We start from the raw sequence: 144179 nt of genomic DNA on the forward strand, positions 1-144179 counted from the left end.
ACATGCTGAAAAAGAGTCATTGTGTGTGTAACTTACTTTCAAATAAGTCAGAGAAAATAAAGGCTATATTTAGAAATAAAGCAAAAGTGGAAAAATATGAACAACTGGTGAATTCGGGTAAAGAGAAACAGTTAGGTATCAAACCATTTTTTTTCTGTAGGTTTGATAACTTTAAAAATAAAAGGTTGGGGAAAAACCAAACTTGTTCTCTTGTATTAGCTAAACTAATTCTAGATTTTAAATCCTTGATTCCTTTTAGGTAAAATACTTAAATGATCTGTGATGCTTTATGGACTAGAACGTGCTTCACATAGTGGCTATAATTTTTGACTATAATAAACTTGCATGAATTACGTGTTAATTTCTTCACAGGTAAATATTTTCATTAGGTGAAGTGTTGTGTTTACCTGATTTAAAAAAAAACTGAAATGGTATTTAACATAACAAGGAACTAATCTATTGCTTTACCGTATTTGTTTCTGCTATTTTTACTCAGGAAGTTTCCGCACTTTTAAATACTAGGGCTCTGAATATTTGTCTTCCGCTGTGCCACATGTGACTGGAAAGCTCTATGCATGACTGCCACATCCTTAGCTAGAGTGGCCAGCAGAGATTTGGGGCAACCTGTGTTCTGTCTGCCTTTTTGCTTTCTCTTTTAACAAAAGCCTGATCTTCTCATTATAAGTAATTTTTACATTTTTTTTAAGTATACTTTGATACATGAAACTTGGTTGCTCTTCATGAGTTAGAGTGCTCTAAAATTGCCTTTCTCTCTTTGGAGAAGTGATGGAGAATCTATGAGGTAGATCAAGCTCTAGTTCTCCTTAGTATTAGCAAAGAGCTCTTCTGGGAGTGAAGAGAGGAGTTTCTCTTCTTTCTTATCCTAGAATTTACAGAGTTTCTGTGCTTACACTTGGCCAAAGAAGGAGGTAAATACACTATTTTTTTTGTGCCATTGCCCTCTACAGATACTATATATACTTATATTTATGCCAATATTAGCACGAAATCCAAGAATATAGTTGAATGTAGCTCCATCCTTTCCATTATGCTGTCGATACAACCAGTCTCACACCTAAGCCACAATGGATACCAAAAATGAAGAGTCCGAGTGAGTATAGTCATTTTAAAATTACAAAGATATGATACAGACTGGATTAGTGGTAGCACAAGGCATGAAAAGGGGACTATCGCAAAATGTTTAGTGAAAGCCTTCTCTGTGGAAATCGCTCTGCCTCTCACTGTCTGTAATAAAACATTGAATAAAATTTGGTTCTTGATTTCCAAAACTTTATTATTAAATTGGAGAGACAGAATTTGAACACAAATGGCTAAAACCAAGGCAGGATCTGTGAAGGGTCATATGAGTATCCCAGGAGTTTAGAAAGTGAAATTAAATCATCTTTAGACATCAAGAGGGCAAAGAGATGGCTTTTTCATTCACGTCTTGAATGGATACATGACAGTGGAGGATGCTGGCATCCTGGAAAAAGACCATATGTACAGACAGAAACAATCAGGTGAGCCAATTGCCTGATTGTCAAACACATTTTCAGCAAAAGTATTATGTAGAAAAATTATGAAAGGCCTTAAGGGTCTGGATAAAAAATTTAAATTTTATTCTTCACACAATGGATTCTCAAAGCATGATTGAGAATCACATGCATCAATTTTCATGGGCTACTTACCAAAAATATGGAATCCCTGTGAAACTCATGAGAGCTACTGAATCTTGGTTTCAGGGAATAGGACTTGCAAATGACCGTGTACCTCTAAACATCTGGATCAGGCTTCTGAAACTGCACAGATTTCCAAGCCAAATTCAGAGAACTTGAGGAGAGACTGACTATATTACAGTGTCAATTTTTTTCCGAGTTGAAATTCTGATGTCATTTCCTGGTTGTATGAATTTATATGTACTGTTCTTAGTTTTACTTTCTTTGGTATAAAGGATGCATAAATAGTTAATTACTCATAGAATTGTTAAGATTACAGGGGCGTCTAGGTGGCTGCTTGGTTAAGCATCTAACTTTAGCTCAGGTCATGGTCTCGAGGTCTTTGAGTTCGAGCCCCGCGTTGGGCTCTGTGCTGACATCTCAGAGCGTGGAGCCTGCTTCAGATTCTGTCTTCCTCTCTCTCTGCCCCTTCCCAGATCACACTCTGTCTCTGTCTCTCAAAAGTAAATAAACATTAAAAATATTTAAAAAAAAAGATTACAAAGATGAACGCTCATAAGGTGCTGGAATATGTTGAAAGAATTGCTGAAAAATCTACAAATTGATCAGATTGTAGATTATGACATCATCTTTCTATACCCTTTGTTATTTTATCTGTTGTTCTTACTGGTAGCTAATGTTTTTTTTTGTTTGTTTTTTTTGTTTGGTTATTTGATTTTTATTCTTTTAATAAATAAACAAAAGTATACTAAATATTCCAAAGGGTGAGAAAAATTCATTACAGTGTCCATGAGAAATAACAAAAATACATTTGTTTAGATATCATAACAATGAAAAGTGACATTTTGACAGCTAACATATTTTACCAGTACATAGTATAAAACAAATCAAGCCAAAAAAAGACATAATTTGTTTCCAAATTGCCTAGGAAGAGCCATAGTCATCTGACCACAATTTTAATCAAGTATCACCATACCAGGTAGTCATTTTTGTGTGTGAGTTAATGATGGTTGAGAAGGATGCTGTTTTGAAATTCCCTTGTCCACTTTTTTCCCTCAAAATATATATACCCCATTGTGCAAAAGTAGAAATATTTGATCCACCAGATCATTTACTAGTCAATTTTTATTTTCTGTCATGTTTTAAACAATGAATTAATATGGAATGTTTTATCAATGGGAATGAGATATTCTATAAGTTATCCTATTCATATGCCTACCAATTGATGACAAAAGCTATTGCAGAACAGTTCTCGGCACATAGTTAGAGCTCATGCAGAGTACAAAATAGAGAATTTCCTACCCTTGAAGATACAGGCAATGGGGAAACAGGAGAAACCCCATATAGTGTTAGTCAGCTTCACTATGTTGCAAATATACCAATATTCTCATGGGATATGGTGATTTTTTTCATTCTTTTCCATGATTTCTAAAATCATACGCTTTTTGGTTACCATTAAAATCCAAATATTTTAAATTATTGTTAAAAAATTCACATGCCCGGGTAAGTGTTACTCTTAACGTAGTTTAGCAACACTGCGCTATTTTCTTTCTTCATTCACGTATTCTTTCTCATAGAGCTTCAGTACCATGAGTTGCTTATATATATTCAGGCTTCATTTCTCTGGAATTTGACTGTTTTCCCCTTTGCTCTGCCACCTTTTTTCTTTCATCCCTTTAGCAAACCTTATAATCAAGTCTTCAATTGCAATTTTATAACTTTGCAAGAGCCACTCTAGTCAAAAATGATTGGGGTTGATTCAACTAGTCTGGTTGGTTAAGGTGGGTGTCCCCTTGCTCCCTCACGGCTCCATGTGCATCACTCCTGAAGCTGCCTGCTTCCTTGGAAGAGGGTTACCTACTAGATAGAGGGGGGGCTTTTTTGGTCAAGGGTATAGGAGTAGATATACTCTCCTGCTAGAACCTCCCTAGAAGCTCTCAAGGTCTGTTTGCTGGGTAGGCAAGCTTCCAAGACTCCAGACACATCCAAATGAAGTGCTGTGTATAGCAGTCTGCCTTTCTTTTTTTCTTTTTTTAATTTTTGAATGTTTATTTATCTTTGAGAGGGAGAAAGTTAGAGCACGAGCTGGGGAGGGGCAGAAAGAGAGGACACAGAATCTGAAGCAGGCTCCAGGTTCTGAGCTGTCAGCACAGAGCCCAATGCAGGGCTTGAACCCATGACCCGTGGGATCATGACCTGAGCTGAAGTCGGACATTTAACTCAGTGAGCCACCCAGGTACCCCAATGCCTTTCTTAAAAGAAAAAAGAAAAAAAAAAGAAAAGAATGGACATTCTGAAAAACTTTTGTTTTTGTTTTTTTACTTTAAAAATCTTTTACTGAAAACAATAAGCTTATATTGAGGAATGTGGGCTCCACTCTTAGATCACTTGGTTGTTAATACTAATCATGCAATTTTTTTCTTTTTTTTCCTAACTGCAGTTTTCTAACCAGACAAATTATTTGGCAGTTTTTGTGTCAGTTTTGTTCACAAAATGACAAAATAGCCCCTTCCTCTAGGTTTTGTATACTAAAGGAGACAATTCATGTAGAGTGCAAAGCACATACTAACTGGCTTAAACTAGAGATTTATTGAAGAATAATGCCTTTATTTTACATTGTGAAAAGTAGTCAGAATACTGCATATAATTTGCAATGATTCAAGTAGTCCTTTCCACCACTAGAGCAATCCAGTTATGTAATTAAATACTCGAGTAGCTGTAGTGCCCCCAAATAGCCACATAAACACAACATTTAATATGGGAACTTACAAAAGCAGAAGAGATCATTCTAATACTGACTTTTGGAAAAACTTATAAGACAAGTAAAATTTTCCCCAAAGAATAAAATGTTTGCCTCTTTGATAAGTTACAGTAGAATGAACACGTGCCTTAAGTCACTGGACCTTAGTTTAAGACCCTGGGTTTAATGTCTGTATTTTCTTCTCAACGTTCACATGTATAAAATCAGGGTGATATTGTTTTTTACTGCTCCGTTATAAACTTGCTCTAACTTTTCCTTTCTTCCTCCTTCCCATCTTCCTTCCCTTCTTTTCTTCCTTTCCTTCCTTTTTTTCTGATTTACTTTCCCAAACACCCTGCTCTGTCCCAGAAACCCTAATAGATTCTGAAGTGAGCACACTGAAAATACAAATATCATCTTTTCATTCTTGAAGCTAACAGTTTAGTGGGAAGGAAGGAATCTAAACAAGAAATTTCAATGATACCAGATACATTGTATCAGTCAAAGTTCTGGTACTATGAAAAATTAAATAATGAAACAGCTCTAAAGCTTTCTACAAACATAAACCCAACTATTAAACAGGAATACTGCGTAATCTGAAAATAGCCAGTCTTAGACAATGGGCAGTTTAACCTGTGCACATGACATGCTGGACAAAATAATGCTTCTTTTCAATGAAAAATCCCTTTGTCTACAGTGACTGGAATGGTGCCAGCTGTCCAATCTCATCAGGCTCCTTCTCCTCCAATAATAGTAAGGCATTATTTTCATTGTGCTCAAGTGACTGATCTTTCAGATACTGCTGTGCAATTGTTTCTTTCTGTGAAGTATTTCAAATACAAAATAGTGTATAGAGAATAATATAACAAAATTCACACACTCATTATCCAGCCTCAGCAAATCTCATCATTTTGGCATATTCTTCTCAGATTTTTAAGATAAATCATAAAATACAGATACAGTTGAGGCCCCTTGTATATACTTTTTAAATTCCGTCTTCTGTTCTCCTTTCTTGGTGACACCTAAATTATGTGATTATCATTTCTGTGTAAATATTTGCAATATTACTATAGTATTTATAAACAATAAGTAGCATTGTTTTGCATATATTTAAACTATATGTAAAATGCAATATGAAATTGTGTCATTTTATATCATATTTTGCTCATTTATATACAACATACAAATATAGAATTCATATGTAATTTATAATATGAGCATACACACACACACACATAGATACATACTTCATTTTAATGGCTATTCTGTATTCCACTGTTGATTATATCAGAAATCGCTTGCCTATCTTTATTGAAGAACATTAAGATGGTTTATAGTTTTCGCCATTACAGATCGTGCCACATTGACCATTATTGTAGAGGTTACCCTTTCCCCAAGTTCTTTTTTTTTTAAAGTATATTTATGTATTTTGAGAGCAGGCATGAACATGGGAGGGGTAGAGAGAGAAGATCCCAAGCAGGCTCTTTGCTGCCATCACAGAGCCTACACGAGGCTCAGACCCATGAACCATGAGATCATGACCTGAGCTGAAATCAAGATGCTTAACTGACTGAGCCACCCAGGTGCCTCTCTCCCTTTTTTTTTAATAGTATGAGAAAAGAAGTCTGGGATGCCTGGATCAAAAGGAATCAGATCTTTAGCTTTACTAAATACCTCTCAAGTTGCTTTCCAATGATTGTACTTACTACCTTTCTGTATCTATAATGAGATTTTCCTTTCTTCTCCTTTCCAATATCTGAGATTGTCAGATTATTAATTGTTTCCAAACTGATGAATGTAAAAGTATGTCTTGTGGATCGTTTTATTTGTTTGTTTATTTGTTTTTACCTGATTACTATTGAGATCGATTTTCTATTCATGTTTTTTGGTCATTTGTGTTTCCACTTCTTTGTTGCCAGTTTATGTCCTTTGCCCATTTTCAAATGAGTTGTTTGTCTTTTTTCTTATTGAGGTGTTGGAATTCTCTAAAGTTATGCATACTAATCATTTAGTTATATGACTTGAAAATATTTCTTCCGTTGGTAGTTTGTTGTTCTTTGATTTAGTAACTTGATGACCTAAAGGTTAACATTTATGGAATATATATTTAAACTATGTTTAAGAAATCTTTTCTACTCTGACATAAAAAATACATTTTCTTCTAAAATTTAAATATCTGGTAGGTCAATTCTTTAAATTTTTTTAAATTTTTATTATTTTTTATAGTTCATTTCTTATATTTGCTATTCTTGAAGTTATCTTAACCATCCTTGGCCTTTTGGCCTTTTATATAAATAATGAAATGAGCTTGACAGTTTCCATTGGTGAACATTTTAGATTTTGAGGAAATGTCTTTATGAAATAATTGAGGCAAAATGACCTTATTTTTTTATTTTTGTTTATGTTTCTTTGTTTAAAGTTTATTTTTGACAGAGACCTAGAGAGAGAGAGAGAGAGAGACAGAGAGAGAGAGAGAGAGAGAGAGAGAGAGAGAGAGCATGAATGGGAAAGGGGCCAAGAAAGAGGGAGAGAGAATCCCAAGCAGGCTCTGTGCTCTAAGCTGAGTCCTACTCGGGGTTTCATCTCACCAACCATGAGATCATGACCAGAGCTGAAATCAAGAGTCACTGCTTAACCAACTGAGCCATCCAGATGCCCCATGGGTAGAATTACCTTTAAACAAAATTAAGTTTTCCAATTCATGAATAGACTGTCACTCTCCATTTATTCATATCTTAGTTTTGTCTTTCAGTGATGTTTTAAAAGTGCCCTTAAAATATTCCAGTAAATGTGGGGTGCCTCGGTGGCTCAGTCGGTTAAGTGGCTGACTCTTGATACTGGCTGAGGTCTGATCTCACTGTTGGGGAGTTCCAGCTGGGCCCTGCATTGGACTCTGCTCTCACTGTGTGGAACCTGCTTTTGATTCTCTGTCTCCCTCTTTCTGGTCCTCCCCTGTTTGCTCTTTCTTCTCTCTCTCTCTCTCTCTCTCTCTCTCTCTCTCTCTCTCTCTCACACACACACACACACACACACACACACACACACACAGACACACACAGACACACTAAATAAATAAATAAATAAATGTCAAAAAAATAAAAAAAATTCCAGTAATCTTATTGGGTATAATCAGAGAATTTACATATTATTGTATTTTGTTTCTCTGAATTTGATAACAATTTCTCTTTAATTAGTATACATTTACACAAATTACATCAAGTTTTAGATGTTCATCTTCTAACCAAGATTTTTGCTTAAATCTTTATAGGACCTATACATTTGTGTAATCTTTTTAGATTTTCTTTGGAGACACTCATACTCCATTGGAGATAATTTTTTTTATCATTTTCCTTCTATCTGATAGCTTTTATTTATTCGGCTAGTCCTACTGCCTTGGCTATGATAATTTGTATGAAGTTGGTCAGCATGGAGATTAGAGAATCATTATCTGATTATTACATCTGAAGGACACAGGTCTAAAGTTTCTCCCTTAAAGCAATAGTGCAATTGGTTATCAGATTAAGAAAATTTGTTTAGTGCTGTTTTACTTTGTAATGATTGATTTTTTTTTCTGAAGTTATTGTAATGATCACATAGTTTCACCTTTAACCTATCATTGTGGTCTAATATGTCAATAAAATTTTCCAATATTGAAATATCTCTGATTTGCTTTTAAGAACTGTATTTAGCCATGGTGCTTTTTGATATTTTTTTATGGACTGAAGTTGATGTGCTAATTTCTTTTTCTTTTTAAAAAACTTAGAATACTTGTGTATATTGTTTGATTTTTTTATATAAAATTATTATTTGTGTTCCAGAGGCATTAATTAACTTAATCTACTCTTCTATTTCCTAAAATAATTTATAATAATTATAAAAATACACTCCTTAGTTTGGTAAAACCACTTAAAAACCTGACTAGAACTGGTGAATTTTTGAAGGGGAGATTTTGGTTGGCTCTTCATATTTTAGTAATATCTGTCTAAACCTCCCTCCTTGCCATTCCCCTTCCTTCCCACTTTGTTTTTGCAGCTTCTTTTTAATCTATTTTCAGCCTTTCTTATTTACAGTTTTTCTCTCAAGAGTACAAATTTCCTTCTGGGTATAATTTCCACTGCCTTCTTGAAGTTTTTATACGTGATTCTGTCACTGTTGTTTACTATGTAATTTCTCTAGCACTTTCTGCTTTAACCCATAAATTATTTAGGATTGCATGTTCAAGTTTCTAAACATACAGTTTCTATGGTGTATTTTTAAATGTGCTATGAGTTTTAGCTATAATTTTGTTGATGCACTATTGAATTTTATCTTGGTTAATGCTTTTTGTTGGTAGGATTGCGATTATTTGGAATCTGATGAGCCTGAGTCTCTGACATGCTCATGTTTTTTTGTTTGTTTTGTTTGTTTTGTTTTTTTGTAAATGTAAAATATGTCCATGAAAAATCTCTTCTTTCTACAGTTGGCATAGTATTTATATACATGTCTATGCGTGTAAAACATATGTGTAAATATTTAAAGTTTTCTTATTCTTACTAAAACTTTTGGCCTGCTCGATTTATCCTTATGTGATAGAAGTATGCATATTAAAGTCTTGAAGTTCAGAATTTGCTAATTTCTTTGTATAATTTTTTTCAGTTACTTGTTTTATCATTGTACCTCTTCACAAGTTCATTCTTATTATATGTGTTATATCATGGTTATGTGTACTTGATGGATGATTGTGTGATTTTTCATTACTTTTATAACCTTTATATTTTCTAAATTTGTATAATTATAGATATTTGTTTTGTATTTTAGATATCTGTATCATAAGTGCATATTTGCATCATTATAATACCATTGTTATATCAAATAATATGTAGTGTCCTGCTTGATCTTTATTGCTTTTTCCCTTAATTATATTTTGGTTGATAATAATTTCATATCTGTCCCATATATGTTTGTACTGCTTTATTTTGAATCTTAATGTAGTTTTGCATTTTGTTTATTTTGTTAAAGTGGTATACAGCTTGATTTAAAAATATATAATCTATGGGGCGCCTGGGTGGCTCAGTCGGTTAAGCGTCGGACTTCGGCTCAGGTCACGATCTCACAGTTCATGAGTTCAAGCCCCGCGTCGGGCTCTGTGCTGACAGCTCAGAGGCTGGAGCCTGTTTCAGATTCTGTGTCTCCCTCTCTCTGGCCCTCCCCCATTCATGCTTTGTCTCTCTCTGTCTCAAAAATAAATAAACGCTAAAAAATTTTTTTTTTAAAATAAAAAATATATAATCTAAATATTTGTTTAATTTCTTAGGGGTGGACATCCATATTGTGGAGATATTTAGACTTATTTCTAAATCATTTATTTTTATTTTTTTCCTGAGTTCCATCATTTTTCTCTTTTAGCCCCCTTTCTAACTTCTGTGAGATTGATCAGGTTTTCTATAACTTTGTTCATTTTTTTCTTCATTCTTTCTTTCTTTTTCCCTTCACTTTTGGTCTGCTATTTACAAGCTATAGATTCTGTGTGTATTTTACTCCATATAAGTAATGCTGATTTTTCACGAAATCGCAATTTACTCTGCTGCATAACTATCTCATCCTAACTCTGATAAGGATCTTATTGCCCTATGACCATCCATTGCATATCCCTTGATACGACCTACCATCTTCTCATCATCACTTTGAAATTTACTTTGAGTTTTCTTAACATAAGAATTTGTTGTCTTAGAGTCAATAGTTAAAGTATTTTTATCAACATATTTTATTAATTTTTGTTCTGTTTTGTCCCAGACATTCTTTCTGGTTTCTTATTTCATAAGTCTTCACGCTTGAATGATATTTTGGCAAGTTATAATATTTTAGGTTGACAGTTAAATCTTCAAAGGAATGGGAAAACATTGCTCCATTATCTTTTCAACATTTAGCACTTTTGCTGATGAACCTATGCAATCTGTAGTTACTTTTTGGTAGTCTGTTTTTATGTTTGTTGATTTATTTTTTTTCTTTTTATTCCTGAAATTATACAGTTCACTATGCTGTGTCTAGATATGAGCTCATCTTTATTCTATTATCTACTAGGAATATACTTTCAAACTGAAAATTCAGATACTTGCTCAGTTGACTTCTTCTGAAAAGCTTATTTGAAAATATATGGTGGAGACTCTTTATTACTTATAGTAAATCCATCTGTATTTTACAGTTTAACCACTTTCTGAGACTCTGTGGCTATTCTAGTGACATTCTATTAAATAATATTTTTCATTTCCAAGATTTCTAATAAGACGTTTTTTCCCACACCACCTGTTCTTTTTATAGTTAAGCTAATTTTGTGCTTTAGATTTTCACTATTCTTCATGCGTTTTACAGGTATTTGCATACCATACTTTGTCACTTATTCCATAAAACTAATTGTGTCTGGAATAAATGTGTTACATGTAGGTTGGGTATCTTTCTTAGCCTTACTTTGCTCCATGTGATTTATAATTTGCAGTGGTTAATTCATTGTAATTGATTCATTTATTAATTTGTTCATTTATTTTCTCGCTGACCCATTGCTTTTCCTCATCTATTATGAGTTGCCTCAATCTGGCTGCACTCAGGGGGAAGATATCAGAAAATATAAGGAAAAGATGTCCAGAATCAGATATTATAATGACCTCTGGATCCACTGTCTCCACAGTCATAGTACTGATCATAGCTTAGCATTATTATTCAATGTCTGGCCCATTGGAGATGTTTGTTTGATTTTTATGTGAGGCAATTTTATTTTGGGTTTCTAGCTTTCAATCTTGTCTCTCCGTGTGTACTTGCAGTACAAGTGTTGAATCAAAGCATGGACTCATTTTGCCATTTTCACTGGAAGTCTGCGACTGATTACTTGTCTCTTTTTGTTGCTAATGTTGTGGATTCTTGTTCATGTACTCATTATTATGTAGCATCATTTTGGGAAAACTTCAACTGTCATAATGCTTTATACACTAAATTTATCAAAATTTAAAATTAATTTGAAGATTTGGAATTAAAGTTTCTCAAATGATTTATTTTGTATGTAGACAGTGAAGTGAAGACATTTGACTAAAATATGACTTAAGGTACTACTTGAAGTAATAATAACTGAAGTATTATAGGTAAATATTATATAAGGAAATGTGGGCATTTTATACAGGGGGGAGAATAATAGGATGATAGTGTGGAATATTGAGAACATTGGGCTCTGAGTTAGGAGATGGGACTCTATTCTGGGCTTTTTTAGCAAATAGGTGAAAGAGGTCAAAAGATTTGGAATCTTCTCTGAAGGTTCTTTGAACTTTTGTCTTATCATTTGTAAAATTAAAACGTTGGGATACAGAACTTCTAAGATTCTTTTCTGTCTCTAATATATGATCCTGATATTCTAATTGGTCTTATGCTTCTGAAATGATGTCTAAAACTTTCAAATCATTTTAATCAGAGTAGAAGCAATTTCTATAGAGGCTAGAACTATAAGGATAATAGATTATAAATGAAGCATTTGGATTTACAATGAAAAATAACTGACAATAATGCATAGGTAGAAAACGACATAATAACAGAAAAGAACACAGCCATAGTCACACCTTACTTCAATTTCTGAAGAGTTCAATTTTTTTTTTCTGGAAAAGAATATTCTATCTGAGTAAATGAGGAGTACAATATTATGTTATCAACTTTCAAATTTGAAAATCACTTTGATCTGCCACTTCGTTTTTATTTTAGCCTTGAACATAAAAAAGAGTGCATATCTCATTAGTGCTTTCTGTGCAGTGTCCAAAACATTTTTGCCTACTTCAAGGTTGTGAAGACATTATGGTTTTTTTCCTAGAAGCTTTTTTTTAGCTTTTATGTTTATTAAAATTTTTTTAATTTTTTAAGTTTGTTTTTTTTTCTTTTAATATAATAGTAGGATCTTTTAATAGAACAGAGAGGGAGGCAGGCAAAACATAAGAGACTCTTAAATATAGAGAACAAACTGAGGGTTGCGTGAGGAGTGTTGCGTGGGAGGAATGGGCTAAATGGGTGATGGACATTAAGGAAGGCACTTGTTGGTATGAGCGTTGGGTGTTATATGTAAGTGATGAATCACTAAATTTTACTCCTGAAACTAATACTATTCTATATGTTAACTAAATTGAATTTAAATAAAATCTTGGAAGAAAAAAAAAGAGTGCATAGAATGCTAATAAGCACAGTCATTCTGTCATCATGTTTCATGGGGGTCTTCCATTCACTGACTTGTGTGTTGTAGGAATAGAGGGAAGTTGAGAAATATTCACTCATTTTCAGAAAAGGCAGGGGAAAACCACTCCACAAATTTGATTTTCATCTTCCTTCAGAAATAGAATCATTTTTAAATATAGAAAATCATACAATGATAGTTATTTTGTGTTGATAATGTACTTGGTGTCAGGTATATGAAAAATGCTTTATTTTGTTTTTTGATCATTGAAGCCTTGCAGTAGGTTTCCCTAATTTACAGACACCATGTTTTCAAAGAATCAAGACAACTCAAAAAACGTTATCATGAGTTTAACTGAAGGCAAGTATCAAGTAGAAATCACATTTGTATTTTTAGTATCCATCATAATATTTAGTTCATCTTTTGCATTGTTTACTGAACTGATTTTAAAGAGAAAGTAACTCTGAGAATGCAAGGTTTGTAGAGCTTTTAAATGTTCATCAATCTAACCAAATCTACTTAGACATTTCAGAGCTTTGCTAGACTTGTTAAAAATCTTATACAGGGTCAAGAAGTTTTTTTTTTTTTTTCAACGTTTATTTATTTTTTTGGGACAGAGAGAGACAGAGCATGAACGGGGGAGGGGCAGAGAGAGAGGGAGACACAGAATCGGAAACAGGCTCCAGGCTCTGAGCCATCAGCCCAGAGCCTGACGCGGGGCTCGAGCTCACGGACCGCGAGATCGTGACCTGGCTGAAGTCAGACGCTTAACCGACTGCGCCACCCAGGCGCCCCCAGGGTCAAGAAGTTTTTATGTAAAGCTCTGAGTTTCATAATTCAAACTATTTTATATTTTAGAAAGTGATTTTTGCATATATTGTATATTATCTATCACCTGCAGAAGTGCATATCATCACATATATAATTTCTGTAGCAAAAAAAAAAAAAAGTTCATCCTAGGCGAGATAAATAGCTTTCCAACAGATCAGGTTTTGCTGCCAAATGAGGTTGTGGCGTACTTCACAAAAACAAATTTTTCAGAGCTTTTTTTTGTTTTGGAATTGTAGAGAAAGAATGGTGTGCCTACCTTATATTATCAGAACAGAGAACCAGATGCAGAGAACCAGATGTAAGAGTACAAAAGTATGTTTGAAAAGATCTATTTGTATGCTGCAGAAACATACTGTAATTCGACAACCTTTGAGGACATTGATATGTTTAGCCGACATAATCACAACATTTTTCATGCCCTCTTGAGACAACAAAATTGTAAAGATGACTGATTGGGTGGACTTAGTGGGTCAATGTGTGTCAGAAAATTGATTTTTTTTTATAGGAAGTTAATTTAAAAGGAGCTAGACTTAGGGCCTTGACGTCTTTAGCTACATACACTTAGCAATAAAATCAGAAATGACAAAAGTGAATAGATAATTAAAAAAAAAACAGCTTAAAAATTGATGAGCTGCCATTAAAATCCTGGAGCCACTCTGGAGAGTTTGATTTATCATGTTGCTCATATTGGAGGTCAGATGAGAGCAAATTGAAGTAAAAAAAGATTTCTTCAAGATGGAGAGAAGAGACATTTGCTAAGTAAATAAATAAGTGAATAAGTTAAAAAAATGTAGTTGACATATAAAATTTTTTTAACAACAGGGAATTTTGTTAAATGTATAAATACATAGTTAGAATTTGACATGTATTCATTTAGCGTTTGCATGTAATTTTAAATTTTGCATCATGCAGCGAGTGTTAGTATAAATACCCTCTCTGTATTTCAAAGTCAATGGCAAAAAAATGGATGGGGAATAATTCTGCCTATTGTGGAAGGGATGTTGTCTGAAGCAGAGTTACTCATTTTAGCATAGAAAGACACAATGTCATAAATAAACATTCTGAAAGGCAAAATTGTTTCTTTAAGATTTTATCTTCCCCAGGTAAGTAGTGATATCCCTGTTTAGAAAAATAGGTAATATGCATGGAAATTGTTTTGTATCTGTAACTTTTATTGTTCTCTTATACCATGTGGTGTTTTTCACCTCACCATTAGGAAAGAAACACATTGAGTAGTGAGCCAGGGGCTTAGGGAGATTAAATTGGGTGACATCTCAGGCTGAGCACTTGCTGGCTGTGACAGAATGGGAATGACAGCCTGGGGTAAGAGGTCACGTGTGTCTGAGCAGTGAATCTCTAGTTGGAAGAGAGCTGGGCGGCAGTCAGATGGCAGTTCTTGCCAGTTGGACATCCCTTGGCAAGCTGCCTGGGCTTCTGACGCCTATTGTTTTCGTGAAATAACGACTAACTCACAGACTTGCACATAAGAGCATTCTGTAAACCAAGAAGAATAGTAATGATAAGAAAAGGCAGTGTTAATATTACATTCAGAGGTCTTAGTAAGAGTCCTCTATTCTCAATGCTGGGAGACCATTTTAAATATCTAAAAATGAGTATTTTATAGAAAAAAATGTTTATCCATAATCTAGTATTTATAAAAATTCTAAAGATATGTGTAATGGAAAATTTATGAGACATGCTTGGATCTTTTAGGATTTACTGCAGTATCATTCTCTAACTTCATTTGTGGGAGGGGGGAACTATGGTGTGAGTTAAGATTTGGGAATGCCTTTCACTTCTTTGTGATCAGAGTAGAAAAATACAGCCCTTAATTTGGGGAAAAAGTGTCAAAAGGGTTAAAGGTCTACCAGACTGACCAGGTGGATATGGATATTCAATACCAGGGAGCTGCATTTCTGAATTCCTGGAAAAAGAGTTACCATTTTCCCAAAGTTTGAGTCCTAGTGACAAAATTCCTGAATTTAGTTGAATAGAGACAACCTTACACCTGGAGGAATCATACTAGATTTTGGGAATCCCAATCTGCTGATGGTAGACTGATTGACTTTAATGACAAGAACATCTGTGAGATTTATTCCAGAAACTGGTAATAAGGAAGTCACAGGACAGATTCCTTTACCTGAGTGAATGAGAGTGGCAGCATTGAGAAGTATAAGGATTTGATGACAAGTAGATTTGAAGTCCCAGAGTTATGACTTGCCCTAAAGAAGGGTCATTTATAAAGGAACATTCTAAATAAAACTAGGAGATCAAGGTCAGTTTAAAGTATGAATCCATGATTAACTGAATGTTTGAATGATTACAATTAAAGATTAATGAGGAAGTTAGTAGATTTTACGTAAGTGCATCACTATTTGATAATATAACTGATTTTACTAATTATTGTCACTTAAATTATTTTAATGGAAATACTTATCTCATGCCAATAATTTTCACTGGTAATTTTGAGTGTAGATTCCAGCTATATTTCTGAGTTTGTGACACATGATATATCTGCTTTAAAAATCTAAGGATGATTGCCAAATGCATATAGCTGGGTTCCATTCCATACATTTTAAATAAAATTACAGAGTTGGTGCTCACAAACCTGCATTTTTAGAGCTTTCTAGTTTTTTACTGCATAGTAATATTTAAGAACCATTAGTTTCAACTCTATATATAACATAGCCATGTGTAATTGAGAAAACAGTAACTAATTTAGCCAGTAATAGGTTCAAACACCCTGACTGGGGGATAATCCTCTCGTAATTTTAATCTATAAATGTAAATCTGTGAGACCACAGGTGCCAACATATTATGATTATCATAATTCAGTTTGGTTCTGTATCAATATTTGTACTTGAAATTTTGAAAGATGACTAATTTTAAGAAACAAATACACAACCAGAGAGTCTCAAAGTGCACGATAAATTTCATCTGTGATTGGGTCCATTACGTCAAAACAGAATGCTGACTGCTAGAAATTTCAAGCAAGTATAAGGTATAGTGTACCCCAATGAAATGTGGAGAATCTAGAGAAACGTATTTCACAAACAAAAAAGAGATTAATTCTCCATTGAAAAGTAAAGCATACGTATACATGTATTGAATAACACTCCGTGTTTTTCAATATTTTCACTGATTATTATTTTAGTATATATGCTGCCGAAGCGAGCACTGATTATTATTTTAAATTCAGTTTTGATAAGGCATTCCAGTAAGTCCTCTCTACGTTTTCCTTTTACCACAAACGAAGTTTCAGTGTGGAGAACATTTTCATTATGAGTAAAATACTTCTAAACGCAATGGAAATGCTTCTGTGGTGCCGGCAATGTTTATAAACCTTATTTTAAATATAATGAAAACTGAGATGAAGGGAGCTTAAATGTTTTTTCCAGGGTCATCTATGCAGTCAGCAGCAGGCAGAATTAAAATGAAAAGCAAATGGTAGCTTATACTTACTAAACTCAGGAAATGGATTTGTTAACTTTAAAAATGAGAGTCATTCTACTGGCAAGAATGGATTTATTTGAGAATAATGGAAAATTGAGTTTGGGAACATGCAAGTTATGGCAAAACCATAGGCAATCCCAACAAACAAAGGGGAGGAACGTGATTTTAGGCGGAAGGAGGAGGAGGTTGGGAGGGGTTGTTTTGAAGGAAAGTTTGGTGGAGAAAAGCAGATGTCCATGAGGATCTCACTGGATGAGTTACAGGGGTCGTCAGTTTCTTGCAGGAGATGCAATGTGTACCTTTCCCCTTTGGGGCCTGTCATTGATGATCCCTTCTCACTGATGAATCTTCTTCTGTTGGGGTCTGTACTGGACAGTTCTTCTGGTAATTAATGTTGAATCGAGTCTCCCCTTCTAGCTTCCCTATTTAATTTTAGTGAGGTTTCCCTTTATTAATGTTCAAGATCCAAACACATGTTGTTACCAGCAGGGTATTTGAATTATTGTCTCTTTTAGCTACACAGGGGTGTGTGCGTATGTAGGCACACACACATGTCAATTCTCCATATTCACTGTTACAAGGATTTATTTTTAATTATATAACTTTTGAGTGATAACTCTGCCTAAAGAATCAAGAAGGATTCTGTTTACCATGGCACCAACCTCGCTTGGACTTTAGGCTCAGAAGGAAGGTTAATTTTTAAGTTTTAATGTAGGCCCTGGTTAAAAACTTTGGAGACCTTTGATAAAAGGCCATAATAGTTAAGTTTGTTTTTACGTAGGAACTTTTTTTTTTTTTTTGAAGAGAGAATCCATTTATAGATAGGAAACTCATCTCATTTTTTAAAAACCAATTATGTTTAAGCCCTAGGGGAAAAATAATAAAGACATTGTGATAGATCCTTCCATCCTTATTTTTAAACTGGTTGAAAGTTTTGAGGATAATTTAAACCATATGTTTCAGATTTACTCACAACTCAGTTCAATAAAGATTATTGAATTGTATGGAGGAGGGGAGTGATAAAGGCATGGACCTCACAGCCAAAGGGCTTATAAATCTTTCCCTCCTTTGCTCCTTCTCTCTCTCCCTTCGTCTTTCTCTTTCTCTCTCCCTTCCTTCTTCCCTTTACTCCTCTCCTTCCCTCCTTCCAATTTTTTTCTGTTTTCTCAGAGAATATTTTTATTGAGATTTCAAAAGGTAATAGAACTTTTTATGTATCAATTATGAATCCCATACAGGAACCAGAGAGAGATAAAAATCATTAGCAGTGAAATAAAGAACGATCTAAGGTTTTTCTAATTGTGTCCTCCACCCGTAAGTCATAACCCTGGAGGCACTGAAGGGAGAGGAGAGAACTAACTACACATAGTCTCCACATGGCTTCAAGACAATTTCCAGGAAGCCTCACTTTTTGCCTTGAACCCTAGTGCTGAGGCCTTTGGACGTGTTTGGTAGCCTCTAATCCTGTTTTGGGCCTCAAGTCAGGTATTCTTATCATGTGGACTCAGGAGAGAAGAGAGGCTGCTTGATTTGTGGGCAAGCCTCTCTGAAAGAAAGAGCCCCCCAAAACGTAGACCATATTAATATAGCAAATCGTTTCCACAACTCACAATAAGGTAAGTTATCCCTCCTCCTGTGGTCAAAATTAGGGAGTAGCTAGTAGGAAAAAAGAACAAATCTCTTAAATTTTTTGGAAGGCAGAAAGCAATGGTTACTTTCTAACTTTCTGAGCTGATTGGCCATCCTAAGCCCTTCTGTTCCTTTCTCCTCTAAGACATATCCCTGACTCACTATCTTGTTACCACAGTGCACTTTCAAGTAAATTAAATAATTTTACCCTATATAATAACAGAGTACTAAACCAGTGGCTGTCAGTCTCTTTTCACATTAGAATCACCTTGGTATCATTTTAAAAACTAATAATTTTAGGTCCCCAATCCCTAAAATACTTATTTAATCTGTCTAGGGTGGGACCCACACATTACATTTTTGTAGAGTTCCCCGAGTGATGTGATCATGCAAACAGGTTTGAACACCATTGCTATGATTGGAAATTGGCAACAAAATAATTTAAGTAATACAATATATAAAATGGGACATTTGAACGTTTTTATGATACATAATCATTTTGGAGGTCCGAAATTCTTTATAACCTCTTGACTCAAAAGATTCAGGAACAAAGCTCCATGCAAATCCATATTAAACTCTCTCCTCTTGTCTCCAAACACAGGCAAAATATAGCAGAATCAAATGGCCCACCTGGCTTCTGCCTCACTATGATCTGTTTGAGGATGGAGCTCTGGCACTGGTGTGTAGGACAGATTGAGCGAGGAGAACATGGAAAGAAGCAAGAGGCTGTTTTGATAGTATGTGAGAATGAGATCTAGAGCATGGCAGGTGGCAAAGGCATTAAAAAGGAGATGCCAGATTGTGTTTTATGATAATTACTCAAGCTCCTGCAAGAATCTGAAAATACTTTCAGATAATTTTACAAAGTGAAAATTAATGAAGTCCTCATAAGGGAGCTTAGATTAAAGCAAAACAAAAGAAAAGAAATGCCCCCCTGAGCTCCTAGAAAATTACAAATCTTGTAAAACTTACTCCTTCATTCCCAAATAATATTGAATGAGCTTTTGAAGTATTTCTATGGGATCTTGGGTGTGGCTGCACCAACACGTTTTGATAGTTGAGGTTAGGGGGAATGGCACAAGATTCCACCTGCCCTCCTCAAATCCCCCCACCCCCAATTCTCAGGGTCACCAGCTCCCAACAGCTCTCAGCTCCCATCAGGTTCCTTCTGTGAGTCAGAGTGAGGACTTGTGGGGACCATGGTCAAAAACAGCACAAAAATATGTTCTGCATCAGATTTATGGGAGATTTCTTGGATTAAGAACAGTCAGAAAACAAATTAACGACATTTTCTTCCGGTTGATATATGAAACAGAACATTTCCACGGTGTTGAACTCCTTGAAATGTTAGGACATGTTATCAATGGCTTTGCATTGCTGCTGAAAGCAAAACATAAGCAATTTCTAATGAAATTAGAGGTGTTAAAGCTAAAGAAGGCTCTAGAAAACCAGAACAGTGCGTACAATGTTCACAGTATTCTTACCAATACGAGCAACAAAAAAGCTTACCATCTATGTTGAATTGGCAGTTTTGTATATTTTTTGAAATATGTAAAAATTAGGAGACAAATCTGTTATCAGTCTAATATATGTAAAAGGCCAATGTTTTGACAACTGTAAGTGAAAAAATATACGGACTAAACATAGCCTTCTGCTATATCATGGCCACAGTATATCCTAACTTTTGCCTAATCATTGCTTCATTGTGTCACTTCTGAAGTTTCACAGAAATGAATGAACTTTGTCATCTATGATGTGAGTGAGATAATTATGGGAGTGGTAAGAATTATGACTTGAATTCTTTGTTTTGTTGCACACAGATATAGTAGTGTGTTCTCTTTTATAATGTGCTTTTCACATTGCTACAGACCTTAGTTACATCCTAGGAAGCAGAATATTTCCTAAAATAAAACTAAGGTATGAGCCTTACTCTTCCCTTTGTCCTCTCCCAGAAATCTGACAGGGATATCACCTGCCCTAAGCCTTCCTTCATTAGAGATATTACCATACTCTGGAATTTGAGTAAAAGCTTAAATCTCTAGGCTTTTAAAGCACAAAATACAAATAAAAGCTGAGACAGTAAACCACATTCTTGAGATTATTCCTCATGAATATTCCCCTTCATCTGCAGCTCCCTAGAATGATGAGCACTGGTTTGTGGAGGCAGTGCTGGTGGATGCTCAGCCTGCCTCTCAGCTCATTCCTCCTCTTCCTTCCAAAGGCTCTTGGCAGGGCCTTTCTAGTTCTCCCAACCTGCCCTTGGTCCAGTCCCTCCTGACCCAAGGAAGGAGACTTGGAGTTCTGCAACGTACTGCCACTGCCTGGCTTTATTTAAAGGAAATGAAGCAGGTTTCCTCTGTAGAGTTCTGAAAAAGTCGATTCTGGAGAGTTCTTTTATGCTTTTCCTTGGTCAGGTATTTCTCACATATTTTGTTATCAAAGTACCATGCCAACATCGTAACTTGCAGTTGCATGGAAACTGTTTTGTAATGAACAAAATCCCTTCACTAGGGGCGTGAGTAGTATTTAATAAAGTCTTGTTTGTAAAGCGACAGAAAACAGAACAGTTCAAAAGGAATATCTCAAAGTGTCCTTGTCATGCAAATTTAGATGACGGTCACCATGTAGAAATATAGGCCCAGAGAGGCCACATCTTCCTATTTTTCAATAGAAGCCACAAATCAGAATGTTTAAGGGAAATGACCAATTTGTAAAATCTTTTGGGGGTGGGGAGGAGACCAAATCTACAAGTTAGAATTAGCCCACGGGCTTCCAGGTTGAGACCCTTGGGTTAGAGACACAAGAAAGGAGAGGCTGTGGCTGCAGTTCTGGCTTACCTCCGCGTGGGGGCTCCATAGAGGTGTTCTCCTTGCCTATTAGTAGATGCCCTCTTTGGGCCCCTGTTTGGCATCCTCTACGTCCTCCATTTCCCCTGTCCCACTTAGCCCTCTCCACTAGCTCTTATAAATCCTTGATTTATGTGTGGATTGGCACTTTGCACGTGGGAGTATAGGATCCTTGATGGAAGGCGTCATCTTCTTATTTTAGAACCTAACAGTATGTCCTGCACTTGCAATCTCCACGTACATTAGATATAAACGATCACGTTTATTCTGTTAACCACCAGGGTGCAGGGGCTGTTAGTATGGTTTTCTTACAAAAGGGGAAACTGAAGCTTAGATGATATATAATCTGTCCAAATGCAGGCAATATGCGGTAAAGCCGAGATGTTTGACTACAGTGGCTGTGCCTTAGCCACTACAGAGCGCTTACTGCCTAGTCTTATGATGGTCTGCTCTTCCGTATTCAATAGAATGGGGGGAAAAACAACTAACATATCAGGAGTAATATGGTACAGTGACCTTGCTACTTGATTGCCAGTCTTTGTGGGCTAAAATTGAAGTGAAAACATAGGTTAAATATTTTATATAATCGTTTTATTTGTCATAACATTCTGTTAGTATTATCTCTCTTACTCTCAATCAGTTTGGACGATTAAGTACCATTTGCAATACGAATATCTACAGTTGTTAGGATTTGAAACCTGGTATCTGACCCAAAGTCCAATATCGAGTGCTCTTCATCCCCCCTTATTTACTCACTCTTAACTTCGTCTTTAATCAACGGACTATGTAGCAATGTGGCCTTGCTTTGACTCCTGAAGATACCTTATCCCTTCCTCTCAAAAGTAGATACCAAACCAGTAGAAAATCTTGTTATAGCAGTACGCCGACTCTGTTGCTTTTAGGTACGAAAGATTCTGAACTCAAGAGAAGAGGATGGATTTATGGTCATTTTTTATAAACTTTATGTTTTGTATAAAGAAAATGGAAGTGATTACTCGAAAGATATGTTGAAAAATATCTTAATATGCAAAGAAAAGAAAATATAAACCTCTTCATGATTTAACTAGACAATAATACTCCTTTTCCTGAAACTTCTCTTCATGTCTAAAACTTTTGGGAATTTTGGGAGAAGCCTTGAAAAGTTTTCATTCAATAATATATCATTATAATATCTGACTTAGTGTCACCAATCGTTGCTTTTACCCTGAATTTATAGTCCCTTTTGCTCTCTCATAAGAGTAGTTTGACTCTGAAGGCATTAGTCTTGTCTAACCAAAAATAATGTCATACAATATAGATCTGTCATTTTAACACAGACCTAGAATTTCTTATCCTGAATCTCTACAGATTTTGTTTCAATGACATACTGAAGCTAGAAATCAAAGTATTGAGTTCCAAAAATTCTATGTTATTAATTTAACTCTAAAATGATGGACAATTTTATTATGCATATTTTCTACACTCCCTACATAATGTATGCATATGAATGCTCAAGCAGATTGCCAATTTAGGTCAGTGAGAAAGATTACTTTCACAAGTGTTTTGACTCCTGGTCCTTCTGATTGCTTTTTCTTGATTTCCAAAACAATGTTAACAAACACTGTGAACCATAATCTTCTGAAGAACTCAGAAAAGTCTTGAAAAAGAAGGAAAGAACACACACACACACACACACACACACACACACACACGGCATTGGAGTAGCATAAAAAAAAAGATAAAGGAAAAGGCATTTAGAGTTATAGTTGTTTGTTGGCAAGAAAATACAGGCAAGAAAAATGTTAAGAGTTTAAATGATGTTAATGCAACTGGAAAGCAACGTCCAAGTGCATTTTGCTTTCAGCAAGCGATTTTCTGCTAAGATGTTATTGATAAAGTTAAGTACCAAAGTAGCCATTTGCTGGCAGTGTATTTGAACTAGTGTAAGAAATATATCCTGAGTCATTATATGATATGCTCTTGAAAGTTGGCCAAAGATGGAGTATCTCACAATTGTCAATCCTTGATCACGATATGATATTGAACTGAAGAGTAATAATCAAACAATGGGCCTGAAGCTTTACTCCAACAATGAAAAATATGTAAATTAAAAGCTACAAAGGATTAGAAAGTTTCCTTTTGTTATACATGCTGTGACCAATGGTCTTTTGGCTTCCTGTGAATGCAGAGCTCAGTGGTAGGTAGGACTTAGCTTGGTGCAATGTGACTGTGCTGTTCTTATTGCCTAGAATCACCTACTATTACAAGTGCAGGAGCTTAAGGGGTACAGCTGTGCTGAAGTTGGCATAATCACAAGGATTACACTATCAGAGATAGATTGAAAAGTTCAGATCTTTTTATCTTCCTAATTTCCTGCTACACACAGATAATCTGTATATATATTCAAGGAATGCATTGTTTTGGGTGAGGGAAAGGTGTCAAGGTTAATTAGAAGGAACATTGAAGTCATCAATTCAAGGAAGGGTTTAAGAAATTGTAAAAGGATGAGGGGTGCCTGGGTGGCTCAGTCAGTTAAGCCTCTGACTTCAGCTCAGGTCATGATCTTGCACTCTGTGAGTTCGAGCCCGGCGTGGGGCTCTGTACTGACAGCTCAGAGCCTGGAGCCTGCTTTGGATTCTGTGTCTCCTTCTCTCTCTGCCCCTCCGCCTCTCATGCGCTCTCTCTCTCTCTCTCTCTCACTCAAAAATAAATAAACATTAAAAATTAAAAAAAAAAAAGAAATTGTAGAAGGATGAAAGGAAGGAGGGTGGAAACTAAGTAGTAACTAATTAACTATATTTGTGGTAACATTAAATTACTTTTTAAAACATTTTGATGCATGTAACCTTATGTAAATTTCAAACCCAGTAGCATTTAGCATGCTTTATGCATCAGGGTATGGAAAGCAGATAATTCACTGCATTGCTAAATGAAGGGTGAGGTGTTAAAATCTCAATATTAATGAACATTATGAGCTAAGAGACTGGGAAAAGTACCTTTTCTACTATTGCTTAGAGTTAATATTAATCTCTAATGAATGTATGAAACTGCTGAACACATGAAAATTAGTTCTTCAATACAGCCGGTGTTTTGTTTATGTATCACTGTGTGTATATATGAATATGACATTGTTATAATTTTATAGTTTGGATCCAAGTGGAGAAATAATGGCATGTAGTGGAAATAATATGGAATTGACTTTAGAAAACCTGGTTGCCCCATTGCTGCTATTTTCAACTATGTGTACATGGTGCTTCGCTCAAACTTTTTACATTTAGTTTGTTAATTTTTCAGATGAGAATAATTATATCTATGTTAATTGGGTTTTTATATTTGCTGAGATGACATTAACTAATGGTTTTCATTTAATATGTATGAAAATAAATTTTAAACTAAAAAGAAGTATCTATTTTTTGGTTGCTACAATTCTGTTTTATGGCTTAAATTATTTTAAATCGTTTGGAAATAGTGCTTGCTAGTTCCTATTTTACTAACTATTCTGTGATTGGCAATGTTGTAACTGCAACAGTAAGTATGTTTTTGTGTATGGAGAACCCAAGAAATACGCTCTATATTACTGTAGAGAAACTTGTAAGAGACAGTATAGATAAGTATAGGCAACTATATTAAGGCACAATATAGCTCAAAAAATTAATGCTGACATCTCAACCAAACATGCCAGCATGTCATATCTACCTGTTTTGATTTATACTCAGTGGTAAAGATTACAACAAAATGACACAAAGATCTCTGAACCTCAGATTGTATGTAGTTTAGTGAGAAGTATATTAGTACTGAGACTGTCCCTTTAATTCTATTACATTTTCCTCTTGGCTGAAATAACAGCAGCAAACAGAAAGATAATGGAGGAGGGAAAATGAAATGCAGTATACTGTGAAGAAAAAAAGAGGGGGCCCCCTAATAGCTGGAACTTAGGGGGATGGAGCAAACATCACGATGAGTCATCAACTGCTACAGACTAACAGCATCCCTTGTTCTAGCAGTAGTCTTCGGGTTAGCAGCAGTAAGCTTGGCCTTGGTAATGCTCCCCCTTCAAAGGGTCTGTGTAGACTCCTACAGAATACCTAGAATGTTCTGTTCTAGTTTCATGGGTACAGTGCATTCTTTTATTTCTGTGAGGCTCTTAATCATAATTACTGATTTTTAAAATTCTCTTCTCCCAATATTATGTGCTCATATATTTTCAATTACATTGTTTAGTTGGTAGTTTTGTTTTCTGTGCTTTTTTTTTCCAGTTTATTTTGGTTTCTCAGTTGTATGGTTAGAGACTTCAATAATCTGTGATTCTTTTTCTCCATGTGTTTATTTAATACAATATTTAAAACTGAGTATTTTAAGCTGACATGATAAGACCCTAATGGAAGCTTTTTATCTTTTTTATTTTTATTTTTCTGCCTAACTGGGCTATTCTATAGCTGATCTGACCACTTTATGGGGACGATGAAATGCCAGAATTTGTATAATGTTTATTTGAGGCTTCTCAGTTTCCCTAGGGAGGGCTAATTCTTCAAACTTTTGCCTGGGGAATAGGAGATTTGTTATAGTTATTTGAGAACTGAGTTGTGGAACGTGAGCTCAGCCTCACTACTCAGTAAGGTCTTATCATTCATTCCCTGAAGTAACACTGTAGGGAAATATGTTATTTCAGATGATTTTTAAATTTGGAAAAATAAAGTATGTTTTTCTTTTTATCTCAGTTGGCTTCAGTCTGGCCTCTTCCCCCAAGTCATGGCTGCAATATAGAAATTGATGAATATTTTTCTAAAACTCTTGTGACCATTGGAATATAGACTGTACAAGCATCATAAATTATCCTGGTATTATTCATATTTATACCTTTTTATATTTTAGATTACACATTCTTCACAGAAGACCATGTATATAACTCAATATATAACCTCAACTTGTTAAAAGAAGAAATTTGGGGAATTTATGGAGGAATTAAGAACTTGGCAAACAAACCCCTCCACAAAAACAAGTGTAAAGGAGGACAAATTGTTACAACCATTTCAGGGTTTGGGGAGTTGACCCAAGGCTAGCAACAAACTGAGAAGTAGTTGTTCATAAACTGCAGGTAAAAACAATGGGAGTGGAAGTAGTCTTTTCTGGATCAGCACCACAACTCTGCGGCTAAAATAATTTTATCAGGACCCGGCTAACCTTGAATACTAGTAGATTTACTTTCAGAGGGAACCGCCATGCTTTGGAGTGGAAGGCAAACATCTGTGTCTAGTAAAAATTTCATTAAATGTAGCAAATTTAGTAGGAAGCAAGGGAGAACTACAGCTTAACTTGTTTGAGATTGCTATACCCTTTGAGGCAACTTGAAGACCAGACAGAAATTTAATGAGGGGATCCTGGGACTGAAGGATCCGTATTAGGATTAGATAAACCCTTTGTAGGTCCATGGCTATGCAAATGTGGGATGGGGGACCAGAGACACCTGACAGTAAAATCTGAGGCAGACACTAAACGTTCAAAGTTCCCAAACTTTGAATGTGTTCCTCAACTCACACACAGATCAGTCTCTAGAGGGAAGCATTATGGGATGTAGTGATTGAGTAGTCTTTGCCCATTCATTGCCTGACCAGTGACTGTGACATTAGGAAATGTTTGGGTGTGATGAAAATACTGTAGAGCTGAACAATGACGATCATTGCACAATACTAGGAATCCTCTGAAAATCACTGTACTGTGTGCATTTGCAATAGCTATATTTCATATTGGGTAAATTGTACTTTAGTAAATCTAAAGAGGTTTCAAAATAAAATCTACTTTCAATATTTTTACCAATGAAAATTTTGCTTTAGCATTTTTACCTTTTGTATTTATGGGGCAATTATTCCAATTAACAAAGTAATTTCTCAGCTCTTGTCCTCTAAGCATCATTTTTTTTTCCCACTCAATGATCTGGCAGAAATCATAAATCTCTAGGGTAACAGCTCCTTTTCTAAAGTGAAGTCCATAAAAACAAAGATTAATCTTTTCATGTTGCAGTAGAGTTACTGTTAAAAATGCAAAACATTACCTTTTTTCCTTGTGGTATACCGACTTTCCTGAGGAAGCTACATATGTGAGTTCCAAGATTTACCAGCTGCCTTAATACACAGTAAAACCTTGGCTGTTATCTATTTACACCTGTGGAATGACCACCTTCCAGTCTGTCCTGGGATCCCAGAGTTCTCAGGATTTCCTTTGTTCCTGACTTTACCAACCCAGATAAAAAATATGTAAATTGTCTTTGGGGACCTATATCCCTGTTCTGAATTTAGACTTCTCCTCTGAGAGAACTGTTGAGAGTTTGGAGAAGTTAGCTGGAGACTTAACTTCAGAATTGATGATTAAAAAAAAAAAAACCCAAAACATGCTGCTGGGGTGACTGGGTGGCTCAGTTGATTAAGCAGCAAACTCTTGATTTCGACTCAGGGCGTGATCTCACAGTTCCTGTGTTTGAGCCCAACATCGGGCTCTGCACTGATAGCATGGAGCCTGCTTGGGATTTTCTCTCTCTGCCCCTCCCCTGCTTGCACCCTCTCTGTCTCTCAAAATAAACAAACAAACAAACAAACAAACATACTTTAAAAAAGTGTGAAGCGGCATGACATCAGACAACTGTATGGTGAGAAGGCTGCAATCAGTTAAAAGTCTTGTATATGAAGAAGTACCTAATTGTCTGATCAAATAAATGGCAAGAAGTACCTTTGGGGGTGAGGGAAGTATCTAATTGATTTAGAGCCAGGCAAGATTAGTTTCAGCGACACATGGAAAGAGAAGCAAATTTTGATTTATTATAAGATTGAGTGGAAACAAAGTAATTGGACAAGTCTTTCAAACTTATTGCTATCTAGAGGTATCAGTTTTAAAAGATTTTTTTTTTTCAAAGTTTATTTATTTTTGGGACAGAGAGAGACAGAGCATGAACGGGGGAGGGGCAGAGAGAGAGGGAGACACAGAATCGGAAGCAGGCTCCAGGCTCCGAGCCATCAGCCCAGAGCCCGACGCGGGGCTCGAACTCACGGACCGCGAGATCGTGACCTGAGCTGAAGTCGGCCGCTTAACCGACTGCGCCACCCAGGCGCCCCTAGAGGTATCAGTTTTAAAGAATACAATTTAAGATGGGAGACTAGGAGAGCATTTTGGCATGTAATGCCAAAGATCCAGTAGAGCCTGAGTGATTGATTATGCAGGAAAAACATGGTCAGGGCCAGGTTTTGAGCTGGGAGTAGGGTTAGGGCTAGGGAATAAAGCAGTTATGCCTTTCCAGGTAAGAGGTAGGGCACAGCCATTGGTGTGGGGGTTTTTTTTGTTTATTTTTTGTTTTGTTTTGTTTTTATGAAAGGAAGGAAAATAACAGATAAAGTTTGGAGATCTAGGGGTTGAAATTTTAATAAACTACCCTCAGGTGGTTTCATTAAATAATTACTAAAATTATCAAACTCTTACAATGTAGTACATATTGTGTTAAAACTGTTTCACATGTATTTAATTATTTTTCTGGCAGAGAGCCACAATGTGTATTACTGGTTTTTGTTGTTGTTGTTGTTCTCTTCTATATCCTATTGATGGAAATATTTTGTTTTCTTGTTATTGCTTTAAATTGTCTTTTAACTTTATTTTTTGACAATTGCTTGTTGTCATTTTCTTTCTTTTTTTTTTTTAAATTCTGAAATATCCTTTAAGTGTTGTTTAAATTTCTTAGGTGATGAAGATTCTTCCAAGTTCAAATTCTAAAATGGGATTTATTTGGGACATGAACTCTCTCTTTTTATGGCCAGACCCCATCTTTTCCCACCCTTTCTGCCTACTCATGTAATTACTTTGTAGTAAAATATATCCTTGATTATTTATTATTTGTATTGTGTGTCTATTTTGACATAATTATATAATTGATATTTGGTCATTATTTTTATTTGTCCATGGCATTTTGTAGGAAGGAAGCTGTTCTATTTGTCCTTTAGATGTTTCATTTAACAATCTTTGCATTATGCTTTTAATTTCAATTAATTTATTTTTTTTATTTTTTTAAATATGAAATTTATTGTCAAATTGGTTTCCATACAACACCCAGTGCTTTTCAAATGACAGTTTTAGGAGTGCCTGGGTGGGTCAGTTAAGTGTCCAGCTCTTAGTTTTGACTCAGGTCATGATCTCACAGTTTGTTAGTTGGAGCCCCACATTGGGCTCCGTGCTGACAGCATGGAGCCTGCCTATGGTTCTCTCTCTCCCTCTCTCTCTGCCCCTCCACTGCTCACTCATTCTCTCTCTCTCACAAATAAATAAACTTGAAAAACAATAAAGAAATAAATGACAGCTATATGAATCCTTGCCTCATGTATAAAAAAAATACCAAGAATGAATAGTTTATTGTGAAGGGGTCAGCGAAAAATTTAGTGAAGGGGATACTGACAGGGGTAAATTTCAGTGACTTTTAACAATATACTCCAATGTTAAAAGGTAGAAACGTCCTGGTACCATTAAGGCTCTATCTCAATAGGCAAGGATTCAATGGAAATGTGTCTTAGTGTCACTTCCAAGGTGATCATAATGGCTCACAGGAGAAAATAGAAATAGGATCATTATTTTTACTTCATGAGACTTTTAGATGGAAATGATTTCAATGGAAATATCTCATATGCTTGATTCTCTAATTTCTGTTGTGTGTAATGAAAATTGAAGAAATCATATACTAAATTTTAGATTTCAGGTGCCAATGGTCTTTCATTGATCCATATATTACTTTATTGACACTTTCTAGAATTAAAAAAAGGGGGACTGCCATACCTATGTATAAATAACTGTCAAAGTCTATTGATACTATACTGACAAACTGAGATGTGAAGAACTATAACTTAAATTACTGCCTGAAGAGCCCTTAGATTCTGTGTTATAAAGTCTCTTGATATGCCTGGTTAATCACATAGTATACGTTTATGTCAAACATTTACATTTATAAAACATAATTTTCTATCGAACCGTAAGGTTTTGTTTTGTTTTGTGAGCCTGGTGGAGATTGCTGACTGACTTCTATTTGAAGAGGTCACTAAAACTATTAACAGTTCAATCTCACAGCCATAAGAGTGAGACCCAAATCCATCTCTTTAACCAAAATTGTACTTTCTGTCAAATCTGGCTGTATTTATATAACTTTCTCCTCTAGCAAGGAATGCCAGTCTGTTGACACCTTGATTTTAGCCTGATGAGATCCACACTAGCCTTCTGACCTGCAGAACTGTAAGACAAGAGACTTGTATTGTCAAGTTATTATGGTTTTGGTGATTTGTTATAGCAGTGATAGAAAACTAATACTCTGAGTTTATAAAAATGTGTTTCACTTTCTTTGGAAATCGTTTGGGTCACTTTTGTTGCAGTTGTTGATGGACTGGGACACCTAAATGATGAGTCAGGAGGTCACAGTGGTTAGGGGCCAGGCTGTGGACTCTGGATCCAGCTGACAGTCTGTTAGGTTAGCTTCAAATAGCAGATCCTCTGTTTACCAGTAGTAAGAATTTGATAAGCTACTTAAACCTGCTGCCTTCCAATTAGTTGCTATAGCTGTGACAGATGAAGTAGATGCTGTTGTGCCCTCCAAGTTACGAAGCAAGTACCTCTATCCTCTAGCTTCCGGAAGTTGCGGCTTCCAAAGCTCACGTCAAAGATCTGTCCTCAACTAATAGGAACTACCAAAGTTGACTGGGAAAAAAAAGCCAATCTCAGAAGGGTATATACTATATGATCCTATTTACATCTTCTTCTTGGGGTAAGGAAGGAGGGAAGAGGGTGTGGCTATAAATGGTCAACATGATGGGTCCTTGTAGTAAGGAAAATGTTCTGCATCTTGACTGTACCGATGTCAATATCCTGGTTGTTATATTGTACTATTGCTTTGAAAGTTGTTACCATTGGAGTAAACTGAGAAAAGAGTACATAGGGCCAGTCTGTATTATTCCTTAAAATTATAATTGTTTCAAAATAAAATAATTTAAAAATTCTAAGAAAATCACAAACAATACCACTGAAATATTACTGTCAATTTCAAAGTGACTTTAGAATCCTATGTACTTTTTTAAAAATAACATGTTTGGAAACCTTTTCTGGAAATTCCAATCTTAGTGTAAATTTTCTTGAATCATACCTTTATTGATTTTCATTTTTTTTTCTTTTACAAATTTCCTGGTTTTATTCAATGCTCGTACTGGGCATTATTTTTTTTTTTTCCTTTTTCTGGCCTACCCTCAGTGATTGCAGGTGTTCATGTTTTGGGATTAGATTTAGTTTTGGGGAATGCTATTAAATAATTAACAACCCGGGTCTAGTGAATGGAACAGCAGTGAACCTAGGGTAATGATCCTTTTGGTAAAAAACAAGATATAATTTGGGGTGCCTGGGCGGCTCGCTTGGTTAAGCAACCGAGTTTGGCTCAGGTCATGATCTTGCAGTCTGTGAATTTGAGCCCTGTGTTGGGCTCTGTGCTGACAGCTCAGAGCCTGGAGCCTGGTTTAGATTCTCTTGTCTCCCTCTTTCTCTGCCCCTCCCCCACTCATGCTCTGTCTCTCTCTATCTCAAAAAATAAATAAACATAAAAAAATATAAAAAACAAGATACAATTAGAAAATGAACTGATTTTATTGGTGATATTAGAACTATCTCTCTAGTAGTTTCCAACGAGGCATTTTAAGTACGCTTTTAATTGTAGTGACATAAAGTGTGTATATGCAGATTCCCAAGCCAAGGAATTTGGATGCTTCCTTTCTGGAATATTTACTTACAGGTGTTTAATGATGGGATTAAAATATCTCATTTATCTGTTGGCCATTCCTCACGTGAGCAGGGAAAGAAACTGTGAACCAGTGGCTAAGCAGGTACTACAGACTGATGACGTGTTTCTACTGTACTGGCACAGATTGCTATAACCTTCCCCAAGACAGCCCTCGAAGAACAGCTGAGAGAAAACACCAACATGGGGGAAAACCTCTAAGAATCCATTTAAATGCTCTAAATGAGTGGGTATGAAGCCATGTGAAGTGAGGCAGGGATTTGCCTTTCTGGGAGCGGGGCAGGGCTGTCGTAGCTGTGGGATAATAAAATTGGAAAGAAACTGAAATCTTCCCTTGATTCTTCCACTTCTGTTGCCTTGGGACAATTAGTAGCAACTTAGGAGTCCTCATAAACAAAGCCTTGGTGACAAGAAGTCTTACTCTGAGAAGAAACTCTAGTGGAAAGTAAAATTTGTGGGGACGTATCAGACAGTTAGTTGCCTTTCCAGTCCTTCTACTGAATCTCTGAATCTTCTTTCCCACTGAATGTCACTTCTTCCTGGGAGACTGAATACTCAGTCAGTTCTAATAATTAAAGAGTAAATACAGAAAGGGCTATTCTCACTTTTACATGTAACAACCCAATTGCAGATATTTTGCTGCTGCTTCCTCAAAAATTTGAGTCTCTAAGGTATTCATTTCCACACAGTTTTACTTTCACTAGAGGACACAAATATGGTTCCTTAGAAGTAAAAATAAAGATTTCACTTGCCATTTAATGAGCACTCATACAAAGAGGTGACTGCTTTGGTGAGTTTGATCCTAATTTATACAAAACTGAGAGGTGAATCAAGTCTGGAACCCAGTTCAGCTAATGATTTAGCTCTTTTGTCAGAGAACATTTGATTCATTTCATTAAGAACTTTGACCAACTGAAATGCCAGTCGAGGGAGAAGAAAATGTAGAACTTGGAATAAAAGATGAAAGTGATGAATAAAAACGGTGGCCACGTGATCAATTACAGAAACAAGGACTACAATGCCTATAGATATTTTTTCTTGCGTATTATTCATTTTTTGTGTATTAAGTATTTCTCTACCTCTTCACTGTTATTTTAAATAAAGTTGGTTTTGGTTAACTTTCTAATTTGTCTTTATGTTGCAGACTACATAGATGTGATTGTGACTGTATTACTAACTGAATGAACATTTCTAGAGATGAGTCATGGACCTTTGGGACCATTTTGGGAGTGTGTCTCTTTATAGGAAGACCGATTGCTTTCTGGTATTCAAAAGCATGATGTGATTTTATTATTGGTATGTAGAAGATTATTGTCATGGATAGCAAGATGTAGAGTGCCCTTACCAGCTGACTTCCTGCTCAGTTCTGCCTACGGCTGGCAGAAGAAGAAAAATGCTTTTTTTTTTTTTTTTTTTTTTTGGTGCTTACTGTTTCCCCTCTGGCCGAATACTACCCAAGGACATGCGAGCGGCATTATTAATGACAGAAGTAATAGAAACAGTAGTAATAGTAATAGTATGGTGACAGCACCCTGCTTATCCTGCTTACAGTCCAGAAAGCAGAAGCATCCAGTGAATATGGGCTGCTGGATTCTTTCTAGCACCTATGTCCCCATAAGAGCAGGCACAGTGACAGTGAGCGGGGGCTCAAAGTCACACAGTCCTTTTGCTTCTTCCCAGCGATGTGGAACGTTCTGCAGTAACTAATTTCTGCGTAACACTACCTAATCCCTTTTTGTTCCTCCAGGCATTTCAAAGCCTTCATAAAACACCGACGACAACAACAACACAACTTTTTAACTGAATTCTCACTATTAAGTGTCCTCTCTATTTGAAATAACTGAAGCTGTTTGATTTTTTCTAACTTTAAGTATGTACCCAAAAGAGAAAGTCTTATATACGTGTAGCTGAGCACAGGCCCAAGAAGGCTCACAGCAGCACTATTCATATTAGCAAAGACCTGTAAATAGTTTGAAAACTTATCACAGAGGTTTGGTGAAAAAAAAACAGTGGAATATTATACAGATATCAAAATAAATGACTGTTATGTACATGCAGTAATACGACTGAATATCACTGTGTTTTTATGACACTCATTAAGTATAATTCACATAGCATAAAATTCCCTGTTTTAAAGTACACATTTCAGTGTTTACAGTATATTCACGGAGTTGTACAATGAGCATCACAGTCTTGTTTTAGGACATTTTCATTTCCCTCAAAAGAAGCTCTACTGTCGTCAGTAGTTACTTAAGATTCCATAGCCCATTGCATCTTCCCAGCCTGAGGCAACCACTAACCTACTTTCTGTTTGTTTCTCTTCTGCAGATTTTGTATGAGTTGAATCATCCAGTATGTTTTCTTTTGTGATTGGCTTCTTTCATGTAATGTCTTAAGGTTCATCCATACTGTAGCATATATCAGCACATCAGTCCTTTTATTTCTCAGTAATACTCTACTGGATGGATATGCCACATTTTGTTTACCCATTCATCAATTGATGGACATTTAGTCTGTCTCTCTTTTAATCATAACAAATAATGCTGTTAGGAGAATTCATGTGTAAACTTTAGTAAGGACATATGTTTTAATTTTCTTGGGCATATACTTATTAGTGAAATTGCTGAGTTACATGGTAACTCTATGTTACCATAGAGGTAATTGACAATTTGTTTTTCTCAGTGGCTTCACCACTTTATAACCCGTCTAGAAATGTGTAAGATCCAGTTTCTCCATATCATCACCCGCCCTTGTCTTATGTGTGTTAACAGTCCTAGTAGTTGTGAATTGGTATCTCATTATGGTTTTGGTTTACATCACCCTAATGGCTAATAATGTAAAGAATCTTTTCACGTGTTTTCGGGCACTTGTATATCATATTTGGAGAAGTGTCTATTCAGCTCCTTTGCCAACTTTTATTTTGGCAATTTGACTTTATTGTCAAGTTGTAAATGTTCTTTATATATTCTAGATATCATTATCTAAATCTCTTATCAGATATATGGTTTACAAATACTTTTTCGCTTTATGTGGGCTGTCTTTTCACTTTTTTGATGTTGCCTTTTGAAATATACGTATACTTAATTTTGATAAAGACGAAGCATCCATTCTTTTTTATTTTGCCACTTATGCTCTTGGTATGTTATCTAAAAAATCACTTAAAGTATCAGAGATTTATGTCTTTTTTTCTTATAGTTTTATAGTGAAACCTCTTATATTTAGGTATGTGATCCACATTGAGTTCATTTTTGAGTATGATGTGAGGGAAAGATCCAGTTTCCTTTTTCTGCATATACATATCCAGTTGTTTCAGCACTATTTGTTAGAAAACTACTGTTCCTTCATTTAATTGTGCAATTACATTATTAAAGAAATGTTTACACTATGTTGTTATTAACTACAGTCACCATGCTGTACATTAGAACTTATTTATTCTAGAACTTATCTAGCCTAGAACTGAGAATTGGTACCCTTTGGTCACACCTCCCCATTCCCTCCCTTTTCCTGACCACATCCAGCCCCTGGTGACTATCATCCTATTCTCCATTACTATGAGTTTAACTTTTGTAGATTCTATGTATAACTAAGATTATGCAATATTTATCTTTCTTTGTCTGGCTTGTTTCACTTACAGCATCTAGGTTAATTCATGTTGTAAATGGCAGCATCATCTTTGTTTTTTTAAAGCTGAGTGATGTGCTAGTGTATGTGAGTGTGTGCGTGTGTGTGCGCGCGCGCGTGCTCGTGTGTGTGTGTGTGTGTGTGTGTGTGTGTGTGTATCATGTTTGGCTGCTATGAATACTGCAGTGAACATGACAATGCAGATATTTCTTTGAGATGATGATTTACTTCCTTTGAATATATACTCAGAAGTGGAATTGCTTGATTACATGGTAGTTCTGTTCTATTTTTAATTTTTTGAGATATCTTTATATTGTTTTTCATAGCAGCTATACCAGTTTATATTCCTATTAAAAAAGCACAAGTATTCCTTTTTCTTCACATCCTTGTCAACATTTACTATCTTTTGACTTTTTCGTAATAGATAACTGTCCTAACCGGTGTAAGGTGACATCTCATTGTGGTTTGATTTGCATGTCTCTAATCATTAGTTATCTTGAGCATCTTTTCATATACCTATTGTTCTGTGCATGTCCTATTTGATAAAATGTTCAAGTCCTTCACTCATTTTTTTAATCAGGGTTTTTTGTTTTGTTTTGTTTTTGCTATTGGGTTGTAGGAGTTTTTTTATATACTTTGGATATTAGTCCCTTATCAGATATATGATTTTAAGTATTTTTTCCCCACTCTGTAAGTTGCCCTATAAGTTGTTGATTGTTTCTTTTGCCATGCAGTAACCTTTTAGTTCGTTTATTTTAGCTTTTGTTACCTAAGCTTTTGGTGTTAAACCCAAAAAAAAATCACAGCCGAGACCAATATCCAGGTGATTTCTTCCTGAAAGTTTTATGCTTTCTGGCCTTATATTTAAGTCTTTAATCATTTGAGGTCATTTTTGTATGGTGTAAGATGATTTCCAACTTTATTCTTTTGCTTGTGGCTATCTACTTTTCCCAGCACCACTATTGAAGAGACTGTCCTTTCCACGTTGTATATTTTTAGTGTCTTTGTCAAAGATTAGTTGACCATACAGGTATGAGTTTCCTTCTAGGCTCTTTATTCTGGTCCATTGGTTTATGAGTCTGTTTTTATGCTAAGGCCATACTGGTTTGATTACCATAACGTTGTAGCATAATTTGAAGTCAGGAAATATGATAGTTCCAACTTTGATCTTCTTGTTCAGGTTGCTTGGCTATCTGTGTGTGTGTGTATGTGTGTGTGTGTGTGTGTGTGTGTGTGTGTGTGTGTGTGGTTTTACACACATTTTAGCATTTTCTATTTCTGTGAAAAATGCTGTTGGAATTGTGATAGAGATTGCATTGAATTTTTATATTTCTTTGGGCAGTATTGACATTGTAACAATATTCTTCCAACCCATGAACATGAGATATCCTTCCATTGACTTGTGTCTTCAAATCTTTCATCAATATTTCGCAGTTTTCTGTGTAAGATCTCTAACCTCCTTAGTTAAATTTATTCCTAAGTTTGTGTGTGTATGTGTGTGTGTACTTGATGCTGTTCTAAATTTAAGTGTTTTATTAATTTTTTAAGATAGCCCATTGTTTATAGAAACACAAGTGATTTTTGTATGTTGATTTTGTGTCCTGCAACTTTACTGAGTTGGTTTAACAGTTTGAAAAAAAATGAAAAAACTCAAAAGATTGAAAAAAATCTTTAAGGTTTTGTAGATATAAGATCATGTCATTTGCAAATGAAGGGAATGCCTTTTATTTATTTTTCTCACCTAATAGCTCTAGATAGGATTCCGGTATTATGTTGTATAAAAGTGGCAAGAGTATGCACTCCTGTCTTGTTCTGATCTTAAAAGCATTCAGCTTTTCACCATTGAGTATGATGTTAGCTGTGGGCTGCTCATATATTGTCTTTGTTATGTGAGATACATTCCTTCTGTAACTAATTTGTTGAAAGTTTTTATCATGAACATGTTGGATTTTGTCAATCCTTTTCTTTTTTTTTTTTTTTTTTTATTTTTTTATTTTTATTTATTTATTTTTTTTTTTTATGTTTTTTTTTTTTTTATGAAATTTATTGACAAATTGGTTTCCATACAACACCCAGTGCTCATCCCAAAAGGTGCCCTCCTCAATACCCATCACCCACCCTCTCCTCCCTCCCACCCTCCATCAACCCTCAGTTTGTTCTCAGTTTTTAAGTCTCTTATGCTTTGGCTCTCTCCCATTCTAACCTCTTTTTTTTTTTTTTCCTTCCCCTCCCCCATGGGTTCCTGTGAAGTTTCTCAGGATCCACATAAGAGTGAAACCATATGGTATCTGTCTTTCTCTGTATGGCTTATTTCACTTAGCATCACACTCTCCAGTTCCATCCACGTTGCTACGAAAGGCCATATTTCATTTTTTCTCATTGCCACGTAATATTCCATTGTGTATATAAACCACAATTTCTTTATCCATTCATCAGTTGATGGACATTTAGGCTCTTTCCATAATTTGGCTATTGTTGAGAGTGCTGCTATGAACATTGGGGTACACGTGGCCCTATGCATCAGCGCTCCTGTATCCCTTGGATAAATTCCTAGCAGTGCTATTGCTGGGTCATAGGGTAGGTCTATTTTTAATTTTCTGAGGAACCTCCACACTGCTTTCCAGAGCGGCTGCACCAATTTGCATTCCCACCAACAGTGCAAGAGGGTTCCCGTTTCTCCACATCCTCTCCAGCATCTATAGTCTCCGGATTTGTTCATTTTGGCCACTCTGACTGGCGTGAGGTGATACCTGAGTGTGGTTTTGATTTGTATTTCCCTGATAAGGAGCGACGCTGAACATCTTTTCATGTGCCTGTTGGCCATCCGGATGTCTTCTTTAGAGAAGTGTCTATTCATGTTTTCTGCCCATTTCTTCACTGGGTTATTTGTTTTTCGGGTGTGGAGTTTGGTGAGCTCTTTATAGATTTTGGATACTAGCCCTTTGTCCGATATGTCATTTGCGAATATCTTTTCCCATTCCGTTGGTTGCCTTTTAGTTTTGTTGGTTGTTTCCTTGGCTGTGCAGAAGCTTTTTATCTTCATAAGGTCCCAGTAATTCACTTTTGCTTTTAATTCCCTTGCCTTTGGGGATGTGTCGAGTAAGAAATTGCTACGGCTGAGGTCAGAGAGGTCTTTTCCTGCTTTCTCCTCTAGGGTTTTGATGGTTTCCTGTCTCACATTTAGGTCCTTTATCCATTTTGAGTTTATTTTTGTGAATGGTGTGAGAAAGTGGTCTAGTTTCAACCTTCTGCATGTTGCTGTCCAGTTCTCCCAGCACCATTTGTTAAAGAGGCTGTCTTTTTTCCATTGGATGTTCTTTCCTGCTTTGTCAAAGATGAGTTGGCCATACGTTTGTGGGTCTAGTTCTGGGGTTTCTATTCTATTCCATTGGTCTATGTGTCTGTTTTGGTGCCAATACCATGCTGTCTTGATGATGACAGCTTTGTAGTAGAGGCTAAAGTCTGGGATTGTGATGCCTCCTGCTTTGGTCTTCTTCTTCAAAATTCCTTTGGCTATTCGGGGCCTTTGGTGGTTCCATATGAATTTTAGGATGGCTTGTTCTAGTTTCGAGAAGAATGCTGGTGCAATTTTGATTGGGATTGCATTGAATGTGTAGATAGCTTTGGGTAGTATTGACATTTTGACAATATTTATTTTTCCAATCCATGAGCAGGGAATGTCTTTCCATTTCTTTAAATCTTCTTCAATTTCCTTCAGAAGCTTTCTATAGTTTTCAGCATACAGATCCTTTACATCTTTGGTTAGATTTATTCCTAGGTATTTTATGCTTCTTGGTGCAATTGTGAATGGGATCAGTTTCTTTATTTGTCTTTCTGTTGCTTCATTGTTAGTGTATAAGAATGCAACTGATTTCTGTACATTGATTTTGTAGCCTGCAACTTTGCTGAATTCCTGTATCAGTTCTAGCAGACTTTTGGTGGAGTCTATCGGATTTTCCATGTATAATATCATGTCATCTGCAAAAAGCGAAAGCTTGACTTCATCTTTGCCAATTTTGATGCCTTTGATTTCCTTTTGTTGTCTGATTGCTGATGCTAGAACTTCCAGCACTATGTTAAACAGCAGCGGTGAGAGTGGGCATCCTTGTCGTGTTCCTGATCTCAGGGAAAAAGCTCTCAGTTTTTCCCCGTTGAGGATGATGCTAGCTGTGGGCTTTTCATAAATGGCTTTTATGATCTTTAAGTATGTTCCTTCTATCCCGACTTTCTCAAGGGTTTTTATTAAGAAAGGGTGCTGGATTTTGTCAAAGGCCTTTTCTGCATCGATTGACAGGATCATATGGTTCTTCTCTTTTTTTTTGTTAATGTGATGTATCACGTTGATTGATTTGCGAATGTTGAACCAGCCCTGCATCCCAGGAATGAATCCCACTTGATCATGGTGAATAATTCTTTTTATATGCCGTTGAATTCGATTTGCTAGTACCTTATTGAGAATTTTTGCATCCATATTCATCAGGGATATTGGCCTGTACTTCTCTTTTTTTACTGGGTCTCTGTCTGGTTTAGGAATCAAAGTAATACTGGCTTCATAGAATGAGTCTGGAAGTTTTCCTTCCCTTTCTATTTCTTGGAATAGCTTGAGAAGGATAGGTATTATCTCTGCTTTAAACGTCTGGTAGAACTCCCCTGGGAAGCCATCTGGTCCTGGACTCTTATTTGTTGGGAGATTTTTGATAACCGATTCAATTTCTTCGCTGGTTATGGGTCTGTTCAAGCTTTCTATTTCCTCCTGATTGAGTTTTGGAAGAGTGTGGTTGTTCAGGAATTTGTCCATTTCTTCCAGGTTGTCCAGTTTGTTGGCATATAATTTTTCATAGTATTCCCTGATAATTGTTTGTATCTCTGAGGGATTGGTTGTAATAATTCCATTTTCATTCATGATTTTATCTATTTGGGTCATCTCCCTTTTCTTTTTGAGAAGCCTGGCTAGAGGTTTGTCAATTTTGTTTATTTTTTCAAAAAACCAACTCTTGGTTTCGTTGATCTGCTCTACAGTTTTTTTAGTTTCTATATTGTTTATTTCTGCCCTGATCTTTATTATTTCTCTTCTTCTGCTGGGCTTAGGCTGCCTTTGCTGTTCTGCTTCTAGTTCCTTTAGGTGTGCTGTTAGATTTTGTATTTGGGATTTTTCTTGTTTCTTGAGATAGGCTTGGATTGCAATGTATTTTCCTCTCAGGACTGCCTTTGCTGCGTCCCAAAGCGTTTGGATTGTTGTATTTTCATTTTCATTTGTTTCCATATATTTTTTAATTTCTTCTCTAATTGCCTGGTTGACCCACTCATTCGTTAGTAGGGTGTTCTTTAACCTCCATGCTTTTGGAGGTTTTCCAGACTTTTTTCTGTGGTTGATTTCAAGCTTCATAGCATTGTGGTCTGAAAGTAAGCATGGTATAATTTCAATTCTTGTAAACTTATGAAGGGCTGTTTTGTGACCCAGTATATGATCTATCTTGGAGAATGTTCCATGTGCACTCGAGAAGAAAGTATATTCTGTTGCTTTGGGATGCAGAGTTCTAAATATATCTGTCAAGTCCATCTGATCCAATGTCTCGTTCAGGGCCCTTGTTTCTTTATTGACCGTGTGTCTAGATGATCTATCCATTTCTGTAAGTGGTGTATTAAAGTCCCCTGCAATTACCACATTCTTATCAATAAGGTTGCTTATGTTTATGAGTAATTATTTTATATATTTGGGGGCTCCGGTATTCGGTGCATAGACATTTATAATTGTTAGCTCTTCCTGATGGATAGACCCTGTAACTATTATATAATGTCCTTCTTCATCTCTTGTTACAGCCTTTAATTTAAAGTCTAGTTTGTCTGATATAAGTATGGCTACTCCAGCTTTCTTTTGGCTTCCAGTCGCATGATAAATAGTTCTCCATCCCCTCACTCTCAATCTAAAGGTGTCCTCAGGTCTAAAATGAGTCTCTTGTAGACAGCAAATAGATGGGTCTTGTTTTTTTATCCATTCTGATACCCTATGTCTTTTGGTTGGCGCATTTAATCCATTTACATTCAGTGTTATTATAGAAAGATACGGGTTTAGAGTCATTGTGATGTCTGTATGTTTTATGCTTGTAGTGATGTCTCTGGGACTTTGTCTCACAGGGTCCCCCTTAGGATCTCTTGTAGGGCTGGTTTAGTGGTGACAAATTCCTTCAGTTTTTGTTTGTTTGGGAAGACCTTTATCTCTCCTTCTATTCTAAATGACAGACTTGCTGGATAAAGGATTCTCGGCTGCATATTTTTTCTGTCTAGCACCCTGAAAATCTCGTGCCAATTCTTTCTGGCCTGCCAAGTTTCAAAAGAGAGATCAGTCACGAGTCTTATAGGTCTCCCTTTATATGTGAGGGCACGTTTACCCCTTGCTGCTTTCAGAATTTTCTCTTTATCCTTGTATTTTGCCAGTTTCACTATGATATGTCGTGCAGAAGATCGATTCAAGTTACGTCTGAAGGGAGTTCTCTGTGCCTCTTGGATTTCAATGCCTTTTTCCTTCCCCAGTTCAGGGAAGTTCTCAGCTATTATTTCTTCAAGTACCCCTTCAGCACCTTTCCCTCTCTCTTCCTCCTCTGGGATACCAATTATGCGTATATTATTTCTTTTTAGTGTATCACTTAATTCTCTAATTTTCCCCTCATACTCCTGGATTTTTTTATCTCTCTTTTTCTCAGCTTCCTCTTTTTCCATAACTTTATCTTCTAGTTCACCTATTCTCTCCTCTGCCTCTTCAAGCCGAGCTGTGGTGGTTTCCATTTTGTTATGCATTTCGTTTAAAGCGTTTTTCATCTCCTCGTGACTGTTCCTTAGTCCCTTGATCTCTGTAGCAAGAGATTCTCTGCTGTCCTGTATACTGTTTTCAAGCCCAGCGATTAATTTTATGACTATTATTCTAAATTCACTTTCTGTTATATTATTTAAATCCTTTTTGATCAGCTCATTAGCTGTTGTTATTTCCTGGAGATTCTTCTGAGGGGAGTTCTTCCGCTTGGTCATTTTGGATAGTCCCTGGAGTGGTGCGGACCTGCAGGGCACTTCCCCTGTGCTGTAGTGTATAACTGGAGTTGGTGGGCGGGGCCGCAGTCAGACCTGATGTCTGTCCCCAGCCCACCGCTGGGGCCACGGTCAGACTGGTGTGTGCCTTCTCTTCCCCTCTCCTAGGGGCGGGATTCACTGTGGGGTGGTGTGGCTCGTCTGGGCTACTTGCACCGTGCCAGGCTTGTGATGCTGGGGATCTGGCGTATTAGCTGGGGTGGGTAGGCAAGGTGCTCGGGGGCAGGAGGGGCAGGCTTAGATCGCTTCTCCTTAGGTGATCCACTTCAGGAGGGGCCCTGTGGCAGCGGGAGGGAGTCAGATCCGCTGCCGGAGGTTTGGCTCCGCAGAAGCGCAGAGTTGGGTGTTTGCGCGGAGCGAGCAAGTTCCCCGGCAGGAACAGGTTCTCTTTGGGATTTCGGCTGGGGGATGGGCGGGGGAGATGGCGCTGGCGAGCGCCTTTGTTCCCCACCAAACTGAGCTCTGTTGTCAGGGGGCTCAGCAGCTCTCCCTCCCTTTGTCCTCCAGCCTTCCCGCTTTCCGAGCAGAGCTGTTAACTTATGACCTCCCAGACGCTAAGTCGCGCTTGTTGTGGGAACACAGTCCGTCAGGCCCCTCCGCTTTTGCAAGCCAGACTCCGTGGCTCTCTTTGGCCGGCGAGCCGCCCCTCCGCCCCGGCTCCCTCCCGCCAGTCCGTGGAGCGCGCACCGCCTCGCCGCCCTTCCTACCCTCTTCCGTGGGCCTCTCGTCTGCGTTTGGCTCCGGCGACTCCGTTCTGCTAATCCTCTGGCGGTTTTCTGGGTTATTTAGGCAGATGTAGATGGAATCTAAGTGATCAGCAGGACGTGCGGTGAGCCCAGCGTCCTCCTAAGCCGCCATCTTGCCGCCGACCTTGTCAATCCTTTTCTACACCTGTTAAGCTGACACTATGTTTTTTTTATCCTTCATTCTGTTAATATGGTGTCACATTTATTGATTTCTGAATGTTGAACCATCCTTGTCTCCCAGGGACAAATTCCATTGTTCATGATATATAATCCTTTTAATGAGCTGCCGAATTCAGTTTGCTGGTATTTTAATGAGGATTTTTACATGTTCATGAGAGATATTGGTCTGTAGCCTTCTTTTCTTGTAACATTTTTGTCTGGTTTTCTGGTCTCATAAAAGCAGTTGTGATGTTTTCCCTCAGCTTCTGTCTTCTGAAAGAGGATTGTAGAGAATTTGTATAATTTCTTTCTTAAGTGTTTGGTAGAATTACCAGTGAATCTGTCCAGGCCTAGTGCTTTCTGGAAGGTTGTTAATTATTGATTCAATTTCTTTAAGAGAAATTAAGTCTATTTAGCCTATCTATTTCTTCCTAGGTGAGTTTTCACAGATTGTGTTTTCCAAGGAATTGGTCAATTTAATATAGACTAGCAAATTTGTGGGTATAGAGTTATTTATAGTATTCCTTAATTATTCTTTAATGTTCATGGAGTCTGTGGTCATGTCTGTTCTTTCATTTCTGATATTGGTCATTTTTTTTATTATGTTTTCTTGCCTAGCTAGAGACTTATTGATTTTATATCTATATCGATTGCTTGTTTTTAATTTCATTGATTTCTTCTCTAATTTTTATTCTTTTATTCTCCTTTGGTTTCAATTTGTTTTTTGTTTTGTTTTTTGGTTTTTGGTTTCTTAAAATGGGAGCTTAGATGATTAGATGATTGATTTTAGCTCTTTTGTCATTTCTATTCTTTATAATTCTTTTATTCACATCATTATGAACCCATTGTACATTGAAAATGTCATAAGTTGAAAATGCATTTAATACAGCTAACACAGTGAACAGCATAGCTTAGCCTAGCTGACCTGAAACATACCCAGAACACTCACATTAGCCTCCAGTGGGGAAAAATCATACAACACAAAGCCTATTTTATTACAAAGTCTTAAATATCTCAGGTAGGTTATTGAACACTGTACTGAAAGTGGAAAGCAAAATGGTTGTGTGGGTACAGAATGGTTGTAGGTGTATCAGTTGTTTCCCTTCATGATCATGTGGCTTACTGAGAGCCGTGTCTCACTGCAGCTGCCCAGCATCATACACCATGTTGCTAGCCTGAGAAATCATCAAAATTCAAAATTTGAAGAATGGTTTCTACTTAACGTGTATTGCTTTTGCACTATTGTAAAGTTGAGAAATTGTAAGTCAAACCAACATAAGTTAGGGATGCTATAAATTTCCTTATAAACACTACTTGTGTTGCATCCCACAAATTTTTATAAATTATGTTAGACACATGTTAAGGATTGTTATGTCATCTTTGGAGAATTGACACATTTATCATTCTGTAATGTCTCTCTTTATTCCTAATAATTTTCCTTCATCTGAAGTCTACATTGTCCAAAACTAGTATAGCTACTCATATTTTCTTTTGATGTCTGTTAGCATGGAATATTTTTTCTCCATTTACTTTTAATTTATGTGTTTTTATATTTACAGTGGGTTTCTTGTAGACAACACTTAGTTGATTCTTGTTTTTTGACCCACACTCATAATCTCTGTTTTTCTATTGCTGTATTTAGAACCTTGATGTTCAAAGTGATTATTCATAATGTTGTATTAACATCTACTATATTTGTTTACTGTTTTCTATTTGCTGTCCTTATTCTTTGTTCCTGTTTTTGTTTTCCACTCTTTTTTTTTAACTTTTGTGATTTTCAGTTGAGTGTCTTATTCTAATTTCACTCCTTAGCATATCAATTATCTTTTTTTCTTTTTACTAAGTGGTTGCCCTAGATTTTCAATATACATTTACAATTAATCTAGCCCACTTTCAAACAACACTATGCTGCATCACAGGCAGTGTAGGTACCTTATGATAATAGTCCTTATTTCTCTCTTCAGTTCATCAAAACATTGCTGACATTTATTTCACTTACACATAAGAATACATGATCAAACACATTGCTAGTGTTATTGTTTCAACAAATTGTTATATGCTAGATCAATTAAGAATTAAAAATTTGGGGTACCTGGGTGGCTCAGTCAGTTAAGCATCCAACTCTTGATTTTGGCTCAGGTCATGATCTCATGATTCATGAGTTCCTGCCCCACATCAGGCTCTGTCTCTGACAGTGCAGAACCTGCTCTGGATTCTATCTCCCTCTCTCTCTGCTCCTCCCCTGCTTGCTGTCTATCTCTCTCTCAAAATAAATAGAAATAAACTTAAAAGAAAAACAGTAAAAAAATTAAAAAACTTATTTTACCTTTACATTTCTATTTAATGTTCTTCCTTTCTTTATGCAGATCCAACTTTCTGACCTATATCATTTTCCTTCACTCAAAGAACTACTTTCAAGATTTCTTGCAAGGCAAGATTCCTGCTACTGGCTACAAATTTCTCAATTTTTTTTCATCTGAGAAAGTCTTTATTTATTCTTCACTTTTAAAGAGTAATTTCCAGGGTACAGAATTCAAGATTGGTGAGTTTTTGTTTATATGTTTGTTTTGCTCATTTTCAACACACTAAATATTTCATTCTATTATTTTTAAAATTTTTTAATGTTTACTTCATTTTGAAAGAGAGAGCATGAGCAGGGGAGGGGCAGGGAGAGAGGAAGACAGAGAATCTCAAGCAGGCTCTAGGCTCTGAGCTGTCAGCACAGACCCTGTAGTGGGGCTTGAACACAGGGACCAAGAGATCATGACCTAAGCCAAAGTTGGTTGCCAACTGACTGAGCCACCCAGGCAGCCCTATTTCACTCTATTTTTGCTTACATGCTTTCTGAGAATAAGTCAGATTTTTTATCTTTGCTCCATTATAAATCATTTTTTCCTTCCTCCTTTGGCTTCTTTCAGGAGTTTTCTTTATTTATGATTTTCTATAGTTTGAAAATCATATGCCAATATGTAGTGTTTTTGTTTTTAGTTTTCAGTTTGGTGGTTTCCACTGAGATATCCTCATGTTTATAAACTCTTTCCTCAGCTGTGTCTCATCTACTGATAAGTCTCTCAAAGGCATTAATCCTTTCTGTTAAAGTGTTTTTGATGTCAAGCATTTCTTCTTGATTCTTTCTAAGAATTTTCACTTCTCTTTTGACCTTGTCCATCTGTTCTTGAATGCTTTCTACTTTATCAATTAGAGCCATTAAAATTAATAATTTTTTTAAAAATCCTGATAATTCCAACATCCCTGCCATGTCTTAGTCTGGTTCTGATGCTTCTTGCTCTGTCTCTTCAAACTGTGTTTTTTTGTGTTTGTTTGCCTGATAGTAGCAATTTTTTCTTGATAGCCAGACATGATGTACTAGGTAAAAAGATCTGCTATAAATAGGCCTTTAGTAAAGTGGTGATGGACCCGGGTTGGGGGTGGGGCAAGCATTCTATGGTTCCATGATTAGGTCTCAGTCATTTAGTGAGTCTGTATGCCCTTGGACTGTGAATTTCACATGCATTTCTCATTGCACCCCCTTTCACTCAGTTAACACAGGACATCTAGAGTAGGCTTGAGGTGGGTATTTTAATTCCCTTAAATCAGTTAGGCTTTGGTAAAACTTGAATAGATTAGGCCTAAGTTCAGACTTTGTTAAGAAAAACAGAACGCTCTTGTGTATTGTAGAATAGTTCCTTTTCCTCTTCTCCTGCTGAAGGCATGAGGGGATATATATTATTTTTTTCCCTGATATCCATTGTGAGGACCTGCTAGAGTTCCAGGAGGTAAAACTCACAGAAGCATGTGGGTCCTCTAATGATAAGTCCCCCTGAGGTTTTTATATCTCAGACTCGATTCGACTAAGCCTCTGACAACTCATCAACTGTGATTCAGTTTTCCCTACCCTTGGCACTCGTTTGCGTGTAGGTGTCAGCTGGAGGGTTTCTGTTCTCAAATGTTGTGATTTTCTGTATTTGCCTGTTGGTGTCTCCAGTTTTGGAGGCAGGAATTTGTGCTTTGATTTTATTTCTCTGACAGATCTAAGAAGAGTTGTGGATTTTTCAGTTTGTTCAACTTTTACTTATTCTTAGGATGTAGTAGGAGCTTCCAAACTTCTTACATGACAAACCAGAAACTGAGACTCCTCTAAAGACATATTATTCCCCAGAGATACTTTACGTTTTTAGATCAGTTTCTTGTTTGCCGCAACTGGTATCCACATTATGCATCTGTGATGGCAGAGGATTGCTGCTGATTGTTTTTGGCAAATGCCCTGGGGATGGGACATGTTTTGCTAAGTATGCTCTGAATCAAAAGAAAAGACATGCTCTGAGAACGAGATTTGTCCAGGAAGCTGTCAGGTAGGCATAATAATACCCATTCTGTGGGGATAGTTTGAGGGAGCTCCAAAGCCATTCTTCCCCCTCCAAGGCCTACCAGTCTGTTTTCCCCCACAGCTACCATTGTGGTAAGACTGTATCAAGGCTACCAAGGAGCTGGGGGTAAAGGGCATAGTAACAGAAGTAGTTTGAATGCCATGGACCTCACTGTTTTTACCAGGATTCATCTCCTTTTCTTAAATAAACACTTCATGGATTATTGCAGACTGGTTAAATTCCAGAATTCAGAAAATAATAATTTTGAAAAATTTTTACAGTGTTCTCACTGCTTTTACAGAGGATAGATTTCAGACATTCTTATCTTGCCATACAGAGCACTTCTCATCAGCAATGTGAATTTGTGTGACCAAAGTTAAGTCCTAAAAGATAATGTATAGCATAAGTTAGCTCTTTTTGTAGAATTAAAAAAACAAACAAACAACTAAGATTACAAAAAAAGGTTTGGAATATACACTATAGATTCCAAAAGGGAATATAGGAAACAATAATACTGGGATTTGGGATAATGGTCATCTTGGACAGGGAATGTAGGGAGAGGGGATGGTAGTCATACATGAATGAGAATAACATGAAAAAAATGTATGTTTAACCTCCCTGAGTCCAAGTAGGAATGAAGGGAAAAATAAATATCTTCTTAGTTTAAGACCATCTAAAAATTAGTAGCAAATGAAACAAACAACAACAACGACAAAAACAGTGGTCAACTTCAGTTTTCCTAAATTATAGTTCATTAATGTATATTATCCATACAATGACATATTATCTGAACAGCTACATGTGTTCCATGCACTTATATATTTATCTATCCACTCACAGGGGTGTGTATGCATACTCTTCATAAACAGTATCAGATATTTCATATATATTTTATCAGCTGCTTTTTAATGTGTGGGATAAAGGATCATAAATTGAATGTTTATGTGTCTTATTTTCTGATTCAGCTCTACAGCAGAAATTAAGAAACAATCTGTTAAAACTTTAAATAAAAATTATTTCTTACTGTTTTTAAGGAAATGTGTTTATTCTTTGAATGTTGCTCCTCTGATCTTTAGTTGTATGATTACCTCAAAAAAATGATTACGTCTTTTAAGGTTGCACAAACTACTTAGGCAATTATGATGTTGAAAAGGTAGTCAGCAAGGCAGTAAAAATGTAGCCCTTGCTTTAATAAATCTAAAATCTGATTCTAAATGGTTGGTGCTAATCTGCATGCATCATCATTTTCTGCTCAAAATGTAGCTGCCTATAACCATAATTTTGCAGTAGATATTTATGTTTGGGTTTGCTCAATCGAACTACTTACAGTGCTTCACTTATGAACTTGGCCTGGGAATTTATGGTAATATAGTAGTCTTAGGAAAGCTGAATTTAGTGGAAAACACCTAAGTCTCCTAACCCCACTTACCAGTATTTTTGAATTTGGCTTCATTTTCTGCTCCATTTTTCTTTATCTAGCTGACATTGAGCTAAAAGCTAATAGAGCGCTCACTCACTCACTCACTCACTCAATAAATAAAACTTTAGAAGGATATTTGAGGGGTCTTTCCCCTATCAGATTTGAAGACTAGAATGGAAAATGTTTATAAAGGAAAAATTAATCTCCATAAATCTTTCCAGGTGGGTGTCAGTGTCGCCAAGCCATAAGTAGGAATTTATACTTTCTTGCTCGATGATAAACGTTTATATCAATAGTATAATAAACATAGTCCAACAAGGGAAGGAGAAAGAAAGTACGAAAGGACTCAGGGCCTAGAAAACACTACAAGACCCATGTGTTGTTATTTCTTTTAATTTTCTACCTCATTAACATCTCAGATGGGAATATGCTGAGTGTGCAGAAGTTGTCCCCCTTTATCGTTAAATGCTTCACTGCAAGCCAGCTCTTTATTGTCCTCAGGGTGTGTGTGTTATACATATTGTGTTATTGTGTGTGTATGTGTGTGTATATAAGTGTATATATATACATATTATATATATAAATATGTATAAATATATATTTATGTATATATTTTATATATATTTATATTTATATATTTATATATTTGTATTTATATATGCAAAATATGTGTATATATATGCATACATCCACATTTGTATATGTAAAATGTTTTACTGATGTCCATACAGTTTGTGTCTCCATAGTTTATTTGAACCACAGTAAAAAGTGTAAAAGTATTAGGTCTGGGATGATATACTAAACTTTTGATGATTTTGTTTGTGAAGTGCTTTTACTTAGTACAAAAATAACCATATTCCAAGATATTTCATACCTAAAACTGTGTGCTATTAACCTTTCTATAATATATAGGAAAGTCAGGAATAAGAACCCAGGATATAGGAGAAAGAATTCATTCCAGTCTCATTTCTAGCACTGAATATTTGGGATAATGGGAAAGTCATTTAGATTTTCTCATTCTTAAATTCACTGGAAAGTAAGTATTCGAAATGTTGTTTTCAAGGTCATGATTATTCCTTCTGTGTTTTCTTCTCAACTCCGTATTTTACCACAATCTTTAAAAAGTCATCTGTTGTTTTATAATGATCTATTTACTTTCTGCCCAGCTGAGCAAAATATAAATTCCTGGAAAACATAGTCTTTAACTTGTTTATCTTCCTGTCACACATATTAGTGAATCCTAAGTTTATTTGCAGCTTTAAAACTACACGAAGATTCATTTTGTCATTTTTCCTAATGATTTAAATACATAATTTAAACTTTAATAGGTATTTAGCAATTTAATATATTAATTAATGTGACAGAATAAGACCACATGTCCTTTGAAATTATGATATGCTGTCTAAAAAGGCTTTACTCATATTTGCAGACTTATGCAAAGCTACCTTCTTTTACATAAAATTATTATGGCGCACATGTGTCTTTTTGTTGATTTTTCTCTTTAGAATGTTAGTCAAGTGTACATACTTAAACCTTAGCAAAAGTAAATCACTTAATATTTAGTTAGAAGCTTAAGCTGTTAACATGAGGAGAACTCAATATATATATATATGTACATACATATAATGTTGCAATTACAAAATGTAAAAGATACAGCACTTGAAAATGTTTAACATGCTACATTAAAAATCATTACTTTTCTAAAGCAAACTATATGACACTACATTTGAAGCTGGGATCATTTTTCCTTCTCTGCATGGTACTATACAATGTACTTGTTTCTACCAGTACATTAAAAAAAAAAATCAGTGTGTCTTTTCTTTTTCTTTTCTTTGTACTTATTTAGTTTTTTGGTCTCTGTCAGTGTGTCTTTTCTTTTTCTTTTCTATGTATTTATTTAGTTTTTTGGTCTCTGATCATTTCTTTTAGAATAGTGGAGCTAGTGTAATTCATTTTGAATAATAGACTATGTTAGTTTAAGATTCAGAGATTATATGCAGCCCGCATGAGGTATCAGAGCCTGTCGGTGGTAAAAAAACTAGTCACAACGGAAGACAGCCAACACAGGGTAGGAGAGTCAGAGCTAAGGAAAGAGGAGGTCCCCTTCGAAGTTCAGCCCGACTGGGACATCAGAGCTCAAGCTGGTTGAGGAGGTTGTTCATGGAGGGGGACATCTGGCATGTCATGTCAAAGTCCAAGAAGCTTGAAGAGGTGTCTTCACAGAAGAGCAGAGCACTGTGTGGTGTCAGAAGTCAAGCAGGGAGTGCAGGGTGTCTGCATGGGAGTGCTGCCAGGCATGGGGCATTGAAGGCTGAGCAGGATGAGAAATGTCCATTAAATGGTGGTGTAGTGACAGTAGCCTGTCATGGAATTTCTTAGCCTAAGTAAGATGAGAAGGGCATCTGTGCAAAAGAAGAGGAGGAGTTTAGTAGGGATCATGTATTGTTCTCTTGCAGGAAGTTGAACAAATAAGTAAACACATGAAGAATAATAGGTGCCAGTTTCCTTATTGTCAAAGAAGGGAATTATAGATATGGAAAGAGATAAAATTAGCATCAGCTCTGTGGTGTTGGGTTTAACTGGAAGCATGTGAGCGAACTCATGGTTTTCAATAGATAATATAATCAAATATGGGTGTACATATATTTATGTGTATGTATAGAAATAGAATATACATATGTGTTTATTTTATGTAGGGATGGGTGTGCGTGTATGTGTGTGTGTGTGTGTGTGTGTGCGTGTGTGCATGTGCGTGTATCTCTAACTCTGTCTGGTAGCAGGGATACCACATAGCAATAATCATATCTAGAAAATAGATCTTGTCTTTTAAATATTCCCTACTAATGAATCAGTGCTCAATGGAAAAATGGCTCATTACCAGGGGCAGGACAATAGAAGACAAGTGTAGAATATCATTTTGTGCCAGAGAGTAAAGAAATGATCGAAGACTGATGGTGACATATCAAAATGATAGCAAATGCCACTTCCTAAATCTGTAATCATTTACACATCAAAATAAATATTTATCGTATCATATTACAATCCATTGAATAAAATAGAAATAAAGAAAATATGAGTGTATTGAAATTAATTAATTAATTAATTAATTAGTGGAAAGTTTGGTAAGTGCATTCATTTTATATGCTGTGTAACAAATTACCACAAATATAGTAGCTTTTAAACAGCATAAATTTATTGTCTCACAGTTTCTGTGGGTCAGGAGTTGAGCACAGAATGACTGGGTTCTCTGCAAAGCTGCAGTTAAGGTGTTATCTAGGGTCCTCTGTAAGGTCCTCTGCAATCAAAGTGAGTCAGGGCTGGGTTCTTATCCGGAGGTTCAAGTGGGGAAGATTCTGCTTCCAAGGTTGCTGGAAGAATTCATTTCCTGAAGGCTGTAGAAGTGTTAGCTTAGTGTTCTCTGATGCCAGCCATGGAGAGTATGACTAGAATGAATCATCTAGCAACACAAAGTCTTATATATTAAAAAAAAGGAAAGAAAAACATGATCACAGGAATGACATTCTGTCGCTTTTATCATATTCTGATTAGAAGCAAGTCACAGTTCTTTCCTACAGAGGATACTGTATAAGAGCATGAATGGTAGGAATGGGAATCATAGGGATCAACTTAGGGTGTGTTTGCAATATGAGGAACAGAATACAGTTGACCCTTGTGCAACACAGGGGTATGGGCTATGACACTTCCCCCAGGCAGTCAAAAGTCCATGCATAGAGTTTAATTCCCCAAAATCTTAACTACTAATAGCCTACTGTTGACTGGGAAGCCTTACCCATAATATAAACACACATTTTGTACATTATATGTATTATATATTATATTCTCATAATAAAATAAGCTAGAGGAAAGAAAATATTATTTTAAAAAATCGTACAGAAGAGAAAATACATTTACAGTGCTGTACTGTATTTATTGAAAAAATCCATATGTAAGTGGACCCAATACAGTTCAAACCTGTGTTGTTCAAGGGTCCACTGTATTTACACTGTAATTACACAGCTAAAAGTACCATCCCACAAATGACTTATTCATTAGAAACTGAGAAAAGGGTAACATTACAGTAGGTGAAACGTGGCACAGACTCCAGTGATCAAGTGAATCTACCCTGTGACGCAACAAACAGAAATTCTGTGACATCTTACAGAATACAATGAAAACAACACAGCATCACTTGTATAATTTTATCTGTCAAAGTTCTATAATATTAATTTAATCATGAGGAAGCATCAGAGAAGCCCAAACTGAAGGGTATTTAAAAGTACGTGGCCTGGAGCGCCTGGGTGGCTCAGTTGGTTAAGTTTCCAACTTCAGCTCAGGTCATTATCTCATGGGTTCGAGCCCCGTGTTGGGTTCTCTGTTGACAGCTCAGAGCCTGGAGCCTGCTTCAGATTCTGAGTCTCCCTCTTTTTCTACTCCTCCCCTGCTCGTCTTCGGTCTCTCTGTCTCTCTCTCTCAAAAATAAATAAACGTTAAAAAATCTTAAAAAATACGTGGCCTGTAATCTTCAAAGGGGTCAAGGTGATGAAAGTCAAGGCAGTTTTCCAGACTAATGGTGACTAAAGACAACTAAATGAATTACATAATTCTGAGCTAAAACCCTATGTTGCAAAGAACATTTTTAGGCTAAGTGGCAAAATTTGAAAGAAGTCTGAAAATTACATTGAATTATTGTGTTCATTTTCATTTACTTATTCTGATGGTTCTATAATGGTTATATTGGAGAATGTCCTTGTTTGTTGAACAGATTTGCTAATGTTTTCAGGAGTTTATCAGGAATAATGGAAGGTGAATTTAGCAACTGACTCAAATTGTTTAGAAAATAATTATTTGTCATTATATTTATAACTTTTCTTTTGGGGCTTTTACTTTGGGGATATTTCACAGTAAAAAAAATAATTTAAAAACTATTGATTGTTCTGACTGCCAACGGTGGCATTTCCTAAAGTGTATTCCTCATGGTGTTCATGCCAATTGCATTTAAAATGCTTTAAGTCAAATACATTTGGGAAATGTTGGTTAAATAAATGTAAACAAATTTCTTAAATGCAGGACTTCTTAGAGCCTTAAACATAATAAATATGTTGCTAGTCTAAGAAAGTGTGAAATAATATCTAGTATTTCTTGACTTTGTTATTGTTTCTGTCTCCCCATGAGAATTTCATGGGACTAGAGTAAATGCAAATGTATAAATAAATTAAAAGTTTCTGAGGCAATTATACCAAGCTGTTGTAACTTACCCTTTATCAGTTCTCAACTTCATACTCCAGCAATTAAATTTCTTTGGTTAACAAATTAGTGAAATCAACCTATAATAAATATTTTAACTTCTAATCTTTGACATTTTATTTGTGAAAGTATAAAGAAGAAAAGAACTAAGTATAAAGAAGAAAATAAAATTCATTAGAAATCTCACCTACCAGAGACCCTGAATACAGCATTTTGTTGTCTTTGTTTTCATTAACTTTTTTCATTTCCTGAGGTACCTGTCTTGCACATTTTATCGTTAGTTTTGTATTGTGTATGTTATACTGTAGCAATTTTTTACCTGACGTTTTATTAGTATATTCATTAGTTAGTAAACATTCTTTAAACCTAATTTTAATGGCAAAACTGTATATGGATATTCTATAATTAGTTTCCCCATTGTGCTAGTATAGGAAATTGAAGGTGATTACAGAATATCTTTATTCTAAACAATTATGAGATGAAAAGTTTTAAATAAAATTTCTGTGTACATCTTTGATTATTTTGTGGAAAGATAATGTAGAAATAAATGTCTTGAATGAAAATATATGAATAATGGTTTTAGATACCCAATACCAAATGAAAAATAATAAAAATGTTACAATTATTCTTACATAGACTTTTTTTTAGGGGAGTTGGGTTCAGAATGAAAATGAGCAGAAAGTACATAGAATTCTCACAGCCTCCCCACTCCACCTCATCTGCTATAGGCACAACCTCCCTTACTATTAAATCTCCCACCCAGGTAGTATATTTGTTCTAATCAATGAACAGAGCTGACGTATCATTATCATCCAAATTCATAGTTTCCTTTAGGGTTGCTCTTGTATTTTCAAAGTGTTTTGGCAAATGTATAATGGCGTCTGTCCATCATTATGTACCATACAGAATAGTATCACTGCCCTAAAAATCCATGCCCTGTGCTCTCCCTCTTCACCTCTCCCTGATCTTTTTACTGTCCCTCTAGTTTTTACTTTTCCTGAATGTCATACAGTTGAAACAGTGTTTTTTAAAAGTGCATCAGAACTTTCCAAACTACCCCACACGCTTGACAATCATGTTAGTGTTAAAATATTGACCAATTTAATCACTGCAAGATTTTATTTAATTTCAGCCTCGTTCTTGTTATTTGTCTTTGACTAGTCTAGTGCACACTTGCTTTCCCACACACTACCCGTAAATTTGTAATAAAATACAGTTATGTTTTATCATGATCTGTGTAGCTTCTCATGAACTTACCCCCACCCACTTCTCCACTCTTGTATCACTCTCCTGTTTTCCTAATATCCGGTACCTTTTAAATTAAAAAAAAAAATTAAGTTATATTTTTTAGAAAGAATGAGCAGGGAAAGGGGGAGGAGAAAGAGAGATAGAGGGAGGGAGGGATGGAGGGAAAGAAGGAATATCAAGTGGAGCCTGAGGCGGGACTGGATTTCATGACCCCTGGCATCATGACCTGAGCTGAAAGCAAGAGTCATACCCTCAACCAACGGAGCCACCCAGGTGCCATTTATCCCCTTTCTCACCATTTGTTTACCCCACAAATACTCAGTACCTACTATGTGTTAGGCATTTTTCTAAACATTAGGCATAAACAGATTAAAGTTCCTACATGATGAACTTACATACTGTTCCTAAACTAGCCAAGCACATTGTCACTTCAGACCATTAATATTTGTTTTTCTCTTTAGCTACAATGCTTTTCGCTAATCATTTGTATCTTTAAGACGGTAGCTCAGATGTCACTTCTAAAGATGTGGCTCAGAAAAATATGCCTTATCAGGATTCTTAAAAATGATCCCCTCTTATCAGAGCTGCTCTTTATTTTATTATCTGAGTTTCTTAACACTTCTTACATTTGTTACGTTTGTATATGGAGACATACTTATGAATTTACAATTTATTCTTGGCTATAAGATTCTCAGTTCAGCCCAAAATCAAACCTTCTGGACTCTATTTCCCATTAATTGTATCTCTAATGCTTAGCATTGTGCCTGGTACATAACAATGGGTTGATAAATACATCCTGAATGAGGGAATGAGTGAATGATTAGATGGATAAATGAAGAATGAATAATTGAGATAAAGATAAGATGTCATTAGAACATAAAATACTGCTTTTACTCCTGTGTTGGAAGGACCAGGAGAAGAAAAAGTGTTATAGAATTCCTTTCTTTTTAAAAAAACAATGTTGTTAAATGTTTATTTCTTTTTGAGAGAGAAAGAACACACTGGAGGGACAGAGAGAAGGGAAACAGAGGATCTGAACTGGCCCTGTGATGATAGCAGAGAGCCCGATGTAGGTCTCAAATTCATGAACCATGAGATCATGACCTGTGCTGAAGTCAGATGCTTAACCGACTGAGCCACCCACACTCCCCAAGTTGCTTGCTCTTAAGCTGAGTCTCGAAAGATGAGTAGAATTCATCAGGCAGATCTGGAGTAGAGAGCATTCCAATCAGAGAGAGCAGAGGGAACAAAGGTTTAGAGATTTGGAAGAACATGGTACATGAAGGAGACTAAGAATACCCTGACTGAAGGGGAGAAATTAGAGTAGATCTAAGAACAGATGAATGTGGAAAAATAAAGCAATACAGAGCCAGTCTCATTGTTCATATTGGGTTTATGGCTCAGCAGTAACAACTTAATTATCATTACCCACGCATGATCTGTCTTTTCACATCATTATTACGCTGGAGAATCCCAATCATGGTTAAAATCAGAGCTTTCTTGGGGCACCTGGGTGGCTCAGTCGGTTAAGTGCCTGACTTCAGCTCAGGCCATGATCTCGCAGTTCGTGAGTTTGTGAGTTCTAGCGCCGCATGGGGCTCTGGGCTGACAGGTCAGAGCCTGGAGCCTGCTGGCGGTTCTGTGTCTCCCTCTCTCTCTGCCCCTCCCCCGCTTGTACTCTGTCTCTGTCTCTCTCTCTGAAAAATAAACAAAACATTAAAAAAAAACAGAGCTTTCTTGTTACTACCTCTTTGGTCTTCTCTGACTCCATCAAGTGAAGCTTATAACAACAACCTCTTCTGCAGCACAGAACTTGTGTATAACAGGATTCAGATGTATCACTTATCAGAAGAGTTGAAGTCTCTCCTGAGCTTTTTGGAAAATCTTAAATGCCAAAATGGTGTCTAATTTTTTGTTCTTCTCTGGTACTTAGCACAGGTCTTGGTGGTCCAGACTCAAATGTCAGAGTCATTTCCTTCTGAATTTCCCCAATGTTACCTTCCAACTTGTGACAGCTTATGCAATGCTGCCTAATCATAAATGATCCATTAGAAGCAAACTTAAGTATTGTCAACAGACAATGAAAGTTTGAGATGCTTTGTACTTGTATAAGTAAGGAAGGAATAGTAATGTTGGTGCATGTATCAAAGAAGAAAATATTACTACCAATGATTACGATTAAATCAGGTTTTAAACAGAGAAAGAGAGGGAGATTGAGATAAATAAAACAAACTCTTCACTTTGTTGTTGAGCTTTATAGTAATGCTTTAATTCTTGCTTATTCATTCTTGTAGTTGAACCTTAGACAATTAAATTGTTCCTCAAGGGAGAGATTTTCATAAGCAGAGCATCATGGTAAATAGTTGCACAGGGTCGCATACTTTGGGGCTGTTTAACTTGACATATTTCAACATGCTCAGGTTGAAGATTTAGCTAATTTTTGCTGGTTTTTTTCCCCTTCTGCTTCTGAGAATGCAGATTAATCCAGTTCCACTCAGACTGATTAGAGTTGTTAAATAAGTTACCCATAGCAGACTCTGTGAAATAAATCTAGTAATGCAATTCTCAATGGACTGTAAAAAGCTGTTATTAGTTAATTATCAAGACACTTCTGAGTGATATTAAATTATCCCATTTGTCTTCTGATTATTATTCTGGTGTCATGTAAAATTGTAAAATGTGTGAAGAATGTCCCGTTAAATACTAAATGTCCAACATGAGTGATTTTTACAACCACAAATTCAAGTTTTTACTCCTCAAATTTTAAGTTCCTCTTTGACATTTTTCTTTATGATTCTTTACTTCATGGACAACTGTATAATTTGATATTAAGGTGGAATTTTTATTTTAGTCATTAGATTTCACTGAAGATATATCACTGTTAGTTCAGCTGACTGAGGCGCCATTTGTAAATCCAAACCTGGAGATGAGCTCATCTGCTCTGCACTAATGTACAGGGACCGGCAGTTTTGCTCACTTTACTGGCCAATTCTGCTGTGCCTGCCTTCCTGAAGCAAATAAACAGTTAATTCACTAACAAAAAGATATTTGGTTGCTTAGTCAATATCACATACTCACTTTGTGGGGTGGCTTTTTAATCTCTAATACAGGAACGTTATATATCTCAGGGTTGTTGTCAGGAAAACAGGAGCTCCTTGGCATTTCGAACCTATTCAGCAGATATTAACTTAATAGTATTACAAGATCTTACAGATTAATGCTTGGTGGGCTTTATCAGGTGGGTTTTATGAAAGGCATCAGATATAGCAGGATGTTCGAATAAAACTGAGACAAGAAGTTTCTACTGGATTCATGAGTATGAAGGTTCTCAGTCTCCATTGTATTTTTACCCTCAGGTTCATGCTTGAAGGTAGAATGGCATTCTTTAAAACTATTGGCCTTCGTGAAGTATTTTCTTTTCTCTATTGGGTGCTGACTAAAAGAATAAATCATTACTTTTCCTGCCTGCTGGTACACATGAAGTAAATCTTTTTGGTACCAACCATTCAGTTAGAGTCATGCTTCTAGGATTTTCTTCTTTTAGACTTATTCCATAAAAAAAAAATCCACTCAAGGTCTGTGAGCTGCTTCTAGAGGGACCTCTGCCTGCACTCAGTACCTCTTAAAGCTCTTGAAATGATTCACAGTTTTGTATTGCAGCCACCCCTAATATCTCTACCTCTCATTCCTTGGCTTGAATATTATGTTCTCTCAGGCAGGTCATTCAAGAAAGAAGACATATTAAGAAATGGAAAAAAATGTAATAATAACATAATTATCTGTGCTTTCCAGGAAAGCCCAATTAACAATTAAAGGCTGTGTTGAAATAGGCTTTATCAGAAATTATGTATTTGTTCTCTATTTATTCCTACAGTGTTGTTACACAGTTCATTGCTCAAATTTAGCAGAAAGCTAAATGATAAGTCAAATGAATGTTGTTTTAAACAGCTTTAACATTCTTCTGAATAACAAGTCAAAAGCAAAAGGACTGAGTTTAATTGCTTAATGGTTCTTGGAGGAAGAGGTATTTTAATAGGTTCATTAGGAACTGTGAAGGCAAAATCCAGCTTTTCCTCCTCTATGTAGGGAAAAACTCAGTTCATCTACTAGGAGTTTCTTCCCTGTTAGTGCCTCCTTTTCTTTTACACAGAACACTCTACTTCTGTCACTTCTGGTCACCAAGTTTGTTGAAGGTTCTCCCCCTAACAGGCAATTCTCTGCAGCATCAGCAAAATGTTCTGTTATTTAACTCAATTCTGACACAATCTGTAGAGATCATGTCAGATCCAACAAGCTCAATCCTGTAAGGCTGCTTCCCACCATACTTAGGATGCCAAGTGCAAAGAGCAAATAGTAGGTCCCCAGAAACCCACAACTTCCATCTGATTTGGCTGCCCCCTTCTCAGATTTGACTCATTTGCTAGAGTGGCTCACAGAACTCAGGGAAATGCTTGCTTACATTCGCCAGCTTATTATAAAATATGATAAAGGATACAGATGAAAAGAGTCAGATGAAGAGATCATAGGGAAATGTCTGGGTAGGTCCTGAATGCAGGAGCTTCTGTCTGCCTGGACATGGGATGCATCCCCTCCTGGTATGAATATGTTTGCCATCCTGAAAGCTCCCCAAAGCCATACTTTTGGGATTTTATGGAGGCTTCATTCATCACATTGCATGACCATTTATTAACTTCATTTTCAGCCCTTCTCCCTTTTCAAGAGATTAGGAGCCAGGACTGAAAATTCTGAACTTCTAATCATGCCTTGGTTTTTCTGGTGACCAGCTCCCATTCAGGAGCCATCCAGGAGCCCATCCAGAGTTGCCTAATTAGAATAAGAGATGATCTTAGTTCTCTTATCACTTAGAAATTAAAAGGGTTTTAGGAGCCCCATGATAGGAAGCTGGTGCTGATATCTATATATTTGTTTTCTATTACCTCACAGGAACAGTCTAGCATATGGTTTGAGAATGTTGTTAATCTTTAAGATGAAAAGATCCTAATTAACAAAGATGAAGAAGAAAAAAAACTAAAATAATAAATAGGAATCAAAGTTAGGAGTTTGCAAAAAAAGTGTATTTTTTTTTGGTAAGTATTGACACATCTAAGCTGTAGTTTATTCTCATTTTCTCACAGATATCTAAAATTAATGTAGTTTATATAAGTTAAGAGTATGTCTGGGTTATGAGAAATTTTAATATGGAATTTAATCAGATGGCAGAAGTTTAGAGGCTTTTTTAAAGGCTTATATCACCTAATTTAATCTCTTAGGATATTGGCATATCTTTTCAAAAGGAGAATATCATAATGATAAAATTATATTCAAAGGTTGACTAAATGGATTCTCTGTATTTATACAACTCATGGGAAGAAATAATTTTTCAAAACTTTGCTCCAGTATGCTAGCAATTATAAATTTTGAAAAATTGTCCTTCTTAATAACCTTAGAACAGTGCATTACCCATTATTAATACATTGCCATTTTATGGAAATCATAGATTTGTAAACATAAATTATTTTCTAATAATTATTTTAACATATAGAAAAACTATGAAAAAGTAATGAAAATGTGATTTTATAGAAAATGATAAATATCTTCTCCATTGAAGGAAGAAATTGTACTCCTAGGACAGTACATATGAGTGCAAATGCATAGATTCCTTGCATATTTGAGCACTTAATAATTGTCAACAGTTTTTGCCCCTAATGTATTATTGTATATATTTATATATCTCCAGGTTTATGTCTTCAAGATATTGAAAATCTAATTTGAGTTTATAATTCATGCAAAATAAAATACACATATATACATGTATACACATATGCTACATACGCTATGTACATACATATATGTGTATACATATGTGTATACACACACACACATATAAGGAAGATACTAATGTTTTCTAGATAAGCCAATCAAGGACGAAGGACAGGAAGGTATTCTCCTTGGAATGCATAAGAAAGCTATGACTTAGACAGAAAGTCATTTGCCAAGTTGCAAAACTGCTATGAGAAGCCAAGCCCATGCCTTGTTAGTTCTGTGTTTTCATATGGGGACACATTTGGTATTTGAGTGTGATAATTCTGTCTTTAGTGTGCTGGCCCACTCATTGCATGTATTATGTATGTGTGCCACTTGTTCACTAAGCAGCATTCCCAAATGCCCTTTGGGGGACATAAAAACTTCGACTGAAAACCTTTTTAATACATGAAGTCATTTAATCACAGGAAACAAATATTTGTGATAAAACTTTAAGATAATAGAAGAAACTCTTGGCCAACTGAGCATTTATTATTATGGCAATAATTATTTAGTTTTTCTGCTGACATTCCTACAAAATGCTTTCTGGAAATTCCATATAGAACTTTTTCACCAACCTATAAGCTATAGATAGGGTTGGCACATAGATTAAATACTACTGCACTACAGGACATTTTAATACATGGTGAAACTCTGTAAGTTCCCTTTCATGTTTTGCAAGCACTTTTTCTACTCTATGTGTTGATATACTTTAATAGGAAAATTGTTTGACTTGATTACCACCCAGTAATGCTCTTCCGGCATTTTACTATGCACTTGTTCAACAGGTTCTTAATAAATACCTTTGGAAGTGACTTAAATATAGGGCTTTCAATATGCTACAACCGGAAAAACTGTACATCAGAAGTCAGGGACATCTCACCAAACAAAGGAAGAGACATTTATTATAGGGTTTGTGAGAACTGCAGAATTTAGATAAAATTTAAATGTAGCAGCATATATCAGGCTCAATTAGATATATTGTGACAGACTTAAACTACATATTCTCACTCAACTTGAAATAAGTAAACTTTCAAAGATAAAGCTGGATTGAAAGTAAATGTAACACATTTTAATCAGGGATTAGAAATTTAAAATCCCTCTGCCTTCACTGGCCAGCTTACATGGGTAAAAAAAATAAACAGACAGGGCCTGGTGGGGATTTTGAACTTCAGAACACTTGCCTTCTCTTCTCAGCTCCATCAGCCAGGAGACCGTAGCCCTTGTATGGCCGTCCCAGACCTTCCAATTTTTCAAATAAATTACATATTGAGATGTTGGTATAAAAGTCCATTTTTAAATGTTTTTTTTTTAATTTTTTTTTCAACGTTTATTTATTTTTGGGACAGAGAGAGGCAGAGCATGAACGGGGGAGGGGCAGAGAGAGGGAGACACAGAATCATAAACAGGTTCCAGGCTCTGAGCCATCAGCCCAGAGCCTGACGCGGGGCTCGAACTCACGGACCGCGAGATCGTGACCTGGCTGAAGTCGGACGCTTAACCGACTGCGCCACCCAGGCGACCCCGTTTTTAAATGTTTTAAATTAATTAAATATTTTTATCCCCCAAGATTTATTGAGGTATAATTGTGAAATGACATGTATTTCAAATGTACAATGTGATGATTTGCTATACACATTTACCCAAATCAAGTTAATTAACACATCTGTCACCTCACATGGTTATTATTTATTTATTTATTTATTTATTTATTTATTTATTTATTATTTTTTTGGTGAACGTGCGTTTTTGGAGATCTACTGTCAGCAAATTCCAAGTATACAATACAGCTTTGTTAAGGCATCATGTTGTACATTAGATTAGCAGAACCTGGTCATCTGATAACTCAAAGTTGGTACCTTTTGGCCAATATCTCCTTCTTTCCCCAATCCCCCAGCTCTTGGCAACAACCATTCCACTCTTTTTCTCCTTTAAATTCCACAAATAAATGATACCATGCAGTATTTATCTTTCTCTGTCTGACATATTTCACTTGGCATAAGACCCGCCAGTATCTTAATTAAATATTTATAGTAGGATAACCTATCAAAAATCTACACATAAAAAGGAGGAAGGTATTAGAAAGTACCCAAAGCAATTGTATCAGAATAAACTCCATAATAAATCATTCCAAGAATAAAGAAACCTCTCAATTCTGAGCCTTTCTATGTGGAATATTTAAAATTCATCTTGCATTTGATATGCTAAATATCACAAATATTATATTTATGAGAGTAATAAAGGGAACTAATAAGCAATTATCGTTAGTTCATAATGGAAAATGACTATTGTTGAAATGAATTGAGTAGGAAGCATCAGGTTATTAATACAAAATGGCAAAACTTATGCCTGACTCAATAGAATCAGTTTCTGCCTCAATAATAAATAGTGCCGGTGTCTTCAAAAACATGATAACCACATAAATGTAATTTGAAAAATTAAATGCACATTTTTAAAATGCTATTTATTTATCTATAATCAGATACTGTTATGAAGGACTTTACAGCATGTTATTAAAGATTATCTTAAGTTTAACTATATTTCTTATTTCTCACCAATCTGTTTTATAAAAAAAAGACTATTACTAAATTTTGACTAGGCTATTGCAGGAGATCTCTCTAATAAAAACGGAATGATGATATGATTTTCATTACCCTTGAGGTCACCCCCTGCCAAATAATTTTATATAAACTAAACATGTTGAGGGTACGTACATACAGACATGTACATATGGTCAATTGTCGTGGTAATGTTTAAATATATCACTTGTGCAATTGAAAGGAACCATATAATTAAGACATTCCGTAATTCAAATTACATTCAGAACCTAGATCCCAGAGAACAGAATTATTATTGCTGGAGGGAGCATTAAAGTTTACTTCAACTAGTCCCAGTGTTTAAATTGAGGAAATTCGGGGCGCCCGGGTGGCGCAGTCGGTTAAGCGTCCGACTTCAGCCAGGTCACGATCTCGCGGTCCGTGAGTTCGAGCCCCGCGTCAGGCTCTGGGCTGATGGCTCAGAGCCTGGAGCCTGTTTCCGATTCTGTGTCTCCCTCTCTCTCTGCCCCTCTCCCGTTCATGCTCTGTCTCTCTCTGTCCCAAAAATAAATAATAAAAAAAAAAAAACGTTGATAAATTGAAGAAATTAAGTCCCTGAAAATGTTGCCCTTAATATTGTGTGTGAGCTTTGAATTGCCAATTCCAGTGACCTGTTCAGTCTTTCCTCTTGATTGATCTTTCAGCTGAATCTGACCTTCCTGACGTTCTCATATTTGGCTTGTACTGACTGATCTTTCTTAGTTCTTGTTCTTAATTTTTCTCTCTCTTCCTTTTTTTCCTGCCATTGCCTTGTGGGCTGATATTTCCAAAGTTCTGCTTTACATTCCTCTTGTGTTACATTCACATGTACTGGCTTATGACAGCTATTTTTATCGCTTCAGGTATAACCCATATCTAATTTTCTAGCCTATGATCTTTATCTTGAACCTCACATCCACATTTCGATTCTTTATTTACAAAGACTTTGCTTTTCTTCACAATTTTATAGCCTCTTGGAAAATATGACACCTTGTCAACCTTGACTGGCATTCAGTCTCTATTTTTACCCTAATCCAATATGCCCTTAGCATTCTGTTGTCTTCTAAATAGATATCATTATTTTGTCCCCACTGTCTGTGGTACTCTTTTCAAATCCCTCACTCTTTGCAGATCAAGTCTTTCTGGCTTTACTTCCCAAGTTCCAGGCCTCTGAATTACTTTCCATTCCCCAAGCATGCTTCTGTTTATTGCATCCTCGTAGAAACAACCCTTGGCTTGGTCTGGGTTCCCTTCACGTCTTTCTCTAGTAGAATCTTTCTTCTTATCAGTTACATGAGGGATACTAAAGAGGAAACCAAAGTAATCTTTCCTAAGGAGGTACAGTTTACCTTCCAAGGAATTCTTTCATTCCTCAGTATTTCCAAAGGTAGTGTGCTCATTTAAAGAGCAATGTTTTAATCAGCTTTCATCATGTATTAAACCAATTTTAGGGGTATTTAAATTAAACTTGATTTTTACTGGTATAAAATTGTCATATAACACATCTTTTTGAAACTCCTTTATTTTCTGTGGAATTTATTTAAATTATTATTTTTAATATTCTGTTATAAATAATGACTAATATTTATTTTTTCTTTGCCTAGATTTCAATAATAATATTTGTATCTATATAAATACCTAAATGACTAATCATTTAAAATTTTTTTTTCACATTTATTTATTTTTGAGAGACAGACAGAGACAGAGCACAAGTGGGGGAGGGGCAGAGAGAGAGAGGGAGACACAGAATCTGAAGCAGGCTCCAGGCTCTGAGCTGATAGCATAGAGCCTGGCGCGGGGCTCACAAACCATGAGATTATGACCTGAGCCGAAGTCAGACACTTAAGTGACTGAGCCACCCAGTGTGCCCCATAAATGACTAATCATTTAAACAAGCATACCTCACAGGATAAATAATAAAATGTACTTTTTTTTATCTCCATTGAAATTTTACATTCATTCAGTGAGGGAATTTTTCTCTGCCCTTTGATTAAAAATTAGAGGAAGTCTTATGTCTTTTCTGACCATTCTCAATTGATACAAGGTTCTCCTTTCCATAATTAAAATGTCCAGTCCCTTGGAGAAGACAAAACTCTTGGTTTAATGGTGCCTTATTTCTTCCATTATCCATGGCCTGTCACAAATAGGGAACTGGTAGTAGGAGAATGGGGACATATGTGGTTTCTTTTTTGTTTTGTTTTCTTTTCTTTTTTTATTCCCACATAGACTGTCAGTTTTTGTCCATCCTATCCAGCTTGTTGGGTATGGCTTCAGATACTTCAGGTCAGGTGATAGAGTTTGGGAAGCATGAACAGAGAGGAGGTGAGAAGTCGTTATGGCTGTCTTGTGAGCTGGAGTCATATTCTCTAAGTCTGGCTGGTCGTTAGAGATAGCTCTAGTAGGTGTGTTCTATAGAGATTTCCTTTCACTGGGCTACTTCACCTACAGCTTCCTTGACCCAAATAAAGTTATTTCTACTGTCGATTGTCATTTATACAGTCTTTAGTCTATAGTTCCACAGTCTATTGTCTATTTGACAACACCTTTAGCTTCTGTCTGCTGATGACCCTATGACTCTCTAGGTGGCTTATCTGGGCCTAAAATGACTCCATATGACTTTTCCTCACACTTGGCCACATCTGGTCCATGAGAAGCATTCATCCCCAAATCTCTTGCTGACAGGGACCAATCCACTCTGTCCTTCAACTACAGGGACACATAATGGGTTCTCCCAAAGGATCCATTTAAGTGCTTCTCACATGGTTTGCTGTGAGGAGCAGACATTCTTTTTATGTACCAGTCATTCCCTCAAAACCTCCCTCCACAAATGGCCTTCTCTCTCTACTCTTTGGAAATACTTATAAATGAAATATAGGTAAGGTTTAAGATTGCCTAACTGGGGGTCGCCTGGGTGGCTCACTTGGTTAAGCGTCCGACTTTGGCTCAGGTCATGATCTCACAGTCTGTAAGTTTGAGCCCCAAGTCAGGATCTGTGCTGACAGCTCAGAGCCTGGAGCCTGCTTTGGATTCTGTGTCTCCTTCTCCCTCTTCCCTTCCCCCTCTCATACTCTGTCTCTGTCTCTCTCTCTCAAAAATAAATAAAACTAACTAAATGAATAAAGACTTATCTAACTGGTTCCTGTCCACACATTACCTGCTGGCCATGGAGGACCACAACTCATTTGCATATGCAATATTATTGTGAAATCTTAGTTAAAACTTTCATTTTACCTACGTATTTCACTTGTTAACAGGGACATGTAACTCCATCTCCTGAGTGAAAAATGAAAGTTAAAATGGAAATTCTAGGTTTGAAATAAAAGTTCTAGAAGATGGAGAGGTGTCATTAGAGATTCTCATGCATTTCCCTAAAGTGAACTGGGAGATCGTCATCCTATGGAATTCTCAATTTGAGGCTTACGTTTGGAAGTTTTCAATAATAGGTGGATTCTAGCAGGTATCCTAAACTCAAGTCAAAGAGCTAAAATTAGAAGATCTGGTTTCAGACTACCACAATAAAGTGAATATTGCAATAGAATGAGTCAAATAAATTTTTGGTTATGCAGTGCTTATAAAAGTTATGTGTTTACACCATACTGTAGTCTGCTAAGTGTGTAATAAATAGTATCATGTCTAAAAAGAACTATAGATCTTAATTAGAAAATAGTTTATTGCTAAAAAATGCTAGCTGTCACCTATGTTTTTAGTGAATCTTGATTACTGATCAGAGGTCACCATAACAAATATAATAATAATGCAGAAGTTTGAGACATTGTGAGATTTACCAAAATGTGATACATGGAGTGAGCAAATGTTGTTGAAAAAATGGCACTGATAGACTTGCTCATTGCAGGGTTACCATAATCCATCAATTTGTAAAGAAACACGATATCTACAAAGTGCAATACAGTGAAGGACAGTAAATCAAGGTAGACCTGAATAAATAATGGTAAGGTGTGGTATAGCTGGAGGAGTGCTGAAGAGAGCTGAAGCTCATCATTGGTGTGCCATACCTTAGTCCCAGTGGCCATTTCGTCACTTCACTTCGTCACAGGGTTGGCTGACTCCTTAGGTTCTGGCCCTGTAGCCACTCCCAAGAGAAGGGAAGGGAAAGAAAAAGGAAAAGGAGGAACCCATATCTTATTACTTTTTTTTCCTATTGAGATTATTTTAAACTTAAAAAGGAATCTCGAAAATTCTACAGATTTCCCATATGTCCTTACTTAGCCAGCTTCTCCTTATGGCAACATCTTCTATTACTATAGAATGTTTATCAAAAGTTCAAAATTAGTCCTGATAAAATATCTTAACTACAGAATGCATTTGAATTTGTCAGCATGCCCACTAATGTCCTTTTTTCTTTTCCAAGATCCACTTCAAGATCCCAAATTGCATCGACTTGTCGTGTCTCCTTTGCTTCCTCCAATCTGAGACAGTTCCTTATTCTGTCCACATCTTTAAAAGACCTTGATATTAATGAAGAACACTGAGTGATTATTTTGCAGAATGTATCTCAGTTTGGTTTTGCCTGATAATTTCTTATGATTACATTGAGAGAATGAACTGTTGGGCAGAATACAAAAAAGGTATGTTCCCTTTTTAGTGTGTCATATCAGGGATTATATAACATACCTATGTATTACTGGTGGTACTAATAAGGTGGGACCTGCCAGAATTCTCCACAGTAATTTTTCTATTTTTCTAATTGTTAAATATTTTACAGGGGATACTGAGACTAACTACATATCTTGTTTCTGCTTAAATTCTCTCCTACTAATTTCAGCATCCATTGACGGGATCTTGCCTTCATCAGTTATTATTGTCATATTCTAATAGTGATTTTTTCCATCTTTTTAATTTCTCCTGCATTTATTAATTGGGCTTATATAAAGAAAAATCATCATGATTATTCATTTATTGACTCAGTCGTTATGTTAGTGCTGATTTTGGGCTATTTTACTATTTGGTATACATCCCAAAACATGGTTATTTATTTTGTTGCTCAGATTATTACAACTTTGTCCATAGGGAGCTCTTCGCGCTGGCTCTTGTGCTCTTTGGATATGCCTCCACACCTTTTGTTTGTAAGCACTTTCTTACTTTCTGGCACCAGAAAATCAGAAGATGCCTCAGATTTATCTTGTATTATTCGTACCTCAACTGTGGAATCAACTACATCTGCAAAGAGCCTTGGCAGTTATTATTGGAATATAGCGCTTAGAAACGAAGATCGTGAGTTCTGTGTTTTTTCGTTTAGAATGGAGGGTCACTGCTTTCAGCCTCTCTTACTTAGTAGATAAGTTATATATACAATCATACAGTAAGCTGTGTGGATATACATACCTAAATTTATTTCTATGTCTTTGTATTTCTCCATCTCTTTATGTGACTATGTATTGATACTTCAATTCCAGTTGACCTGAAAGGGTTAATTCTAACCCTTTTAATTTCTTTGTTTGTATCTTTAAAAAAGTTTTGTTAATTAAAAAAATCGGCTCTCCTTATCTGTAATATCTTAATTTATTTATTCAAATGTAATATTCAAATACAATAGTTACAGAATTCCTCATAACCTGTACTATTTTAAGAACAAATTTTATAACTGTAATGTATTTATATAAAGTTATTTTTATCTTAACTTTACATTGTCCTGCCAAAGCACTGTTTTCCCAAGTCAGTTAGATCAGCTCCTTTCTTCCTAATACTTTTCAGTGTGGTTAAGTGATCGATTTGTTTTTCAGTTAGATTCATATATAAAGGTCTGTATACCAGCTGAACTCCATATACTATGCTTTTGAAATGAGTTTTTTTTTTTCTGTCTACTTTTTTTTTTTTTTTTAGTAATTTCCACACTCAGCATGGTGCTCAAACTCACGAACCTCAGATCAAGAGTTGCATGTTCTTCCAACTGGGCGAGCCAGATGCTCGACCATATACTTAAAAAAAATGGTAGATATATATAACAAAATTCATTTTTTGTGGTATACAGTCCTATGTATTTTGAGAAATACATAGAGTTATATATTCATTATTGCAGTTCCACACAAACCATGTTCCATCACCTCATATGTCCCCCATGTTACCTTGAAACAAACCTTCCCCTCACTCAGTAGATTGACAACTGCTTTTCTGTTTTTCTCCTAATAGTTTTCTATTCCACAGTATATTAATTAAATCATGCAATATGTAGCCTCTTGGATTTGCCTTTTTTCCTTAGCAAGATGCATATAAGTTTCATTTAATGCTGTTGTATTCATCGAGACTTCAGTCTTTATTATTGGGTAGAATTCTATTATATGGATATATTGCAGTATGCTCATCTATTTACCAGTTAAAACGCTTTGATGTGTTTGGAAAGTATGAATAAACTTGCTGTAAACATTGGCATACAGGTTTTTATGTGAACATAAATTTTCATTTCTCTTGGGTTAAAAACCCAGGAGTGTAATGCTGGGTTATGAAGTGAAAACTGTCTAAGAAACTGCCAAAGTATTTCTCAAAGTGGCTATCACTTTGCATTTCTACTAATGTGTGAGAGTTCCAGTTGCTTTGCATCCTCGCAAGCACTTGTTATTGCTAGGTTTTTAGCATCCTAATGGGTGGATAGCATTATCTCATTATAGTTTTAATTTTTATTTCCTAAATGACACAAGGTATTAAACTTTTTTTTCACGAATGTGTTTTTGTTTGCTTGTTTATTTTTGGCATTCATATATCCTCTTTGGTATCCTCTCTGAGACCTTTTGCCTATTTAAAATAAAAAAAACTTTATTTATTTTTATCTTAGAGAGAAAGTGCGAGTGGGGGAGAGGGGCAGAGGGAGAGAGGGAATCCCAAGCAGGCTCCATGCTCCATGATGCAGCGCTCGATCCCATGACTCTGGGATCATGACCTGAGCTGAAACTAAGAGTTGGAGACTCAACCAACCGAGCCACTTAGGCTCCCCTGAAAAAGTCTTTTAATTGTTGAATTTTTAATTATTTTCTTTTTCTCATTGCTGGATTTTGTGAGTTCCTTATAATTTCCAGATACCATTTATTTCCCATATATAATATACAAATATTTACTCCAAGTTTGTGGAATGTTTTTCAATTTACTGATTAATATCTTTCACACAGCAAAAGTTTTTGATTTTTAGTAAGTCCAATTCACCATGTTTTTTTTTTTCTTTTACAATTTATGTTCTTAGTGCTGTATTTGGAAGCTCTTTGTGTAAGCCAGGGTCACATAGGCTTTCTTCTGCAAGTTTTATAGCTTTATGTTTGACATTCAGGTCTATTATCCATTCTGAGTTAATTTTTGTATAATGTACAATGAGTCCAGAATCATTTTTCTTGGCTATAGATGTCTAACTGTTCCAGCACCACTTGCTAAAAAACTGTTGTTTCTTTCAATTGTCTTTGCACATTTGTTAAAAAAGTCATTGACTCTTACTGTGTGTGTATATGTGTGTATGCATGCACATGCATGTATGTGTATGTTTTCTGGATTCCTGTTCTCTTATATTGACCTACATAAACCAGGTAATGAAATCCTCCCACTTTGTTCTTTTTCAAAATTATATTACCTATTTAGCAGTTTGCTTTTCTATAAACAATTTAGAATTTTCTGTTAAAATCTATAAAACACAACTGGAACTTTGATTAGGATTGTGTTGAATCTATAGATCAAATTGGGTAGAATTGACCTCTTGATAATAATTTTAATCAATTAAATAATTAAGCCTTAATTTTAACCTTTGAGCCTCCAGTCTAGGAACATAGTATCTTACTCCATTAATTTAGTAGTCTTTAATTTCTTCCCGTGTTTCATCACACTTTTAGAGTACAGATTCTACAGATAATTTGTTGGATTTATATCCTGGCATTTCTTTTGCTTTTACTTTTCTTTCTTCCTTCCCTTCTGTACTAATTTGTTTGGGAAAAAATATCACAGACTATGTGGGTTAAATAACAGAAATTTATTCTCTCATGGTTCTGAGACTAAATGTCCAAGGTCAAAGCTATCAGCAAATTTGACTTCTTCTTACGTCTCTCTCCTTGTCTTTCAGATGGCTGCTTTCTCTGACCCTTCCTCTGACCACATTCCCTAGTGTCTATGTCTGTGTTTTAATATCCTCTTTTTTTATAGGAACCATTGTCAGAGTGGAATAGGGCCCACCCTAATGACCTGACTTTTTAAATTTTTTTTGAGGGAGAAAGAGAGAGAGAGCACCCTGTGTTTGCACTTGGAGGAGAAGCAGAGAGAGAGGGGAAGAGACGATCCCAAGCAGGCTCCATGCTGGCAGCACGGAGCTCAATTTAGGGCCCAGTCTTATGAACCACGAGATCATGACCTGAGGCGAGATCCAGAGTCAGACTCTTAACTTACTGAACCACCCAGATGCCCCCACAATGACCTCATTTGAACTTAATAACCTCTTCAGAGTCCCTAATTCCAACTACAGTCACATCCTGAAGTACTGGAATTAGGGCTTCAACATATGAGTTTTTGGAGAGACACGATTCAGTCAGGACAATTTTCTTCTTGCCTGCTTTCTTGCATTCCTTCCATTGTTTCTTCACCCCCATCCCTTTGGTATTCTTTTAAATGGTATTTTTTAAAAGAAGATTTAAATTTCAATTGTTCCTTGCTAATATTTTGAATTCCATTGATTTTTATGATACTTTGCATACCAAATGATATTGCATGTTGCTGACCTTTTCCATTAGTGCCTTAAATATTAAACTTTCTAATAATAGGAAATTCTTAGATTCTTTGACATCTGTGTCGTATCTGAGTCTCATTCTTATGATCAATTTGTCTCTTCAAGTTCTGTTTGGTTTTTTTTTTTTTTGTATTTTTGTGCCTCATAATTTTTGGATGAAGGACAGACATTTTTTGTGGGTCATCAGAGACTGAGAGAATTCTCATATCCAGGTATGTGTGTACTTTTCCTTCTGTAGACCTTTAGAGCAGGGTTTCATTTAATATATTTAGAAGTTGGAGTAGATTTGGTGTTATTGTTGCTATGGTTACTCTCACTGCATATCAGATATTACGTTTCTGTAGAGATAGATTAAGTGTAGGGTGGAGGATGGTTTACTAAAGAAATGTGTGTTTTATTCTGAGGTGTAGATCTTCAGTTTGCACTGTGCCTTAACAAAAGCCACTGTACATGTTGTTGTTCCTGTCCTGCCACTCTTTAAGCACTATTCTGCTGTCACTTGTCATTTGCCGCTTCTTGGCTTGTGGTGGGGTGTGCCCATAGCTTCCCTGACTAAAGTCTCAGTCTTCCATGCACCGTGTCACTGGGTAGAGGCATGTGGTTGTGTCAGTTCCCTTATCCCTCTCTCAGCCACAGTTGTGGGCTCAGCACATAGTTCTGCCTCTCATCCAGAAGTCGAATTGTTTTCTTGTTCCTTTTCCCAGTTGTAATACATTTTTGCTAGTGCTCTAAGGACAACAATTCTTCTTGCCTGCTCCCCCCGCCAAATTAAAGCTTTTGTTCTATAGCGTATATAGTGTATACAGAGACATTTATGAGTTGAATTTTGTTCCTCCTAAAACATATGTTGGAGTCCTAACTCCCTCTCTCAGAATGTGTTATTATTTGGAGATAGGATCTTTACACAAGTAAAAAAAAGGAAAAAAAAAAAGAAAAAAGGAAAAGTGAGGTCATTAGAGTGGATGATGATTCAGTATGACTCCTGTCCTTTTAAAAAGGAAAAAAAAATAGATACACAAAGGTGCACAAAGGGAGAACGTCATGTGAACCTGAAGGCAAATATTGGGGGGATGTGTCTACAGCCCAAGGAATGCCAAAGTTTCCAGAAGCTAAGAGGAAGGCCTAAGTGATATTCTCCTTCACAGTCAACAGAAAGAACAACCAACTGATACTTTGATTTCAGACTTGTAGCCTCCAGAACTGCAAGAAAAAAATTCTGTTGTTGAAGCCACTTCGTTTGTGGCACTTTGCTATAACAGCCCTAGGAAGGTAATGCAGCACAGAGGGACCTTCGTGGAATGCCTTTCCCTCTCACATAGCTGTTGTTCTCTTCCCATCGGGCTGCCTCATTTCCTGGGTCTGTGTCCAGTCTTTTCTGTGAGCACCTGGTGCCATTAATAGAATAAGAACCTGCAAAAAGGTCTGGACTTGTCAATTTCTTGGCCTCTTAGAGATTTCCCGCTGTTGCACAGTCTGCATTTGGTCTTCACCAATTTGTCAGCTATTCTGGCTGAACTCTTCTTACCAGTGTCCAGTTTCATTACCCTGACCTGTGCGCTCACTGTGCCCTTGTGTGCGTGTGCCAGATCCAGAGATTTGGTGCCATTTTTTGCCTGGCAATTTAAGTGGTTCAAAACAAGTTATACATTTGAAATTAATCTAGCTTGTTTTTATTGTAAGGTGGGGAGCAGCGCCCCCTCTAGCTTTCTATATTATTAGGTAGAAGCCTGAGGCCACATCTCTTTAGTAGTGCTGGAGAAATCCTATATCCAGTGGGCTTTTGAGGGTTATATTTTGTTGTCTGTTTTTATACGTTGCTTTTATTTTGTTTTGTGTCACATCGTGCTGTGCTACAACATGTATTGTACTCTCTGTGACATACTCAGTCATTTTCAATTTAAAGTTTAGAAAAATTCAAATCATCAAAGTTTTTTTTTTCATCTCTATTTTTTTTATCTCACATCTTTTTTTCAGATTTAATACTTTTCCTTTGTTTGCTTTGCTACAATGTACTTGTTAGTATTTTTTTTTGTCTGAAAGAATGTCTGGGAATTGAATTTTCTAACTTCTTGAATTTCTGAGCCAGTATTTATTTTAGTTTAAATTTAAGTGATACTTTGCCAGAGTAAATGATTTTACATGCAAAATAATCTCTAAGAAATTTACAGACTATACTGTTTACCAGTAACATATATGTTTGAAGATAACAATGTTTGATGTTATTCTGATCTCCTTTCTTTTTAAAAACCTCATGACTGTATTTTTTTTATTGTTTGGAAATTTCAGTGTGCAGTTTGCAACCCTAAAACTCTGGGAAGGTTTGGACCAACCTCTGAATAATCCATGAATGTTATTGTCAGAAGAATAAATTATTGTCTGCCCATGGTCTCATTTATAAGAAACCAAAATTCAAAATGTAAAGACTAATTTCTATTTAGTTTTCTAGTAGAGATATCTTTCTCTTTTCAAAACTTCTTGGGCTGCCTGTGTGGCTCAGTTGGTTGAGCATCTGACTTTGGCTTGGGTCATGATCTTGTGGTTGAGGTCTAGCTTGCTGCTCTCAGCACAGAGACCGTTTGGACCCTCTGCCCCTCCCCTGGTCATGTGCACATACATATTCTCTCTTTCCCTCTCTCTCTCTCTCTCAAAAGTAAATAAATCATTAAGAAAAAAAAAAACTTCAGTAGCAGTCAGTATTTATCAAAACAATATTTTATTAAAGCACTATAATATATTACCATGTGTTATATTTTCCACTCTAGTTTATAGCTAGGTTTAAGGTAGACCTAAGTTTTATTTCTATTGGACCAAGGAATATAAGAATTCCACTTTCTTAATCCTTTACAATTTTATTGAAATTTCATTTAAAGGCCAATTTTAAGGCATTTTCAAAAAGAGTATTCCATTCTATCCACATTCATGTAGGCTCCTAGTAACCACATATTTATTCATTTCAAATATAATTTCTAAAATTAAAACCAAAACACAGAGAAAAAAGTCCATTTTATTTTAGTTACTTATGCAGATTTCTTAAATGTTTTCTAAAATGTCTGTTATTTGGTATGTAATATAATATTAATATAAGAAAGCATAATAATATAGAATTTTAGCTAGTATTTGAATTCTGAAGTAGCAGTTGCCCTTATTTTCTACTTAGTAGTGATCGTGTGTCATTGAAAATTCCCTGTAATATACTTTAGAGCTCACCATTCCATTTCATTCCTTAGGACTTAATACATGTCTGGCTCATATTCTGTGCAAATACTTTGAAACTTTAAAGGTGCTAAAATACCTCATAGATTTCAATTTTCACATTAGATTTCTTCAGAAGAAAACATGGCCCAACTGTCCTGTAATTAGCTCTGTTTACTGAGATTTGAGTTTTTAATGACTTTCTTCACTATGGACTGGTGTTCCATTCCTATTTCTCTTCTTGGCTCTTTTAAATCAATATATTAATAGAAAATAAGCAAGTAGTTTATTTTAGATGAATATGGTAATTGAAAATTGGAATGAAGAAAGTTATTCATGCTGAAGCTTCTACATGGCATTGATTTTAAAGTTTTGGAATGTTGGGTAAAGAAACTAAAAGTGGTCATAGGAAAATGCTAGCACTGTTGGGTGGTTGACAGTGAGAGATTTAGAGTAATTAGCATATGGTTACATTGCCCTTTGATCTAATGTAAAAATGTGCAAACATTTGGCTTCTGAGGTCAGAGTGCAAACCTCCACAGTGAATTTAAAATCAAATCATTTTGGTTAAGAGAATAAACTTATTCTAGAGTATGGTTTATCTTTAGCCTTATCTCTATATAATCAGTCTTTATTCTTTGAACATCTATTTGTGCTGTACATGCTGCTAGAAATTTTATGTTCATTAAATTTTCATGGCCATAAGAGGAAGGCATTACTATCCCTATTTTTTAGCTGAGGAAATAGATGCTCGGAGACATTGAGGTAACTTCCTCATATATCGTACTTTTTGGAATCAGTTATGCAAAAGTATGTCTTTCACTAAGATCTGACATCTTTTTTATTGCTTTATGCTGTGTCTCCGCTACTCGTATTTTCTTGTGTCCTCAAATGTATAAGGCAACTCTTATTCTGCAAGAAAAATGGATTCTTTCTATACTAATTGAAAACATTTTATTAAATATGAGTGTTGACTTTTTGAGCTGGGTAATTCTTCTGGGGGTAGGGCTCACCTGTGTATTTTGTGTATATCATGATATTTGGCAGTGTTGCTATTCTCTAGTCACCGGATGCTAATAACACCTCCATAGTTATGATAACCAAAAATGGCTCCAATAATTTCAAATTCCTCTGTGGCAGGGGGGAGGAATACCCCAGGGTTAAGATAGGTAGAAAGTTAACATAGTATATGTTTGCTAAGGTGGGGTTTCTTTTCTCTTATTTAAAATATTTTTAAAACATTTTTAAACATTTAGAATATGCCATTTTCTGATGGCATTTTTAGGAGGGGGAAGTAAGGGAAATATGATAGTTGAGGACTTACATTGTAGAAGATATCGTGCTATTTTTATTTACATAAATTGTGTCTTTTTATAACCAAACAATCCTATGAGTTATAAGTTAAATCGTTATCATTTTGCTGATAATATGTTAAATATTTGGCCCAATCAAACAGATAGACTCTTGATGGACTTGTGATTCAAATTCTTAGTTTTTCTTTGCACTAAACTATGACCTTCTTAGGGATAATTTTCAGTCTCTTCATAAATAAAGACATGGAAAAATACATTGGAATATATTCATTCCAATTACTGCACTGTTGAGTGGTTGAACAGCTGCATTTCAAGGGATAGCTAATTTCATACGACAGTTGTCATCTTTGTTTCCTTTAGTATTTATATTCTTACATCACTCATCAAAAATTTTGCCTCTCATTGGCTTGCAGTGATTTCTTTTACTTGACAATGTATTTCTGGTGTCCATTCCTCAAAAAAGTAAATTCCCTAAGCCAAAAGTAATTTATTGCATTTTCTTACTCTTGTGGTATCATTCAATATGATATTTCTATCGTGTTGGAAAAATTACTTGGGTGATACATTACAATAAAGAGAAATAGTTTTCTTCAAAATTCTGTATTCCTTTAAAGTGCTCTCAGTAAAAAAAACTATTACAACACACCCAATGCTTATAACATTGGAATATTTGATAGATACACAATATAAATGACCAGTCATTTAATTTGTGTAGTTAAGGTCCATTTTTCTCCTTTAGTTGAGGATAATAGAGAACACTTTGATAAAGAAATAATGAAAATCTGTTCTCGACTAAACACATTTTAAAATAGCTTCAGTCAGATGTTACTGGAAAGGAAAATTCATGTTTGTTGGAGTGTCCTTGTTGGGAGACAAACAAACTGCACTTCCATGTATTTAAAACAGTCTCAGTTTTGATGTTAGCAATGATTCACCATCTGCTTCATGGAAAGCGATATCAGCCTTGCAGCTGAGATAAGCAGTTTATGATATCAAATAGATAAATGGAGGGGAGCCATCATTCTCTGTCAGAAAGTAGGGTAGGCAAACCAATTTCCATATATTACATTCCCCACTAGTGTTTTTATGTTTCTAACATCTGACTTACATTGGAGCACTGACATTGAACACATTTTTCCTGCTAATCTCTCACTTACATTGGAGAAGTCCAAAGCCCACACCTGTATTTCTATTTGACACTTACTGAACATTGACATACGATGCCCATATCAAGTGATGATGAGGCACAAGGGAAACATCAATTTGTTTAGGGAAATCTTTAGTTATTCTGTCTCTTCTATGAATTGAAGGAATTTACTGGATTTTCCATTATTTTTAGAAAATTACTCAGAATAATTATATTTGTTATTGTTAGTCTTGTGCATGGACCAATGTCTTACTTAGTTAAAACCATCAAGATGACTGAGGCAGTGATTGATATCAGTTTGGGAAATCATGAAAACAGAGGAGCTCAACATAATGAGTTGTAGTTGTGATTTTTCATTATAATTCAGTGAATGCAACGAGCATAGGAACTTCACTGACAGGTTGTTACTCTAACAATTAAAAAAAAACCTGATTCCCAGAGCATAATCAATAGCTACTTTTTCTCATATAGCTATTGGCTGTCAGGAAGAATGGCAAATGGTTTGAAAGGGATTTTTTTTTTTAATCACACCAATTCTGTGACTCCTTTTTACAGATGAGAAGACTGAGGTTTGAGAGACTAATTTATCCAAGGCCACACAGCTATTAAATATCATAGTTTAGAGTAGAACCCCTCTGTTATATTTCATAGATGGTACACTTTGATTCCTCAACACTACCATGTCTGTGGATTCTATTACTAGAATCCACTAGAAAAGGGTGCTACTTTGGAAATCTGGTAAATTATTTAACACATGTTCTATGGAATTACAGCCATATCATGATCTTTACTGAAGGAAAGATGTGTTCTTCCCTTCCCTTTTCCTTTAGTTTTTATTTTTAAATTTGAATTTCTCTCAGTAATAATGCACATAACTTTGTCATATGTTTGTCTTATAACACATATAAGGAGCAGTCTCCTGCCTCAAACCTCGTCATTAGATTCTGGCTTTTCAGAGGTAAATGTGTTTTATATTGTTGCCTGATATTTCTGATACTTTCATGCATATTTCTAGCACATGCTTATTCTGCTACTTAGTTTTTGTTTTCAATTTTATATATTATTTGTTGATTTTCTATGGAAAACTGTGAGAACTTGACTTTGTTCACTGCACCACTCAAACACATACACTTGTCCTCTCATACTCTTCATAGAGTCCTACCGTAATTTTGGCCTTTATATATATTCAGTGTTTGCATTATGATAACTATGTAAATATTGTTTATGGCTCAGTGACCTTTGTTTAAGTTCCACTCCTAGTCACATTTCTTTTTTCTTTCTTGGAGTCAGTAGTTGCTAATATTTTGTTTGAATAGTTTTATAAATAATTTATTTTATATAATCTTCCAATCATTTGACACAATTATTGTGTCTGATTGATCTAATCTGATTGAACAGAATCTTCTTTCCTTCTCCAAATTGGACCTGGTCTCTAGGCCTCCTACAGAGCACTTGTCCCGGGCCCTACCGTCATCTTAAAGAATTCTCTTCCTCTATTTTCCATGTGGATTCTCCTGTCCCCACGATCCAGTGGCATCTTTGTTTTTGTTTATTTCATCATTTTTTAACATATTTTGTTTAATATCTTCTACAACATCTTTATGAGAATGGGTAGATGGAAATTAAATGTTTGAGTCATTGGTATATTAATATATGCCGATTTTACCATCACAGGCTCAGGTTCTTTATCACTTGAAGGTCCACTGAGAAGGTTAAGAGGCTTCCAGTGAGTATTAAATGAAGTCATCTTCTGCGCCTTCCAGGCAAACTATATTGAAAATTAAGTCCATAATCTAATTTTAAGTGTAGTAAAGACACAAAGGAGACTTATGAATAGCATTAATAGCTCTCCTCTGACAAAATTGTGTACCTGATAGAGAAAGAGTGACAGCCTGAGCCCTTTTTAGTCCCTTTCTATGAACATGTTTGAGAATCTCCAATTCCTGAACATTCCAGGCTAATAAGAAAATCTCCCTGCATTTAGAGAAGAGCAGTCTCCTCTTGACTTACAGAAACTTCAGTTCAGGAAGGTGTCTCATCAGGTTATGGTTTTGTACTTCAAAGAGGGAACCTCTCAACTCCTGGAGAATAGTCAAAGGGAAGTCACAGCACAACTTGAGCAAAGGAAATTTTGTTTCTTCTCCAGAATTAAATAGCTTATACCCAGAAAAAATTGTAGGACTTCACTTTGGCTATGCTAGTAACTTGGGAAAGCAACTGGGTGTGGCTCTTCTGAGCTGTAGATAAGGGAGACATTCATAAAGGGCCAGAAATAAAAATAAATAAATAAATAAATAAATAAATAAATAAATAAATAAATGACATCGGAATGCTATTTGTGAATCAAAATCAAAGTCCTCGTAAGAACTCTTGGAATCAGTCCTAATATGCTATTGGGATGACTCCTTGAAGCTTGGACGTGTCAGTGATCTAAGGGGAGATACCAAAATTGCTTTGATCCAGAATTGAGGAGAGGTCTAAAGCTTCACGGAAGCAGAATCCTTCATGAGTGTAGATGAAGACCAAAGAATCTACACCCTGGATGTGCTCCCTAGAAGCACTCAAATTTCATTCAATAAGGCAATACACAAGAAATCACATATTTAAGAAGATTAATGGAGATGGTGCACTAGGGACCAGGGTTGAGAGGAAGACATCTGAGGTACAGCACCTCAGTATCTTAGTACAGAACCAATGAGGATGGTGGAATTCGAGAATATTAGAGTCCATGTGCAGTCACTTAAACATCAGTGACAAAGAGGATATAACACTAGTGGGAAAATTAGTGTTGTAACCAAGTTTCTTTAACATGCAGGGGTCGTCTATTTGATGTCTAATACACCACTGCATTCTTACGACAAGATGGATGACAAACTGTTTTCTTTAACTTTATAACCAGAAAAAGACCTGGCCAGGAGAAGGCTGATACCAGTCATCACAATGGAAAATCTTAATTTCCTCTTCAATGTCCAGATTTGATCCTATTCTGATTCTCAAAGTCCATCAGTTTAACATTGAGAAGGGTCCCCTTATAGAAAAACTCAGCAAGAGATAAAACAGACATATACATAAGATAGTTCTTACCCAATATTATCCCCAAGTGACCAGTGGCCAATTGCCAATCTAGCTGTACTTTGAAAAAGAGGGCATACTCAGACCTCATTAGAGCTGTTGAATACAGAATTTGAGCTGATTCTGATACCAGGGAGCACCAAAGGCCATCATGGTTCAGGGTAGGAGTGGAGGTTGATGGAGGCCATGTATTAATTGAACTCCTGGCCAATGGGTTCAGTAGATTCAGAGACTCACCCTATGGTGACTTCTTTGATTGGCAAGTATAATTGCCAGATGCCTTGGATTGGTTCCCCAGTGAGAGGCATAAGAGCCATTATTATAGAAATGTCCAGTGAATCTTCTATATATATTAAATAGTAAATTAGAAGCAAATGTGCACCTCAGAGGAATTAGATAAGCATCATACTTCCAAAAGTCATAGGATGCAAAAGGGATGGTAGATGTACCTTCTTTATCTGTATGGCCACTGGAAAATTCATGTTGGCCATAGTAGAAGATGGCACATCACTGCAAACTTAGTCAAGTAGTGACCCCAAATGCCTATAGCAATGGCCAATTTGCTAATGTACTCTTGGATTAACTTTGTTTTTTCCCCATAAAATGTTTTTCGTTACTATTTCTTATGGACATTTTGAGAATATCTAATTACAAGTCCTTTGCTTAGGTTCTGAATTTCTGGAAAATTCAGGCTAAACCAGCCATTTTATTTTTAAATTATACATAGCTTCTCAAAATGGCCACCTTGATTTACATTTCCTCTTATCAAGAGTTCAATCCATTGAATCAATCTTTGAGTCTAGGCTAGGCTTCTGACTTTTGACTAATGGAACTTAGTGGAAGTGCCATTGTACCAGTTCCAAATTGAAACATAAAACGTTCTTGTGGCTTCCACTCATCCTTGTTTTGGTACTCCATGATTGCCATATGGACTAGTTGCCATATATGATACTACAAAGAGTGAAGCCACTGTTTAAACCATCATAAATCAGCTAGTCACAACCAACTCTCTAGCTAATGGATATGGGAGACTGGCTGAGATCCGTCTGCCTCAAACAAGAAGAATCACCCAGCTGCTTGGCTCAAAGCCATCCAACCCTCCAAAGGAGAGTCACTTAGATGATTGACAGCTGACTACAGACATATGACTGACCCTAGAAGAAGAATGGTCCAGCTGGGCCCAGACCAAATTACAGATCCACAAAATCATGAGCCACATAAATGGTTGTTGTTGTAAGTCACTAAATTTTGGGAAAATCTATTATACAGAAAAAGCTAACTGATACAGAAATTGGTCCATAGAATAGGACTGCTGCCATAACAAAAACACTGAACATGTGGCATTACCTTGATGAGGCTGGAAAAGTCGTGAGAAAGTTATAAAAAATTCTGGAAAAACACCATACAAACTGGAAGAGCCTCCTTACACCTGTTAGAATGGCTGTGCATATTTCTGGGAATTTACACATTTCTTCTAGGTTATCTAATCTGTTGGTACATAAGTATCCATAGTAGTTTCTTACAATCTTTCATATTTCTGTGATATCAGTTGTAATGTCTGCTCTTTCATTTATGATTGTATTTATTTGAGAATTGTCTCTTTTGTAATTAGTCTAAAGGTTTGCCAATTTTTTTTATCTTCTCAAAAACAAACTCTTGGGTTTATTAATATTTTTATTGTTTTTCTTATCTCATGTATTTCTTCTCTAATCTTAATTATTTCCTTATTTCTGCTAACTTTAGGTTTAGCTTGCTCTTCTTTTTCTAGTTCCTTCAGGTATAAAATTAGGTTGTTTATTAGAAATATCTCTTTTTTCTTAACAGAAGCATTTATCACTATAAACATCCCTTAAAATTGTTTGTGCTGCATCTCATAAGTTTTGGTATGTTGTGTGTTTCTACTTTAATTTATCTCAAGATATTTTTAAATTTCCATTTTTTTTCTTTCTTCCTTTCTTTTTTTTCTGACCTATTGGCTGTTCAGGAGTGTGTGATTTAATTTTCACATATTTATGAATTTTACAATTTTCTTTATTTTATTGATTGCTAGTTTCATGCCATGTGGCTTGCAAAGATACTTGATATCTCTGTGATATGTCTGTCTGACTGCCAATATTCTCTTCTCATTTACTGACAGAACCTCAATTTTGTTCAATTTTGTTGGGTAACAAAGTCCCCAGCTACAAAACCAATTTTCTTAGCCTCCCTTAAGCCAGGAGATGACTATTAGACACAGTTCTGGTCAATGCACTGCAATTAGAAATTATTTGTATTATTTATATGAAAGCTCCTAGGAAACAGGACAAACTTGGCTGGCACCTCTCTTTGTTTTATGCCTCTTATTTCCCTACTGCTGGGAAATTATTTGTGATCTTTGAAAATGAGTCAGCCATTTTGCATTTACTAGAGGAGGGCTAGAGAATCAGAGATTCACTAGGCTTTTATGTTTTTGATTCACTGAATAAATGCTTACAATAAGATATTTATTTTATGAAAAAGATGAAGCCCTACTAGGCTTAATTAATACTAATTTTTTTTGTTATATACATTTCTAACTGTTACAGAGAATAATATGGAATAACACATATTTAGTTCTTAAAATAGGCAGAAATCAATGGCTTTCTTCTAGGTACTGATTAACATAACTCTGGTTTTTTTCCTTGGCCATTATATAATAAAAATCAAGTATAAATGCAATAACTGAGTGGAAGATATTATGAGTCTCAGTGTAAAAGACTCAGAAAATCTGAAATTCATTATTAAAATTTGTTGCATTTTTTTCTAACTTAAATATATTAATTATGGAAGAGGTAAGTAAAAGTGACCACTAATGAGTATTTCTCACAAAGAATGACTATATACAATTTTAGTTTGAATTTTGAAAGAGGAATTCACATAATAGCAGGAGATAAATGTAATTAAAAAGTATCATCTTACCATGTCTATTTATCTACTCCTTGTTTTAAATAGAAAATACTTGTGAAATTATCACAAAACCATGTTGTAAGATGACAGTGGAAAAATTACGATAAGTAGAATGTATTTGCAATTGAAAGAGTAAATAAAATAGAAACACACAGCAGAATTTCCTACTTCTTTGTTATGATTTATGCAATGTAATAATGAAAATATTGAGTGTGAAATCATTAAGAGGAAAGAAAAGGAAGCTATAGAAGGAACTGTACATATAAGTACATAATGCAAGAATTAAAAGGAGAAAAAAATAATGCAGATAATTAAAATCTCTTTCAAGTTCACTTATTATTTTTTGTTTTAAAAATATTTTTCTGCAACTGGAAGCAAAGCAATTATCAGGTCTGCTCTGTTCTTGAAAATTGATGTTGTTCCATGTGGTAGTCAGCTCAGGCTGTCATAACAAAATACTGTAGATTGGGTGGCTTAAAGAATAGAAATTTATTTTTCAGATTTCTGGAGGTTGAGAGGTCCAAGATCAGAGTACATATGATATAGGTTTCATTATGAGGCCTCTTCTCTTGGCTTATAAGTATCCTCTATGCCACTGAATACTCACTGATTTCTTCTTCATGTATGCATGGTTTCTGGTGTCTAATCTCATAAGGGTCCCACCTTTCTTCTTAGGAGAGCCCCACCTTCATGAGCTCATTTATCCCTAATTACTTCTCAAGGGCCGCATCACCAAATGCCATCAAATTGGGGGTTAGGACTTCAACATAGGAATTTTGTTGAGACACATTCTGTCCACCACATGATAAAAGCTTTTTATTGTGATTATCAAATTGATTTTATTGGCAAGCTAACAACTTTATTATGACAGTGTAAAATATACAAATATTCAATGTGAATATATTACATTTTGATCCATTTAAGTAGGGATGGGTTATATCTTTCATAGAAAAGTCTTTGAAACTTAGTTGAAGAGGATACACATGTGATGACAGTACTTATTTTCTGGATAGCAAGAATAATTTACTTCCTTTTAGATTTAATCTTGAGTATTGCTTGGACAAAATAATGACGGAGTTAGTGGTTTTCCAGTATGTGTTATTTTTGTCTTGGGCTGTGGGTTCATGGACAACCCAACCTAAAGGTAGTCCTGCTACCATTCCTCTTAATCTTTACGCAGCCAAGTCCCAGAATTCTGACATTTCTTTTTACACCATAAATCTGAGACAAAATGAATTAAAGTTATGATTGGTGGTGTGGAGAATTCCAAACTGGTGTGAAGAAAAGTGCCAATAAGTTATCAAATTCTCTGAGATCTTATAGTCATAAAGTTCTTCTAAGCCAAGAAGAAACCAAGGAAATTCCAGAAGTCCCTGGAAGAAGGAAATTGGGGTTTTGGTTTGGGTTGGTTCTTTGTCTACAGTTGAGAGTATCATGCCATCTAACATGACTAAGGCAGAAGGAGGAACAGATTTGGGAAGCAGTCTGGGGTATGCTTTGAACGTTTCCTAGACGCAGCTTTTAAGCCAAAATAATTGATTCAGGGCTGTACATGGCGAAAAGCTATTGATCTTTCACTGTGTGCTTTTTAGTGACTGTGAACTGCACACTAAGTATTGATATTAGCTGTGTATCTTCCCTTAGTTTTAAAAGAAGTTAATACTGAAGGATATGTCAAAAAGGAGACATTATAAACATTTAATCAGTTTAAGCTGTGATCAACGTAGCCAGTGATGCTCAGGTCAGGACATTCGGTGAAGCAGTTTAGTAACAAAGTGTGAGACATGATCCCATTGCAGATGCGTGAGGAATATATTTTACTTATGGTAAATGACTTAATACTCAAAATCCAAAACCTAAATTAAAAATCTAATTATATGTAAGTCATGCATAAAGATAGTTTAAGAACATGCTCATTCTTTTCCCATAGGTCATATATAATACTTAGGTCTTTTTAAAATTACAATATTTAAAATACCAACTAATTGAAGGATTCTATTTTTTATGACAAATTCCCAATATCAATAAAAGAAAGAAGCAAAATTGTGCATGTTTATCTAGCTAGCTTACTTGCTTCACATTTATTTTTTAGGCAAAATGCTAATCATTGCTAATAGTTGTGTGCAGGGCCATCAATTACAGAGTTCCTTTGTTTTCCTCAAAAAAGGAAAAAAGTGTTCTTCAAAGTCTTATAAACTCTAGGGTATTGTGAGATGGGGTTTTGTGTTCCTTGCAGTAAAGACATGATCCTTCTGTTTCAATACTAAAAACATTTGGCTTATTCAAAATCGGGGTTGGCTCTTAATATTATGTTGGTTACAGTAGAAGAGTCTTCAGTCTAGTTTCTGAATAAAATAGTTCTCTGCTCAAGAGCACCTGGCTGAAGGTTAGGTCACTTGAGGAAGTCTCTCCTACATAGTTGCTCAATAACTTTCTGGTTCCACATATATTCAGTCCAAAGTCATGTGCTTTCACTGTATAATGAAATCATGATTCATTTTAAAGTTACTCTCAAGGGGCATCTATTTTCATTTTGGTTTTAAATTAATGATTTCTTCTAGCCATGCAGTATTCTTCAAAGCCTAATTAATGGGTGTTGCACTACACTGTATTTTTGAGTGTCTTATTGATCTTTTTAATGAAGGATTTCAGTGCTGTTTATGAGGAAAAGATCTTATTAAACTATACAGAGGATTTACTTTAAACTTTCCTTTTCTGTGACTGTTCATTTTAATAAAAACTTTATTGGATTTTCTGACGAGAAACTCAGCAGGAGATGTTTCTTTCATTAGAATATTTACAGTGCTTAAGGGAGTAGAATATGTTAGCTTTTTATTTTCAAATTCATTACACTTTTTCCTTATATTTGGCTAGTGGGACCTTAGGCAGGAAGGAAATTATCTTGCATTTTCCTATACTTGATAATCCATATTTTTTATACAATGATCTTTGCAAAATCTGAGCTTAGAGAAGTTTTACACAATGCATAAAAATTTGGGGAGATAAATAAAATATTAAATTCCTTTCCCAGGATAAAGAGAAATAATAAACACATACACAGTAGAACATTTTATCTAAATTTCATTCCACCTGATGACATTTTCACACTTCTGCAGCAGGTGTAGCAAATATGAATTCACTGCAGCTTATTAGATCTATAATCTGATTTTGGCTTCTGGGAATTTGTTTTTTGTTTTTTCGGGTTTTTCCCCCTAAAGTTTTCATAGGCGTACATTAACTTTAATCTGCACAAAAATATTCACACTGTCTGGAGCTAAGAAAAGAATTCTTATGTAAATGAGTTATTTAAAATTCTGAATAGCAGCTTCAGACAAATGGAGGAGAAATGACAGGGAATTAAAACTTTGGAAGAATATTTTCAATATGGTAATTGGATTCAAATAGTTTATTTTTTTAGAGAACATCAAAGACCCACTCACAAGCCTGTGCCCAGATTAAGTGAAAGTTACAAGACATACATTTGAATATATTTAAACACTAAAAATTTTCTAACAATTTAAAAATGCAATTCCTACATTCATTATATTGCCTTATTATGCCCCAGTCTTCTTCACATCAGTGTTGTGAGTGGGAGTGATAATAAAAATATGATTATGTCTTTCTGACATGGGTATGAGAGACAACTGACCAAATAGGATGGACAATAGGCCAAAACCCTTTGGTTCAGATACACCATTTGTCTATTGGATGAAATATTGATTTTGGCTCCCATTCATCACTTTACTCTTGCTTCATCATGGATTGCCATAAGGAATGTCTGGCTTCTATGATTTCCTCTGAGACGTAGGTGTTTTCTTTTTGTTCTTTGGACCACCTGGATCTTAGATCTCTGACTAGAATCTCTCTTCTCATCTCTTTAAATTTCTATGAATGAAAATAAAAGTTAATAAAGCAGGCATCATTTTGAAAAATGAACACACGAATACAGTTGATCAACACACTTCAAATCTGATGATGCAAAAAGACTAAAATATTAAAGTAGATAATCTCTTTTCTGCAAATATGGATAAAAATAAAAGTAAGAACGCTCAAATAAGCCATATACTAATCTGAGATCTGAGTTTAGTTAGAGATAAATATGACATTAAATTTTATGAATATATATGTATTTAAAACAAAACCTTTGAAAACAAAAGACGGGTCAATTTATAGTACATGTGATCAGCAAATACATCTCAAGAATTAGAAAACCCTGTGATCACCAAGAACTATACATTTTTAAGTTGATATTTAATTTCACAATAAGACCCAACCTCAGATAGTTCTGTTGACAATTTTACTGAATTTTCAAGGAATTACTTAGGTTGTAAAGTTATCACACGCTATTAAAGGTTGAAAACTGCCTGAATTTATGTTAAGAGATTAACGGTACACCAATACTAGGACAAAATGGGGGAGGGGTTGTGGATGTTATGAATAGGAAAACAAAACAAAAAATGTTTGTATAAGTGTTACCAAATTTATACATTAGGTAAAAACAAATCATTATCCACCAGTCGTTAAAAGATTGTGTAACATTTGAAAAAAATCCATTAATGTCCTTTACATTAACAAATCAAAATTACAGAAACATCCCAACAGTTGCAGGAGAAACATTTGATAAAATTCTACCAACATTTTTGGTAAAATATCTTTAGCAGGCTGAATAAATGGGAACTTCTTTTTTCTGATAAAAAACTCTTCATTATAAATGTATGGAAATAATACTAACAGTTAAATAATATTCCCACTGAAATGACGAACATCACAAGATTCAATCACCGTTGTAGTTTCTAGTCAATCAAAAATATTTCAAAAAGAGGAAAAGAAAGTGAAAGCTGTCATTATTTATTGGCAGTAAAAATGTGTCTCCAGAGAATTGAAAAAACTTAATGGATAAATTATAACTAATAAGAGGTTTTAGCACCATGACTAGACACACATCAGTATGCATAGCAATCAACCTGTGAAGGTTGATTAAGAAACAGGAGGAAAGATTGTAACTTTGTAACAAAAATTAAAAGAAGTAATAATAAACTTAAAACATAAAGAAAACTTTGATGAAGTAAGTTATAAAATTAAAGAACGTTTACATAGATAGGTATATCATGTATTTGAAATACAAAATGCCACTTCTCTCTAAAGCTATCTCTATATTCAATATAATACATTTCTGCAAAACCTACACCAAGCTGTATTAAAATAAAAGTTCATGAAGAAGGACAATTATCAGACCTCAAAATATAATTATAGTTACATTGTAATACAAATACATTATAAGTCATATTTACATGTAAAGTAAAAATTATAATTAAAACCATGTATTATTAAGTAAGCAATGAAAAAATGTATATATCAATGGATATATGGGTATGTGATATATGATAATGTTGATATAGCAACACAATGGATGAAATACAGGTTTGGGTTTACCAATATTGTCCATCCTTTTTTGGAGATAGAAAAAGAATCCTACCTCTCACCTTTCCCAAAATTTAAATGGACTAAAAATCTAAGAGTTAAAAAACAAAATCTAGAAATATTTATCTCACTCAAGCTTTTGCTGGAATGTTACCTTTTCAATGAATCTACTATGACCACCCAGGTTAAAAGTACAACCACCCCTCCATTCGCTTAACATTATTGATTCCACCATTTACATTAAAATGTAAACTTTTCAACATTTCCGAGTACTTTAGCAGCATACATTTATGTAATAAAAATACTAAATATATAAGTGTGACTTTATCTTTTGATATGTATTAAGGTATGTTGCCACAACCTGTCTTTTCTTCATCATCTTACCCTAAACATCCTTGATACATTTTCCCAATTTATTTTTCACCAGATGCATATATAAGTACACAACTTATTTTCCTCACCAGAATTGATGGATACTTTTCATGTTTATTAAGGATATATGTATAAAAATCCTATCTTACTATTCGTATTTTAAATCAGGTATTCTGGCCATTATATGTAAATGCTTAACAGAGATTGTCTTGGGGGAAGTATTCTATTTACCTACTATAACCATCTTTGTGTAAAGATGCCTAATAATTTTCACTTAAACATACATAATTGTATTTGGACATGTAAAAGAAATTCCAATATGGTTCCTCTATGAAATTCTGAATATTATATGAACTAGGTTTCACTGATGATCATAAGACATTACCTAATTACATGAGTACATATATCAATGGATTAAAAGAATATGTTTAGTCTGTGAAAAAAGTTGTTAGTTTTGTCACAAATAGTATTAATATGTGTTGCTCCATCTTCCATTTTAGTTCTACTTATTTTTTTATTATGAAGTATAAAATTTAATGATGAGTATTCACAAGGGGCTCACAAAGCATTCATTGTGATACCAAATCAACAATCAAGGCTATATTTACATAAATCAAAGAAGGAAATTTTATGTTAACTGAAACTAGAATCAAAATCAAAGAATTGCTAAAGGTTTTTAAAATGTGGCGGAAAACTGGAGAAGATTTTAAAAGAAAATACATCTCTCCCTTGATAGAACAAGCTAATTTACAGTCCTATTTCAGATACATGGCAATTTTCCCATGTCTTTTTAACCTAACTTTCTTGTTTCTTTTCATTAACACCTGGTTGGAGCTCAGTACCCCATTGGGAAACACCTGTCCACAGTTAACAAGGTGTTAATTGTAAAAACAATAAAAAGTGGAGTCAGGGAATTAGTTCACAGATTTTCAAAACAAATTATAAATAATTCAAGAGAGTAGGCAATAAAAAAAGTAGGTTATTTTAATAAGGATCAATACTCTATAGTGATTCTAGCTCTGTAACTTTGGGCAAGTTATTAAACATCTCAGTGCTTTCCTTTACTCAGCTTGAGAATGGAGATATTGATCATGTATATTTCATAAAAATTCTTGTTGAGGTCAATGTAGGCAATACAAGTAGATGTTTAGCACATAATAAGCACTGAAAAATCATCATCATCAATAGCATCATTGTTAAAATTATTTTTAATATTTTTGGTTGGATTTTCCATATGTGCATTTTTTATGCACATGAATAAAGCATTATATTGTACTATAGATATATATGGTTTTCATTGTTCTTTGTGCTGTGTTCACTCAGTCAATAGTTCCATGAAAGCTGGTGAAGTGGTCTGTACTATTTTCTCACGGCTAATAATTTTGGGTATACATACATAAAGCAAATGCTGTGAACCAATGTGGTATATCAATATTGTGATCTGAACTTGTTCTACAATTTGCATTTTTTTCTTCATGTGGCCTATCTTTCTACCTTATAGATTTGGTTCTGGGAAGGATTTTATCTACAATGGCTTTTAAAAAGTATATTTGATATTTCGTTAAGAGATAGTGAAAGAGAATCAGGCTAAATATTGATATAGAAATTTTGACTTCTACCATACATGCTGACCTACTGGAACAATGATAAGACTGACTACAATATAGGAGGCACATGTTTTTCAACACTGGAAATAAGGAACACAGTACAGTGGTTCTTGAGACAAGGAAATGCACAAGGTGAATCCTGTAATTATCTCATGCATGGTAGCATATCCTGACATGGCCCAGAGAGGTGAGGCCTACACAAATTATGGTAGACCTATTGATCTGAGGAGACAGTGATTTGGTCTCCAACTAGTGGAGCATCTGAGCTTTATAGAGCACAGTCAAGAGAAAGAGGGAGCTCCTAAAAGGGGTCTCCAAAATTCTATGAGTTGTATTCATCATGGGTTTTTGAGTGAAGGCTAGACTACATCTAGAAAACAAACCACAAAAGTCCAAGCAGAGTCTACCTGTTGGGTTGAAACTAAAATACGATACCAAAGTCATGCAATACCTGAGTAAAGAGACATTGATTAGTACCTTACCACCCAATTAAGTCTCATGAAACACCATGTTTAAGGAGGGAGAAACATGCCCTAAAATAAATGACACTTTCTAGGAGGAGGACTAAGTTGAATGTCAGAGTCAACACTGTCTATCCAAAAATAAAATCAAACATATTAGGATCAAAAATTTCAGCCAGCAATTTACCCGATGGCACAAAATCAATAATCTTTAAGGGAAAATGTTATAATCTAAGTCTTTATAATTATAATGTGCAACGTTCAACATATAATCAGAATTTCAAGACATGAAAATAAGTAGTAAAATATGACCCATAATCAAGAAAAAGCATTGAGACAGCCTAGACACTGCTATTCTCAGATGAAAACTCTGAAACAATTATGAAATATATTTTTAAATATTTGAAAAGAATATGATTATAAAAAGTGAATAGATGGTGAATCTCAGCAGATAACTTGTGACTATTAAAAAGAAAATAACAATCAAATGGAATTTTTAGACTTGAAATGAAAATTTTACTAACTAGCGTTATCAACATTGAGATTGCAGAGATAGAACTGATACATGTAAAGGAAGAGCAATAGCAATTATTTAACCTAAAGAAAAATGAGAAAAAATGTTTAAAAAAAACCCAGTGTCTCAGCGACTTGTGAGACAATATCAAGTAGTCTAACATAATTGTAATTGGAATTTCAGAGGAAGAGTTTCAAGAGAATGGAGAAGAAAAAAAAAAGATATGTTTGAAGTATTTGAAAAAATCATGTTAAAAATTCCCAAATATTTGTGAAAAATATAAGAAACTCAGCAAACCCCTAACTGGCAGGATAAATACCAAGATACACCTCAGCATGTTACAGCAAATTGCTAAAATATAAAGATTAAGAGAAACTTTAAAAGCAGCCAGAAACTTAGTATATGAAATATTTGGGGCCATGCACACATGTGATGACTGAGTTTTCATCAGACCAGTGTTAAAGGGGAGACAGTGGAATACTTAATATTAAGGTGGAAAAAGCCAAAAATATTCTTCAAAAATGAAGGCGCAGTCAAGTCGTTTTCAAATTAAAACATGGAGAGAAATTTGTGCTAGCTTATCTGCAGCATAAAAAATTTAAATGAAGTTCTTCAGGAAAATGACACCATATGGAGGCTTATATTTTCAAGAAGAAATGAAGAGCAACAGAAGTGCTAAATGTGTGGGTAAATACAAAAATAATCTTTCATATATATTAATTTTTTAAAGAGCAGTGAATATTTGAAGCAAAAGTAACCACATTTTATTGTGAGACTTAAATATGTATAAAATACACGTGCCTATAGTACTAAACATGGAAAAAATAAAATAATTGTGCAATGTAAGGTTCTTAAATGTTACACAAAGTCATAGAATGTTATCTTCAGGCTTATAATAATAATTTGTCACTGCATATTGTAATCCTTATAGCATTAGTTCTAAACAAATGGTGATCCCCCCCCCCCCTCCCCAGGACATTTGGCAATAAAACGAAACACTTTTGGTGATCTGTGAAGGTACAGTCTTACTGGCATCTGGAGGGCGGAGGGCAAGGGCAAAGATGCCACTAAATACACTGCTGTATAAAGGGCGGGCTCCTCACAACAAAGATTTATCCAGCTTTATTGTCAATGGGGTTAATGCTGAGAAACCCTAATACAGAACAACTATTTAAACAGTTAAATAAAAATGTATGGATAAAATGCCAACAGAAGAATTAAATTAGCACATGGAAAAGTATTAACTGACCCAATAGAAGACATGAAAGGAGGAATAAAAGAACGAAAAAAAAGGAAAAACACTTGGCCACCAGGAAGCAAATAGCAAGTTAGTAGACATAAATCTTACCATTTAGGGGCACCTGGGGGGCTCAGTTTGTTAAGCATCCTTTCATGATCTCACCATTCTTAAGTTAGAGTCACACTGGGCTCTGTACTGACAGCTCAGAGCCAGAGCCTGGAGCCTGCTTCAGATTCTGTGTCTCCCTCTCTCTGCCTCTCCCCTGCTCGCACTCTGTGTCTCTCTCTCAAAAATAAACAAACATTAAAAAAAATTTAAAAACCCTTACTATGTAAATATTTTCATTGTATATTTAGTATATAAATATATTACATGTAGTTAATTAAATACTCCATTTAATAGGCAGAGATTATTGGGATAACACACACACACACACACACACACATATATATATATATATATATATATATATATGCTATTTATAAGAGTTTAAATACAAAGAAAAGATTAGATGTAAAATATATGTAAAATAATGAAAATGCAAACATGAAACACAGGAAAGCTGGAACATCTCTTTATCAGACAAAAGAGACTTCAGACAAAGAGTATTGTCAGGAAAATGAAGGTATATTGTGATGATAATATGTGTACATTCATCTAATAAAACTTCAAAATACATAAAGCAAAAATCAACAGAACTCCAGGGCAGATATCAGTAGTTCTGTAATCATATGTGGAACTTTTTATTACCTTTCACATAGTAATTTATAGAAGAACTAGATAAAGATGACAAACTGCATAAAATATTTGAATGCTATCAAACAACTTAATTGACATTATAAAAAACATAACACTGCATAGCAAGAAAACAAACTTTCACACTGTACATATAATTATGGAACTTTCACAGATTATGGTCTCTTTGACAATGGAAATAGATGAGGAATTTATAATAATAAAATTATTTAAAAATTCCTAAGCGCTTGGATAGTAAAATAACACATTAAAGAGCTCAGAGACCAAAAATCAGAAAATACGTAAAACTTTATTTTTAAGATATAGATAAAGCAGTATTTGAGGGAAATTTATAGCTTTAAGAAATTGTATTTGAAAAAAAATGCTTAAAATCAGTGATCTAAATTTTCCCTTAAGTTCAATGAAAGCAGAGGAGGTTAAATTCAAAGTGTGAAGAAAATAATTAAGATCAAAGAAGTCTCAATGAAATAGAAAAAGAGATAAATAAAGGAAATTAACAAAAACAAAATCAGACAAATGATTTAAAAATTCATTTACAATAGAAGTGAACAAAAAAACAAGCAAAATAAAATTTTGGAACAAAAATGTTTAAAAATTCTACGCTGAATAATACAAAATATTGAGATAGCCTAAATAAATGGAGAAGAAATAAATCATTCTCATGAATTTGAAAATCCAATATTGTCAAGATGTCAATTCTTTCAGTCTCAATAAAAATGCCAATAATCTTCCTTTGAAAAATTTGATAAGTTTAATTAAATACGAATATGGAAATTTGAGGGACTTGGGAAGACTCACAATCATTCTATAACAGATCCTTGTTGTAGGACACACACTCGTGATATCAAAGTTTACTATAAAATATAATAATATAGTATACTATTGGGCAAGAATAGAAAAACAGATTAAAGGCAGAATATAATAGAAAATCACATTGATAAATCAACTGATTTGGGAAAAAGTTCTAGGGAAAAATCAATGAGAGAAGGAATTTTTTTCCAAAGAAGCTTGAAAAGATTGAAAAGTTTACAAAAAAAGATTTTTTTTCAAAAATCTTTACAAGATATTAATGACAAATACATATGGAATCTAGAAATAATTAATACAAATTGATAGTAAAAGTTGAACAACCCAATTTAAAACCTGGTCCAGAGATTTGAACAAACATTTCACAAAAGGCATATATAGATGACAAATAAACGAGTAAACCATCACCATCATTTCTTATCAGAGAAATATAAGTTAAAATCCCAACATAGTGTATCTACTAGACTTGCTAAAATTAAAATGACAACAAGAATAATTGATTAGCAAGGTTGTGACGTAATTGAAACTCTCCTACCTTGTTAAGGAAGTGGAAGATTATATAACCACTTCAAGGATAAGTTAAAAAAAATGAGAAGATAAAAAGTTCTAGTCAGGTAAGGATTAGAGATCCTTTGACATTATAAAGTGCATTGTAAAAATCACTTTAGCCTGAGAGGGTTGACCAATAATTATATGAATGAAGATTAAAATAAAGAAAATCTTGGGTTGCCTGGGTGGCTCAGTTGGTTGAGCGCCCGACTTTGGTTTAGGGCATGATCTTGCTGTTCGTGAGTTCTAGGCCTGCGTTGGGCTCTGTGATGAAAGCTCAGAGCCTGGAGCCTGCTTCCTAATCTCTGTCTCCCTCTCTCTCTGCCCCTCCCCCACTCGTTCTCTCTCTCTCCCTCTCTCTCTCCCTCTGTCTTCCCCCTTAAAAAATGAATAAAGATTAAAAGTTTTTTAAATAAAGTAAATCTTAAAATATTTATTGAGTGAACCATCTGAGCATTAAGGCTAATTATAAATGTATATAACCAAGGAATGAGATTTACTAAATCCATATAGAGCTATTAGAAAAATATTTCTTAAAAACATCATTAGCAAATAGGTGCTGAAAGGAGCACCATTATGTGGGCATGTGCAAGAATTCTGCTTTGTTTTTATGATCATGATGTTAATGGAGTCCGAAAAGTAGGTAGGCTAACCCATATACTCTGTCCAACATTTCGAACCAGCGCTCTTACAGATCCTCTTGTAAATGTAGATCTTCCTACCCTCTTCTTTACCCTGCTTTAATTCTAGAAGATGGAGAGGGATGGGAAGGGGGAAAGGAAAGTCATGTTTTACTCAAATTGAGACTTTACATGCAGTTTTAAGCGCTCCTAAAACTATCACAGAAATATAAGAATAAAATTGGAAACCAACCTGAACACTATGCAGTGATATTCAAATTTTTTTTTCATTTTATACCTCCTAAAAGGATTTTGAGAAAACTCTGTAGGCCGTTGCACATTTTGAACTTAATATCAATAACTTATTATTGATATTTCATACGGTGTAAAGGATTCTGGCATTTCGTTGGTTGGATCCTGCTTTAAGCACACAATAAAACCTATTGAAACTGCAAACTCAGATACAATGCTCTTGGTTTCCATCCTTAACAGCTGCTTCACTCTGGTCATTTGCTTAACCTTGCCATAATTCAACCCTTCAGTTAGTGCAATTTAAATGTCTGAACTATACTTAGAGTGGTAGGATAGAATTTAACTTCATTTGTCAACACTATCAAGCTTCAGATTTAGTCTTCAAATTTGGGAAGTTCTATTATATAACCTAAATGGCAAAAGTAGTTATTATTAGCCAAAATCACACTGAATTTCCCTAGAAATATCTTTTAATTTAAATATAATCAACTTTTTATTCCTGTGACCGAAATCTCTTTACAGAATTCTGAGATGAATAAGTTAGATCAACTATATAGAAAACCCCACCCTTTGTGTCTTACCTGGATGAAATAGAGTGCTTCCTCTTCAATTATCTTTCTCTTCATTCAGCCCTCACAATACTCTCCTAAAAATTACCTAACATACTCCTTTGGTGCCTAACTGTGTTTTTTCCTTGTGGCTATGCACCACGTTAGATGAGGTAGGTGAGATGTACCCCTTTGTTTTGTATGGTGGGAAAAGGGCAGTGTTGAAAGGGGAGGTGAAAACCAAAGTTAGCAAATCACAGCTCTTTTCTGGCAGATTGATTTATGGTAAGGACACATTTTGAAGTTGAAGGTCTGGAAATTGACTTCTTAAAGAAGCTACCTATGTCTGTGTCGACATACCTACTAGAAAATCTTTGTGTATTTATAGACACCTAATTTTGAAGACTACTGCTTTATAAAATGATAGTTCAAAAATGTCTTAGTGATGTTTGTCATATTTGCTTTCCACTGATAAGACCTTAAATATTGTTCTGAAGAAAATTACATAAAATACTGATTCACATTAGGAATAAGCAGGGTGGTAAGTATGGATTTGTTCTTCTCCTTCACTATGGTGTATACCGATGTACGCATGTACACGAATGCCCAATTTTGCCTGCGACAGAAAATAGCCATTCATGTTTTATACCCGTTATTAAAGAGATTAATAAAGTTATTTATCTACTTAACCACGCTGCTAAGCTCTGTGAATATAAATATTTATAACATGCCATCCCTCATCCAAAAAGCGTACAGTGTAGAGAGGAAAAATCCTGACAGTCATTACTTTGCCACTTCCTGAGTGTGTCATCACATGACAGTGATTGGTGCACACGCAGCTACAGAGCACTAGCACGGCTAGGAGCTCGTGGGCTGCAGAATGTCCTGCCATCTGGCACCAGCAGGTGTTGGCATATTTACAGCTGCTTCTGTGTGGTCCCCCGTGATGCTTTCTGGTAGTGGTAGCTCCATGTGGATTAAATGTTGTTGTGCCTATGGAGGTATAGTCATAATGTCTATTTGTTTTATTTTATTTGTTTTTAACGGTAGTCTCAAACTCAAGAAAGAACCAATGCCTCACCGTTAGATTCTTAACCCTATATGAGAAATTTGTTCCTTTGGGTTTTTATGTAGTGTCTCTCTTTAAAATGAGTTATTCCAGAGGGCTGCCTTTCATTATGAAAATAAAATAGCTAAATAGTCTTGACTGTGAAAATGAAAGAAAGTATTTGAATGCATAGAGGGCTATAGTTTCAATTATATCCATGAAAGAAATTGATAAATGAAGTCTTTGTAGCTTCTTAGCACTTTGCTTATCTCTTATATTAATAGATTTTTTAAAAGCATATTTGGCATAAAAAGTTAAGCTTATTCAATTTCTTAAAATAAGTTCCTGTCATCAAAATTCATTGTCTTTAACTTTATTTTGAATATGCTTCATGGCCATCAAATGAATCTATACTGAGCAGAAAAAAAAATACACACTTTAACATAAAAACTGCAACCTAGAAACAAAAAAGGAACCTAAATACAGTTTGCATTTTATAGATTTTCCAATGCTTGAGTACAAAGTAAAGATTCCTTCCTGCCAGTCACTAAAAGTATGGCAATGAGGCTCATTTTGTTGCCACACAATAATTTTTATTTACCAAAAGTAAGTCTCAGATAACTGCATCGATTCCTCCACACTTGAGGCCATCTAATAGGGAAGAAAAGCATTGTACAAAGGCATTTTAAAGTAACGGTAGCAGCAAAGGGCAGCTGCTAGATCTTTAATGAGATTTTCTGTTCAGATAAAGTTTAGCATTCCTGCAGAACAAGATCAATATTGGCTTAGTTTACTTATTTTGGAAGACTTTATAATAGTGATATTTTTAAGTCATGGAGTCTACTAAAGGACTCATGACAGGTGGCAAAAAGATCCATATAATTGCTCAATCCATACTAAAATTGATCACATTCAAAATACTGGCTTATCTTTTCTCTAAATTTGATCTAAAGAAGTGAGAATTTTCTGGACCAACCATATGGAATTCTAGACCTTGTGAAAAGCAAAAGGAGGGATACATAAGATACCAATAAGAAATATATTCCAAATGCCATACTTGCTGGAATATGCACATTTCACAAAACCATGCCTACTCTTAAAATAAGTAACTTCCCTTTCTAGATATGAATGTCTCCTTCCAGCAGACCAATTTGGAAGTGATTAGAATGAACTTAACTATAACGTAGGGGGCTGGCGGCTTTGGAGGACAAAACAACTGTAATTGTTATTAGTAGTAATCCTACTGTTAATATTTTTAAAATTTATTAACATTATGCAAGTACTGTGTCACACATAATATTTAACGTATGTATAAACATTACCTCAAACACAGGTGCCTAAGAATATTTGTGAGGAAGGTATTTTTAATTTTCATAATTTTATAGATAGAGTCACCAAGGCTAAAAAAAGTAAGTTATCCTGTGTCGAGCTATGAATAAGTATCTAATCCAGGGTATAATACTGGGTAAGACTGATGCCAAATCACATGATCTTACCAGTATTAGAAACCTGAAAACCTCTAAGCAAGAGATTTCCATACTAGAATGGTTACTTTCATCTAATGATTCACGAAAGCAAAAGTCATGAAGTAATGTCTTTATCTTCCACTTCAAAAATGGTACGCAGGCATGTAGGATTCACAAAATGTAATTGTCACGATCCCTTAATAAATTTGAAATTTTGATTCTGAGAGACTTAACAGAACTAAACCATAGGATTTCATTGGTTTACTCCCAACTGTGTTTTATGAATGCTCTCGTTTGATATTTAAGCTCCTAAACTTGGCTATCTGAAAAGGGAAATTTGGAAGTATCCTTTAGAATAGGAAATGTATTGGCCATTGATCCAAACAGTAAGTATAATCCCTTATTAAACTTCAACTGACAAACATTAATTTTTAACCTTGACATTCAGTTTGTTCCATTACTTATGACTGAATCTACATCCTTGTTTATCAGCAAATCTCTTGGGCTGACCCTGTATTAGGTAATTTTGTCATGCAATTTCCAATTTCCAAGTGATACAATAGAAGCAACTAATAGAATATATTCCCTGCACAACTCCTGAAATTTTAAATGACTTCAGTGTACAATATTTGCATTGAGACTGTAGTAAAATATTGTATTGGTAGATACTCTCTGAAGTACATCAAGAATTTATTTTTTAACTAAAGAAAGTTCAAGAGAAAAAAAACATTATTAGTGAAATCTCTTCAATGCATACTGATTTATTAGATTTTTTTAAAGAGTTGGTGGAGCAAATACCTTAATATATTGCTTAACAATCTACTTCAGGGACAGGTCCCTCGATAGCCTTACATCATGCTGATTTGATTTGTGGGAGATGGGAGATAAATACCAGCAAATTTCCACTGTAACATTCTGAACAATATATGACATTAGATAACTAACTGCGTAACTATATGGGAAAAGAATATGCTCAATTCTCAAAAGAAATGCTAGTTCTGTCACATAATATTTGCTTTACATGAAAATTCTGCTAAGCTTAACTACTATGTATTTTTTCATCCCTTAGAAAAAACAATTTTCTTGCAAAATATATTGCTTTTAATGTGAAGTTTTTAGTGTTTAATGAAACATTGATTTTAGTGGAACAGAGCAGTGTTCAAAGGTATATTTAAAAATCAAAACAACAGCTTTAGTGTTGGTATACACTGGTGGCTCCCAGCCCTCAGTGTTCATCAGAGTCACATGCAGATCTCAGGCCTCCCCCCAGACTTTTTTTTCCGGGGTCTGGGTTTTTTGGGCCTGAGCACAGACGCTTTTTCTAAAGTGTCCTAGGTAGTTCAGATATGCAGGCAGAGCTGAGAACTCCTGGTTTGGATTAACATCGAAGACGTGAATTAAGAACATTTTCTGAATCCTGGCAGAAAATGGAAAGTGATTTTTAAGAGAAATACTCCCTTGATAGAATAAGGTTATTTACCACCCAGTATCAAATACATACCATTTTTTCTGTCTCACAGTCACCCAACTTTCTTATTTCTTTTCATTAATGGTTTGTTTCTATTGGGAAACATCTGTCCGCTGTTTCGCAAGGCATTTACCAGAGAAACATTTGACAGGGGATTCACAGAGCCAGTATGTGGATTTTGAAGGAATAAAACCATTTTTGCGTGGCAGTGTTCCTAAGTTTACCCACATCCCTGAGAAGCCATGCTAATAAGTTAATAAAACCCTGGTAATTCTTACTGATTTTTATAAATATATGAAGCAAACTGAGAGGGGATTCCATCTATTGTGTCTTGTGAGTAAGCTGAAGTAGCAAGGGTAGTAAGGTAGTATTTTGCTCTTCATGAATTAAATAGGCAGTATTTTGCTCTTTCATGAATTAAATGTTTCCAGTTGTAAAATTGGAAATCCAAAAATGTCTTCCAACAGTAATGGTATTCTGTCAGTTGATGGTGGGAACATAATACAGGTCATTTTAACAAAATCTGTGACATGAGAAATGAGAGGCATGACAGAAGCTCTCTTCCTCTCTCTCTCCTTCCATGACACTGTCCTTAGAAGACAGAGGAGAAAGCAGAGGGGAGAGGAAATGACAAGCTTCGTTGAGGGGGACCTAATCTATAATTCTGGGATAAGGGTAAAATAAAGGGAAGAATGTACTCACTGTCAAAGCAAAGGGAAATTCATGAGCAAGATTTTTTTAAATGACAGGATTTTTTTAAAGGATGAAAGAAAAATCTCCATTTTGCAAAACACAGTAAAAATTTATCCCAGCCTTGTAAAAGGACAACATAGAGACAGAAGTAGATTATCCTAAAGTACTTTGAGAAGTCAACATGGCAGAGAAGTAGGGGCAGCCTAAGTTCCCTCATCCTAAAAACACAGTAGTATTGAGGCTAGAAGACTTGGGATTCCAGGAATCTGGGCTACAGAATGACAGAAACATCTCCAAAGGCCCAAGGGAACAAGTTGGTAGGCCATAGACATTTTTAATCTATTCTTTTTACACCGCTTCTATATTTCCTTCCTCTTTATTTTTCTATCTCTGTCTCTCTCTCTGGATTAAGCCATATAGTTTCTCTGATTCTCTGCCTGGTCAATTTTTTTTCTTTTTTTTTTTTTTCCCCACCCCTGTCATTTCTCTCTTTGTATGGAATAAGGCTTCTTCCACCACCAACACCACACCTTTTTATAAATTTTTTTCCAGGATTACTCAACGAACAAATCAAAACACACATGGTGGTAGGCCCAAACCACCACTACGAGTAGGGAGATAAAGCAACCACAGTCACAACAACAGAGAGCACACTGCACACTCCAAAAACACTTCTTGAAGGACCAGGCCCTGGGCAGTTTATGACCCCTTTTTAATATAGTAGTGCTCACAGGTGCAGGACACATAATAAGCTATTACAATGCATAAGGGACAGAAAACTAACCCAAATGGTGAAACAGAAGAATTCTCCCCCAAAGAAATTCCAGGAAGAAATGAAACTAGAGAACTTCTCAAAACAGATAAAAAACAATATATCTGAGCAAGAATTTAGAGTAATAGTCATAAGATTAATCACTGGGCTTGAAAAAAGCATTGAAGATAGCAAAGAATCTATTGTTGCAGAGATCAAGGAAACTAATAGTCACAATGAGTAAATGTTGTAAATGATGTGCAAAATAAACTAGATGCAGTGAAAGCAAGGATGGAAGAAGCAGAGGGGAGAATAAGTGAAATAGAAGATAAAATTATGGAAATGATGAAGCCAAGAAAAAGAGAGATAAGAAAATAATAGACCATGAGGGGAGAATTAGAGGACTAAGTGATTCAATGAAATGTAATAATATCCATGTCATAGGAGTTCCAGAAGGAGAAGAGAAAAAGGGGCAGAAGGTTAATTGAACAAATTATGGCTGAGAACTTCCCTAATCTGGGAAAGGAAGCAGACATCCAAATCAAGAGGCACAGAGAACTCCCTTCAGATTTAACAGGAATAGGTCTTCTCCATATCATATCATAGTGAAACTGGCAAAATAAAAAGAAAAAGAGAGAATTTTGAAAGCAGCTACGGATGAATGGGCCTTAACCTACAAGGGTAGACACATAAGGGTAGTAGCTGACTTGTCCATTGAAACTTGGCAGGCCAGAAGGGAGTGACAGGAAATATTCAATGTGTCAAATAGGAAAAATATGCAGCCAAGAATCCTTTATCCAGTAATGCTGCCATTCAGAATAGAAGGAGAGGTAAAGGCTTTCCCAGGCAAACAAAAACTGAAGGAGTTCATGACAACTAAACCAGCCCTGCAAGAGATCCTAAGGGGTACTCTCTGAGTGGAATGCTGGAAGGACTACAAAGGTCCAGAGACATTACCACAAACATGAAACCTACACATAAACACAATGACACTAAATTCATTTCTTTCAATAATAACTCTGAATGCAAATGGACTAAATGCTCCAATCAAAAGACATAGGGTATCAGAATAGATAAAAAAACAAAAAAAACAAGATCCATCTATATGCTGTCTACAAGAGACTCATTTTAGACCTGGAAACACCTTCATATTGAAAGTGAGGGGATTGAGAACCATCTATCATGCTACTGGAAGTCAAAAGAAAGCTGGAGCAGTCATACTTCTATCAGACAAACTAGATTTTAAACTAAAGGCTGTAATAAGAGTTGAAGAAGGGCATTACATCATAATTACAAGGTCTGTCCATCAAGAAGAGATAACAACTGTAAATATTTATGCCCACAAATTGGTACACCCACATATACAAATCAATTAATCACAAACATAAGCAATCTTATTGATACAAATCCGGTAATTACAGGGGATTTTAATACTCCACTTTACAGGAAGGGACAGATCATATAGGCATAAAATCAATATAGAAACAATGACCTTGAATGATACACTGGACCAGATGGATTTGACGGTTATATTCAGAACTTTACACTCAAAAGCAGCAGAATGCACATTCTTCTTGAGTGCACATGGAACATTTCCAAGATAATTCACATTTTGGGTCACAAAACAGCACTCAATAAATATAAAAGAATTGAGATCACACCATGCATATTTTCAGATCACAATGCTATGAAAGTTGAAATCAACCACATGAAAAAATTTGGAAAGCCTCCAAATGCATGGAGGTTAAAGAACACCCTACTAAAGAATGAATAAGTCAACCAGGCAATTAAAGAAGAAATTAAAAGATATATGGAGGAAAATGAAAATGTACATACAACTGCAGCATAGGCAGTCCTAATGAGAAAATACATTGCACTCTAGGCCTATCTCAAGAAACAAGAAAAATCCCAAATATAAAACCTAACCGCACACCTAAAGGAACTAGAAACAGAACAGCAAAGACACCCCAAACCCAGCAGAAGAAGAGAAATAATAGAGATTAGAGCAGAAATAAGCAATATAGGATCTAAAAAAAAAACAACAAAACAGTAGAACATCACTGAATCTATGAGCTGATTTATTGAAAAAATAAACAAAATTAATAATCCCCTAGCTAGACTTCTCAAAAATAAAAAAGAACCCAAGTAGAAAAATGATGAATGAAAGAGAAGAGATCATGACCAACACCACAGAAATACAAACAATTATCAGATAATTCTATGAAAAATTATATGCCAACAAGCTGGACAACCTGGAAGAAATGGACAAATTCCTAGATACCCGCACACTACAAAAACTCAAATGAGAGGAAATACTAAATTGAACTGACCCATGACCAGCGAAGAAATTGAATCAGTTATCAAAAATCTCCCAACAAATAAGAGTCCTGGGCCAGATGGCTTCCCAGGGGAATTCTACCAGACATTTAAAGCAGAGTTAATACCAATCCTTCTCAAAGTGTTCCAGAAAATAGAAATGGAAGGAAAGCTTCAGGACTCATTCTATGAAACCAGCATTACCTTGATTCCAGCACCAAAGACCCCACTAAAAAGGAATATCACATGCCAATATCCCCAATGAACATGGATGCAAAAATTCTCAACAAGATACTAGCAAATCGATTTAAACACTATATTAAAGAATTATTCACCATGATCAAGTAGGATTCATTCCTGGGCTCCAGGGCTTGTTTAATATTTGCAAATCAATCAATGTGATACATCACATCACATTAATAGAAGAAAGGATAAGAACCATATGATCCTGTCAATAGAAGCAGAAAAGCATTTGACACAATACAGCATTCTTTCTTAATAAAAACCCTCAAGAAAGTTGGGATAGAGGGAACGTATCTTAACATCATAAAAGCCATATGTGAAAAGCTCACAGCTAATATCATCCTCAATAGGGAAAAACTGAGAGTTTTCCCCCTGAGCTCAGGAACATGACAGGGATGTCCACTCTCACCACTGTTAATTTAAAATAGTGTTGGAAGTCCTAGCCTCAGCAATCAGACAACAAAATGAAATAAAAGGCATCCAAATTGGCAAAGAAGAAGTTTAACTTTCACTTTTTGCAGATGACATGATACTCTACATGGAAAACCTGAAAAACTCCACCGAAAAGCTGCTAGAACTGATACATGAATTCAGCAAAGTCACAAGATACAGAAGTGCTTTGTAATGTGAAGCAACAATGTGAATAAATATTCAATACAAAAACCCAAAAGATGCATTTATAAAACAGTAAGAGAAGTCAAGATAAACTGGTGATGTAAGAAAAAAAAAAAAACTTGCGCCAAAACGCATCATAAAAGTGCTGAAATAATTAGAATGACAAGAAATGTATAGACATCTAAAATTAGGCAACGAGGCTTGAGGTAACTGCAATGATGATGTATGAAAAAGACAAAGGTGGGGCGCCTGGGTGGTGCAGTCGGTTAAGCATCCGACTTCAGCCAGGTCACGATCTTGCGGTCCGTGAGTTCGAGCCCCGCGTCAGGCTCTGGGCTGATGGCTCAGGGCCTGGAGCCTGTTTCCGATTCTGTGTCTCCCTCTCTCTCTGCCCCTCCCCCGTTCATGCTCTGTCTCTCTCTGTCCCAAAAATAAATAAACGTTGAAAAAGACAAAGGTATTGAAGTATCAGTGAGAAGCAAAATCACATGAAAGAAACAAAAATTGATCCAATTGGAAAATGATTAATTTCCTCAGTGTAGAGAACTTAGCAAATTTATCAAAATTTTGCAGGAAAGTTCTCTGAAATAAAGAAAAGACTAATCTTTAGTATGAAAAAGTATACCTACTTCTAGAAAAATTTCATATAGCACATTAGACACAAAGATTAATACTTTGTCATTTATAAAAATTTGTCCATGAAGAAAGAATATTTTGGACATCCATAATATAAAAAAGGAAATCTTCCAAGAGAAGAAAATCAAGACAGGCTTCCTCAAGATCTTTGCAGAAACTTTCAATGCATGAGACCTTACAGTAATATGTACTAAATCCTGAAAGAAACAAAAAAGTGATCCAAATACCATAGTCAGCAAGTTGCAGTTCAAAGATAAAGCAAACATTTTCAAAAGCAGAACTTAAGAGTAGCCAGGGTTTCTTACTAAGAGATTATCTGTTTTGTTTTGTTTTTTTTTAAACCTATCAGGAGCCTAGATGGCTCAATTGTTAAGTAGTTAAGCACCCAACTCTTTATTTCAGCTCAGGTCATCCCACTGTTCATGAGCTGGAGCCCTACGTTGGACTCTGCTCTGACAGCATGGGACCTGCTTGGGATTCTCTTGCTCCATCTCTCTTTGCCCCTCCCTTGCTTGCTCTCTCTCTCTGTCTCTCTCATTCAAAATAAATAAAATGCATTCTTTAAAAAATCTAAAAAAATAGGATTCATTTTAGTAAAACAACAAATAAGAAAAATATGCTGCATTAAAAAAGTTTACATAGAGACACCTGGGTAGCTCAATCGGTTAAGCCTCCAACTTTGGCTCAGGTCATGATCTCGCTGTTAATGAGTTGAGCTCCGCGTCAGACTGTGTGCTGAGAGCTCAGAGCCTGGAGTCTGCTTTGGATTCTGTGTCTCCTTCTCTGACTGCTCCTCCCCTACTCGTGCTCTGTTTCTCTCTCAAAAATAAATAAACATTAACAAAATTTTTTTAAAAGTTTATATAGACCACTGAATCTTCTGTAGTGTTGAAGAAATTCTACTATTCCTAAGAATCTCAGTGCACAACAGGTGGGAAATGTTATAAACTTGGACTCTACAAAACTGTAGTATAACTAACAGAAAGTAAGTGGTTATTGTTCAGTATTTCATGAAAGAAATTCAACACTACTGTCTGTAATTGAAATCTATAAAGACTGCCTCCTTCCCGTAATACAAAATTTGTTTTCTCAATTGTATAAGACTCTTTTAAGAAATACGTCTTTTGGTGAAGATATATTTATTTGAATATTGGCAGTTGCTTTAATTTCTTTCTATCTATATTCAATAACAGTATCTCTACTACTTTTCACTTAAGAGAGTAGAAAACCATATTTTCTTTCTGTATGCATGATTAAAAAGATGGCTGGAATGATTTTTTTTTTTAAGTTGGAAGGATGCTGGATTTCTTATATTCCTTAAAATGAGTATAAGAATGTATTAGTTTTATTTATGCAAAAATATTTTCAAAATGTTGGTTTCAGTCTATAGTTTTTAATTATAGATTTCTACACCATTTGATTACTTGCATATCTATGCATTACTCTGATAAATAAACAAAAGGAGTATGTTTAAAATGAGTCTCTAGTGGGGCACCTGGGTGGTTAAGTCAGTTGGGCAACTGACCTCAGCTCATGCCATGATCTCACGGTTCATGGGTTCGAGCCCCATGTTGAGCTCTGTGCTGACAGCTCAGAGCCTGGAGCCTGCTTCCGATTCTGTGTCTTCCTCTCTGTCTGCCGCTCCCCCACTCATGCTCTGTCTCTCCCTCTCAAAAATAAACATTAAAATAATAATAATAATAATAATAATAATAATAATAATAAATAAAATGTTTTCTAGTAATTCTATGATAAAATTAGTACTGCTAATAATAATGCATAATATAAAATATATGATTATTACTTAACACTATGCCCATTACTTTGCATGTAATATCTGATAATAGGTAGCATGACATCTGATAGGTATTTTTGGATAAAAATGTTTTCCTGTTGGTCCATGCAATCTCAGCAAATAGGCAGATTCACATTTGTTGATGTTCTTTTCTATTCAGAGATAATGTGACAACACCTTGGTAAACAAGATGGCGTTACTTATATCTTAGTCCAACACAGTGCACAGGTTATTGACATAACAAGAATCACGCACAGATTCATGAAGCATTCTCAGTGCAGCTAAGGAAGCCCAACTGCACCAGTAGGGCCAGCCAGGGAAGAAATATACTGAGTGTCATAAGTAGCTTCCTGATATTTTGTTCATGTATCAATATGGGGACTCATATAACAGAAATGGTCAAGTTCAATTCTCAAATTACATGGCATAAAGTGTTCATTTTTACCATTAACCAAAATCTTGGTGTAGTATTTATGGCCCACAGCATCATATACTCTTCCCTCTGCCCTTGTGTTCCATGCATTATGGCTTTCTTCTAGTTTTTAAAGCATGCACATCCATTCTCCTTTTTGCCTTGTCTGTTCCCTTGGTCTTAAGTGTTCTTCCCTTTTATCTTGTCATGGTGGGCTTCCTTTTGTCATTCAACTTTAATGTTAAATTTAACTTCCTTAGAGGGATCTTAGCTTGAATTCCTAATCTAGAGTTTCACTCAGTCACTATCACATGAATCTATTTTATTTCTCTGCAAAGCACTTGTCACCACAGGAAATTTTCTTATTTATTTATGTATATATGTATTTACTTATCGTCTGACTTTTTCCACTGCAGTGTAAGATCTTTGAAAGCACAGACTTTTGATTCTCAGTTTCCTCAAGCTTGGTAAGTTTCAATAAATAATTGTTGTATGAATGAATGAAATTAACTTTCAGCTGTGTTACACAAGTCTACTCTTTAAGACAAATTGGTTAGAAAATAAACACCTAGGATGAAAAATGCATTGACTTGTTGCATAAAGTCTCTGATACAAGCCAGTTAAATATTGAAAAGACATTTGCTCAACACAATTACATAGGGCTTAGATTAATTGATATCTGTACTTTTGTCTCCATAGTATTTAACGGACTATTCATATTTTAAACCAAGGCCACCTAGTCCTAATTTGTAAGAGTAAAATCATATTAGGATATAAAGGGAGGGGTTGCTTATCCTCATGTATCCTGTTAAAGGATGTTGGAGTGAATCAAGGACACTAAGTATTTGTTGTTGTTGTTGTTGTTTTTTTTCTATGAAGTATTATCCTATTAGACCTTGTCAAAATGCTGAGTTCACAGAACTGGTTTTATAAAACAAATTCAATGTAAGCATTTGCGGCAAGGGACAATAATGGGTTTATTCAGCATGGCACTTATTGGGCTCCTAGTCACAGAGTCCATATCCAAGGAAAACCCAAGAAAGGCCAAAGTATTCTTTGCTACCTTCAGTATAATTAGGAATTATTGGTCAATAGAACAGTATGAATGATGGAATAGCAATGTCTAAGACCAACCTGCTTCTCTGGAAGAATATTGGCTACAGAAGCCCAGAATTACAATTTATCCAGTGGAAAACTTGAAGGAGGAACTAATTGATTAAAATGGGGAAACGAAGAGTTGCCTTTTTAAAAAGTGTTTTAGAATTTTCAAAACAGATATGTCTGAAACAGGTTTTAAAATAAAGAGAGCCCAGCATTTAGTGCTTTGTGTAAATATTTCTAGAGTCAAGGAATATCTCTCATTGGTATATTTAGCTTGAAATTTTAAAATGTGTTATACAGTATGATTATATACATATATACATATCATATATATACATATAACACATATAATATACATATAATATAACATATAACTATATATATGTATATGTATAATACAGATAATACACATAATATATATATAATTATTTTATAATTATATATTAATATATACATGTACATACATATAATATATATAACATATATATTATACATGTATATGTACATATGTATATATAATGTATATATAATGTATATACATGCATATGTATATAATTATATATACACTATGATTATATATGATATATATGACACTATGATATATGATATATATATGATACATATACACAATATGATTATAAATGATATAGCATTTTATATATGCATATTTTAAATGGTTCAATCACATGGTACATAAACTTAGCAAAAGGGACAGTGCATACTAAAATACTGATGGTGTAATTTTCCTGTGTAAGAAATAATTGTCCCAAAATTGGAAATAGGACAGAAAGATAGCTGGCATGCATTTTCAATGTATACAGGCTTATGACCTCCCCCCGCCCCACCACAAGTTTAGGGAAAAATACTTTCAGTTCACTACACACTGTTAACGTTCTCACATTTAGTAAAGTTAAATGTGAACTTGTTGATTTTTGTCCAATATAAATCCAATTTCTACTTGATGTCACAAATAACTCAAAGGTTATGGTTTATTGCCCTTTTAGACATTAACAAGTTTTAAAACTAATCCAACAATCTTCACCTAACAATTTTTTTTAAATTGCTAGTTTCTCAAATGTTAATGTTTTCCTCTTAATTAGTTGAGCCAAATATTTGCTGTATTCATTTTTTTGTTTGCATAAATTTCATAATTTTGCCTTTGAAAAATTATACTTTAACACCCTCAATCCATATTGTCAAATCAGTAATACCTCCTTAATATTATATCTCCTTAAACAGTTTTCTCTACAACCGCAACACAAGCTTTATACATGTTGTCACTGCCTTAAAAGTCCTTAAAAGCCCTTTGTCTACAGGATAAAACCCATACTATTTAAGAAAGAATTCTAGTTAACAAAGTTTAACCTCTGCCTATCTCTCCAGCATTTTGTCTTGCTGTATCTGCCCTCACATTCTATGCCCCACCCAATTGGATTGTTAGTAGTTAACATGAACATGCCCAGGTGCTTCATAGACTTTCTGCTTTTTCTATTATATTTTATTGATTGAATGATTGATCGATCTGAGAATGCCTTTACTCTAAACACCTGACCCATTCCTTGTCATTTTTTTTTTCAAAAATATCACCACTTTTTAATACAAAATCTTTTTGGATCAGTCACTTAAATATGCCTTGGGCAAAACTAGATTTCTTCCATGGTTCCCTAATTCTAATTTAAGAGCTCCCTCAGTGCAAATGCAATTCTTTATTACACTTATTTATTTACATGTCTTTCTGCATTTACCAGACTCTGTACTTATGGGATAGTATGTGTCTTTTATATAGCTTTGTATTTTCACTAATTCTGCTGCAAAATTCTCTGATTCAAAGAAAGTAAATGACACATGTTTATTAAAAATTAATTATAGAAGATCTGAATTGGGGAGACATTCATGTGGGCAAACATCATAAGGGGAAATCCAGAAAAGATTGTACAGATCAGCTCGCTTAGTGTTTGTAACAAATGACTCTGGGTGGGTAACTCATCTGAATTCTATATTTTAGACGTTAATGGCAGAAGATGGAACCATCCCTGTTTACCAGTGGAGAAACACTCAATGATACCAAATCCTTATTTAGGGAGAAATTGAGTCCCAGAAATACAGCAAATTGTTCACCATCATACAACAGTTGGGCAACAACAGACATTAGATTAGCTCTTTTGTCTTGAATCCCAAGTGCATATTCTTATAAGTGGTTCCAGGACAGGAAGTTGTATGTATGTATGTATTTATGTATGTATATATGTAAGTATTCATTCATTGATTCATTGATTCATTGACTCATTCATTTATTTTTGGAAGTATTTTTTAAAAGGTCCTTTTTTATTCTGATGCTGACTTTAGCCTCTCCTTTAGAGAACTGCATCTACAGACAGGTCTGAGCCTGAGTGGAGGATGACCCCTAATGCCACATTGCCTTTTCACCATCCCCAAGGACTTTATGACCTTTTAATTTCAGTTTCTTAATTCTCTGAGATAACCATATCCCCTCAGAGTAGCACCAGTGGTCATTTCAGTTTTCTTTCGAGACAAAGTAACATTACAGTGCTGAGCTTCTGCTAATAACTTGACCTTTCAATTCACTGACACTCATACTGATACCACATGAGATTTCTTTAGGAAGGGAAGAAAAAAAATGGAAAAAGAAAACAGTGAAAGGTTTATATTTTTCTGTTAGAAATTCCAGCCTATTTACTCCCATGGCGTATAGGCAGAAAGGCTCATAAATGCCATTTTCCTTTTGTATACAGAATTACAAATCACTTTCTGTTTATTTAGGGAAACAATGCTCAATTATGAAAAAAAAACCTTTAAAAATATTTGTGAAAAGTAAACAGACTTTAACATTAATAGTTTAAAGAAGAGATCATTGGAATGGTCTTAGTCAGTAGAATAGAAAAAAAAAGCATTGTTATTTACACAAAGATAATTCTGATATTTACAGACCTTAAAGCAATTCCTGATAAAATAATTTTAAAATGATAACATATCCCTTGGGAATATATTACCCTAACCTTTAAATGATTTGTCTGAGCTCTAGAAAAATAATTTTTGGGAACAGAACTTAATATTGGCTGATAATATGTGGTTTTGTTCTCTTTTGAGAAACAGTATGGCAGGTACTATGTTTAAAAGAAATTGAGACTTATATTTTCCGGGAGGCCATACTATCTTCTATTCTTAAGGTACAAAATATTGGTGATTCATTTTTCTTCTTTCCTCTCTTCCTCCTTTAACTCAGCGTCTTTGCTACATTCCTTAGTCTTTAATTGCTCAAGAATACTTATTGCTGTCAGTGTTTCCAGAGTAAATGAAAAGACAAGGGGATCAAGAAACAGTCATTATTTTATGGGTGCCTGGTGGCTCAGTCGGTTAAATGTCAGTCTCTTGGTTTAGGCTCAGGTCATGATCTCACGGTTTGTGGATTTGAGCCCCGCATTGGGCTCTGTGCTGGCAGTGTGGAGCCTTTTTGGGATTCTCTCTCTCCTTCTGTCTCTGCCCCTCCCCTGCTCTCTCTCTTTCTCTCTCTCTCAAAATAAATAAACTTAAAAAAAAAGAAATAGTCATTATTTTAGCTAAGAAAATAATAAAATAATAATTGCAAGTATATTCATCTGTAAACTATTCACTTCATTCTGTTGGTAACATAATAACTGAAATATAGTTACATCCCACCTCCAACATAGGATACATAGACTGTGATGTAAGTGGATTTGCAAACAAGATTATTTTTAAAGTCATATTGACTTCATTGATTTTCATAAGGGTGTACTCTTTTATATAATGGGGTTTTTAATTACAATTTACAGGTAAACAGTTGAAATACTTTAGGGCATGTTTTTCTTACTGTAGTGACAGAAGCTAAGGGTGAAAATGTGTCACAATTAACCCTGAAACTATTGGGTTTTATTGGTTTGTGTTTCAGCCATCTAGTATTTAAATATGTCTGTGTGGTTTTATGTTTATTTGCCAACACATACTCATATAGGACAATTTCTATATTTCAAGGTTAATCATGACAACACTGAATCGCAGGGTTTATTAAAGACACTTTCCTTTTAGTGAAATAGAAGAAAATGCTTATGAATAAGCTACATAGACTTTTTTCCCTGAATTACAGCCAGTTTATAATTCTCTACCAGATTACCACATGTGCACACACACATCCACAAACGCACACTCGTGCACTTTGATGGCACAAGTCCCAGCAACTGTTGAATTTTTACATCATTCTTGCTTTCTGGGGTCACAATCCCTTCAAAAACAACGATCACTTTACTAGGAAGCTTCTCCAACTTCTAGAGGGCATCAAGTTGAGAATAATTTGAGTTTCTTCACTCACTCAGGATCCTACGTGATTAAATATCTTCATTTTGAAAGAACTTCAAAATGAGACAGCAGAGTGCTTTTTAGGAATTAACGGAGATCGTAAAAGTACTTGAAACTTGATATGGAAAACCCCCAATCTCCTCCCCCCCTTTTTTAATGGGGAAAGAATATATTTACAAATTCTGAGCTAGTAAGTCCCACATTGATTTTGGGCAGGATCCTAGGATGAATTATTATAGAAGTACTTTAAACCTTTCTACCTTAATTGCTTCTGCTCAAAGCTATGACTTAACTCCCTATAAAGCAGAACGGGGAAGGGGGAGGGAGGGACAAACAACAAAAAACCCATAACAAAAAACTGATCTGATTGTGAACATGGATGAGACAGATTTGGATTCCAGATTTACAACTGTATGGCTATGGGAAGGCTATTTCACTTTTTAGTGGGGCGACTTCCCACAAGTTACACGATCTCTCATTTTCCTCCTCTGTAAAGTGGAGATTATAATACTATCTTTCTTATAGAATTACTGTAAAGTTTAAATTATTTCATATGTGGAAGACACTTAAAAAAGTGGTTGTACAGGAATGCCTGGGTGGCTCCATCCGTTAAGCATCCGACTTCAGCTCAGGTCATGATCTCACTCTTCTTGAGTTCGAGACCCATATTGGGCTCTGTGCTGACAGCTCAGAGTCTGCTTCAGATTCTGTGTCTCCCTCTTTCTTTGCCCCTCCCCCATTCATGCTGTCTCTCTCTTTCTCTTTCAAAAAATAAATGTTAAAAATGTTTTTTAAGTGGTTGTATATAGTATTAGTGTCTACCATTATTATTATTATGGTGATAAGAATAATTGTCCCCCAGAGATATTCATATCCTAATCTCTGGATCTTGGGAATACATTACCTTACATGGCTAAAGACTTGGCAGATCTGGTTAAGGTTGCAAACCTTGAGATGGGCTGATTATCCCAGAATCTCCCAGTGGACCCAATATAATTACGTGAACTTTTAAAAGCAAAAAATAGAGGCGGAAAAGTGGATCAGAGAGATGAAACACAAGGAGATACTTGAAGCATGAGAAGAACTTATCCACAATTGCTGACTTTGGAGATTGCAGAAAGGAGACACAAGCCAAGGAATACAGGTGACCTCCAAAAGCTGGGACTGGAACTGAGCTGACAATCTGCAGAAACCCAGGAACTCAACCCTATAACTTGAAGGAACTGAATTCTGTCAACAATCTGAATAAGCAAGGAAACACTTCCTCCTTTCAAATCTCCAGGAAGAGGGGCACCAGTCAGTTAAATGTGGGACTCTTGATTTCATCTTGGGTCATGATCTTGTGGTTCATGAGTTTGAGCCCCAAATCGTGCTCTGTGCTGACAGTGTGGATCCTGCTTGGGATTTTCCCTCTCTGTCCCTCTCTGCTCGTCCCCTGCTTGCGTTCTCTCTTTCTCTCAATAAATAAATAAATAAACATTAAAATTCTCCAGGAAGTAATAGCCCTGACAGTACCTTGATTTTAACTCATAAGACCTGTGTCAGACTCTGACCTGCATAACCATAAGATAATAAACTTGTAGTTTTAAAACACCAAGTTCATGGTAGTTTGTTATGGTAGCAATACAAAACTAATACATTTATCATCACCATTATCTTTATTAACTTTTATGTTTCATCATTAGCAATTTGAACAAATAATTGACAGAAGAACCTCATTGAGAGTCATTGTATTTCCAGAGACACAACTGATATCTATATATTTGCAGTCAGAACTTGTTTTTTCATAGGGTTCCAACCCTTGCAAGAACAGGAAGCAATCTGTGATTAGTCATGTTTATTTTGTGCTGGTCTCTCACACAGGATGAAGAGCCATGTGTCACATTAATTGGAGTCTCTTAATAGGGGCAATATCCCCTTGTCTTTTAACCTTATTTCTGCTAATGTTAGAGTCCCATAAACTTCTCTCCATGTATGGAGAAATTAGAAACGACATATTTTTTATACAAGTAAAGAATGCACAACGAGGACAGCTTTGGAAAATAAAGTTGGAATCGGGCGCCTGGATATTTCAGTCGGTTAAGCATCCAATTGATTTTGGCTCACGATCCCAGGATCATGGCATCGAGCCCCATATTGGGCTCTGCACTGACAGTACAGAGTCTGCTTGGGATTCTTTCTTTCTTTCTCTCTCTCTACCCATCCTCCCCTCAAATAGAAGAAAAGGAAAGAAAAAGTTTATATGCAGAAGCACAGTGCTAGCTTAGAATGTATTATAATACATGTTGTTAGTTCAGTTTAGAAAAAATGGAAATAGGTTTCCATGGAGCTCACATAATATCACGTATGTTCCTATCAAATTTTTTTTCCAGGAACTCTTTCTGAAATGACTGTTTTGAGTATCCATCAAAGTTCCTTTTATAATATCTGAAACTCCAAAGGTTGAAAGAAGAGAAAAATCCCTTAAATTTCAATGTACAATGTATTAAACTATAGAAGAAGGTCATGAACACACATTAACTATCAAAACTTGTTAACGTTGCCAGAGAATATTGAAGCTGGAGTAATTCCCAGATTAATACACAAAAGTTACACTAATTATTAGCATTAGATTTTGACATCATATATATTTTCTTAATATTCTTTTTTATGTGATGGGCAATTGCACTAAAATTACCAAGTTTCATAGGCTGGCCTATAAAGACTTTTTTCTAATGTACATGGAGGTGCATCATGAAAATACGTACTTTAAATGAGCTGTATCATCTAACATTATAATTGTTTTTCTGTACATGGTTTTAGTTTTCCTCCTAAAACTAAAAAAAATATTTATCATTTTTCAACAGATAAATTACCCACTGTCTTAATCTACATTTTCAATCATTAGATGAACAAAAGGTAGTCAAATAAAATTGAAAACATTAACATTTTCTAATTTTATTTTTTTTGGCCAAGTTTAATTTCTAAGTCTAAAACTTTTCATGCGAGCATTATAATAATTCTTTAAATTATGTTAAAGGATTGATAAAACTATGATGTTATAGAAGGTTGTCAGAGAGCAATGGACAGATTAAAAAAAAAGAATATGTGCCTTTTGTTTAATGTGATAACAAATCGCAGCTGTCTGGAGATACCTAGAAAGTCTACATATTCATTCTTAGCTTATAACACATAAATGCTTCAATTCCCACACAACCCCTTTACAAATTGGCCACAATGTTCAGTCATCACAACCCCATTCATATTCTTTGATGGACAGTCGAAATTGGTGCTTATATGTTATTTGCCTCTAAGTCTTTTCTGTTTTTCTTTTTGTTTTTGACTACAAACACTGTCTTGTAGAAACAGCTATGAATATTGATCCTTATTTCAAAGAAGTCAAAAGTCACACTGAAATGCTCTTCTCTGAAAATGTACAGGTTGTATGTGTGTGTGTGTGTGTGTGTGTGTGTGTGTGTGTGTGGTGACATTCACAACTTACACATATGAAATCTTATTTATCTAGATGGTGCCTGATTTTTAATGATTCCCTTTGACTCAAGTTTTATGTACAAACGGCCCATACTCCAGGAAATATAAAATTCCTAATTAACTATATACATTTCTAAAGATTAATGTTATGTACTTTCTTTCAATTTAAGTTATTCTAATTGAAAATAAAGCATGCATTTGGACAATTTCATTGGAAAACTATGCACACAAGTTACTCATTTTTATCATTAACTGTCTTAGAGTTCTCCAAGGTCATTACATACATCATTAATGTCTTCTATATAATGTATTCCCCTTTCATGTTGCGTTGTCATCAAGATTTTGATCTCATTTCATTTTCTTTCCCCTTCTATTAATAGTCATGACTCAATGTTTTTAGCTGAGCTTACCACAATTTAGTATCTATAGGCTATGATTTGTTGGTAGATCATTTAAGAGCGGTTGCTCATTTGTTGATTCCATTATTTTCTCATACAGGGTCAAGTTTGAAATAGAATTGAAATCAAACATCATTCATGACTGCATTTCAGAAAAACTATTTTGGAAATCCTAAGTATTCAAAGGAATCTGAAAATTCTATTCCCAAATCCAGTTGTTTCATACTCTTAAATAAATATGATTTCATGTAAAGGAAATCATGGAGTCCAAATGCAACTGTCATCATTATCATCTGTATGGCTTTTCTTTTCCACAAAAAATAACAAATCTGTGAACTCAATGTATTGTATGATTTTAGTGCTTATGTTTTATAGTCCAGACAAATACTGTCTCCATTATACACCTGCTACATTTGCATGCTCTACACATAAAAGTTTTGTTTCTCAAACTTATAATTGGGCATTATCCAACATTTTCTTTAATTTTGCATTAATAATTATATTAACAAACATGTCTAAAGGGGGACAAATGGTAGAAAAAAAGCCAGAAGAGAGACCAATGAAAAACCAGGGAAGGAAATAAGGAAAGAAGACGGGGGAAAGGACTAACTCCATATTTTATAATGTAGAATTTATATCCTATCTCAAGTAACCATACTTTTTGTACAATAATATGTACAATAATATTTATGTACAATATGTACATATGTACATTAATATGTACAATATGTACAATATTGTATGTACAATAATATTTATATTGGGTGAGATTTTTAGTGTAAACTATTAAGTGGAAAAAAATCTGGGATAGATGAAGTAGGAGAAGTGCTATACTTCATCGTTTTTTTTAATTCAAATATAATTAACACACAGTGTTATATTAGTTTCAGGTGTACAATATAGTGATTCAGCAGTTCTGTACATTTATCAGTGCTCATCAGGATATGTGTCTTCTTAGTCTTCTTTATTTCAACCATCCCTTCATCCACCTCCCCTCTGGTAACTGCCATTTCTCTCTGAGGGTGTTTTTTGATTTGTCTCTTTTTTTCCTATGAGTAAAATCATATACTATTTGTCTTTCTCTAACTTATTTCTCTTAGGATTATACCCTATAGGTAAATCCATGTTGTTGCAAATGGTAAGAATTCATTTTTTATGGCTGGGTAATATTCCATTTATACACACACACACACACACACACACACACCATCTTCTTTACCTATTCATTTATCAATAGACAAATGGGCTGCTTCCATATCATGGCCATTATAAATTGGGCTCCAATAAACATAGAGTTTCACATATCTTTTTGAATTGGTGTTTTCATTTTCTTTGGGTAAATATCCAGTAGTGGAATTACTGGATCATATGGTAATTCTATTTTTTAATTGTTTTAAGTTTGTATATTTATTTTGAGAGAGAGAGCAAGCAGAGAGAGAGATTGAGAGAGAGAGAATCCCAAGCAGGCTCCATGCTGTTAGCATGGAGCCCAATGTAGGGTTTGAACCCATGAACCATGAGATCATGACCTGAACCAATACCGAGAGTCAGACGCTTAACCAGCTGAGCCACCCATGCACCCCTATTCTATTTTTTAACTTTTTAAAGAAATTCCATACTGTTTTCCACAGTGATTGCACCAGTTTGCATTCCCACCAAGAGTGCATGAGGGTTTCTTTTTCTTCACATCTTTGTCAACACTTACTTTTTGTTGTGTTTTTTATTTTAGCCATTTTGAATGTGAGGTGATGTCTCATTCTGGTTTTGATTGACATTTTCCTGATGATAAGTGATGTTGAGCATCTTTTCATGTATCTCTTGGTCACCTATATGTCTCTTTTGGGAAAATGTCTATACATGTTCTCTGCCTATCTTTTAAAAAAAGTTTATTTATTCATTTAATTAATTTATCTTTTTTTGAGAGAGAGAGAGAGAGAAAGCATGAGCAGGGGAGGGGCAGAGAGAGAGGAGAGAGTGAGAATCCCAAGCAGGCTCTGCACTGCCAGCAGGGAGCCTGATTTGAGGCTCCAACTCATAAACCTTGAAATCATGACCTGAGCCAAAGTCAAATGTTTAAACACCTGAGCCTTCCAGGCACCCTTGTCCTCTGCTTATTTTAATTGTGTGTGTGTGTGTGTGTGTGTGTATGCTGAGTTGTATAAGTTCTTTATATTTTTGTGTAATTTCTTTAGATATTTTGGTTATTAACACCTTATCAGATGCATCATTTGCAAATAAATTCCCCCATTCACTAGGTTGCATTTTGTTGTTTCTATTGATGGTTTCTGTCACCATGAAGAAGCTTTTCATTTTGGTGTAGTGTCAATACTTTAATTTTGCTTTTGTTTCCCGGCTGGAGGAGGCCTGTCTAGAAGAAGGTTCCTATGGCTGATGTCAAAGAGACTACTGCATATGTTTTATTCTAGGATTTTTTTGGTTTCAAGCCTCACATTTAAGTCCTTAATCCATTTTGAGTATTTCTGTGTATGGTGCAGTAAAGTGGTCCAGTTTCATTCATCTGCATGTAGGTGTCCAATTTTCTCAGCACCATTTGTTGAAGAGACTGTCTTTTTCCCATCAGGTATTCTTGCCTCCTTAGTTGTAAATTAATTTACCATAAAAGTGTGGGTTTGTATCTGGACTCAGTATTTTGTTCCATTGATCTGTTTCTATTTTTCTATCAGTATCCTTTTGTTTTAATTACTATAGTTTTTAATGTATCTTGAAATCTTGAAATGTGATAGGTCTGGTTTTGTTCTTCTTTTTCAAGTTGTTTTTGCTATTTGGAGTGTTTTGTGTTTCCATACATATTTTAGGGTTATTAGTTTTAGTTCTTTGAAAAGTGTTATCAAAATTTTGATAGGGATTTCATTAAATCTGCAGATTTCTTTAGTAGTATAGACATTTATTTTCCTTCTTTAAAGATTTATTTATTTAAATTCAAGTTAGTTAACATACAGTGTAGTATTGGTTTCAGGAGTAGAACCCAGTGATCATCCCAACAAGTGCCCTCCTTAATGCCCGTCACCCATTTACCCCATCTTCCCACCCACCTCCCCTCCAGTAACCATCAGTTTGTTTTCTGTCTTTAAGAGTGTCTTATGGTTTGCTTCCTTCTGTTTTTATCTTATTTTTACTTCCCTTCCCCTATGTTTATCTGTTGTGTTTCTTAAATTCCACATATGAGTGAAATCATATTTATCTTTCTCTGACTTATTTCACTTAGTATAATGCACTCTAGTTCCATCCACGTTGTTGCAAATGGCAAGATTCCATTCTTCTTCATGACTAATATTCCATCACATATATATACACACACAGACACACACACACACACACACACACACACATACATACACACCACATCTTCTTTATCCATTCATCAGTTGATGGACATTTGGGCTCCTTCCATAATTTGGCTATTGTTTTAACAGTATTTGTTCTTCTAATCCATGAGCATGGTTTATCTTCCCATTTGTTTATGTCATCTTTGATTTTTTTCATCAATGTTTTATGTAGTTTTCAGATACAGATGTTTCACCTTTTTAGTTAATTCCTAGGTATTTTATTATTTTAGTGCTATTGCAAATGGGTTGTTTTCTTAACTCTTTTTTTCTGGTAACTAACGATTAGTGTATAAAAATGCAACAGATTTATATTTAGTAATTTTATATCCTCCTACTTTACTGAATTTATTTATCGTTTCTAATAGTTTTTGTGGAATCTTTAGCATTTTCTGTATATAATATCATGTCGTATCCAAATAGTGAAAGTTTTGCTTCTTCCTTACTAATTTGATGTTTATTATTTTTTTTCTTGTCTAATTGCTGAGGCTAGACTTCCAGTAGTATGTTGAATAAAAGTGATGAGAGTGTGCATACACAGAGACAAATGAAAGTTCAAACACAATGTTCCAAATCTTTGGGATGCAGTAAAAACTGTTCTAAGAGGGAAGATTATAGCAATAATCTACCTATGTCAAGAAGCAATAAAAATCTCAAATAAAAGACCCAATTTTACACCTAAAGGAGCTAAAAGTAGAGCAAGCAAAGCCCACATCCAATAGAAGGAAAGTAATAATACAAATTAGGCAAGAAATAAGTGAAATAGAATTAAAAAACCCACAATACAACGGATCAATGAAACCAGAAGCTAGTTTTTTTGAAAAGATCAACAAAATTGATAAACTGTTAGCCAGATTTATCATAAAAATATGAGAGGACTCAATAAAACCAGAAATGAAGAAGAAATAACAACTAATACCACAGAAATAAAAAAAAAGATTATGAGAATATTATGAAAAATTAAATGCCAAGAAACTGGACAACTTAGAAGAAGTGGATAAATTTCTAGAAATGGAGAACATACAAAATCTGACTCAGGAAGGAATAGAAAATTTGAACATACTGATTACTACCAGCAAAACTGAATCAGTAATAAGGAAGCTCCCAACTAACAGAAGTTCAGGACCAGATAGCTTCACAGGTGAATTCTACCAAACATTTAAAGAAGAATTAATATCCATTCTTCTCCAACCGTTCAAAAAAAGAAGAAATAAGAAAGAAGAAAGCTTCCAAATTTATTTTATGAGGCTATCATTATCCTGATACCAAAATCAGATAAAGACACTACAAAAAGAGAAAACTATAGACCAGTAAAAACATGGTTGCAAAAACTTTTGACAAAATGTTAGCAAACTGAATCCAAAAATCATCAAGAAAAATCATTCACCATGATCAAGTAGCAAACTTTATTACAGAGATGCAAGTGTGGTTCAATATTCACGAATCAATCAATCAATACATTACATTAAACAGAGAAAGGATAAAAGCTATATGATCATCTCAAAAAATGCAGAAAAGTATTTGACAAAGTACACCATATCTTCATGATAAAAACTCATAACAAAATAGGTTTAGAGGGAACATACATCAAAACAATAAAGGCCTTATATATAAAATCCACAGCTAATGTCATAATGGTGAAAAACTGACAGCTTTTTCTCTAAGATCATGAACTATACTTTAAATAATCATACCCATTTCATATTATTTTGAGGTTTAAATTAAAGGATTTAAAGGGTTTGGGGAGCCTACCGACTGACTTTGGCTCAGGTCATGTTCTTGCAGAGCCAGGAGCCTGCTTCAGATTCTGTGTCTCTCTCTCTCTCTGCCCCTCCCCATCTCACATGCGAGCTCTCAGCACAGAGCCTGAAGTGGAGCTTGAACTCTCGAGTGGCCAGAACATGACCTGAATGGAAGGAAGTCAGATACTTAGCCTACTGAGCCCCGCAGGTGCCCCTCTTTTGAAATGGCTTAAAGGGTTTGGTACCATGCTTGTATAAGAATAAGTAATTAACAAATGGTAATTTATTACTTGACTGCTACCACAGTTGCTATTATTGTACACATTATAAGACATTTTCAGAACCATGGGTGCAGATTCCAAGTTGAGAAACAGTACAAGAGTTGCATGTTGAGAGAATAGTGTAGGAATTGTCTTAAATTGGAGAAACAAAAGAATAAGGGTGGAAAGTTATAAGATTGAATAGATTTTTTTTGAAATCTTTGTTTTATCTTTTATGTTAATATATATTGGGGGGAAAAGTACTCTAGAAAATTTGAGAAAACTAGAAAAATAATTTAAAATTTCATCATTTTAATCACTGTGAACATTTTGGTTTACTTCCATCACAGGAAGCAGTGTCTCTACAGGATTGTTTTTAAATATTTGACATTATAGTTGATGTTATAATGCCTTAAATATATATTTATTTTTGTACCTTGATTCTTTTTTATTTTTTTATCTTTATTTTTTCAATATATGAAGTTTATTGTCAAATTGGTTTCCATACAACACCCAGTGCTCATCCCAAAAGGTGCCCTCCTCAATACCCATCACCCACCCTCCCTTCCCTCCCACCTTCACCCCCCCCCCCCCCCCCCGTCAATCCTCAGTCCCTCAGCTTATTCTCAGTTTTTAAGTCTCTTATGCTTTGGCTCTCTTCCATTCTAACCTCTTTTTTCTTTCCTTCCCTTCCCCTACGAGTTTCTGTTAAGTTTCTCAGGATCCACATAAGAGTGAAAACATATGGTATCTTTCTTTCTCTGTATGGCTTATTTCACTTAGCATAACACTCTCCAGTTCTATCCACGTCTCTACAAAGGGCCATATTTCATTCTTTCTCATTGCCATGTAGTACTCCATTGTGTATATAAACCACAATTTTCAGGGCCCTTGTTTCTTTATTGACCGTATGTCTAGATGATCTATCCATTTCTGTAAGTGGAGTGTTAAAGTCCCCTGAAATCACCACATTCTTATCAATAAGGTTGCTTATGTTTGTGAGTAATTGTTTTGTATATTTGGGGGCTCCCATATTCGGCGCATAGACATTTATAATTGTTAGCTCTTCTTGATGGATAGACCCTGTAATTATTTTATAATGCCCTTCTTCATCTCTTGTTACAGCCTTTAATTTAAAGTCTAGTTTGTCTGATATAAGTATGGCTACTCCAGCTTTCTTTTGGCTTCCAGTCGCATGATAAATAGTTCTCCATCCCCTCACTCTCAATCTGAAGGTGTCCTCAGGTCTAAAATGAGTCTCTTGTAGACAGCAAATAGATGGGTTTTGTTTTTTTTATCCATTCTGATACCCTATGTCTTTTGGTTGGCTCATTTAGTCCATTTACATTCAGTGTTATTATAGAAAGATGCGGGTTTAGAGTCATTGTGATGTCTGTATGTTTTATGCTTGTAGCGATGTCTCTGGTACTTTGTCTCACAGGATCCCCCTTAGGATCTCTTGTAGGGCTGGTTTAGTGGTGAAGAATTCCTTCAGGTTTGTTTGTTTGGGAAGACCTTTATCTCTCCTTCTATTCTAAATGACAGACTTGCTGGATAAAGGATTCTCGGCTGCATAATTTTTCCTATTCATCACATTGAACATCTTCTGCCATTCCTTTCTGGCCCGGCAAGTTTCAGAAGAGAGATCGGTCACGAGTCTTATAGGTCTCCCTTTATATGTTACAGCACATTTATCCCTCGCTGCTTTCAGAATTTTCTCTTTATCCTTGTATTTTGCCAGTTTCACTATGATATGTCGTGCAGAAGATCGATTCAAGTTATGTCTGAAACAGAGTTCTCTGTGCCTCTTGGATTTCAGTGCCTTTTTCCTTCCCCAGATCAGGGAAGTTCTCAGCTATGATTTCTTCAAGTACACCTTCAGCACCTTTCCCTCTCTCTTCCTCCTCTGGAATACCAATTATGTGTATATTATTTCTCTTTAGTGCATCACTTAGTTCTCTACTTTTCCCCTCATACTCCTGGAATTTTTTTATCTCTCTTTTTCTCAGCTTCTTTTTTTTCCATAATTTTATCTTCTATTTCACCTATTCTTTCTTCTGCCTCTTCAATCCGAGGCGTGGTCGTTTCCATTTTATTTTGTAGCTCGTTTATCCCATTTTTTAGCTCCTCCTGACTATTCCTTAGTCCCTTGATCTCTGTAGCAATAGATTCTCTGCTGTCCTCTATACTGTTTTCAAGCCCAGCGATTAATTTTATGACTATTATTGTAAATTCACTTTCTGTTATACTGTTTAAATCGTTTTTGATCAGTTCGTTAGCTGTTGTTATTTCCTGGACATTTTTTTGAGGGGAATTGTTCCATCTAGTCATTTTGGATAGTCCCTGGAGTGGTGTGGAACTGCAGGGCACTTCCCCTGTGCTGTCTTGAATAACTCGCATTGCTGGGTGGGTCCACAGTCAGACCTGATGTCTGCCCCCAGCCCACCGCTGGGGCCACAGACTGGTGTGTGCCTTCTCTTCCCCTCTCCTAGGGGCGGGATTCACTGTGGGGTGGTGTGGCTCATCTGGGCTACTTGCACACTGCCAGGCTTGTGGTGCTGGGGATCTGGTGTATTAGCTGGGGTGGATTGGCAAGGTGCACGGGGTGGGAGGGGCAGGCTCAGCTAGATTTTCCTTCCATGATCTGCTTCGGGAGGGGCCCTGTGGCAGTGGGAGGGAGTCAGGCCCACCGCCAGAGGTGTGGGTCCGCGGAAGCACAGCGTTGGGTGTTTGTGCGGTGCCAGCCAGTTCCCTGGCAGGAACTGGTTCCCTTTGGGATTTTGGCTGGAGGATGGGTGAGGGAGATGGAGCTGGTGAGCGCCTTTGTTCCCTGCCAAACTGAGTTCTGTCATCCCGGGCTCAGCAACTCTCCCTCCTGTTGTCCTCCAGCCTTCCCGCTTTCCGAGCAGAGCTGTTAACTTATAACCTTCCAGATGTCAAGTCCCGCTTGCTGTCGGAACACACTCCTTCTGGCCCCTGAGCTTTTGCAAGCCAGACTCGGGGTCTCTGCTTGGCCATCGGGCCTCCCCTCTGCCCTGGCTCCCTCCCGCCAGTCCGTGGAGCGCACACCGCCTCTCTGCCCTTCCTACTCTCTTCCGTGGGCCTCTCGTCTGTGCTTGGTTCCAGAGACTCCATTCTGCTAGTCTTCTGGTGGTTTTCTGGGTTATTTAGGCAGGTGTAGGTGGAATCTAAGTGATCAACAGGACGCAGTGAGCCCAGCGTCCTCCTACACCACCATCTTCCCCTAATTTTTCTTTCTGAAAGTCGATTCTTTTTTAACTTAACATTATAGCACATCTTCTGTGTAGCTGCATGTTGTATAAAATTGTTCATTGAACGATTATCAACCAACTTCTCTCTCTTTACCTCATTACCTCCTACATATAGGTATAGCGATCTGCATGTATTTTATTAAATATTTCAAGCTGTAGTTTCCATGTCTGTAACTTTTCTTCCTCTATCCTATGAATTAAACTATTTCTCATTCCTATATTGCCACCAAACTGATTTATATATATATATATATTTTTTTGGCTCAAGCCCTAGCTCCTCTTTCAAGACTTACTTCATCAATTGAGTCTTGAACATCAACAAAGGAGAGAGTGGGTAATTTTGTTAGAGGGTTTTATTGTTGAGTCAAATAGGGTGAGAAATAAATAGAGTGAGAAATGAGGCAAGATTTCAGGTAGATATATCCAACAAGATGATGAATATATGAGTCCGTAGCTCAGAAGAGGTTTTTAAACAGAAATTTAATATGTGAGTCAAATGGCCCATAGTAGGGTGAGAAGAGGAGAGGAAAGGAAGGGAGGGGTGACTAGGGGAGGGGAGTAGATGGAGCCTTGGAAACATCACCGTACAGAAAGCTAATTAAAGGAATTAAAACCCAAAAAGGAGACTGAAAAGGAATGGAAGGAGAGTTAGATTAGAAATTGTGGTATAATGAAAAGCTTTGAAGGATGATTTGCAGAAGGGAATGATCAATAAGACAAATGGCACAGCTAGGGCAAATAAAAATAATTTAGTAAGGTATTAATTGTATTTTCCTTTCCACTTCCTTCCACTTATGGAAAATTGATTATTAACTCTTATTTCCCTTTAGTTAAAACTTCTCAAATTTAAATACCAATAGTTGGAATACTTACTATGTGCTAGATACTGTTTTAAGAGCCTTCTAGTCTTGGGCGCCTGGGTGGCTCAGTCGGTTGAGCGTCTGACTTCAGCCAGGTCACGATCTCGCGGTCCGTGAGTTCGAGCCCCGTGTCGGGCTCTGGGCTGATGGCTCAGAGCCTGGAGCCTGTTTCCGATTCTGTGTCTCCCTCTCTCTCTGCCCCTCCCCCGTTCATGCTCTGTCTCTCTCTGTCTCAAAAATAAATAAATGTTAAAAAAAATTAAAAAAAAAAAAAGAGCCTTCTAGTCTTAATTCATTGAGTCAGCATTATAGCCCTGATATATCAGTTATAAAATATGAGGTTTTATCCTCATTTCACATAAGAGGAAACCAAAGAAGGCATGAAAAGTCTAAGTACATTGAGAGGGACAACTTTGAGAAACCATCTAATTAACCTTTTATCATTATGGGCTAAGTGTGCGGGTCTTGTACAACTTTTGCTTGTTTATCCCTAATTATTTTATATTTGTGATGATGTTTTAAGTGTTATTGTTTAAGTGTTTTTTATTCAAGAAATATGATTTATTATTTGTATACTGATACTGTATTCTGAAGCCTTGCTAATCACATTACCTTTAGTAGCTTTTTTTAAATGTAGATTCCTTTGAATTTTCTACATAGAAAATCATATCACCTGTGAATAAACACTTCTTCCTTTGTAAACTGGGTTCATTTTCATTTCATTTTCTTGACTGATTGTAATGGCTATCAGCTCCAATAGAGTGTTGAATGGTAGTGGTAAGAATGGACATCTTTGGGGTGCCTGGGTATCTCAGTTGGTTAAGTGTCCGACTTGGCTCAGGTCATGATCTCATGGTTTGTGAGTCTGAGCCCCACATCAGGCTTTGTGCTGACAGCTTGGAGCCTGGAGCCTGTTTCAGGTTCTGTGTCTCCCTTTCTCTCTGTTCCTCCCCTGTTCACACTGTATCTCTTTCTCTCTCAAAAAATAAATAAAGATTAAAAAACCTTTTTTTAATAATAAAAAAAAAGAATGGACATTCTTGTCTTGTTCCTAATGTTAGGAAGAACATTAACTATAAAGCTTCTCCTAGATTTCTCATAGATGCCCATTATCAGGTTGAGATAATTTCTTTCTATTTCTTGTTTGCTGATGATTTTTATCAGGAATAGATGTTGGATTTTGTCAAATGGTTTTTGGTATCTACTGACATTAGTGGTGGAGAACTCAGGCTTCAGTTATACATGTTCTAAGATGGTTGGGAGGGGCCTTTGTTCAACAGGGGCTCTGAGGACAGGGTCTTTGATTCTGTCAGTAGCAATAGTAGTAGTAATGTTACAAATTATTGCTCATGCATATGGGCTGTTTATATACCATCTCTATTCAGGGACTGTCTGTCCACCATATTGTGTCTCCCCAGTTGAACTTAAATAGTTTATCGCATATTTCTTTTCCCTTGTTAGGACATACTAGAGACTCTACTGTCTTCTCCATGCTACTTTAGAATACTCTTATTTAGTAAAAGAAGTCATTCTTTTTTTCCATCTAGAAACATTAGAAAGAAAATAGCAATTTTACTTCATGCTATGCCTCAGCAATTGAGTTCCCAAGAATCCTGCCATTGCATGTGGAATCTGTGTATTGGATTATTTTCAGTGAAATTGTTAAATAAGAAAATTTCTTAGAACTATGAATGCAAAGTGAAGAAACCAGCAGTCTTCATTACACTAATTTCCTCTCAATCCTAGAAAAATTATTTAAACTCTCTGGGCCTCAATATCTACATTTGTAAGATGAATTGGACTGAGTATTCATTCAAGTTGTTCCCAGTTCTTAAATTCTGTTATCTCTTAGTTTTTCAGTATTGAGGACATCTCTAGGAATCCTCCTCTTCTGAATTATTTGGTTTATAAAGTTTGCAAAGCCTAAACTAGTCTTTAAGTAAAGATAATAAGACTGTCTCTTTCCCTGAGGGATTTTGAAGATTGGAGTCTGAAGTCAGCCCTGAGAATTGGCCTGATTTGCCTGACCTATTAACATCAATAAATCATTGTATCAGAAGTGCCTTTGATGGTCTGTATTTGCATCCTTGGCTGACTCCTTTGTCTTTACATAAGCGCAATTTTGTTTGGGTTTGAAATGTTTTATATGATGCTTTGCATTCTTGGGATAGATCAGTAGTAGAGTGGAAATTTTTCTTTGAAAAAGAGAACCTACATGCCAAATACAGATATCAGTAACTATGATTGTTACGTTAACGTACCACAAAGAAGAGTGGATATGGAAAGTGAGATAGAAGCTTAGTAAAAGACCCATTTTCAGATACATTAGTCAATGCTTTTCTCCCTTCCAGGTCAGCTTGCATTCAACAAGGAAGCAATCAAGGGCTTTATGTATAATCTTCAGTTTGCAAGTGCAACTCTTATCTCAGCTCAGTTACTCTAAAACGGATTAAGACTTGGGATGGGGAAAGGGTTTTATAGGGAAAGGATTACAGTGAAGTAGTCCAGGCATTATTTCTCTCTGATGTTTAGATGTCAACACTCCCTACGAGAATAAGAGGACTTAAAAAAAAGTTTATTTATTTATTTTAAGAGAGAGTGCATGACAGGGCAGGGGCAGAGAGAGAGAGAGAGAGAGAGAGAGAGAGAGAGAGAGAATCCTAACCAGACTCCCACACAGCCCAATGTGGGGCCCCGTCTCACAAACCATGAGATCATGACCTAAGCCAAAATCAAGAGTCAGATGTCCAACTGCCTGAGCCACCCAGGCACACCAATAATAGTACATTTTTTAGGCTGAATCCCTTTTAGCTCAGTAACTCCTATTCACCCTGCTGTTGATGCAACTGCTTCTACTCATGCTCTAAAATTAAAGCCGAAAGTAGAAATCTGTGAGGTTTACACTCACGAATCTTATGAAAGTAGATATGATAAAGTATGTTATGACCCTTTGAGAAGAGGTAGTGCATTTTTGGCTTGTGTGTGTACCTATACACATTGTTTTATGAATTCTTGGCTTATTTTTTTTTTTCATTTACCTATTTGCTCTGTTTCCACAGAATAAGGATCTGGATGCAAATAGATTTTGGAAGATTTTATCAATGTCACATAGAAGAGCCATGGTATTTGTAATTTCAAAATTCCTATACCCTGATGTTTTATAGTTACCTAGTGGAGGCAGATTAGTAATATAGAAAGGACTTGGTGTTTCAAATTAGAAAAAGAAAATTTAAGCTACTAATTCCACCACTTAGCCTATATGAAACTAGTATGTAATTCAATCTTTAAGATCCTGAGTTTCTCAAATGCACAAGTAACATAATAGTAATTCCTTATAAGCAATTAATTATGGGAAAAATGTGTGTAAATCAACTAACAGTCTTTGGCATATTATTGACAAGTTTTAAATGTTTCTTTTCCTTTCTTGGCTTTTGCTTCTTTCATTCCTAAATCTTTTAACAGCATTTTCATGCTTTTAATATTTTCAGTAGTAATTGATGTGAAAGGCCCTGATGACAAATTGAGCGGGCATACTGTTGTTGTTTTTTTTTCAATAGAAGGCACACTTTTGAGTTCAGGTACATTTAATCAATTTGAAATATTACAAATTTCTTTTTGTACACTTTTCTCTGAAAATGAAGGGTGTTGTTGTTAACCAAACTTCTGAAAGCAACTTTCATAAACAAGGGGAAGAAGTTGACTTCTGTAGAATTCTATCAGCTGAGTTCTTGAAGAAGGTGTCCCAGAATTAGCCATAATTCAGAGGTTTAGGACATAGTTACCAAGACTATCTTCCCTTATGACACCAAATGCAAGTTTAGGGGTTTTTCTGAACCCTCTTCAGTTTCAGTGATTCACTAGGAGAACTCTTAGAACTCATTGAAAGCTGTATATGCATGATTATGATTTATTACAGGAGAATATACAGATCAAAATCAACCAAAGGAAGAGATGAATGAGGAAGAGTCTGGGAGGGTTCCAAATGCAAAGCTTCTCTTGTCTTCTCTCATAGAGTCCAGATAGTCTCTTAGCATTTATGTGTGACAACTCACTTGGAATATTGCTAAACAGCCCCACGCTTTGGTGTCTAGAGTTTTTATCGAGCTCCATCACATAGACATGATTGATCTCAGTTTTCTTGTAACTGATACAGAGTGACTGAAAGCCTTCACTCCAAATTACATGGTTAATATTTCTGTATGGTCCACCTCAACCTAAGACTCTTAAATGTGGTAGTCTTAGATCCCGTGTGGTTGGCCTCCGACCTGAACAAAGACATTTCTATCAGGTATAATGTAGATACCTTCCCAGAAGCCAAAAGTAAAAGTCAGACTTTTCTTGGGGCTAGGCCAAATTCTTTACTACATAACTAGAAATGAAGAACTTTTTTTTTTCGTTTCATTAGAAAATAGTTTGTTAGTAGCCCCACCCATTTTTCATGGTAGATTTAATTGTAATGACAAATTTGTCCTATAACACTTACAATTCCATTATAACATATTAATATACTCTTGCATTTGGAAAAATCTTTCAATATTTTCTCTCCATTATCTCCCATAGCACCTTAACTATACTGAGTTTCTTACACTCGATTGTAATGGCAGAAATCAATGCAACCAGAATGATTTGGACACAAATGTCAATAGAGCATTAGAAACTCAAGAGGACTTCAGAATTTCAAGGTAGTGATTTAGCAGAATGATAACCATTAGAAGAAATTGGATATTGGGAAAGTACCTAGATTGGTATTGTTCACATAGTTAGGTGATGGCTCTTAGTGATTCATTAAATGATTCCTTACTGTGAGTTAGAGTTGAAAAATATTGCTTGTTTTGCTCTAATGCTGAGCCACCTTAGTGCACCAGGAGAGAACTTCCAACTTTTCTGTTGCTTTTTATGAGTAGCACTTTGACAAGTTATGATAATATCAGAGGCAGGGAAGCATGAAATGATATGATTTAATTACTACCTTGACTTACCTAGACTCAACAACTATAGCAATTTCTCTGCAATACTCAGAAATTCAAAGAGCACATTTGCATTTAACCTCTTTTTTTTGTTTCCTATTTCTGTTCCATTCAAGTTTCCAGCTAGGATCTTACTATAGCTAGTGAGTAATATTACCACCATTGCCCCTGCCCCAGTTTTACAAAACTGCTTAATTGCCTGCCCAGTCTAGTTTCATGTATTCTTTTCCCTGTGCCTATAACCTGGGGTATGGCTGTGCGACCTTTGATATATTCTGTGGGGACTGACATATATTCTTGCTAATGATTTTGATGTTGGTAGATCTTCCTCTGAAGGTTTATGAATAGTATTGTACCTCTGTGGCCAAATTAGGAAAAATTCTAGATGTTTACTTTTCCAAGTGATATTATTCTGACCTATAATAAGTGAATAATGTTTATTTGCCTGTGTTACCTGTTTTTCTGTATTTTTGTTGTTGTTTTTAGATTATTATTGAGCTAGAAGAAACGGTATCTTTTTTAGAGAGGCGAGTATCTTAAGTTTTTCTTCAGGTTAGACATAATTATTTCCAAAATAATATTTGAAATTTAACATATTAATATATTCTCCTTGTCAACTTTAATCCTAATTATTTTGCTTCTCAATAGTTTGTTTGGAAAAAAATCTTATTTTTCACACTACTGAATAAACTGAAGCAAAGGAGAATATGACTGCCATTTTATGTAAATACTATACAAATCTGTATTGAGAGATACTTAAATAATTTGATTACAAAGTACAGGAAAAGGAAAAAGAAATATTGTAGAGAAACTCACAATAGTTTAAATCATATTTTAACTCCAAGTAAGTTTGTCACAGTTTATAAACATGTTTGTTTTAAAAGATATAACTTAGGGGCGCCTGGGTGGCGCAGTCGGTTAAGCGTCCGACTTCAGCCAGGTCACGATCTCGCGGTCCGGGAGTTTGAGCCCCGCGTCAGGCTCTGGGCTGATGGCTCAGAGCCTGGAGCCTGTTTCCGATTCTGTGTCTCCCTCTCTCTCTGCCCCTCCCCCGTTCATGCTCTGTCTCTCTCTGTCCCAAAAATAAATAAAACGTTGAAAAAAAAATTAAAAAAAAATAAAAGATATAACTAAAAAGATATAATTTTAGAATATATAATTGTTTTAAAATATATATAATTTCAAAAATATATAATGTTTTCAAAATATAATAATTATGGCCAACAGATTTTATACTATAGTAGGGATTAATTTATTTTTGTTTTTGACAATATTATTTTCACATTTATTTTTGATTATGTAGAGAATTTCACAATTGTATTTTGTTAGTTATCACAACAAATAACCCCAAGAAACTTGGGAATTTTGACAGGAATCAAAGAAATCTATTTATTATAACTTATGTAAGTGGTGCTAAGAAACTCAGCCACTAAAAAAATATGTTTCAGAAGTGAAATATTTATGTTAAGTCTATTTTAGTTTCTTGTAAGTCAAATATTTTACACCATCATTTTAGAAAGTTACTTAATATGAAAGTATTATAAATTTATCTTGAAGTTAGATTTCATATTTTACCAGTTTTTCAGTTTTCTTATTTTATGACAGTAGGTGACCAAAACAAAACAAAACAATTAAACATGGACTTTGGCTATTTTGTTAAACCAATACCAAATGTCCTACAGGGTACTCCTGTATTCGTTTTACATAAAATTTATACACTTACCTATCAGTTTGATCTTTGAAGTATTTTTCATAGAAATCTAGTGTAAAATATATCAGAATTGTACAGAACTTGCTCTGTTATGCACTTGTTATAGAATATCAAGGACAATTTGACTTTTAGGTTTTTTTTCCCTCTAAGAGAAAATGACACTGATTTGGGTTCCCATTATTAGACAGGATATAGGTGCGGGTATCTTATTACTGAGAGAAGAAAAGGTATCTGGTTCAACTGCATGCAGCAAGAAACATGCATGCAGTCTACAACCCGCTACAGACTAAAGATGAAGTAGAAAAGAATAACTTGAAAAGTAACAAATATTTCAGTACAAGGTTGTATATAAAAAGGATAACAAGAAAGTGAAGAAAGAGATAAGTGAAGGAAGATGATAAGGAATAAATGGAAATACCCTCAGCAGCATATCTTTTGACCAAGATAGAAATTCAAATGTTACCTGGTTGCTCTTTTGGGCAGAATGACAAACATAAGCAGAATTGGTACCATATGGGATAAACCTTTATATGATAGTATTTTATACAGATGCTTGAACATATAACTATTTTTTTATGTTTACTTTTGAGAGAGAGAGAGAGAGAGAGAGAGAGAGAGAGAGAGAGAGAGAGAGAATGTGAGCAAACAGGGGAGGGGCGGAGAGACAGGGACACAGAGAATCCAAAGCAGGATCCATGTTGCTGTTAGCACACAGCCAGGTGTGGAACTTGAACCCATGAATTGTGAAATCGTGACCTGTGCCGAACTTGGACACTCAACTGACTGAGCCACCTAGGTGCCCCTTTAATGACTGTGTTCAATGAATATCTGTAACTTAGTACTTCACAGTCTTGGTGCTGTTTGTTAAATTACTCTTCTCATTAATGGAATTTCACTTCGTTAATCTGGTATCAGTAATTCTTCCTTCTCAAGGGTCAGTGGGAAAAAATCATCTTGTTGTTTAATATTAAGTATGATAATTATGATTTCCTAAACATTTATGACTAAATAAGATATATGTAAAATGCTTGGTATACAATATAGATTGGGACAATGTCATTTCCTGTTTTTTTCCGCACCACTCCTCCTGAGGATTAAAAAACATAGTACATATATATATGTGTCTGTGTGTATGTGTGTATGTATACATATACATATGCATATACATACATATACATCTATATGTACATATATATATATAACCATTAGACAACTTAGAAAATATTAACTGTTTATCAAATAAATTTTTCTTTGCCTAAATAAGAACATGCAGAAGAAGCTATATATGTTGACAGACTTAAAGAAAACAGTTTTTTTTTCTAGAAAGTGCTTACAATTTTCAGGATTAAGAGATAACATTTTTATGAAAAGAAACTTTGAAAAATTATGTGACAATTTTGACTGCTCAAAAAAACAAAGTATTTTATTTTATATTTTTATTTAAGAATAATTGGCATACTATATTCTATTAGTTTAAGGTGTACATCATACAGATGTGATACTTGTATACATTATGAAATGGTCACTACAGTAAGTCTAGTTACCATATGTTGCCATCCAAACCATCCAAAGTTGTTACAATATTTTTGACTGTGTACTGTACATCACATCTCAGTGTCTTATGTTTTATAATTGTAAGATTGCATCTCTTAATCCCCCTTCACCTCTTTTGTCCATCACTCTACCCCCCTCCCCTTTAACAACCATCTGTTTTCTGTGTTTATGAGTCTGTTTCTATTTTGTTTTGTTTGTTTTGATTTTTAGATTTCACATATGTGTGAAATCATATAGTATTTATTATTTGTCCTTCTCTGACTTATTTCACTTAGCATCATACTCTCTAGGTTGATCCATGTTGTCATAAATAATAAATATTTTATTTTTTCATTTATTTTAATTTTAATTCAAGTTAGCATTTAGTGTAGTATTGGTTTCAGGAGTAGAACCCAATGATGCATCACTTATATTTAGCACTTAGTGCTCATCCCAACAAGTGCCCTCCTTAAGGTCCATCACCCATTTAGTCCATCCCCCACCGCCCTCCCCTGCAACAACCTTCAGTTTGCTCTCTGTATTTGAGTCTCTTATCGTTTGCCTCCCTCTCTGTTTTCATCTTATTTTTCCTTCCCTTCCCCTATGTTTTTCTGTTTCAAGTATTTTAAATTTTTTATGGATGAGTAATCTTTTGGCGTGTGTGTGTGTGTGTGTGTGTGTGTGTGTGTGTGTGTACATATCACATTTTCTTATTCACTCATCTGTTGATGGACATTTAGGTTGCTTTTATATCTTGTCTATTGTAAATAATGCTGCAATGAATATAGGGATATGTATGTCTTTTTGAATTAGTGTTTTCATTTTTTTGGATAAATACCTACAAGTGGAATTGCTGGATCATGTGGTAGTTTTATTTATAGTTTTTTTTTAAAAAGTGGCTGTACCAGTTTGCATTCTTATCAACAGAGGACAAGAGTTTCCTTTTGTCCACATCCTTGCCAACAATAGTTTCTTATCATTTTGATTACAGTTTTATTACAATTAGTATAGTAATAGTTCTAACAGGTGGGAGGTGATCTCTCAGTTTGCATTTCCCTGATAGTTACTGATGGTGAGGATCTTCTCATGTGCCTATTGGCCAATGGTATGTCTTCATTGGAAAATTTCTATTCAGGCCCTCTCTCCATTTCTTAATTGGGTTCTTTGGTTTTTTGATATTGAGTTGTATGGGTTCCTTATATATTTTGGATGTAAACCTCTTATCAGATACGTCATTTGTGAATACCCTCCACTATTCGGTAGGTTACCTTTTCATTTTGTTGATGGTTTCCTTCACTGTGCAAAAGCTTTTTAGTTTTGTGTAGTCCCATTTGTTTATTTTCACTTTTGTTGCTACTTGAGGAGACAGATCCAAATAAACATCATTAACACCAATGCCAAAGAGCATACTGCCTTTTTTTTTTTTTTAGTAATTTTGTGAATTTTGTGGTTCGGGGTCTTACATTTAAGTCTTTAATCCATTTGGGGTTTATTTTTGTGTATGGTGTAAGAAGGTGGTCCAGTTTCATACTTTTGCATGTAGCTGTCCAATTTCTCATCACCATTTATTGAAGAGACTATTTTCTTTCTTGTATTTTCTTGCCTTTTTAGTCATAGATTAAATGACCATATGAATGTGGGTTTATTTCTGGTATCCTATTTCACTCATCTCCGTGTCTGTTTTTGTGCCAGTATTACACCGTTTTGATTACCACAGTTTTGTGGTATAATTTGTAATCTGGGAGCATGATATCTTCATATTTGTTGCTCTTTCTCTTGGCTATCTGGGGCTTTTGTGCTTTTGTACAAATTTTGGGGTTATCTGCTCTAGTTTTGTAAAAATGCCATTGGTATTTTAGTAGGTAGGACTGCATTGAATCTGTAGGTTGCTTTCAGTCGTCTAGAAATTTTAACAATATTAATTCTTCCAATTCATGAGCACTTACATATTTTCCTTTAGTTGTGCTGTCATCAATTTCATCAATGTCTTAGTTTTCAGAGTGCAGGTATTTCATTTTAATGATTAATTTATTCCTAGGTAATTTATTCTTTTTGGTGCAATTGCAAATGGAATTACTTAATTTATCTTTGTAATACTTCATTACTAGTATGTAGAAGTGCAACATTTTTATGTAATGATTTCATATCCTGTAACTTTACTGAATTCATTTATTAGTTCAAACAGGTTTTTCTTTTGTGGAGATTCCATGTTTTTTTATATATAGTATCATGTCACCAGTAAATATTGTTTTACTTTTTTTCCTTTCTAATCTGTATATCCTTTACTTCTTTTTCTTGCTCAATTGTTGTGGCTAGGATTTCCAATAACATGTGAATAAAAGTGGCAAAAGTAGACATCCTTCTCTTGTTTCTGGTCTTAGAGGAAAACCTTTCAGCTTTTTACTATTGAGTATGGTATTAGCTATGGGTTTGTCATATATGTCCTTTATTATGGTGAGCTACATTCCCTCTATACCCACTGTGGTAAGAATTTGTATCAAATAGATGCTTAGTTTTGTCAGATATTTCTTTCTGCATCTATGAAGATGATCGTATGATTTGTGTCCTTTATTTTGTTAATGTAGTGATCCCACTGATAGATTTGCAGATATTGAACCCTTCTTGAGTCCCTGGTATAAATCCCACTTTATCATGATGTCTGACCCTTTAAATGTATTGTTGAATTCAGTTTATTAATATTTTATTGAGAATCTTTGCATGTTTATCAGGTGTATTTTCCTATAATTTTCTTTTTTTAGTAGCGCCTTTCTCTGGTTTTGGTATCAGAGTAATGCTGGCCTCATTGAATGAGTTTGGATGCATTCCTTCCTCTTTGAATTTTGTAATAGTTTGAAAAGAATGGGTATTAACTCTTCTTTAAATTTGGGTAGTATTTACCTGTGAAGTAATCTGGTCCTGATCTTTTGTTTTCTGGGAAATATTTTGATTATTGGCTCAGTTTCATTGCTAATAATCAATTTGTTCATATTCTGTATTTCCTTCTGACTCTGTCTTAGAAGATTGTATGTTTCTAGAAATGTATCCATTCGTGTTTTTTGTTTTTGTTTTTGTTTTTTAGATTTGTCCAGTTGGTGTGTAATTATCTTTTATAATCCTTTGTATTTTTGTGTTATCATTTGTAACTTCTCTTTCTTTCTGATTTTATTTATTTGGGACCTCTTTCTTTTTTTGTTGACAAATCTGGCTAAAGGTTTCTTTTCCTATCTTTTCAAAGAACCAGCTTTTAGTCTCATTAATCATTTCTTTTTATTTTTTATTTTTTAAGTCTCTATTTATTTACACTGTGATCTTTATTATTCCCTTCCTTGTACTAACTTTGGGCTTTGTTCTTATTTTTCTAGATCCTTAAGGTCAAATGTCAGATTGTTTATTTGAGATTTTTCTTGTTTTGTGAGATGGGCCTGTATCACTATAAAATTCTCTCTTAAAACTGCCTTTGCTGTGTCCCCCAAATTTTGAAGCATTGTGTTTTTATTTTCATTTGTTTTAAGTTATTTAATTTTTCTCAAAGTTTTATTTATTTATTTATTTATTTATTTATTTATTTATTTATGTATTTATGTATTTATTTATTTATTTGGGTGAGACAGAGACAGCATGAGTTGAGCAGTAGAGAAAGCTGAAGAGAAAGAATCCCAAGCAGACTCTGTGCAGCCAGCACAGAGCCTGATGCAGGGCTGGACTCACAAAACCATGAGATCATGACCTGAGGTGAAACCAAGAGTCGGACACTTTACCAATGGAGCCACCCAGGAGCCACTGTTTTAAATTACTTTTTTGAATTTGTCTTTGATTTCTTGATGTTTTAGTAGTATGCTGTTTAGTCTCCATATATTTGTATTTTTTTTCTAGTTTTCTTCTTATAATTGATTTCTAGTGTTGTGTACTGTTATGGTCAGGAAAGAGTCTTGATATGATTTCATTCTCTTTAAATTTCTTGAGACTTTTTTGCAGCCTAACATATGATCTGTCCTGGAGAATGTTTCACATGCACTTGATAAGAATGTGTATTACACTGATTTTGGATGGAACATTCTGTATACAACTATTAAGTGTGGTCTAATATGTAATCTGTACATATCTATATCTAGTCCAAGTGCCTCTTAAGGTCAATGTTTCCTTATTAATTTTCTGTCTGGTTAATCTGTCCATTGATGCCAGTGGGTTGTTAAAGTCCCCTATTATTATTGTATTACTGTCAATTTTTCCCTTTGTGTCTGTTTAATATTTCCCTATGTGTCTTTATATTCTTAGGTGCTCCTATGTTGTATTCACAAATTTTCCAAGTATTATATCTTCTTGTTGGATAGATCTATTTATCATTATGGCATTCCCATCTTTGTCTATTGCTACAGTATTTGTTTCAAAGTCTGTTTGCTCTCACAGAAGCATTGTGACACCATCTTTCTTTTCATTTCTATTTGCATGGAATATCTTTTTCCATTCTTCTACTTGGAATCTGTGTGTGTCTTTAGATAGGAAGTGATTCTATTTTGTTTTTTTAATTATTTTTAAATTTTTAGGATTTTTAAAATTTATTTTATTTTATTATTATTATTATTTTTTTTTTTTGAGAGAGAGAGAGCTGGAGAGGGATAGAGGGAGGGAGAAAGAATCTTAAGCAGGCTCCATGCTCAGTGAGGAGCCTGATGCAGATCTCGATCCCATGACCCTGGGATCATGACCTGAGCTGAAATCAAGAGCCACCCAGATGCCCCAAAGTGAGTCTCTTGTAGATAGCATATAGTTTTTTTTTAATTCATTCAGCCCCTGTGCTTTTTGATTAGAGTATTTAGCCTATTTACATTTAAAGTAATTATCAATAGATATATCTGTTTATTGCCATTTAAATAAGAATTTTAATTTTTATATGTGAGTACCTAGCAAATGCTGTGAATTCTTAGATTTGGTGAGAATTAAAACATTTTACATAAATTCTGGTCATGTTATTCATGTATTTAATACGGAAAGTGAAGATATATAAAGAGCATTGGCATTTGTAAATACAATAGACAATGACTACTCATACAAAATGTTTTTTTCCTTAGCTCTTAGTTGGCTCAGACAGTTAAGTGTCCAACTCTTGGTTTCATCTCAGGTCGTGATCTCAAGGTTTTGTAGGTTTGGGTCCTTCATCCATCTTCATGCTGACAGTGTGGAGCCTGCTTGGGATTCTGTCTCCCTCTTTCTTTGCCCCTCCCTCACCTGCACTGTCTCTGTCTCTCTCAAAATAAATACATAGATTTAAAAATTAAAAGAAAATGTTTTTTCCCAATCAAATATACTCTAGAAATATCTATTTATTCTGTATCAAGAATAATTATTTTTTTCTAAAATATATTAAGTATGTTAAAGATTTTTATGGTCCCATAAGGGACCTTTAAAGGAAGGTGAAATTTTAAGGAGAATAAAGTAGCTATGGATAGAGTCTTTTACTTATGTTTTGAATCATCAGAGTATTGGTATGTAACTTAAATGTTCTTTTTAAAAGATTTTTTTTAAGGTTTATTTTTGAGAGAGAGGGAGAGAATGAGCATGCGCACGTGTGCATGAGCGGGGTAGGGTCAGAGAGAGGGAGAGACAAAATCCAAAGCAGGCCCCAGGCTCTGAGCTGTCAGCACAGAGCCTGACAAGGGGCTCAACCCACAAACTGTGAGATCATGACTAGAGCGGAATGCTTAACTAACTGAGCCACCCTGGTGCCCTGGTATGTAACTTAAAGGAGATGTAGCCTAGTTTTTATCAGAGTGCACTTACCAAATGAATGTACCACACCTCATAATAGATTATCTGAAAACAAAGAGATGCATAAACTCTATCTGCCTGTGAGGTGTTTACAAATAGGTATATAAGTTAAAAAAAATAGAACTTAGGTGCCAATACAGTTAAGTTGGGCATTTTGGAGGAAGGAAGTTAGCATAAGTGACCCAGTGGAAATTATTTAGTTTCATCCTTCAGGAATGTTGAGTTGGCCAAATTTTCAGATAGGAGGAGTCTAATCTAGAAAGAGAAACAGCTGTGTTTCACTTCGAGGGATGAGAGGCTGAAGTTATGAACTTAAGAGAGATGAATAGGGGCACTTGTACCCCAATGTTTATAGCAGCACTCTCAACAATAGCCAAATTATGGAAAGAGCCTAAATGTCCATCAACTGATGAGTGGATAAGGAAATTGTGGTTTATATACACAATGGAGTACTACGTGGCAATGAGAAAGAATGAAATATGGCCCTTTGTAGCAACGTGGATGGAACTGGAGAGTGTGATGCTAAGTGAAATAAGCCATACAGAGAAAGACAGATACCATATGGTTTCACTCTTATGTGGATCCTGAGAAACTTAACAGAAACCCATGGGGGAGGGGAAGGAAAAAAAAAAGAGGTTAGAGTGGGAGAGAGCCAAAGCATAAGAGACTCTTAAAAACTGAGAACAAACTGAGGGTTGATGGGGGGTGGGAGGGAGGAGAGGGTGGGTGATGGGTACTGAGGAGGGCACATTTTGGGATGAGCACTGGGTGTTGTATGGAAACCAATTTGACAATAAATTTCATATATTGAAAAAAAAAGAGAGATGAAAAACTAATGATCTAAGGAAATACACATAAGATCCGTAGTGTTATGGGCAAGAGTCTGGTTTTATTCTGAAAGTCACAGAGGGTAATGAACAGGGAAGTGGTTTGTTCTTGGCATTGTAAAACAGATCTCTTCAGGTACAAGGGAAAAATCAGTGAGAAAGGACTATGACTGAAATTAGCAAAATTGGTTAGGAGGCTATTACAAAAATTTAGGAAAAAATAATGAATATTTAAACTTATGTGTTGTTTGAAGGACTGGAGAGACCAGGGTTCACTTGAGAGGCATGAAGGCTGGAGAATGATCTGGTCACTTTGAAAGATTTCATGTACAGGTTGAGAGAGAGGAATGATAAAATGTCTTTCATATTTCTGGCTTGTGTGACTGGATGATTGGTGTTGCTGTTCCCTGAGATATACCTAATATAAACAAGGAAAGAGTAAGTGTAGAAAAGGATAAAGTAAAAATGAGTTTAGCACTTGACATGTTGAATTCAGAGTGCCCTTGGGACTTTGGCATGCTGATATAGATTATGCTAGGATAAACTCCTTGCTAACAGATCGTAAACTCAAATTTATTCCTTAAAAGCAGTCTCTTTCATAATAATCTAATCATAAATGTATAAGCATAAATGCTTGCCCAAACCTTTTAATATGCCAAATTCAAGAAGTTAAGCACTAATGCCTCCTTTATATCAATGAATGGTTATATCTACAGTTAGATTCTATAAGTGAAAAGTGCATTTTCTCTTCCTGAACTTAGATTCAATCACTGAAGAAGTTGTAGATTTGCATTGTTACTGCCCCAAAACTCTAATTTCTGATTATAATGCATTAAATAGAAAACTGGCAGAAGGGATTTTTTTATGCATGACTTTCTCAAATGGCTATCTGATTTGGATGGATTTTAGGGAAATAAATACTTGAAACATTTAACTTTGCCTCCATTTTTCTATTGGGTCAAGATGAACATCTTCAATTCAAAGTCTTATTTCAAGTTTTGACTTTTATATAATATTTATGCTCAGAAAAATGTATCTGTTTACTTTGTAATGCAGTCTTCTCCATGTAATCTTCAGAGCCTGAGAAAAAGCCCCACACTTTGGTTGAAATCTTCCAATTATTCTGATGGCTTGTATTTCTCTCTTGGTTGTAACTGTACAAATAATATGGAATTAGCTAGTGCGTTCATACATAGGCTGGCTTTCTGGAGTGTCCTCTATTGGGTAAGACCAAAGAACAGGGGTACTGTTAGATGATGTT

The sequence above is a fragment of the Prionailurus viverrinus genome, chromosome C2 (assembly GCF_022837055.1).
Source record: "Prionailurus viverrinus isolate Anna chromosome C2, UM_Priviv_1.0, whole genome shotgun sequence".
NCBI lineage: Eukaryota > Metazoa > Chordata > Mammalia > Carnivora > Felidae > Prionailurus > Prionailurus viverrinus.